The sequence below is a fragment of the Carcharhinus amblyrhynchos genome, chromosome 4, assembly GCF_965287045.1.
Source record: "Carcharhinus amblyrhynchos chromosome 4, sCarAmb.v2.hapA, whole genome shotgun sequence".
Taxonomy (NCBI): Eukaryota; Metazoa; Chordata; class Chondrichthyes; order Carcharhiniformes; family Carcharhinidae; genus Carcharhinus; species Carcharhinus amblyrhynchos.
The window spans coordinates 11,962,639-12,085,205 of record NC_137327.1 but is presented as its reverse complement, the minus strand read 5'-3'; the positions used below and the strand labels follow the sequence as shown (position 1 = coordinate 12,085,205).

General features: G+C 42.4%; 6 protein-coding genes and 2 pseudogenes across 7 annotated transcripts; 5 read left to right on the top strand and 3 right to left on the bottom strand.

The window, feature by feature from the left end:
• Nucleotides 1-13,312: 13,312 nt before the first annotated feature.
• On the bottom strand, nucleotides 13,313-15,672 carry mplkip (M-phase specific PLK1 interacting protein). The gene has a single exon (XM_080188069.1). It carries the CDS (start codon nucleotides 15,495-15,497, stop codon nucleotides 14,940-14,942), a length of 558 nt encoding a protein of 185 aa, XP_080044195.1. The 5' UTR covers nucleotides 15,498-15,672; the 3' UTR covers nucleotides 13,313-14,939.
• A 1,595-nt stretch (nucleotides 15,673-17,267) lies between these two features.
• On the top strand, nucleotides 17,268-28,338 carry c4h16orf46 (chromosome 4 C16orf46 homolog). Its single transcript, XM_080188068.1, has 2 exons — nucleotides 17,268-17,518; nucleotides 26,646-28,338. The coding sequence occupies exons 1-2, from the start codon at nucleotides 17,297-17,299 to the stop codon at nucleotides 27,648-27,650; spliced, it is 1,227 nt and encodes a 408-aa protein (XP_080044194.1). The 5' UTR covers nucleotides 17,268-17,296; the 3' UTR covers nucleotides 27,651-28,338.
• Nucleotides 28,339-30,583: 2,245 nt separating this feature from the next.
• Nucleotides 30,584-31,658, top strand: LOC145342505 (uncharacterized; annotated as a pseudogene).
• Nucleotides 31,659-34,303: 2,645 nt separating this feature from the next.
• Nucleotides 34,304-35,308, top strand: LOC145341732 (uncharacterized; annotated as a pseudogene).
• A 2,063-nt stretch (nucleotides 35,309-37,371) lies between these two features.
• Nucleotides 37,372-38,376, top strand: LOC145342504 (uncharacterized). The gene has a single exon (XM_080188067.1). The coding sequence runs from the start codon at nucleotides 37,372-37,374 to the stop codon at nucleotides 38,374-38,376; it is 1,005 nt and encodes a 334-aa protein (XP_080044193.1).
• A 14,016-nt stretch (nucleotides 38,377-52,392) lies between these two features.
• atmin (ATM interactor) lies at nucleotides 52,393-75,304 on the bottom strand. Of its 2 annotated transcripts, none has more exons than XM_080186712.1 (4): nucleotides 75,278-75,304; nucleotides 66,109-66,237; nucleotides 63,885-64,084; nucleotides 52,393-59,551 (listed from the first exon to the last, which is right to left on the bottom strand). In XM_080186712.1, the coding sequence occupies exons 3-4, from the start codon at nucleotides 64,076-64,078 to the stop codon at nucleotides 57,739-57,741; spliced, it is 2,007 nt and encodes a 668-aa protein (XP_080042838.1). In that variant the 5' UTR covers nucleotides 64,079-64,084; nucleotides 66,109-66,237; nucleotides 75,278-75,304; the 3' UTR covers nucleotides 52,393-57,738. The 2 variants fall into 2 exon arrangements, with proteins under 2 accessions (XP_080042838.1, XP_080042837.1); XM_080186711.1 differs by lacking the exon at nucleotides 75,278-75,304 and adding an exon at nucleotides 71,404-71,669.
• A 2,485-nt stretch (nucleotides 75,305-77,789) lies between these two features.
• On the bottom strand, nucleotides 77,790-90,242 carry cenpn (centromere protein N). The gene is made up of 10 exons (XM_080188065.1): nucleotides 90,070-90,242; nucleotides 87,381-87,426; nucleotides 86,593-86,652; nucleotides 86,403-86,482; nucleotides 86,145-86,315; nucleotides 84,499-84,600; nucleotides 83,839-83,896; nucleotides 82,983-83,092; nucleotides 80,771-80,897; nucleotides 77,790-80,625 (listed from the first exon to the last, which is right to left on the bottom strand). Exons 1-10 carry the CDS (start codon nucleotides 90,235-90,237, stop codon nucleotides 80,513-80,515), a joined length of 1,035 nt encoding a protein of 344 aa, XP_080044191.1. The 5' UTR covers nucleotides 90,238-90,242; the 3' UTR covers nucleotides 77,790-80,512.
• Nucleotides 90,243-96,704: 6,462 nt separating this feature from the next.
• On the top strand, nucleotides 96,705-114,162 carry cmc2 (C-x(9)-C motif containing 2). The gene is made up of 4 exons (XM_080188064.1): nucleotides 96,705-96,749; nucleotides 100,879-101,033; nucleotides 108,350-108,421; nucleotides 112,445-114,162. Exons 2-4 carry the CDS (start codon nucleotides 100,953-100,955, stop codon nucleotides 112,517-112,519), a joined length of 228 nt encoding a protein of 75 aa, XP_080044190.1. The 5' UTR covers nucleotides 96,705-96,749; nucleotides 100,879-100,952; the 3' UTR covers nucleotides 112,520-114,162.
• The last annotated feature ends 8,405 nt before the right edge of the window (nucleotides 114,163-122,567 follow it).

Here is a 122,567-nt window from a genome sequence, read left to right as displayed (position 1 = left end):
AAGATTGAGATACTTTGGAACTCTCTGCTTCCGAAGGCAGTGGAAGTGGGCCATTGAACATTTTTTAAAGCAGCGATAGGTATATCAGGCAAGAGAATCGAAAGTTGTAGGGTAGATGGGAATATGGAAGTCAAAACGCAAACAGATCAGCTATGATCTTACTGATTGACAGAGCAGGCTCAAAGAACCAAATTACCTATTCCTGCTCCGATTTCATATGCTTGTATGTCCCTGGCATTTAGGGTGGTAAAGACCTTTGCCATGACAAAATTTCTTCAATGGTAGGCATGGTGTAGTGATATCTTTTCAAAGCTTCATTGAGGTCCTTTGGATCTATGTACGCTCTCCGCTTTCCAGGTTGTTTCACTGCTCATTCACTCTAAGAATTGTCACTTCCAGCTTTTCAAACTCCTCGATCTGGTCTTCCCAGCAACTGTTTTTCTCCTCAGAAGATGCTGAGTTGGTCTCAGATTCTCATCAACTTCAAGATAGTATTCGCCAGGAAGGCATCGAAGACCCGAGAAAACATTCTTGTCATTTGTCAGGATCTGTTCAGCTGTCAATATCTTGATGTTGTGGGAAACACTGCAAACCTCTTCAGGTTCAGGGAGTGTTACCTGTCCCAGCTTTTAACTTGATTCACCTGAGTTGAGGGGTTATTGTTTCGTGCCGACAATCTGGAATTGTCGATTGTGTTTCTCCCCATTGCATTGGGCTTTCATAGTTTTACAGCACAAAAAGAGACCCTTCTGCCTGTCATTTCTGTGCTGACCTATCTTTCTAACCCCATTTTCCAGCATACGCACTACAGCATTCAAGGCTCATTTAAATACTTCTTAAATGTTGTGAGTGTTCTAGCCTCTAGCGCCCTTTCAGGCAGTGAGTTCGATTCCCACTACCCTCCGCTTAGTTTTCCCTCATGGAGTGAGCATTATTCCATCTTGTAGCCTCAACCTCGCCTTCAGTGGCTTCATTTTTGGGTCATCATCTTACACCATCGCACACATCTCCGTGAAGCTCATGATGGTGCACTGGAGTCCATCTGACACTTTGTGTTAACTTGATGTGCTTCTTCTGCAGTCATCATACAAAAAGTCATGTACCATTTATACATGGGGCAGCACAGCGGCACAGTGATTAGCACTGCTGCCTCACAGCGCTAGGGCCCGGGTTCGATTCCCGGCTTGGGTCACTGTCTATGCGGAGTCAGCATGTTCTCCCCATGTCTGCGTGGGTTTTCTCCGGGTGCTCTGGTTTCCTCCCACAGTCTGAAAGACGTACTGGTTAGATGCGTTGACCATGCTAAATTCTCCATCAGTGTAACCGGATAGGCGCCGGAGTGTGGCGACTAGGGAATTTTTACTGTTACTTCTTTGCAGTGTTAATATAAGCTTACTTGTGAGACTAATAAATAAACTTTAAAGCTTTTAAACATTTTATAATCTGATCAAGGGTGTAGAGTGATTTGTCAGAAACAGTCACATCTCTTCAGCAACCAGGTTTGTAGCCATGTTTTAATTCTTCCCAGCAATCGGGAAGTAATTCCAATTTAATATTGTGTATAAAATGTTCCTGTTTGTTGAAATTTGAGCTTCCTTTTGCTTTGTGTGGTGTGGTCCATGATATTTACATCCAGTGTCCCAGCCTTGATCTTTCTGCAGGTCTTTTTGTAAATCGTGCTTCCTTTTCTCCATTATCCTGGGCTTGGAACGTCTGAACTGCCCCTCAGCAAAGTTACGAACCCTCGTCCATTCTCCCATCAGCCGCTGATTAATCACTTCAGTGCTTCTGTACTTGTCAATCGCTTCCTTGAGAGTAAGTTTCTCTTCTGTCCACTGATCTGCTGTCACAGAAGAATCCCTTGTTGCTATTCCTGATCCGTTGCCCAAACTCACAAAATTCAGCTAGATGTCTCAGTGCAATTACATGCTGATCCCCCGACCTCCCCCTATTTCCAAGTCCTGGTGATGAATACACTGTGCTCATAAAGAACATTGGGAGAGAGTTCAAAGAGGCTGTTTAAGGCCTCCAATATTTCATGAGACTGGCTTTTCTACCCCTTAGAGAGATATCTAGGGTGCAGTACAGCTTGTGACACTCTTTCCCCAGCACTGATCACAGAGTTGCTACTCTTATTTAATCAGATTTCTTGTTCAACTCCATGGCAAGTTCTGCCATTGAAACAGGAAGGATTTCCCATTCATTTTCAAAGCTCCCTTCACCTGTACAGGAACAGATACTGGAATATTCAAAATCAACGGGTGGGATTTCACAGCCTTGCTCAAACGAGACCTGAAATACCCGCCCGAGGTCAGAAGAGATTTCCGTTGTCGGACCCTCACCCTCTGACTCCGTGGAGGGCAAGGTGGTAGAGTTCCAGCCATACTGACTCACCCAGCAGCCCATGTCCTGTATGAAGTTGCAGGCTTAAGTTGTAATTATTTTCTGCAGTTTCTCACTGTAGCTGACTTTCTCAAAATTATCAAAACCCACTCAATTTCAGCCGCACACTCCTGACACCATCTTCCGTGTGGTGGGTAAAATGGTTTCTGCCTCAGTCCTTTGATTTACCCCATGATGACCTTAGAGGTCATGTAACTCAGACAAGCCAGTCTACACAAAAACACCTGCACAAAGATTCCAAACACCTAGAATCTTTGACTCAGAGGCAAGAGTGCTACAACCTCAGTCACAGCCAACACACAACTGTGTAGGAAACTCTATGAAATTTTATGGATCAAAATGGTCTCCTCCTGTAAGATCATAGACGTAGGAGCAGACGCAGGCCATTTGGCCCATTGAGTCTGCTCAGCCACTCAAATAGATCACGATTGATCTGAAATGATAATCTACAACCCCACCTTCCTGCCTTATCCCTATAACCCTTGATTCACTTATTGATTAAAAATCGGTCAATCTCAGCTTTAAAAATACTTAACAACCCAGCTTCCACAGCACTCTGTGGTAAAGAATTCCACAGATTCACTACCCTCTGGGAGAAGACATTCCTGTCTTAAATGGGAGACCCCTTACCCAGTGAGATTATGCCCTCTGGTCCTGGATTCTCCCACAAGGGGAAACATCTCTCAGCCCCTCAAACCCCCCGAGAATCCTATATGTCTCAATAAGGTTGCTCTTTATTCTTCTCAATTCCAATGAATACAGTTTCAACCTACTCAACCTCACCTCATAGGAAAATCACTCCATAACTGAGGAAACCTCTTCTGGACTGCCTCCAAAGCCAGTATATCTTTTTTTAGATAAGGGGACCAAAACTATTCACAGTATTCCAGATATGATCTAACTTGTATAATTTTCGCAAGACTTCCCTATTTTTGTACTCCATTTCCTTTTGAAAAAAAGGCCAACATTCCATTTCACGGATATCACAAAAACCCTACAGTACAGGAAGAGGCCATTTGGCCCATCGAGTCTGCACCGACCACCATCTCACCCGGGCCCTACCTCCATATCCCTACATACTTTACCCCATAATCTTTCTAACCTATGCATCTCAGGATACTAAGGGGCAATTTTCGCATGGCTAATCAACGTAACATGCGCATCTTTGGACTGTGGGAGGAAACCGGAGCACCCGGAGGAAACTCGCGCAGACACGAGGAGAATGTGCAAACTCCACACAGACAGTGACCCGAGCCAGGAATCGAACCCAGGTCACTGGCGCTGTGAAGCAGCAGTGCTAACCACTGCGCTACAGTGCCTTCCCTATTAGCTGCTGAACTCGCATGCTAACTTTTTGCGATTAATGCACAAGGATCTCTAAATCCTTCCGTACAGCAGCTTTCTGCAGACTCCATTTAAATAATACTGCTACCTATACTTTTTCGTTAAACTTAACGCAGCGAAATGCCACCCTAAAATTAAACAATCAGAGGGCCTATAATTGGGAAGTAATTCAAATTTAATACTGGAAAAACATTTCACAGATTTCAAGTTAATATTCCATCCGCAGATCACCAAAAGCAATGACAGATATAAACCTGGGCCAACTGCAAAGACTTCAAACTAAACACAATTTAACAAAGATTCTGGTACCAAACCACAGCATTGTTCTCGTGTGGTGCTGGAGGGTGTCATCAATTCAAATTAATGTATTTCCCTTTTCTCTCAACTTGTTAATGTGAGGCTCTAGTTGGCATCTACAAGGACAAAGTGGCCTAGTACTCGCGGAGCTGTGACAGACATATTGCCAACATATTTCAGCTGCTTTTGTAACAGTAAATTTATGGAGTGCAACGCATTTCTAATTAGTGCAAAGTAGCCTACCTATCTGTTTATCACTGAACTTAGACATCACATGCATCAGTGGAACTTCTATTAAAAGTGGAATTACACAGCTTGGTATAAATTACAATCAGCCTTCCAACGTTCGAAGCAAATTGAAGTAACTGAATGAATGAAACATCTAATTTTCATAGAATCCCTACACTACAGAAGGAGGCCATTCAGCCCATAATCCTACCTAGACTCTACTCCCGTAACCTCACACATTTACCCTGCTAATCCCTTCACACCAAAGAGCAATTTAGCATGGCCAATTAAGTTAACACATCTTTGGACTGTGGGAGTAAACCGGAAAACCCAAGGAAATCCATGCAGGCACGGGGAGAACGTGCAAACTCCACACAGACAGTGACCCAAGCCAGGAATTGAATCTGAATCACAGATTGCTGACAGAGTAGATGGAGGTCATTTGGCCCATCAAGTCTGCACCAACCACAATCCCACCCAAGCCCTATTCCTGTAACCCCACATGATTTACCCTGCTAATCCCCTGACACTAGGGTCAATTTAGCATGGCCAGTCAAACCAACCCACACATCTTTGGACTGTGGGAGGAAATCGGAGCACCCAGAGGAAACCCACACAGACACAGGGAAAACATGTAAATTCCACACGGACAGTGACCCGAGGCTGGAATTGAACCCTTGGCGCTGTGAGGCAGCAATGCTAACTATTGTGCCACCGTGCCACCCCAGTAATTTTCTATTACTGTAAAAGGAAATTTAATTCCATCCCCCTCCCCTAACCCTCATTTATCTGCAGTGATATGACAGGAATATTCAAAATTAGTGGGTGGGATTCTCCTCCAATCTTGTCTATTCCTGCTCAACCAAAACTCTATTCACTGGAGCGGCATCGGAGAATCCCAGGCGTCGACAAAATTAGAGGTTTTTAGTGAGTATTTCAGGAGTTTTGTCTACCTCGCTGAAGACACTCAAACCATTTCTATGTGATTTTTTAAAAAATTCTTTATTCTTTCATGAGATGCGTGTTCTTCTTTGACAAGGCCTGCATTTGTTGCCAATCCCTAATTGCCCTCGAATTGAGTGGCTTTCTGGACTCTAACAACACCCTAACAGCACTGTAGGTGTACCTACACCACATGGATTGCAGCGGTTCAAGAAGGCAACTCACCACCACCTCCTGAAGGGCAATTAGGGATGGCCAATAAAAACGTTGGCCCAGCTAGCAACACCCATGTCATGTAAAAGAATAAAACAAAACTTTTCAGCGGACAGTTAAGAGTCAATCTCACTGCTGTGGATTTGGAGTCATATATAGACCAAACCAGGTAAAGGACAGCAGATTTTCTTCCCTAAGGGACAATAATGAACCTGCTATTTTTTTAAATTACAATAGATAATAATGTTGTGATCACCATTACTGGGACTAACTTTACAGTCAGATTTATTAATGGAATGCAAATTTCTCCAGTTGTTGTGTTGGGATTTGAACCCAGGCCCCAATGGCATTCGGCTGGATATCTAAGCCATTGACGTAGTCATGATGCCACCATCTCCCCGCCCACAGCCCCTCCAAAATCTGTAAAATATCAGACTAGGATGGTGGTGGGGTGGGGGGGTGGGGGATCGGTGACAACTGTATCAACCCAGTTAGCACAAAGGCAATCAGTACTGGATATCTTAACACTCCTTTAAAGATTAAATATTATCTGGTGCAAGAATTTGGGAAATTAAAGTCAATCTAAAGTTATAAAGACTTTAGCATAAGATGCATTACTGTTACCTTACTGTGCCTTAAAAGAATCATTTAACATTGGTGGGAGAAAGAAGGTTCATGTGAAAATGCAGTTAAAGAGAAGGGCATTACAGACAACAAGAGTTTGAGAGGAAATTCCAGAGCTGGGAGGTGTTACAGCTGAAAGACCAATTACTAGCGATAGAGCAGGGAATAAGTAAATTGATGCCAGAAGACTGTGGAAGCCAAGAGGCTGAAAAACAGGACACTCAGGAAGCTTTGATGCGATGAATTAGAATCCCAGCAAAGGCAGGTGGAAGTGTAACAGAGTTAGAGGGAAGTTGTTGAGGCACTGGATACCTTGAAAAAGGGAAAGATCAGCTGCGCATCAAGTGAAGTGCCAAGCTTTGATGCCTCTAGCCTAAGCTTGAATCAGCTGCTGCAGAGGGATTTCAAGGTGCTGTAAAGAGTGGAGAAAATGGTTGGGGTTTCATCAACTTTAACTGAAGGGATATTTTCTTCATCCAAATCTCAATGTCCAACGGAATATTTGCTATGCTGCTACTGCAGTCAAGATGGAAGTTTAGAAAGCAAAATAAAATACAATGCCCCCAAAATATGAATGCAGCTTACACAATGTCGATGTGAGTGCGACTGTGTGGTACAAATTCTAGAATGTCATTTAAGAACAATATCAAATAAATTATTTTTTCTTCTCCTTCCGTTTGGATGGCGTCAGAGGGAGAATGTAGCACAGCCAATACACCTAATTAGCACATCATTCAGATTGGGGGAGGAAGCCAGAGCACCCGGAGGAAACCCATGCAGACACGGGGAGAACATGCAGATTCTGCAGACAGTGTCCCAAACTGGGAATAAAACTTGGGTCCCTGGCGCTGTGAGACAGCAGTGCTGACCACCTTGCCACCCTATTCAAGCTTTCTATTGCTGGCAGAGGATTAACCCAACATGCATTTTTTTTTTACAATGCCGTTTAAAACATGAAATTGATGCGGTTGTTCTGTTTTTGAGGAAAAGAACTTACCTTGCACTAAATTGATCTTTCTCTACACCTTAGCTATGACTGTAACGCTGCATTCTCTCCTTCTCAAGAACGGTATGCTTTGTCTGTATAGGGTGCGAGAAACAATGCCTTTCACTGTATGCTAATACATTGACAATTATGAATCAAATCAAATCCATTAGTTGACCAGACATCGATAGAATTTGGTGATATCACTGGGTCTCAGCTGACTTAGGGAACAGAACCCTCCATGAACACTAATTATAAAGAGAGATACAAGCGCCTGACTGAAAATGTGAGCGTGCCAATGAGTAAGCACAGAGAACCTTTCACTGAGTAGCATTGCATCAATGACCTTACTCTACTGAAGAGTTTGGATAGATATTTTCCCCACTGGGCAAAATACTGGTGCCAGTAACCCTGGACATTTTCTTTTTCCCATGCCCTTTGAATGAACGGCTCTGTTTATACAGAGAATGCTGTGCACACTAATGTCCTGCACATACTTTTGTGACATTGCCACACTCGTTTCCACATTTAAATGAAATTCCTGTTTATTCAGGATGGGAACAAGTATCGTCCATTCAGACCCCTGAATGAACAAAAAAAAGCAGGTAGAGTTTAGCTTGGATAATCTCTGCTCAAATCAATACTCCGTGAAACTTAGCCTACAGGAACAACTCAGCAACAAGTCTTCAGAGGGATGTAATGAAGCTGAATAGAGGAAATTGGACAATATTGTGCTGTATCCAAGTTTCATAATATTGGCACTCGCCTAATCAATTCAGAAAAGTGGCAAATCCCAAACATCTCTCCCTTTGAGAGGTTTAAGAATTTATCAAAGAAAGTTAAAATATTCTATTGGAGGGTGAAGTCTTTATGGCAGTCATGCTCTTTTAAGGTCAAAACAAATAAACAAACAAATTCAAGTTAAATCAGGACAAAGTAAAAGGGGCAGCTCCCCAAAAGGAGGGGGAACAACCCAAACAAAATCAAAGTACAAAGGAAACTTGAAAACATCAAATTAATGGGTCAGTGTGGCATACAGCACAGGGCACAGCTTCCTGTGCTGTATGTGTCTATTCAACTGAAAGCTTCATTCCACAATTGATGCACCACAGAGCATGTACCTGGCAACAGCTGTACAATAGTGGGTGGCTGGTTCCAACTGGGAAATAAAACTAGTGGCTCAGAGTGTGTTTATATACACTTTGGAAATGCCTATACCTTTCTTGCTGCATTTCTGTGCTCAGGATAGAGTAACAGAGGGATTACAGAACAGAAATTGGCCATTCAGCCCATTGTATCTATGCTGGCTCCCTAAAGGAGCAATTCACCTACAGTCACTCTTCCCACCTTCTATCCATAGCTCTGGACCTACCTCCTCTTCAATCCCCTCTTGAATGCTTTGATTGAATTCACCTCCACTGTAATTAGAAGAGGCGGTGGTCTAGTGGCATTATTGCTAGACTATTAATCCAGAAACTCAGCTTCTGGGGACCTGGCTTCAAATCCCATGACAGCAGATGGTGGAATTTGAATTCAATAATTAAAAAAAAGTCTGGAATTAACAATCTACTGATGACCATAAAACCATTATTGATTGTCAGGAAAACCCCATTTGGTTCACTAATGCCTTTTAAGGCGAGCCTATATGCGACTCAAGGGCCACAGCAATGCGGTTGACCCTTGGGCAACTAGGGATGGACAATAAATGCTGGCCAACCAGGGACACCCATGTTCCATGAATGAATAAAAAAAAATCCCAGGCAGTGAAATCTAGATCCTAATTACTTGCTCCGTGAGAAAATGTTTCCTAATCTCCCCATTACTTCTTTTGCAAATTACCTTTCACCAATGGGAACAGCTCGTCCTTGTCTACTCTCTCCAGAGCCCGTGATTTTGAATAAATTTCCAAGTATTAAACACTGGCTTGGGCGTAACAGAGAAACTGCAGCCAGTCCTGGGAGGTACTTCAGGAATGATGGGAGGGCATTAGAGAATGTGCAAACAAAACATCATGAAATGGCTGCAGGATAAAATTGACATCCAGTGGGATCTCTAGGTTCAGAATTGAACAGACAACTGGACCAACCATAGCACACAAAGCTACTGACCAAGTGCTGGAAAATGGGATCAGGGTAGGTGCTTGATGGCCGGCGCAGAAACGATAGGCCAAAAGGCCTCTCCTTTTGCACTGTAAAACTCTGACTTTTGAGAGGCATTGAAGGAGTAACTAGACAAACACGTGGAAAGGATGGTAATGGAAGGATATGGACTGTAAGTGCATACGCTTTTAGTTTAGACAGGCACCTTGATTGACACAGGCTTGGAGGGCTGAAGGGCCTGTTCCTGGACTTTATGAGCCAAAAGAATTAGTAACACCAGGGAGGTGAGTGATTAGAACTTGTGGTGACTTAAAACACATTTAGTAGTTTTGTGGAGAATAGAAGGTGAAAGATTGGCAAGAAGTACATCAGATTAATCAATTCCATCCAAAAGGATGACTCACACTCTGCTAAATAACCACTGGACATCCCAAAACGCTTCACATCTGATGGAGTATTTTTAGAAGTGTTGTCTCTTAAGAAATGCAGCAGCTAATTCATGCACAGCAAACGGTGCTTGATAACAACAAGATCATGTTGTTCTCGTTTTTTAAAAATTAATTTATGGAAAATGTGGGCATTGCTGGCAAGGCCAGCATTTATTGGCGGTCAGTAATTGCCCTTCATTAGAGGGTCAACCACATTGCTACAGGTCTGGAGTCACATGTAGGCCAGACATGTGAAAACAGCAGATTTCCTCACCACAATTAAACCAGATTTTGTATTGAATTCAAATTTCATCATCTGCCGTGGTGGGATTCGAACCTGGGTCCCCAGATGACTAGCCCAGTAACAATACCACTGCCTCCCCTTGTTCATTCAGTGCGGCGAAGGGAGAAACATTTCCAGCTTTTGTAAATAGTCTTTTACATCTGGCTGATGGAGCAGACGGGGCTCAATTCAATGTCTAATCAGAAAGTCAGCATCTCTGACAATGCAGTTTAAATAGAATATCTAAAAGTACTTTTTAAAAATACTTCTTACAAAACTCACCAGTTAGCCACTAAAATGAAGAGAAATCTCTCCCTCAATGTCAACAAAGGAGATTGTCATCAACTTCAGGAAACAAAGGAGAACATGCCCCTGTCTATATCAATGGAGACAAAGTAGAAAGGGTCACAAGCTTCAAGTTTTTCGGTGTCCAGATCACCAACAATCTGTCCTGGTCCTTCCATGCCAACACTAAGAAAGCCCACCAACACCTCTACTTTTTCAAAAGACTAAAGGAATTTAGCATGTCAGCTACAACTCTCACCAACTTTGACAATTGCACCATAGAAAGCATTCTTTCTGGTTGCATCACAGCTTGGTATGACCTCTGCTCTGCTCAATACCACAAGGAACTACAGATGGTCATGCATGTAGCCCAATCCATCACACAAACCAGCCTCCCATATATTGACTCTGTCTACACTTCCCGTTGGCTTGACAAAGCAGTCAGCATAATTAATGACCCTACGCACCCTGGACATCTCTCTTCCACCTTCTTCCATTGGGAAAAAGATACAAAAGGTCACAGACCAACCAACTCAAGAACAGTTTCTTCCCTGCTGCTGTCGGATTCTGAATGGACCTACCTTGCAATAAGTTGATCTTCCTCTACATCCTACCTATGACTAACACTACATTCTGCACCCTCTTGTCTCCTTCTATGAATGATATATTTTGTCTGTATAGTGCACAAGAAACAATACTTTTCATTGTATGTTAATACATGACAATAATAAATCAAATCAAAAATGAAGATTTAGAACTAACATGGGCGTTTTACCATGATTGAAAATAATAATATTCTATCATGTTAAAAAGTTTAATTGCCTTCTAGATTTATTAATTCAGAACAACTACAATTCAGGCTACGGACCAGAATGATCACTTGAAGTGTGACTTCTAAGATTCAAAGAATGCACACATTATTTTAGTGTTCTTGGAGTTGCTCTGTACATTGCTGCCTGTTCCACTTGAAGAACAATGGAGGGGAACTAGACAAGTGACAGGAAATGCAAACATGTTTAAACATCAAAGCTCCTACAATATTGCTTAAGGCCATGTACATCTGATAAAGACAGGAGAATAATACCATTGGAAAGACGATTCTGTTGGAGTCAGTTTTTAAATACAAACCACACAAAACAAAGAGCTGTAGATATACAAGTAATGTTTTTGGGCAGCTTAAAAATGTTAACATATCGGAATATGACAGAAGCGTGATAAGACAGGAAATATGCAGCAGTCATACTATTTTTATAGTATTACTAGAGAATGCTTTGACAACTACGTCAGTGAATGTGCTGTTTCATCAGTATTGGAATACAGTGTAAGTATTAACATACAGATTTTGTTCAAATTTGAATCTTCCAGGAACGATGTTCAGAAAGACAGTTTGTACATCCTGACTAAGTGGTTGCAAACACTGCAGCTTTAATGTGTTATGGAAGTGTGCCTGTATAATCCAAATATGCTTTTATTTCTGTATACTTATCTCATCTTTCCCAAAACAAACGTTCAGTTAGTGACAGCTGAAGTGTGGCTTAGCAAAAGTGATACTCCAATGTTTACAAAGATGTTCAGTCTATCATCATCTCTCATTCCAACATTTCACGTACAACATGCATTACCCAAACTTACTAAAACCCCTAGTGGCCACAAATAAGCCTGCTTGCAGATTTTCATGTTAAATCGAAGTCTATGTGCTGCTTGATGCTGTAACAGGCCACCGAGGTCATAATCTGAAACTCGAGTCCCATTTTTGATCGTTCACCCCATCTCAGTGCAGGTGCTAATACTTGCACTGATCTTGGGAGTGGGGAGAAGAGGTTTGCTGCTACCACTCTCAGAAAAAGCGCATTGTGTACACAAGCTAACTGGATAAGCTACTGGGCTTAGCCACAATTAACTTTATGGGCCTGGCAAATCTCAGCATGTAGTTTTACTCAGGAATTGCCCACCTAGGTGAAATGGAAATAACTTTCAGCACTCATGGAATGGAAGCACAATAAAAGTTAGCATGAGGAGCGTTTGAATTCCCGACATCTTCACTTGTCATAGCTTACAGCTTCTCTGATGTTTGGCCATTCACACTCTTTATTCTTTCTGTGGAGAAGCAGTCTTTTCCCCTGGCTTCTGTGGCTATGACTCATTTTTCATTTCCTCATCCTGCAGTATAAATATCTCCCACTTTCTATGCCTTTTACCTTTGACAAAGGGTCATCTGCACTTGAAACATCAGCTCTTTTCTCTCCTTGCAGATGCTGCCAGACCTGCTGAGATTTTCCAGCATTTTCTCTTTTGGACCATTTGAGCTCTCTGGCTCTGTATTCAATGGAGTTTAGAGGAATGAGCAAGGAATCTCATCGAAACTTACAGAATTCTGAAAAGTTTATATAGAGTGGACACAGGCAAGATGTTTCCATTAGTAAGAGAGACTAGGATCCGAGGGCACAGCCTCAGAGTAAAGGGGCAACCCTTTAGAACTGAGATGAGGAGGAATTTCTTCAGCCAGAGGGTCGTGAATCTGTGGAATTCATTGCAACAGAAGGCTGTGGAGGCCAGGTCATTGAGTATATTTGAGACAGAGGTAGAAAGATTCTTGATTAGTAAGGAAGTCAAAAGTTACAGGAAAAAGGTGGGAGAATGAGATTGAGAAACTTATCATCCACGATTGAATGGTGGAGCAGACTCAACAGGTCGAATGGCCTAACTCTGCTCCTACATCTTATAAGAACATAAGAAATAGGAGCAGGAGTAGGCCATCTAGCCCTTCGAGCCTGCCCCGCCATTCAATAAGATCATGGCTGATCTGTCGTGGCTCAGTTCCACTTTCCCGCCCTCTCCCCATAACCCTTAATCCCCTCTCTTATCAAAAACCCAGTATATAGTATGTCTATTTATAGTATGTCTATTTCTCCATGAGTAAAAAGGTGAACCTGACAAAGGGACAAACCCGAAAGCTTGTGAATTTACTATCAAATAAATTGGTTGGACTTAAACCTGGTGTTGTCAGACTTTTTACTGTGTTTACCCCAGTCCAACGCCGGCATAGCCACATCATTTCCCCATGACCCAGAAAGGTAAATGGGAAAATCCCAACTGCTTGCAAGCAGAAATAAAAGTATGCACATCCATCCACAAAATGGGAGCTAAAAGTGAAAAACAGCCTTTTACAAAACTTCAAGACTTAAAAAGAAATCAAGCAAACTTTATTTTTATGATAAATACCAAGATAAAGAGACAATTAGAGCCAGTCACCGAAAGAAATCTCTCACTCCATTTTTTACCCAATAAAATTCTCTTCCCATTTATATTAGTAGATATCGCTACCACCAAATACCATAGTTATGCAGTAATTACAGTATAAGGACAATCCATTATATCCCTCACCAACATGCCCAGAATGCAACAAGCTTTCAAACTAAATTCCCATTTGCTCAAATTGTACTTTTCCACTTTTGAAAAAAATTAAAACAGAAATACTGAAAACAGGAGGAACAACAGCACATTGCACATCTTTACTGCACATATCCAAGAATTGCCATCTCATTATTCAACCAGACAGGAATCATTTCCATTTATACCAACACACACACGTACACTAGAAACATGGATTATACAAAAGTAAACACTGGAGTTTTCAATCTTTAATTTAAAAAAGTTGACAAAATCTTTTTAAAAATGACCATTTCAATGGCTTACAATAAAAAAATCACATGACATGCTGTCTAACCTGTTCATTAATGCATAGGAGTGGTGGATACCTGTAAAATAATTAGTCACTGTTCACTGGCTGGTGATATTAAAGAACATTTTAAACAGTTCTCCTGAGCAGGCACTTCCCAAATCTGAAGTAGTTTAGCACTCTCCCAGGTAACATCCAAACAAGCCCCTTTGTGTCGCCAAAAGAAAAGAGGGAAAAAAAGCTGGTGCGTGGGTAAAAAAATAAGTCTCATTTTTAAAAAGTCGATTCGGCAAAAAAATTGTAATCAAAGTTTCAGTTTTTCTTTTCTCTTTTAAAAAAAGATGACTGCCTCTGGCAAGCAATGAGTGTGGGGACCACAACAGTTCTTGATCAATGTCTACCTTTGGTAAGGTAACACAAAGATAAGGATAAACTTTGAAAGTTGTATATTATGTTGCCCTTAACTGAAATATTTCTTCTTCTTTTGCCCTTAACTGAAATATTTCTTCTTCTTTTGCCCTTAACTGAAATATTTCTTCTTCTTTTGCCGTTATCTGAAATATTTCTTCTTCTTTTGCCGTTATCTGAAATATTTCTTCTTCTTTTGCCCTTAACTGAAATATTTCTTCTACTTTTGCCGTTATCTGAAATATTTCTTCTTCTTTTGCCGTTATCTGAAATATTTCTTCTTCTTTTGCCCTTAACTGAAATATTTCTTCTTCTTTTGCCGTTAACTGAAATATTTCTTCTTCTTTTGCCGTTAACTGAAATATTTCTTCTTCTTTTGCCGTTATCTGAAATATTTCTTCTTTTGCCGTTAACTGAAATATTTCTTCTTCTTTTGCCGTTATCTGAAATATTTCTTCTTCTTTTGCCGTTATCTGAAATATTTCTTCTTCTTTTGCCGTTATCTGAAATATTTCTTCTTCTTTTGCCGTTATCTGAAATATTTCTTCTTCTTTTGCCGTTATCTCAAATATTTCCTCCTCTTATGCGGTTATCTGAAACATTTCCTCCTCTTATGAAGTACTTCCTTCTCTTTTGCTGTTATAGCCCCTGTCCTTTGCTGTGAGCTGAAGTCTCTCCTTTCCCTTTGCTGTGAGCTGAAGTCTCTCCCTGTCCTTTGATGTTAGCTGAAGTACCTCCCCGCTCTGCCGGTGCTGGGACTCTGCAGGTTGCTGTATTGTTGCTGGATGTCAGACACACGCACCGGCTCCAGGTTAGCCCATGGGTCCTGCAGCATGGAGGCTTTATAGTAATGCTCCACCGGCGCCGGGGATCTCCTCTCGCCACCGCCGCTGAACGGGGTGGATGTCCTGGGCGAGCCCTGGTACTTGCGGTGGGCCGGGCTGGGGGAGTGTTGCTGAGCGCCGGGGGAGAGTGGGTGCTGGAAGGGGGGTGAGGTGTAGCGGCCCCGGTGCCGGGGGCTGAAGCCCTGCGGCGGCGGTGGCGGCGGCTGTTGCTGCCCGGGAGACGGGCTGTTGTAGCGGTGCTGGAAGGAGCCCGAGCCCGGCGGCTGCGGGGAGTTACTATAACCCCGGTGCCGGCTTCCATAAGGCGGGGTCGCCGTGCCGCCCCAGGAGTACATGCCGCCCGCCTGCCCCGCCCCGGGAAACGGGCCTGGGCCCGGAGGCGGCGGCGGGCTCCGAAAGCCCGGCTGCGACGGTCGGAAGTTCGGGCGGAACATTCTGCGCCTCCGCTGGGACTAGTCTTGAGGTGAAAACCCGGGGGCCGGAGCGGCCGCGGCCAGCGGCCTCCTCAAATCTCCACGCTCCTATATCCTGCGGCCTACTCCGGCCGAAGCTTCTCGAATCGTGCGCCACCGACTATCCCTTCCCCTGGCTCCCTGCTCCACTTCCGGTTTCCGCCATCATTTCCGTCCGTTTCTATGGCAACCATGGTCTCAATCCCGCCACTTCCGCTTTGCCCTTTCCCGTTCAGCTCCTTCACGTGTCGTCACATCCGTTCTCTACCCCTCCCCGGCAGACCGCACAGTTGTTACCATGGTAACTGTTCCTTTTGGTTTCCATGACTCCTCTTCTGTCCAGCTCCTGCCTGAGGAGCAAACGCACAATGAGCTTCCTGTTCTGCCTCACCCCTGCTATTTACACCTTATTTCCAAGCTGGTAATCAGTCATCAGCGTGTGGAAACAAAGCTAGATATGAGCTGAACAGGCAAGTGAGCTTCACTGTTACTCTGGGCATTGACTCCTGCATTTCCTCCCTGCTGCCCGCAGTGGACCTACCCTACATAGTAAGCTGATCTTTCTCTGCACCCTATGTGTGACCACAACACCACTTTTGACACAAAAGCACAAAATGCTGGAAAATCTCAGCAGATCTGACAGCAGCTGTGGAGAGAGAACGGAGCCAAGGTTTTGAATCAGGATGACCCTGACCATAAGAACTAGAAGTCGGCCATCTGGCCACTCAAGCCTGCTCCAGTATTCAGTAACATCAAGGCTGGTCTTTCCATGGACTCAGCTCCACTTACCCTTGATTCCTTTTTTTGTTCAAAAATTTATCCTTGCCTTAGAAACATTCAATGAGGTAGCCTCAACTGCTTCACTGGGCAAGGAATTCCACAGATGAAGTTCTGTTGTTCCTCCAGTTTGCCATGAGGTGCCATGGACAGCACCTCATCTTCCCACTGGGCACTTTAACATCATCTGAAGACATGGAGTCAGCTTCCAAATGCAATGCTGGCGAAAGCCAGCTCTACCTCTCTTCTCAAACCCTCTGCCAGTTCTGTGTTACTAGACATTTTCACCAACATCCAAACTTGAATGAGCATCAATTACACATTGGAAAAAGCAAAATTCTTCTCTTTAGTTCCAACACAAGCTCTCCACCCTTGCCACTGATTCCATGAACTCCCAAAACCACTCACGCAAATGCTTGCTAGGCTTCTAGGAAATTTGAAGTCTTGGCTTTCTCTTGTTGATGGTGTCTATGGATGAAATCATTTACAATTGCTCTCTTGTTGCCCCTCCCAGCCCATGTGTGCTTACATAGAAGGAAAACTAGATAGTCCTTGGTTTTTTTCCCTAGCTAACAATTCTTATCAAAATATATTGGCAGATACCTTGTGATAGTGCCCAATGCCTGTGTTATATTTTTGTATGCAGACAGCATGATACATGTAATGCATAATTCATTACTGGGTCAAAACAGAACTTACAGTTCTGAATGTGTTTGGTTTTGAAAACTTTTGAATCTTTGATGGATGTGATGCCACCTTATGACTTAGATCATCCTATTCTGTGTGATTGCAAACAAAAATGTTTGTCACACTTTGAGGAGGTTTCTCCTTTAAAAGTGGAGTAAATTATAGTAACTGTATGTGAAGCAAAGTCATTAAATAGTAATTAGGATGTCTTATTTAATATTTAATGATTTTGCTTTACCTTGAATGTAATAAAGCATTAATTGCAAGCCTCACTTTGATCGACAGAGAATTCGTCTGATGAAAACCTTACTTGGAAAATGGAACTCCAGGAGGAAGACATGGTCAGCTGTGAAACAATGATGTTCTCCAATACTCCCAAGTGTAACAAAAAAATGGCAATAAGTCCCACCAATTTTCTCCATTCCTGGGACTCTGAAAGAAAACTCACAGATGTTCTTATCAGAGTCAGTGAGGAAATCTATGAAGACGATCAAAAGCAGATTGATCAGTTCACCATCTGTAATGGATGGGATGATGCAGTAAGTAGTTCAACATTCCCACTTCAGAACTTGCTGCCAAATTTAACTAATTAGATAACATTTAAATCATGAAGAAAATATTTAACCTGGCTCCTGACTTTCTTTGATTTGGCTTACTTATAAACGTTCATGGGGCATTTTAAATGGAGATAAAGTAAATTGGGCCTACACTCTTCTGATTTTGGAAGAATGAGCGGTGATTTCATTGAAATGCATAACATTCTTTTGACGGATGTAAGCACATGTGGGCTGGGGGGAGGCAGCAGGAGAGCAATTATAAATTTTTTTGTCCACAGCGACTATCAACAACAAAAAGCCAGAAGTTCAAGTTTTCCAGGAGCCAAAGAAGAATCCGGGTGAGTGGCTCAGCTTTAGTTTTGGGAGCTCATGTGACCAGTGGCAAAGGTTGGGAGCTTGCATTGGAATTTTTCCCAATGTTTAATTGGAGCAACTTGATGCTCATTTAAACTGCACAGTGGTTAGCACTGCTGCCTCAAAGCACCAGGGACCCAAAGAGGTGCAGGAGTGTGGTGACTAGGAGATTTTCACAGCAACTTAATTGCAGTGTTAATGTAAGCTTACTTGTGACACTAATAAATAAACTTAAAAAAAACTCATTCAAGTTTGAATGTTGGTGAAGATGTCTAGTAACACAGCTGGCAGAGGGCTTGAGAGGGTTGGAAGAGAGGCAGAGCTGGCTGTTGTCAGCATTGCAAGTGGAAGCTGTCTTTGGATGATGTTGCCAAGGTTCAGCATGTAGATAAAGGAGCCAACTATTGACAGGACACAGAGTGGGAAGTGAAGCCATTGCTAGAGATGCTCTGGCCACAATAAGACAGCTAATGGGAACCATGGCAATCCCATTGAGTTGGTAAGTGGATAGATGTTGAGTGGCTGTTTCCTCTGGTTGGAGAGTCTAGCACTAGGGTGACACAGTCTCAAATTGAGGGGCCAATCATTTTGAACTGAGACGAGGAGAAATTTCTTCACCCAGAGGGTTGAGATCTCTGGAATTCTCTGCTCCAGAGGGCTGTAGATTCTCATCACTCTGTACATTCATGGCTGAGATTAATAAAATTTTGGGCACTAAGGGAGTTAAATAAGAGGGTGGGAAAGTGCATTTGATATAGAAGTTCAACCATGATCTTATTAAATGATGGAGCAGACTTGAACCCATTCCTGTTCCTATTTCTTAGTACATTTTCTACATCACATGGACTGCAACAGTTCAGGAAGGCAGCTCAACACCACCTTCTCAAGGGCAATTAGGAGTGGAAAATAAATGCTGGCCTAGCTAGCAATGGACACATCCCATAAATGAATCACAAAATATACTTATTGGCAGGAGAAGACCAGCTGATTTATCAAGCCTGTCCTAGATCTTCATGTGGCACTGAGTGCCATTTTGCCCATAGAGTGCATTTGAAATTTAATTACCTTGTGATAAACTCTGATATCCAATGATTTGATATTAACCCATGTTGGTGGCAGTGATCAAACTTCATTCGGTGTAAGCGAGCCTTCATCTGAGCAGTTTCTGTCACACAACTTGTCTAATTCCTTTACTCTGGCTTCTGAACTACACGATGTGGAGATGCTGACATTAGACTGAGGTAAACACAGTAAGAAGTCTCACAACTTCAGGTTAAAGTCCAATAGGTTTATTTGGCAGCACTAGCTTTTGGAGTCTTGAGCCCCTTCATCAGGTGAGTGAGGTCTTGTGTTCACAAAAACAGGACATGTAAGTTAGTGCTGCCAAATAAACCTATTGGACTTTAAGTTGGTGTTGTGAGACTTTTTACTGTTCTGAATTTCAGTCAAGCTTGCTGTTCTCAGTGTTCTGTTTAACACTACTGACAGGTTGCAGGGTCCAACACATCAAAAGCTTTCCTTCCTTAACTGGCTGCATCGCATTAAGCACACCAGTCCTCAGATTTCTCTTTCATTAAATAATTAAAAGCAAAAGGTATCAAGTGCCCATCAACATCCCACCTGAGGTGCCAATTTGTTAGCTGTTGATAAACTCTCATATCCAACCATTCAATGTTGGCCCATAGGACAAAATCCTGGAAAATCTCAGCAGGTTTGGCAGCATCTGTAAGGAGAGAGAAGAGCTGACGTTTTGAATCCAGGTGACCCATTGTCAAAGCTAAAAGGCAGAGAAAGTGGGAGATATTTATACCGTAGGGTGAGGGAATGAAAGATTAGTCACAGCCACAAAAACAAGGGGAAAGGCTAAGAGGTGCTAATGGCAGTCCATAGAGAGAATAAAACGTGTGACTGGCTAAACGGCAGAGAAGCTGAAATCAGAGACTAAGCTGTGCCAAATGAAGATGTAGGGGGAGGGGGAAGGTTAGTGGGAGGGAGGTAAAATTGAGAAAAAAGGAAATAAAAACGGGGAAAAAGTGAAGCGAAGAAAAATGAAGGAAGACAATAAAGAAATAAAAGGTAGAAAACAGTAAAAAAAATAAATAAAGTAGAATGCAAACAAAAGGGTCAACTGGGGTAGAGCTAATCATCTGAAGTTGTTGAATTCGATGTTGAGACTTGAAGGCTGTAAAGTGCCTCACCGGAAGATGAGATGGTGTTCCTCCAGTTTGCTTTGAGCTTCACTGGAACATTGCAACAGGCCAAGGACAGACACGTGGGCATGGGAGCAGGATTGTGTGTTAAAACGGCAAGCAACCGGAAGGTCAGGGTTCTGACTGCGCTCAGACTGAAGGTGCTCAGCAAAGCGCTCACCCATATTGGTCGCAGTGACTAAACTTTGTTCAGCGCAAGTATTTGATAAACTACAACATCTGAGCAACAGTTGAAAGTGTAACAGAGTTAAATTAGCCCATTTATACATTGGGTAAAAGCCTTGATGATATGTATCTACACTCTTTGAATCAGCCCCTGGTTCACCCTTGGAGTTTCTGCTGAACTACATCAGGAATCTTTGATACCTCCTGTCCATGCAGATCCTTCTCCCCCACCTCCTCCTATACTCTTCACTATAATTAGAAATCACTGAATTCTGCAAGACAAATTATGTTATGGTCCCTTCTGTAAAAATGATAACAGCTCAGGGAGTGGCCATTTGGCCCATCGATTCCATACAGGCTCTCTGTCAGCTAAATCTGTCTATACCAGTCCATTCCCCTACTTAGGTTTAGATCTTCTGATCCCCTCCTCTCCCACCACAACATCATTTAATTGTGTCAGTTTGGGGCTGTTATCGGGCATGACTGTGGCAGCATTAAAAGGGGTTTGTTTTCAAGCTGGCAACATTTAGCTTCTTGTTAGTTAATGGTCCCTGCGAAACACCCTCCATTACCCCAGCCAACAGCTCAGATAGTGGTATTCCCCCTTTTGCAGCCATCCAATTACACTGTGACTGAGATTGGTTCCCATACAAAGCTGAGCCAAATCTGTACGGACTCAGGTATGAAAGCACAGAAAGAGACCTTCAGATCAATCCTGTTCACCAATATTTTAACCAGACAACATAAGCCACATCAGACAGGTCAGCTCCAGGTAGAGGCAAAGTCAGACTTAAAAAACATTCTGAAAAACAAAAAACTCAAATTTATGTTACAGTTTAAAAAAAAGTGAGAAATTCCTATCTAGTAATCAGAACAAGTTCCAGGAGACTGGTGACCCAAGAGGCTGGCATTTGGAACAACAGTGCAGATTAACAGCAAGGATTTAAATGGGAGCTGGATGTGTTCCAGGTGAAGGCTGATATCACTGCCTGAAACACCTCCTATTTAAATACCTGCAGCGAATCTGCAATCTTGTTCCAAAGAGTGCGCCCGGAAACTGATGCTCATTTCACATTGCTAGCCGATTTACCAAAGGAAGCACTGCAGCACTGTATGACGGTGACCTAGACCTGCTACCACTGCGTGAATCTGTACTCACTGAGCTTATCAACTTGGCAATTTATGCAGTTGAGTTCAGCTTTAACAGCACCATGAATGATCAAATAATGGTGTTGCCATGGGATTCCCTTCGGCCCAGCTCTTACAAGCATCCTTGTTGGGTTCCATGAAAAACATATCTTTGATGGAATGACACTCAGCTTCTACATCTTGCATATTGGCTGAAATAGAATGTATTAAAGGCATCCTGCAGCATAATGGCTATCTTGATCAGATTATTTTCCTATATATCACACAAGCTCATGAATGGGCAGTCACCTTTGGCCCTGAAAAGTTCCCAGTCTCCCTCAGATTAGAATCATAGAATCCCACAGCGCAGAAAGAGGCCATTCGGTCCTTCAAGTCTGCACTGACCACAATCCCACACAAGCCATGACTCCCACATATTTACCCTGCTAATCCCTGACACTAGGGTCGATTTAACATGGCCAATCAACCTAACCTGCACATCTTTGGACTGCAGGAGGAAATGGAGCAGCTGGAAGAAACCCACGCAGACACAGGGAGAATGTGCAAACTCCACACAGACAGTAGCCCTAGACCGGGAATTGAACCCAGTCCCTGATGCTGTGAGGCAGCAGTGCTAATCACTGTGCCACCGTGCTGCCCACATTACCCTGCAAGGGCAAGGATCTCAAAAATTTGAGCAACAGGTGAAACGAGCTGTTTCATGCAGTAGCAAAGCAAGTGCTATTCACACAAACAGAATGCTGTCATTAAGCGAAAATGGCATTCTGCCTAACACACAAATGAATAATGTGGTATGTGAATTTCAGTGCCTGTGCAATGCTAGGTATGTCAGCTGTACATCTCAAAGACTGGCTAAAGTACAGATCATACCCAATCAGCCCGTACTGGGTATGATTCCAATATTAGATATACTGGAATCATATATTCCAATATGATTCTGAAATTAGATTTGATTAGATATCAAACCTAATCATTAGATATGATTCTGCGATTGGAGAACATTTGTTAAATAATCCTCAGTGTACCAAAAATTAGACTGACAATCAATTTAAGACTGGCCATTGGGATGCAGTGTGATGTATTTGCATGTCTTGGATGCCACCTATATTAATACACAGGGCCATATTCTTTGCAGGTAGAAAGAGCAGGTACTCACATTGTGCATGTTTCAGCGAAATGAAATAATTGATAGCCGTTCACTGGTTCATTCCTCCAGGACAAAGCCTTGACCAGTTCAAGCTGCCTGGTATAAAATTTCAAACAATGCTTGGCAGCTAACCACCAATCATCATCATTTGGTACATTCTCCGTGGCAACACCTCAACCAGAATCCACTTGACAACCACTCTCTTCATGTAGTATGAAGTTGTTGTCACCGCTGACATTGTTATTCTTGCCATTGGCCTGATGAGTGCAAGACGATAAGCATCAACAGAATGTCTTTTTCAGCGATACTCAAGTTTGGTACGACCAAATGACGATTTAAAAGTTTTTTTTTTAAAATGGTCTTGCTTCTATAACAAGTATGATTCCTTCACTGTTTTTAACAAAAGTATTTCTGGAGAGGATTCCAGTTTGCTAGTAGCCCAAATGGGAATATGGCACGCATTTTTATGCTGTTTGGAAGACAAATCATAGCATGGTTACAGCACAGAAGACCATTCAACCCATCATATCTATCCTGTCTGTCTGCAAGAACAACTCTGATCTCAGTGCCCCACCTTTTCCCCGTCACTCAGCTTTTTTTTATCTTCAGATGTTTATCCAGTTTCCTTTTGAAAGTCATACTTTCAGATGTTGCCTGCTAACAGCTACTCAACGATCCTCTCCTCCTTTGCTTTTAATGTTTATAGCAATGATATAAAAGAGCCTTTGATAAATTACCTATGCTGTACCTGGCAGTCAAGAAGGTCAGTCTCTAATGAGAAACAGAGAAATCAGATTACAGTGACTCCTTCTCCTAAATTGTTTACCGTGATCGAACAGAGGAGCAGGCACTCAGCCCACTTAGCACGTTCCGCCATTTAATGAGACCATAGCTGATGTGATCCTAAAAACTTTGGCTCTGTCCTTGTCTAGGAAAAATTTACTAAAAGCAAGTGACTTATTTTCTATGAAATGTTTTATGTTGGATAATATACACTGCATAATAACAAAACTTTTTTTAAAATCCATTTATTGTCAAACAAATTTATTTCATCTTATATACAGCAATGTGTTTTTATTTTTAACAACTTCAGAGATCCAGATCACACCATAAAGTGCAATAGCTCGTTCAAGTATTTCATCCTGCTAATGTCTCAGGTAGTGTTTTCCACATAATTGCTAGGCACTGATAGGACAATTTTATTGGGGCATTTCACCATCACTTTGAACTGATATTGATGTAAAAATGATCTTACTAGAAAATATGCTGGCTCCCAAGCATTCTAAAATGAAATGGAACATGATCAAAGTTATGATAGGTCATGTTTCAGTTTCACAAACAATGCATGATGTGGAGTTGCCAGCGTTGGACTGGGGTAGGCACAGTAAGTCACATGTCACACTATCTGTAACCCACACAACTTGTCTGGGCTTGCAAAATCTCACTAACTGTCCAGGCTGGAGACAATACACGTCTCTTTAACCTGTGCTTAACTCTCTCTCCACTCACATTGTCTGCCCCTGTAAAGACTTGATTACCTGTTAAGACTCGCATTCCAACCATTATCTTGACATTGTGTCTATATATTCCCTGTTTGTGAACTGAACCCTTCACGCACCTGATGATGGGGCAATGCTGTGAAAGCTCATGCTACCAAATAAACCTGTTGGACTTTAACCTGGTGTTGTGAGACTACAAGCAGTGCAGTATAATTCTGACTCAGAGCAAACTTAAGTTCAAAAATTGAAAATGGAATATCGCCAAGTGATATTAAATCAATGGCAGCTTTGTTTAAAGTTTATTTATTATTATCACAAGTAGGCTCACATTAACACTGCAGTGATGTTGCTGTGAAAATCTCATAGTCACCACACTCCGGTGCCTGTTCGGGTACACTGAGGGAGAACTTAGCATGGTCAATGCACCTAACCAGCATGTCTTTCGGACTGTGGGAGGAAACCAGAGCACCCAGAGGAAACCCACGCAGACATGGGGAGAACATGCAGATTCCGCACAGACATTGACCCATGCCAGGAATCAAACCCAGGTCCCTGGTGCTGTGAGGTAGCAGTGCTAACCACTGTGCCACCATGCCATCTTTTGCAAGTAGAAATCAATTGTTGCTCACCAGAGTGCAATGGATAGCAGGTGTACCCACATGCGTGTTTTGTACAGAGGTAGTCTGAGATCAATAGCTGTAATGTGTAGAATCTATCATTTTTAAAATATGTTCTTTCATGAAATGTGAGTGCCACTGGGAAGGCCAGGATTTGTTGTCCCTAATTGTCCTTGGACAAGGTGGCTTGCAAGGCCATTTCAAAGAGCAGTTAAGAGTCAACCACATTACTGTGGTTCTGGAGTCACATGTAGGCCAGACCAAGTAAGAATGGCAGATTTCCTTTTCTAAAGGACATTAGTGAACTCTGATGGGTTTTTAACAACAATGATAATTTAATAGTCACCGTTGCTGAGACTAGCTTTCAATTGCAGATTTGTATTAATTCAGTTTGAATTGCACATCTCTAGAGCATTAGCCCCGGGCTCTGAATTACTAGTCCAGAGACATTACCACTTCACCACTATTCCTTCATTCTATAAACCTCTAACTATTTGTTCTGAACAGGGCTGTATTAGATATTGTGGAAGCAGTTTAAGTTAATAATACTGGCATTTATTGCCTAATATGAAAGTATATCTATTTTACATAATTTAGAGTGCAGTTGGCAATTATTGTAAAATATTCATATAATGGAACAGAATAAATGATTTTTCACTAATGATTACAGGGGAGTTCAAGGACAATAATTATAGGAAAATTCAGAGCTTGGATATCTAAATTACATGGAAGGATTACATTTTTTTTAAGTGCCTAATGTTACACGACATATAAATGGCTGAGTGAGAGTAACTGTTTTAATGTCTCAGATCTATTTTTCGAGTGGATTTTTTATTGAAGTTTTATCCTGCCTTTTCCAACTTTTCACTTATTAGGTTATAATCTGAAATGCCTGAAAGAAAAATGGAGGCCGATTCAACAGTAACTTTCAAAAGAAATGGGAATGGAGAAAGAGCAGGGCAGTGGGACAAATTACACAGTTCTTTCTAAAGAGCTAGCACAAGCATGTTGGACTGAATGGTCTCATTTCAATGTTGTATGATTCCATGCTGTCACCAATGCCAAGAAAGTTTCATTTCAAAATTATTTATTAGTCACAAGTAGGCTTACATTAACACTGCAGTGAAGTTACTGTGAAAATCCCTGAGTCACCACACGCCGGCACTTGTTGGGTATATTCAGGGAGAAGTTAGCATGGCCAATGCACCTAACCAGCATGTCTTTCAGACTGTGGGAGGAAACTGGAGCACCTGGAGGAAACCCACACAGACATGGGGAGAAAGTGCAGACTCCACAAGCCAGGAATCTAACCTGGGTCTCTTGTGCCGTGAGACAGCAGTGCTAACCACTGGGGCACTGTGCCGCCTCACAAGCCAAAGCTTGTGGTGTCTAGGAAGGGCTGAAGATCGTAAGATTTCTTTACTCAGTTTTATAAATACCAGCTGTTCAGGCTAATGGAGGCTGTCCTTACCCAATGTGTAATATGTGACATTATTCTGCAGAGATTCACAAACTCTCTCCATGTAACTGGAAAACATGCCATGATATTAAAATGGAATGAATTGTGGTCCATGATTTATTACAAATTGGTTCTAAATGGAAGAAGTTGGTTATCTAACTTAAGTTCCATTAAATGGCAACTTGGAACAATGGTTACATGTGATTAGACACTGAACAATATTGAGATCATAGAAGTTTACAGCATGGAAACAGTGGCCCTACTTGTCCATGCCACCCTTTTGTTTAAATCACCATGCTAGACCCAATTGCCCATATTTGGCCCAAATCCTTATATACCCATCTTACCCATGTAACTGTCTAAATGCTTTTTAAAAGACAAAGTTGTACTCGCCTACTTTCTCATTACTTATTCATGCATGTGGAAAATGAAGTAAAGAAACTTTCTTTAGGCGATAGTCATTTGCCACCTTGGCTAACATAATTTTAAAAGGTTTCCTTTTTTTATAGATGCATGGCTGGAGAAGGGATAACTCCCATTCCTCCTCCCATACTTTGAAGAAGTTAAAGAAATCAAGGAAAGAGGAGAAAAATGGGAGCCACTGTGTGTTCTGTGCAGAAATGGTGCCCACCTCTGAAAGGAAAAGTGTCCAAGATGTTGACCAATCTGGTCCTTCGTCCAAAGCATCCAACAGTACAACGTTGCCTATTTTCACAGGGAAGAATACTAGCTCCTTCGCAGAGAGAACAATTCCAGTTTCACAAACAAAGCTGCAGCAGTACAGCACCACGCCTTCGCAGTGGCACGCAAGCGAAGCGACTCAAGAAATCCACGTCCAAGATAACAAGGCTGAGACTGATGCCAACCCATCTCAGGAATCCGAGTCCGAAATTACCCACAACCCCAATCAACAGACCCCAGTGAAAAAAGACTGCTCTGTGCTGCCGCCTGTAAAAAGGACCAATGGCGAAATGCTTGTCTCAGGTCTCAAAACAGGGCGAACGTTTTGTTTGGGCATACAAAATGGCAGCCGAGATCTGCAAACTGTGAGTGCAGTGTCAAAGCACAATGACAACAAAGACAATTTGTGCATTAGAGCCCATGCTTGTAATATGGCCATGTTACAGGTCAGCAAAATCCAAAAGGCAGAAACCTCAGTTCCTGTTGGATTGACAAGGATTCCCTTCCTAAACACCATGAATCATTGGTGCTGGCAATATTCTTTGATGCCAAGCCATGAGAACCTGGCCATCAATGGTGCCCCAGTGTCTAGAGCAATGGAGTGCCACAGTGTAAGGGTGCAGCCCCCCAAAACAGTAAAACAGCAGACAAAGCAGGATGACTTTGGTAAATCTACTTTCAGTCAGAGTGCCCCAAGCAATAAGCAGTTAAGTAGAATAAGACAAAAGAATGCTGCAGGGAGAGATATTCTCCCCGTGATCTCACAGCCTGGGCCACCACGGTTGACAGCAACCAGTATACCAATCTCCATACTGCCACATAAATTCCTATAGACTTCTGAGTTTTTTTCCTGTTTACCCTCCCCACTTCCACAGTAATGGCTGTCGAGACAGATTATAGTGTCCCCACCCCCACCCCCCTCTTCCTGGCTGAGATTAGTTAACTCAGTACAGACCTTTCATTGATCCTCAGGCCACATGGGACTGGATGGGCTATTGTGGTGTCACACAGAAAGGCATGTAGCAATCTAGAAATGTAGCACACAATTTATTAGAGAACAGCAAAGATGCAAAGATTTATTTGGATAGCGATATTCACACTTGCATAGTGATAAATGTTTCTGTAATTTATATAAAAAAGGAATCTAATATTACAGGACGTTAGTCAATGTTATCCTTCAATGCACCTACAGATCTTAAATTATAATATCCACAATGCATTGTATGTCTCGTGTCAATGATTTAATTTCAGCGTCGGATAAAAACAACAAATGCAAGATAACTTTGTAATTTCATCTAGTTTAATAAACGCAAAATTATGCAGATGCTGCAAATCCAAAATAAAACCAGAAAACGCTAGAAAGACTCAGCAGTCCATGGAGAGAGAAACACAGTTAGCATCTTGAATCAGGATGACTTCTTCAGAAAAGATTTGAAGTATCAACTCTATTTCTCTCTCTCTCTCCGCAGGTGCTGCCAGACCTGCTATATCTTTCCAGGAATTTCTGGTTTTATTGCATTTAGAATAAGCCTGATATAAGATTTATTATAAACAAAATCATTCACGAAGAGGATTGCCAATCTGTTGGGGTAGAATTTAAACCAATTCTCTAGGGTTTTGCTAAGTTGTAGCATGAAATTCCAACTGAACACGGAGACAAAACTATATATCCTCCTTCCCTCCATGAAAGTGCTGAATCATCCCTGCATAAACACTATTCTACCCAAACACGTCACCCCAAAATAGTCACTATTCACGTGCGAACCTACACAGTTGAGTGTCCATCACATTTGTTCACAATCCTCACCAGCCGATTCAACAGTAGCTTTCAGAAGAAATGGGAATGGAGAAAGAGCAGGGCAGTGGGACAAATTACACAGTTCTTTCTGAAGAGCTAGCACAAGCATGTTGGACTGAATGGTCTCATTTCAATGTTGTATGATTCCATGCTGTCACCAATGCCAAGAAAGTTTCATTTCCAAGTTATTTGTTAGTCACAAATAGGTTTACATTAACACTGCAGTGAAGTTACTGTGAAAATCCCCTAGTCACCACACTCCGGCACTTGTTGGGTATATTCAGGGAGAAGTTAGCATGGCCAATGCACCTAACCAGCATGTCTTTCAGACTGTGGGAGGAAACCGGAGCACCTGGAGGAAACCCACGCAGACATGGGGAGAAAGTGCAGACTCCACAAGCCAGGAATCTAACCCGGGTCTCTTGTGCCATGAGACAGCAGTGCTAACCACTGGGCCACTGTGCCACCTCACAAGCCAAAGCTTGTGGTGTCTAGGAAGAGCTGAAGATCATAAGCTTTCTTTACTCAGTTTTACATTTATAAATACCAGCTGTTCAGGCTAATGGAGGCTGTCCTTACCCAACGTATAATATGTGACATTATCCTACAGAGATTCTCGAACTCTCTCCATGTAACTGGAAAACATGCCATGATAATAAGAACATAAGAAATAGGAGCAGGAGTAGGCCATCTAGCCCTTTGAGCCTGCCCCGCCATTCAATAAGATCATGGCTGATCTGAAGTGGCTCAGTTCCACTTTCCCGCTTTCTCCCCATAACCCCCAATTCCCCTGCCTACCAAAAAATCTATCTACCCATGTCTTAATTATATTTAGCGAGGTAGCCTCCACCACTTGGACGGGCAGAGAATTCCAGAGATTCACCACCCTTTGAGTGAAGAAGTTCCTCCTCAACTCCGTTCTAAACTGACCCCCCTTATCTTGAGGCTGTGCCCTCTAGTCCTGCTGTCCTTTCTGAGCGGGAAGAATCGCTCTACCTCTACCCTATCCATCCCCTTCGTCATCTTATACGCCTCTATAAGATCCCCCCTCATCCTTCTAAACTTCAATGAGTACAGACCCAGTCTATTCAGCCTCTCTTCATAGTCCAACCCCCTCATCTCCGGTATCAGCCAAGTGAACCTCCTCTGCACTCCCTCCAAGGCCAAAATATCCTTGCGCAAGTGCGGCGACCAAAACTGCACACAGTACTCCAGCTGCGGCCTCACCAGTGTGCTGTACAGTTGCAGCAAGACCTCCCTGCTTTTATATTCTATCCCCCTCGCTATAAAGGCCAGCATCCCATTCGCCTTTTTGATCACCTGCTGCACCTGCAGACTGGGATTTTGCGATTCATGCACAAGGACCCCCAGGTCCCTCTGCACTGTAGCATGCTGCAGCTTTTCGCCCTTTAAATAGTAATCCCTCCTACTATTATTCCTGCCAAAGTGGATAACCTCACACTTGCTAACATTGTACTCCATCTGCCAGGTCCTCGCCCACTCGCTCAGCCTATCTGGATCCCTCTGCAGACTTTCCACACCTGATATTAAAATGCAATGAATTGTGGTCCATGATTTATTACAAATTGGTTCTAAATGGAAGAAGTCGGTTATCTAACTTAAGTTCCAATAAATGGCAACTTGGAACAATGATTACATGTGATTAGACACTGAACAATATTGAGATCATAGAAGTTTACAGCATGGAAACAGTGGCCCTACTTGTCCATGCCACCCTTTTGTTTAAATCACCATGCTAGTCCCAATTGCCCATATTTGGCCCATATCCCTATATACCCATCTTACCCATGTAACTGTCTAAATGCTTTTTAAAAGACAAAGCTGTACTCGCCTACTTTCTCATTACTTATTCATGCATGTGGAAAATGAAGTAAAGAAACTTTCTTTAGGCGATAGTCATTTGCCACCTTGGCTAACATAATTTTAAAAGGTTTCCTTTTTTTATAGATGCATGGCTGGAGGAGGGATAACTCCCATTCCTCCTCCCATACTTTGAAGAAGTTAAAGAAATCAAGGGAAGAGGAGAAAAATGGGAGCCACTGTGTGTTCTGTGCAGAAATAGTGCCCACCTCCGAAAGGAAAAGTGTCCAAGATGTTGACCAGTCTGGTCCTTCATCCAAAGCATCCAACAGTACAACATTGCCTATTTTCACAGGGAAGAATACTAGCTCCTTCGCAGAGAGAACAATTCCAGTTTCACAAACAAAGCTGCAGCAGTACAGCACCACGCCTTCGCAGTGGCACTCAAGCGAAGCGACTCAAGAAATCCATGTCCAAGATAACAAGGCTGAGACTGATGCCAACCCATCTCAGGAATCCGAGTCCGAAATTACCCACAACCCCGATCAACAGACCCCAGTGAAAAAAGACTGCTCTGTGCTGCTGCCTGCAAAAAGGACCAATGGCAAAATGCTTGTCTCAGGTCTCAAAACAGGGCGAACGTTTTGCTTGGGCATACAAAATGGCAGCCGAGATCTGCAAACTGTGAGTGCAGTGTCAAAGCACAATGACAACAAAGACAATTTGTGCATTAGAGCCCATGCTTGTAATGTGGCCATGTTACAGGTCAGCAAGATCCAAAAGGCAGAAACCTCTGTTCCTGTTGGATTGACAAGGATTCCCTTCCTAAACACCATGAATCGTTGGTGCTGGCAATAGTCTTTGATGCCAGGCCATGAGAACCTGGCCATCAATGGTGCCCCAGTGTCTAGAGCAATGGAGTGCCACAGTGTAAGGGTGCAGCCCCCAAAACAGTAAAACAGCAGACAAAGCAAGATGACTTTGGTAAATCTACTTTCAGTCAGAGTGCCCCAAGCAATAAGCAGTCAAGTAGAATAAGACAAAAGAATGTTGCAGGGAGAGATATTCTCCCCGTGATCTCACAGCCTGGCTCACTACTGTTGACAGCAACCAGTATACCAATCTCCATACTGCCACATAAATTCCTATAGACTTCTGAGTTTTTTTCCTGTTTACCCTCCCCACTTCCACAGTAATGGCTGTCGAGACAGATTATGGTGTCCCCACCCCCACCCCCCCTCTTCCTGGCTGAGATTAGTTAACTCAGTACAGACCTTTCATTGATCCTCAGGCCACATGGGACTGGATGGGCTATTGTGGTGTCACACAGAAAGGCATGTAGCAATCTAGAAATATAGCACACAATTTATTAGAGAACAGCAAAGATGCAAAGATTTATTTGGATAGCGATATTCACACTTGCATAGTGATAAATGTTTCTGTAAATTCATATAAAAAAGGAATTTAATATTACAGGACGTTAGTCAATGTTATCCTTCAATGCACCTACAGATCTTAAATTATAATATCCATAACACATTGTATGTCTGGTGTCAATGATTTAATTTCAGCGTCGGATGAAAACAACAAAAGATAACTTTGTAATTTCATCTCGTTTAATAAACGCAAAATTATGCAGATGCTGCAAATCCAAAATAAAACCAGAAAATGCTAGAAAGACTCAGCAGTCCATGGAGAGAGAAACACAGTTAGCATCTCGAATCAGGATGACTTCTTCAGAAAAGGTTTGAAGTATCAACTCTATTTCTCTCTCTCTCTCTCTCCGCAGATGCTGCCAGACCTGCTGTACCTTTCCAGTATTTTCTGGTTTTATTGCATTTAGAATAAGTCTGATATAAGATTTATTATAAACAAAATCATTCACGAAAAGGTTTGCCAATCTGTTGGGGTAGAATTTAAACCAATTCTCTAGGGTTTTGCTAAGTTGTAGCATGAAATTCCAACTGAACACGGAGACAAAACTATATATCCTCCTTCCCTCCATGAAAGTGCTGAATCATCCCTGCATAAACACTATTCTACCCAAACACGTCACCCCAAAATAGTCACTATTCACGTGTGAACCTACACAGTTGAGTGTCCATCACATTTGTTCACAATCCTCACCAGCCGATTCAATAGTAGCTTTCAGAAGAAATGGGAATGGAGAAAGAGCAGGGCAGTGGGACAAATTACACAGTTAAGAACATAAGAACATAAGAAATAGGAGCAGGAGTAGGCCATCTGGCCCTTCGAGCCTGCCCCGCCATTCAATAAGATCATGGCTGATCTGTCGTGGCTCAGTTCCACATTCCCGCCCTCTCCCCATAACCCTTAATCCCCTCTCTTATCAAAAATCCATCAACCCGCGTCTTAAAAATATTTAGCGAGGCAGCCTCCACCACTTCAACGGGCAGAGAATTCCAGAGATTCACCACCCTTTGAGTGAAGAAGTTCTTCCTCAACTCCATTCTAAACCGACCCCCCTTTATCTTGAGGCTGTGCCCCCTAGTCCTACTGTCCTTTCTGAGCGGGAAGAATCTCTCCACCTCTATCCTATCCATCCCATTCATCATCTTATACGTCACAATGAGATCACCCCTCATTCTTCTAAACTCTAACGAGTACAAGCCTAGTTTATTCAGCCTCTCCTCATAGCTCAACCCCCTCAACTCCGGCATCAGCCTAGTAAACCTCCTCTGCACTCCCTCCAAGGCCAAAATATCCTTGCGTAAGTACGACGCCCAAAACTGCACACAGTACTCCAGCTGCGGCCTCACCAATGCCCTATACAGCCGCAGCAAGACCTCCCTACTTTTATATTCAATCCCCCTCGCTATGAAGGCCAGCATCCCATTCGCCTTCCTGACCACCTGCTGCACCTGCTAATGAGCTAGCACAAGCATGTTGGACTGAATGGTCTCATTTCAATGTTGTATGATTCCATGCTGTCACCAATGCCAAGAAAGTTTCATTTCAAAATTATTTATTAGTCACAAGTAGGCTTACATTAACACTGCAGTGAAGTTACTGTGAAAATCCCTGAGTCACCACACTCCGGCACTTGTTGGGTATATTCAGGGAGAAGTTAGCATGGCCAATGCACCTAACCAGCATGTCTTTCAGACTGTGGGAGGAAACTGGAGCACCTGGAGGAAACCCACACAGACATGGGGAGAAAGTGCAGACTCCACAAGCCAGGAATCTAACCTGGGTCTCTTGTGCCGTGAGACAGCAGTGCTAACCACTGGGGCACTGTGCCGCCTCACAAGCCAAAGCTTGTGGTGTCTAGGAAGGGCTGAAGATCGTAAGATTTCTTTACTCAGTTTTATAAATACCAGCTGTTCAGGCTAATGGAGGCTGTCCTTACCCAATGTGTAATATGTGACATTATTCTGCAGAGATTCACAAACTCTCTCCATGTAACTGGAAAACATGCCATGATATTAAAATGGAATGAATTGTGGTCCATGATTTATTACAAATTGGTTCTAAATGGAAGAAGTCGGTTATCTAACTTAAGTTCCATTAAATGGCAACTTGGAACAATGGTTACATGTGATTAGACACTGAACAATATTGAGATCATAGAAGTTTACAGCATGGAAACAGTGGCCCTACTTGTCCATGCCACCCTTTTGTTTAAATCACCATGCTAGACCCAATTGCCCATATTTGGCCCAAATCCCTATATACCCATCTTACCCATGTAACTGTCTAAATGCTTTTTAAAAGACAAAGTTGTACTCGCCTACTTTCTCATTACTTATTCATGCATGTGGAAAATGAAGTAAAGAAACTTTCTTTAGGCTATAGTCATTTGCCACCTTGGCTAACATAATTTTAAAAGGTTTCCTTTTTTTATAGATGCGTGGCTGGAGAAGGGATAACTCCCATTCCTCCTCCCATACTTTGAAGAAGTTAAAGAAATCAAGGAAAGAGGACAAAAATGGGAGCCCCTGTGTGTCCTGTGCAGAAATGGTGCCCACCTCCGAAAGGAAAAGTGTCCAAGATGTTGACCAGTCTGGTCCTTCGTCCAAAGCATCCAACAGTACAACATTGCCTATTTTCACAGGGAAGAATACTAGCTCCTTCGCAGAGAGAACAATTCCAGTTTCACAAACAAAGCTGCAGCAGTACAGCACCACGCCTTCGCAGTGGCACGCAAGCGAAGCGACTCAAGAAATCCACGTCCAAGATAACAAGGCTGAGACTGATGCCAACCCATCTCAGGAATCCGAGTCCGAAATTACCCACAACCCCAATCAACAGACCCCAGTGAAAAAAGACTGCTCTGTGCTGCTGCCTGCAAAAAGGACCAATGGCGAAATGCTTGTCTCAGGTCTCAAAACAGGGCGAACGTTTTGTTTGGGCATACAAAATGGCAGCCAAGATCTGCAAACTGTGAGTGCAGTGTCAAAGCACAATGACAACAAAGACAATTTGTGCATTAGAGCCCATGCTTGTAATATGGCCATGTTACAGGTCAGCAAGATCCAAAAGGCAGAAACCTCAGTTCCTGTTGGATTGACAAGGATTCCCTTCCTAAACACCATGAATCATTGGTGCTGGCAATAGTCTTTGATGCCAGGCCATGAGAACCTGGCCATCAATGGTGCCCCAGTGTCTAGAGCAATGGAGTGCCACAGTGTAAGGGTGCAGCCCCCCAAAACAGTAAAACAGCAGACAAAGCAGGATGACTTTGGTAAATCTACTTTCAGTCAGAGTGCCCCAAGCAATAAGCAGTCAAGTAGAATAAGACAAAAGAATGTTGCAGGGAGAGATATTCTCCCCGTGATCTCACAGCCTGGGCCACCACGGTTGACAGCAACCAGTATACCAATCTCCATACTGCCACATAAATTCCTATAGACTTCTGAGTTTTTTTTCCTGTTTACCCTCCCCACTTCCACAGTAATGGCTGTCGAGACAGATTATGGTGTTCCCCACTCCCCCCCAATCCCCCACCCCCACCCCCACCCCCCTCTTCCTGGCTGAGATTAGTTAACTCAGTACAGACCTTTCTTTGATCCTCAGGCCACATGGGACTGGATGGGCTATTGTGGTGTCACACACAAAGGCATGTAGCAATCTAGAAATGTAGCACACAATTTATTAGAGAACAGCAAAGATGCAAAGATTTATTTGGATAGCGATATTCACACTTGCATAGTGATAAATGTTTTTGTAATTTATATAAAAAAGGAATCTAATATTACAGGACGTTAGTCAATGTTATCCTTCAATGCACCTACAGATCTTAAATTATAATATCCATAATGCATTGTATGTCTCGTGTCAATGATTTAATTTCAGCGTCGGACGAAAACAAAAGATAACTTTATAATTTCATCTCATTTAATAAACGCAAAATTATGCAGATACTGCAAATCCAAAATAAAAGCAGAAAACGCTAGAAAGACTCAGCAGTCCATGGAGAGAGAAACACAGTTAGCATCTTGAATCAGGATGACTTCTTCAGAAAAGATTTGAAGTATCAACTCTATTTCTCTCTCTCTCTCTCTCCGCAGGTGCTGCCAGACCTGCTGTATCTTTCCAGGAATTTCTGGTTTTATTGCATTTAGAATAAGCCTGATATAAGATTTATTATAAACAAAATCATTCACAAAAAGGATTGCCAATCTGTTGGGGTAGAATTTAAACCAATTCTCTAGGGTTTTGCTAAGTTGTAGCATGAAATTCCAACTGAACACGGAGACAAAACTATATATCCTCCTTCCCTCCATGAAAGTGCTGAATCATCCCTGCATAAACACTATTCTACCCAAACACGTCACCCAAAATAGTCACTATTCACGTGTGAACCAAAACAGTTGAGCGTCCATCGCATTTGTTCACAATCCTCACCAGCCGATTCAACAGTAGCTTTCAGAAGAAATGGGAATGGAAAAAGAGCAGGGAAGTGGGACAAATTACACAGTTCTTTCTGAAGAGCTAGCAGAAGCATGTTGGACTGAATGGTCTCATTTCAATGTTGTATGATTCCATGCTGTCACCAATGCCAAGAAAGTTTCATTTCAAAATTATTTATTAGTCACAAGTAGGCTTACATTAACACTGCAGTGAAGTTACTGTGAAAATCCCTGAGTCACCACACGCCGGCACTTGTTGGGTATATTCAGGGAGAAGTTAGCATGGCCAATGCACCTAACCAGCATGTCTTTCAGACTGTGGGAGGAAACCGGAGCACCTGGAGGAAACCCACACAGACATGGGGAGAAAGTGCAGACTCCACAAGCCAGGAATCTAACCTGGGTCTCTTGTGCCGTGAGACAGCAGTGCTAACCACTGGGGCACTGTGCCGCCTCACAAGCCAAAGCTTGTGGTGTCTAGGAAGAGCTGAAGATCGTAAGATTTCTTTACTCAGTTTTACATTTATAAATACCAGCTGTTCAGGCTAATGGAGGCTGTCCTTACCCAATGTGTAATATGTGACATTATTCTGCAGAGATTCACAAACTCTCTCCATGTAACTGGAAAACATGCCATGATATTAAAATGGAATGAATTGTGGTCCATGATTTATTACAAATTGGTTCTAAATGGAAGAAGTTGGTTATCTAATTTAAATTCCATTAAATGGCAACTTGGAACAATGGTTACATGTGATTAGACGCTGAACAATATTGAGATCATAGAAGTTTACAGCATGGAAACAGTGGCCCTACTTGTCCATGCCACCCTTTTGTTTAAATCACCATGCTAGTCCCAATTGCCCACATTTGGCCCATATCCCCATACACCCATCTTACCCATGTAACTGTCTAAATGCTTTTTAAAAGACAAAGTTGTACTCGCCTACTTTCTCATTACTTATTCATGCATGTGGAAAATGAAGTAAAGAAACTTTCTTTAGGCGATAGTCATTTGCCACCTTGGCTAACATAATTTTAAAAGGTTTCCTTTTTTTATAGATGCATGGCTGGAGGAGGGATAACTCCCATTCCTCCTCCCATACTTTGAAGAAGTTAAAGAAATCAAGGGAAGAGGAGAAAAATGGCATCCACTGTGTGTTCTGTGGAGAAATAGTGCCCACCTCCGAAAGGAAAAGTGTCCAAGATGTTGACCAATCTGGTCCTTCGTCCAAAGCATCCAACAGTACAACATTGCCTATTTTCACAGGGAAGAATACTAGCTCCTTCGCAGAGAGAACAATTCCAGTTTCACAAACAAAGCTGCAGCAGTACAGCACCACGCCTTCGCAGTGGCACGCAAGCGAAGCGACTCAAGAAATCCACGTCCAAGATAACAAGGCTGAGACTGATGCCAACCCATCTCAGGAATCCGAGTCCGAAATTACCCACAACCCCAATCAACAGACCCCAGTGAAAAAAGACTGCTCTGTGCTGCTGCCTGTAAAAAGGACCAATGGCGAAATGCTTGTCTCAGGTCTCAAAACAGGGCGAACGTTTTGTTTGGGCATACAAAATGGCAGCCGAGATCTGCAAACTGTGAGTGCAGTGTCAAAGCACAATGACAACAAAGACAATTTGTGCATTAGAGCCCATGCTTGTAATATGGCCATGTTACAGGTCAGCAAGATCCAAAAGGCAGAAACCTCTGTTCCTGTTGGATTGACAAGGATTCCCTTCCTAAACACCATGAATCATTGGTGCTGGCAATATCCTTTGATGCCAGGCCATGAGAACCTGGCCATCAATGGTGCCCCAGTGTCTAGAGCAATGGAGTGCCACAGTGTAAGGGTGCAGCCCCCCAAAACAGTAAAACAGCAGACAAAGCAAGATGACTTTGGTAAATCTACTTTCAGTCAGAGTGCCCCAAGCAATAAGCAGTCAAGTAGAATAAGACAAAAGAATGTTGCAGGGAGAGATATTCTCCCCGTGATCTCACAGCCTGGGCCACCACGGTTGACAGCAACCAGTATACCAATCTCCATACTGCCACATAAATTCCTATAGACTTCTGAGTTTTTTTTCCTGTTTACCCTCCCCACTTCCACAGTAATGGCTGTCGAGACAGATTATGGTGTTCCCCACTCCCCCCCAATCCCCCACCCCCACCCCCCCTCTTCCTGGCTGAGATTAGTTAACTCAGTACAGACCTTTCATTGATCCTCAGGCCACATGGGACTGGATGGGCTATTGTGGTGTCACACAGAAAGGCATGTAGCAATCTAGAAATATAGCACACAATTTATTAGAGAACAGCAAAGATGCAAAGATTTATTTGGATAGCGATATTCACACTTGCATAGTGATAAATGTTTCTGTAATTTATATAAAAAAGGAATCTAATATTACAGGACATTAGTCAATGTTATCCTTCAATGCACCTACAGATCTTAAATTATAATATCCATAACACATTGTATGTCTCGTGTCAATGATTTAATTTCAGCGTCGGATAAAAACAACAAATGCAAGATAACTTTGTAATTTCATCTAGTTTAATAAACGCAAAATTATGCAGATGCTGCAAATCCAAAATAAAACCAGAAAATGCTAGAAAGACTCAGCAGCCCATGGAGAGAGAAACACAGTTAGCATCTTGAATCAGGATGACTTCTTCAGAAAAGGTTCGAAGTATCAACTCTATTTCTCTCTCTCTCTCTCCGCAGATGCTGCCAGACCTGCTGTATCTTTCCAGTAATTTCTGGTTTTATTGCATTTAGAATAAGCCTGATATACAATTTATTATAAACAAAATCATTCACAAAAAGGATTGCCAATCTGTTGGGGTAGAATTTAAACCAATTCTCTAGGGTTTTGCTAAGTTGTAGCATGAAATTCCAACTGAACACGGAGACAAAACTATATATCCTCCTTCCCTCCATGAAAGTGCTGAATCATCCCTGCATAAACACTATTCTACCCAAACACGTCACCCCAAAATAGTCACTATTCACGTGTGAACCTACACAGTTGAGTGTCCATCACATTTGATCGCAATCCTCAACAGCTCTCCATGAATCCCGACAGTGCAGAAGGAGGCTATTTGGCCCATTGAGTCTGCACCAACTCTCTAACAGAGCACCTTACCAGGCTTACCCCTCACCCCCATCTCCGTAACCCCATGTATTTACCCTGCTAATCTCCTTAAGCTGCACATCTTGGGACACTTATGGTCAATTTAGCATGGCCAATCAATCTAACCCCCACATAGAATCATACAGCGCAGAAGAGGCATTTTGGCCCATCAAGTCCGCACCAACACATTAGAAAAACCTGACCTCCCATCTGCCAGCATTTGGCGTTGAATGTTATGACATGGCAGGTGCACATCTTTGGACTGTGGGAGGAAACCTAATCTCCTGGATGAAACCCATGCAGACCCAGTAAGAATGTGCAAACTCAATACAATAGTCACCCAAGGCTGGATTTGAACCTGGGTCCCTAGCGCTGTGAGGCTGCAGTGCTAACTACTGTGACACCATGCCGCCCCCCCCCCACAATTACATTTTTAGGGAAATCACTGTTCAACTATCAGGACTAGCAACTCTGGATAATATTTCCTGATCCAAACCTAGACATGATCTAATTCTATTACACTTAGTCCATGTTGTTTACCGATAAGAATATCTGTGCATGATGTTAATAAGCACAGATATTCTAACAAAGAAATTACAGTCACTATAAGCTTCCTGAACTTTCATCTAGAAGTGTTACTGAGGAAGGAGGTCATAACACGTAAAAGAAGTTTTCAGACAACAGTCTAATATTGGAAGTCAACACAAACTGATCGAGATCATCCGAACAGCAATGTTGATTAAGTGGCTTGTAACTTGAGGATTTCAAGTATCCCATTTTCCTACCTAGAGTTGAGATAATCTGGAATCAACACACATCAACGGAATATGGATTGTGTTACATCCAAACACAATGTGGAGATGCCAGCGTTGGACAGGGCTGGGCACAGTGAGAAGTCTCAGAACACCAGGTTAAAGTCCGACAGGTCTATTTGGAATCACAAGCTTTTGGAGCGCTGCTCCTTCATCAGATGAATGGACCATTCACTTCATGAAGGAGCAGCACTCTGAAAGCTTGTGATTCCAAATAAACCTGTCGGACTTTAACCTGGTGTTGAGAGACTCCTTACTATAGCACATAGCGGTTCGTATATTTTACCAGTGTTGATTTAAACAATAACCACAACAGTTCTTCCGTAGAAACATCGCACGCCTTTGGAAAAACAATGCAGAATCATGGAATATTCAAAATGATACCTTGGACTACATTGAAGATGAAAACAAGAAGCTTACCTCCGGATGTGTTCTACAAGTCTTATATTTCATGGATGTAAAGAAAAGCTATTTATCGTTCACTTTCCTCTTTGTTCATCACACCCATGTTTGGTATAAAATCAGAGACTATAGGGGTTCCCAAAGGATAGGCACCTCTGCACGTTAATATAGTTGGAGTTTAAGAGGTAGCCGCATGATTAAATCACAGGCATAAAGTTATACTCTAACGCACTGGATTCTGCACATTGCACTATACTGAAACAGAGCGACAATTTGAAAGCTATTCTTCTGACACTTGTTAGGAGAACATGAAAGCCTGAAGAAATAATAAAGATTCCAAGAATGGAATTGATGCTGCATATTGGGCAGTGGAGGAGGGGATTTGAAAGAGGGGAGAATAGTCCAAACAAGCACCCCTGGAAAATTTAGAATATTTATATTAAAACTGATTAATTTTAAGCAATTTTAATATATATCTGTTTATTTCAAATAGAGCAAACATATCATTTGTGTCAAAATTCTCCTGATGGTCATCCTCCCACATACAGTCTTTCTCTTCCCCCACAAGACCAGCACTTGCAGACCCAGACGTTAGACTCTATTTAGAAACTAGAAGCAGCAGTAGCCAATTAGCCCTTTGATCCTGCTCTGCCATTATGATCATGACTGATCATCAAATTCAATATCCTGATCCCCCCTTCCCCGGTCCCATACCCCTTGATTTCTTTAGCCCCAAGAGCTATATCTAATTGCTTCTTGAAATCATACAACATTTTGGCCTCAACTATTCTCTGCGGTGGCGAATTCCACACGCTCACCATCCTCTGCGTGAAGAAATTTCTCCTCACCTCAGTTCTAAAGCATTTATCCCTTATCCTCAAACTATGACCCCTAGTTCTGGATTCCTGCGCCACTGGGAACATTCTTTCTGAATCTACCCTGTCTAACCCTATTAGAATTTTATAAGTTTCTATGAGATCCCCTCTCACTCTAAGTTCCAGTGAATATAATTCTAACCAACTTATTCTTTCCTCATATGACAGACCTGCCATCCAAGAGATCAGCCTGGTAAACTTTCGCTGCACACTCTTTATAGCAAGGGCATCCTTCCTCAGATAAGGACACTAAAACTGCACACAATACTCCAGATGTGGCCTCACCAATGCACTATATAATTGCAGTAACACATCTCTATTCCAATACTCAAATCCTCTCACTATGAAGGCCACCATACCATTTGCTTTCTTTCTTGCCTGCTGGACCTGCCCACTTACTTTGTGATTGATGCACAAGGACACCAAGGTCTCGCTGAGTGTCCACTTCTCTCAATTTACATCCATTCAAGTAATATTCTGTCTTCCTATTATTGCTACCAAAGTGGATAACCTCACATTTATCCACATTATACTGTATCTGCCATGCAACTGCCCACACACTCAGCCTGTCCAAATCACATTGAAGCATCTCCGAATCCTCCTCACAGCTCACCTTCCCACTTGACTTTGTATCTGCAAATTTGGAGATAATACATTTAGTTCCCTCTTCCAAATCATTAATATACAATGTGAATAGTTGGGGTCCCAGCACAAATCCCTGTGGAACACCACTAGTCACTGCCAATCAGAAAAAGACCTATTCATGCCAACTCTTTGCTTCTCATCTCCTAACCAGCTTTCTATCATCTCAAGATATTACCTGCAATCCCATGTGCTTTAATTTTACATAGTAGTCTCTTATGAGAGACCTTATCGTAAGCCTTCTGAAAGTCTAAATAAACCAAATTAACTAAATTAACTCTACTAATTACATCCTTAAAAGAATTCCAATAGATTTGTCAAGGATGATTTCCCCTTTGTAAATCCATGCTGACTTTGTCTGATTACACCACTGCCTTCCAAATACTGTGTTATAAAATCCTTGATAATGGACTCTAGCAACTTCCCTAGTACCCAATGTTAGGCTCATTGGTCTATAGTTCCTGTTTTCTCTCTACCTCCCTTTGTGAATAGTGGGTCTACATTAGCTACGCGCCAATCTGTAAGAACTATTCTAGAGTCTAAAGAATTTTGAAAAATGATCAATGGATCTACTATTTCCAGGGCCACTTCTTTAATATGCTGGGATGAAGATTATCAGGCCTTGGAGATTTATCCACCTTTAATCCCATCATTTTCCCCCAAACAGTTTCTCTACTAATGCCGATTTCCTTCAGCTCCTCACTGATACTTGTTTCTCTCAGAACTTCTGGTACTTTATTCATCTCTTCCTTTGTGAAGGTAGAAGCAAAGTACAAATTTAATTCCTCAGCCATTTTTTAAATTCCCCGTTATGATTCTCCCGTTTCTGACTGTAAGGGACCTACATTCATTTTCGTCAATCTTTTTCTCTTTACGTATCTATAAAAACTGACAGTAAAAGTTCCTATGTTCCTCACTAGCTTACTTTCGTAATCTATTTTTCCCTTCTTAATCAATCCCTTGGTTCCCCCTTTGCTGAATTTTAAACTGTTCCCAATCCTCAGGCCTGTTGCTTTTTCTTGCCAATTTGTATGCTTCTTCCTTGAATCTAATACGATCTCTAATTTCCCTTGTAAGCCATGGATTGGCCTCAATTTCCTTATCATTCTTGTGCCAAACCGGAATAGACAATTCCTGGAGTTCACCTATTCATTCTTTAAATGCCTGCCATTGCCTGTCCATTGATTTTCCTTTCAGTAATGTTTCCCAGTCCAATTCGTGCCTCATACCATCATAGTTACCTTTACTGACATTCAGAACCCTGGTCTCAGAATCAATTACATCACTATCCATCTTGACAGAAAATTCTACCATATTATGGTCACTTGTCCCAGATGGCCAACTCTCATTGCGCAATGCCCAGTTGCACAAGATAGCCTGTTCCCTTGTTAGTTCCTCAATGTTTTGATCCAGAAAACCATCCAGTATACACTCCAAAAATTCCTCCTTTGTTGTACTGTGACTAATTCGACTCTCCCAATCTATATTTAACACCCACTCTTTCAGATATACATTTTGCATCAATTCAACCATTTTTACACAAGCTCTACTAAGGGGATTGGAGTACACAGGAAATAAGTGAACTAGGCTAACCACTGGACCTGCTCCACGATGCAAACAGATCATGGCTGATCCATCTCTGCACCACTTTCCCTCACCGTCCCCATATCCTTTGATGTCATTTGTATCCAAACAAAATCTATCAATTTCTATCTTGAACATGCCTTGAGCTTTTCTAGGACTGGGGATTCCAAAGATTCACCGTCCTCTGAGGAAATTCCTCCTCATCTGCGTCCCAAATCCCTTATTCTGAAGCTTTGTCCCTGATGCTGGACTCACCAGCCAGGGAAACATCCTATCCATCTTCACCAGGTCATGGCCTTGAAGGGTTTTTTTGTTTCAACGAGAGCACCTCTCATTCTTTGAAACTCTTGGAGAATACAAGACTTCTATCTCTCCTCATAAGGCAATCCTGCTATCCCAGGGATTAGTCCGGTGGACTTTGTGGCAATTGCTCTGTGGCAAACACATCCTTCCTTAGATAAGGAAACACAATGTTCTAGGTTTCACCACAACTTATACAATTGCACTTTTGACTTCAGTACTCAAATCTATAAACGCATTACATTTTCTATACAAACTCCAAATGCTATTTGTGCATTGTTCTGAATTATGTCTGAAGCTATATTTTTCTACCACCAGATGGAGCTTCATAGGCTCATGATACAGAGTAACAGAGGAGCAGTTATTACAAGGAGCCCTTCACGCCTGATCTGTCACTCTAAGGCTGTGGCTGATCTTGGTTGTGGTCTCCACATTCTCGTCTCTCCCCATACACAACGGACTCCCTGGTCCGTCAAAGAATCTGCCCAACGCTGCCTAGAATAAATTCAATGGCCCCGCCTCTACTGCTCCCTGGAGAGAAGAGAATTTGACTTATGAACAACCCTGAGAAAAAAACATCTCCATCTCTACCTTAAAAGGTGGAAAACATCTTATTTTTAAACTGTGTTTCCTAGTTCTAGTCTCCCCCACAAAGGAAACACGAGAGGGTGGTACAGTGGCATAGTGGTTAGCACTGCTGCCTCACAGTGCCAGGGACCTGGGTTCAATTCCGGCCTCAGGTCCCTGTCTGTGTGGAGTTTGCATGTTCTCCCCGTGTCTGCATGGGTTTCCTCCGGGTGCTCTGATTTCCTCCCACACACCAGAAATTGTGGGTTAAGTTAATTGCTCATGTTCAATTGTCCCTTAGAGCCAGGGGATTTGGAGTGTAAATATGTGGGGTTACAGGGATAGGACCTGGGTGGGATTGTTGTCAGTGCAGGATCAATGGGCCAAATGGCCTCCTTCTGCACTGTAGATTCTATGATCCTCCATGTATCCACCCTATCAAGTCCCCTCAGGATCTTACATGTTTCAATAAGACCAGCTTTCTTCTAACACCTATAGATATAGGCCCAACCTATAGAATCTGTAGAATAAGCCCTTCATCCCAGGAATGAGTTGAGTGAACCCTTTCTGCACTGCATCTAACACAATTGTATTTATTTCAAATAAGACTACCAAAACCATACATGGTGCTCTGGATGTGGTTTCACCAATGCTCTGTACAGCTGCAATAAAACGTCCCTACACTTTAATATTCCTTTCAACTTTCAATAAACATCAACATTCCACTTGCCTTCCTAATCGCTTGCTCTACCCGCATGATAACCTGGCACATGAATCACAAGAAGTTAACAGGATCCCTCAAGCACAGAATTTTGCAATCTTCCCATTTAAATAGTACACTGCTTTTCCATTCTTCCAGTCACAGTGGACAAGTTCCTATTTTCCCATATTATAATCATCTGCCAAATTTAGGACAATTCATTTAACCTGTCTATGTCCCTTTGCAGACTCTCCATCTCCTCTTGACAACTTAATGTCCTACCCATCTTGATGTTACTGACTAATTTAGCTACCATACATTTGGCCCTTGATCAGAATGATTCCTGTGAGCCCTCAGCAGCGATCCTTGTGATGCTCCATTAGTTACATCTTGCCAACCTGAAAAAAACATTTATTCCTACTCTGCTTTTTGTTAGCTAACTAATCCTTTATCCATGCGGATGGATTGCACCCTACATCACGTGCTGTTATCGTATGGAGGAACCATTGGATGTGGCATCTTACCAAACGCATTTTGGAAATCCGAGGGCCCATCGACTAGATTGCCTTTATTCATGTTGCTATTACTCCCTCAAAAAATCAAATTAAATGTTTCACTTTTGCACCGTCATGTTGACTGACTGATCACATGGTTTAAGTATCCTGCTATCACCTTAATAATGCGTTCTAGCAATTTCCCTATGACAGATGTTAAGCTGCCTATTCTGTCATTTCCTGCTTTGATTGTTTCCCTCCTTTCTTGAACAGTAAGAATTCTCACAATACCAGGTTAAAGTCCAACAGGTTTATTTGGTAGTTTGAGCTTTTGGAGTGCTGCTCCTTCATCAGGTAAATGGAGAATTGGGTTCACAAACAGGGCGTATATAGACACAGATTCAATTGCAAGATAATGGTTGGAATGCGAGTCTTAGGTAATCTGTACTTTACAGGTACAGACAATGCGAGTGGAGAGAGGGTTAAGCACAAGTTAAAAGAGATGTGAATTGTCTCAAGCCAGGACTGTTAGTAAAACTCCCACCAACAGATGCACTATAGAAAGCATGCCTTCTGGTTGTATCACAGCTTGGTGTGGCTCCTGCTCTGACCAAGACTGCAAGAAACTACACAGGGTCATGAACAAAGCCCAGTCCATCACTCAAACCAGGCTCCCATCCATCGACTCTGTCCACACTTCCTGTTGCCTCGGCAAAGCAGCCAGCATAACTAAGGATCCCACACACCCTGGATATTCTCTCTTCCACCATCTTCCTTTGAGGAAAAAATACAAAGGTCTGAGAATCATGTACCAACCGAATCAAGAACAGCTTCTTTCCTGCTGCCATCTCTATATCCTAGCTATGACTGTAACACTACATTCTGCACCCCATGGGCGGCACAGTGGTTAGTACTGCTGTTTCACAGTGCCAGGGACCTGGGTTCAATCCCCAGCTTGGGTTACTGTCTGTGCGGAGTCCACATGTTTTCCTCATGTCTGCACGGGTTTCCTCCAGGTGCTCCAGTTTCCTCCCACAATCTGAAAGACATCCTGAGTAGGTCCGTTAGCCATGCTAAATTCTCCCTCAATGTACCTGAACAGGATCTGGAGTGTGGCAACTAGCGGATTTTCACAGTAACTTCATTGCAGTGTTAATGTGAGTCTATTTGTGGCAATAATAAACTTCAAACTCTACTTTCCTTCTCTAGGAATGGAATGCTTTGTCTGTATAGCATGCAAGAAACAATACTAATTGTATATTAATACATGTGACAATAATAAGTCAAATCAAAAAGCAGTTGTAAATGAAACTTCTTTGGATCCTGCTTCAATAAAAGCTTTATTCCTTTCATGTTTAAATACTTGCGGAAACTTTTAGAACATAAGAACATAAGAAATAGGAGCAGGAGTAGGCCATCTAGCCCTTCGAGCCTGCCCCGCCATTCAATAAGATCATGGCTGATCTGTCGTGGCTCAGTTCCACTTTCCCGCCCTCTCCCCATAACCCTTAATCCCTTCTCTTATCAAAAACCCATCAACCCGCTTCTTAAAAATATTTAGCGAGGCAGCCTCCACCACTTCAACGGGCAGAGAATTCCAGAGATTCACCACCCTTTGAGTGAAGAAGTTCCTCCTCAACTCCGTTCTAAACCGCCTCCCCTTTATCTTGAGGCTGTGCCCCCTAGTCCTACTGTCTTTTTTGAGCGGGAAGAGTCTCTCCACCTCTATCCTATCCATCCCATTCATCATCTTATACGTCTCAATGAGATCTCCCCTCATTCTTCTAAACTCTAACGAGTACAAGCCTAGTTTATTCAGCCTCTCCTCATAGCTCAATCCCCTCAACTCCGGTATCAGCCTAGTAAACCTCCTCTGCACTCCCTCCAGGGCCAAAATATCCTTGCGCAGGTGCGGCGCCCAAAACTGCACACAGTACTCCAGCTGCGGCCTCACCAATGCCCTATACAGCTGCAGCAAGACCTCCCTACTTTTATATTCAATCCCCCTCGCTATGAAGGCCAGCATCCCATTCGCCTTCCTGACCACCTGCTGCACCTGCAAGCTGGGTTTTTGCGATTCATGCACCTGTTCATTACCTGTTATTACCTGTTCATATATTACTGATTAACATTGTTGTTCTCAACTTTATCCCTCATCTTTCTAAGACACTCTTTGCTGGATCTTGAAATTTGAACAATCTTCGTAGAATCCCCACACTACAGAAGGAAGCCATTCAACCCAGAGTGTGCACCAACCACAATCCCTACTCAGACACTATCCCCATACATTTACCCTAGCTAGTCCCCCTGATCCTAAGGGGCAATTTAGCACAACCAATCCACCCAACCCGCACATTTTTGGACTGTGGGAGGAAACCGGAGCAACTGGCGAAAAACCACGCAAAACCGAGGAGAACGTGCAGACTCCGTACAGACAGTGACCCAAGCCAGGAATTGCACTCTGGTCCCTGGCGCTGTGAGACAGCAGTGCTAACCACTGTGCTGCTCCTACCTATTCGTAATGGTATATTTCTGACCAACTTGATTAGTACAGTATCCCTTTCAATTTGATACAATCTTTAACCTCTTTATTTAGCCACTGATGGTGCATCCTTCTTACTGGGATTGATCTTTGCTGAGATTTGTTAAATAAACATCTGCTGCTAATGTACTGAGGGAAATCCCTTTGATGTCATTTAGATCCACATTTATAACATTAGTTCATGTCTGGTCTTCAGCTGAGACACTGCGGAGAAGTGAATAAAGGTAAAGTTGTCAGACTTCAGAGGTGACTGGTGGTGATTTAAGCAAAGATGAGAAGACAGCCGGTACGGGAATTGAACCTGCTCTGTTGGCGTCACATTGCATTGTGAACCAGCTGTCCAGCCAACTGAGCCAATTGAATATAGACAATAGGAGCATCATATAAATCTCAAAAAAATTTGCTGTCTCAAATCAGAACAAGACTGGAACCATACTCTTCCATCAGCTTAAATTTGTCCATGGAATAGCTAGAAAGGTGCCTGGTTTGAGTTAATTTAACCATTGAGTCAGTAGGAATGCTACAAATGAATCTCAGTCCCTGGAGTTGGGGAAATAGAATTTGGCTAGAGTTTCCACATTTGGAATTAGATATAGATCGCTATCGATATATGTACGTGATGTTAAACAAGCCAAGTTTTGGCCCCATGTGAAACAAGCCAGTTATTGGATAACCTAACAACGCAACTTGAAAACTTGCAAGAACAATTGTTCTGACTAGATTAACTGAATACTGTTATCTAAACTTGTCCTCAAAATAAGGGGAAGGTAGTTTAGAACGGAGTTGAGGAGAAACTCCTTCACTCAAAGGGTGGTGAATCTCTGGAATTCTCTGCCCTTTGAAGTGGTGGAGGCTACCTCGTTGAATATATTTAAGTCACAGGTAGATAGATTTCTGATAAACAAGGGAATTAAGGGTTATGGGGAGAAAGCGGGAAAGTGGAACTGATCCACTTCAGATCAGCCATGATCTTATTAAATGGTGGGGCAGGCTCGAAGGGCTAGATGGCTCCTATTTCTTATGTTCTAAAGGAATCATACGCCAGTAGGAGATTAACATCTCCAGAAAGAATTTTGCCAAGAAACACATAACTTGCAAGAGCTTCAGGCAAACCGGACAGAAAAATTTCACACCTTCAACCTAACCTTTTATAAACTTGACCTAATCATTTGGTGCAAATACTGGTGAAGACAGCAGGTCAAGTTCACAGTGAACAAGAGGTTTTTCAACAAAAACAGAAAGTGCTGTAAAGTTTCTGTTTCAGATTCCAGCATCCACAGTATTTTGCTTTTTATTGAGGTTTTTTAATCAAAGTAGAATAGAAAATGCTACTAAAATACTTCTAGAAAAGAATTTATATAGTGCTTTTCATTATCAGACATTTCAAGTACTTAACAACCCATTAAGTGACATACTGAGTGAGTGTGTGGGCATATACATGGCAGATGCAGTATAATGTGGATAAATCTGTTACCCACTTTCATAATAATGTCTTCCTATTATTACTTGAATGGGCATAAATTTTGAGAGGTGGATACTCAGCAATACCATGGTGCCCTTGTGCATTAGTCTCTGAAAGTAAGGGCACAGGTACAGCAGGCAGTGAAGAAGGCAAATGGTATGTTGGTCTTCATAATGAGAGGATTTAAGTATAGGGATAGGGACGTTTTGCTGCAATTGTAGAGGGTGTTGATGAGGTCAAACTGGAGAAGTATGTACAGTTTTAGTGTCCTTATCTCAGGAAGGATGTCCTTTCTATAGAGTGAATACAGTGAATGTTTACCAAGCTGGAAAGGTTGCTGCAAAAGGTTAGGGTGCACGGAGTTGGGGGTAAGGTGTTAGTGTGGATAGAGGATTGGCTGTCTAATAGGAGGCAGAGAGTTGGAATCAATGGGTGCTATTCTGGTTGGCAGTTGGTGACTAGTGGAGTGCTGCAGGGATCGGTGCTGGAGCCTCGACTGTTTACCATTTATGACCTGGAGGAGGGGGCTGAGTGTAGGGTAACGAAATTTGCTGATGACACGAAGATGAGTGGAAAAGTAAATTGCGTGGAAGGTGCAGAAAGTCTGCAGAGAAATCTGGATAGGCTGAGTGAGTGGATGAGGACCCAGCCAATGGAGCATAATGTTAGCAAGTGTGAGGTTATCCACTTTGGTAGAAATAATAGGAGGGATTATTATTTAAAAGGCAAAAAGCTGCAGCACGCTACCATGCAGAGGGACCTGGGGGTCCTTGTGCATGAATCGCAAAAACCCAGTCTGCAGGTGCAGTAGGTGATCAGGAAGGCAAATGGAATGTTGGCCTTTATAGCGAGGGGGATTGAATATAAAAGCAGGGAGGTTTTGCTGCAACTGTACAGGGCACTGGTGAGGCTGCAGCTGGAGTACTGTGTGCAGTTTTGGTCGCCGCATTTGCAGGAGGATACATTGGCCTTGGAGGCAGTACAGAGAAGGTTCACTAGGCTGATACTGGAGATTAGCCGATGAGAAGAGATTGAATAGACTGGGTCTGTACTCATTGGAGTTTAGAAGACAGAGGGGGGGATCTTATAGAAACATATAAGATTATGAAGGCGATAGATGGGATAGAAGTACAGAGATTCTTCCCGCTTAGAAAGGATAGCAGGACTAGAGGGCACAGCCTCAAAATAAGGGGGGGCGGGGACTACAGTTTAGATTGGAGTTGAGGAGGAACTTCTTTAAAGGGTGATGAATCTCTGGAATTCTCTGCCTATTGAAGTGGTGGAGGCTACCTCGCTGAATATATTTGAGTCACGGGTAGATAGGTTTTTGATAGACAAGGGAATTAAGGGTTATGGGGAGAAAGCGGGAAAGTGGAACTGATCCACTTCAGATCAGCCATGATCTTGTTGAATGGCGGGACAGGCTCAAAGGGCTAGATGGCCTACTCCTGCTCCTATTTCTTATGATTCCTGGGATGTCACGTCTGTCATATGAGGAGAGACTAAATCAGTTAGGGTTATGTTCACTGGAATTTAGAAGAGAGGGGATCTCACAGAAACTTTAAAAATTCTAACAGGGTTATACAGAGTAGATTCAAAAAGAATGATTGCGATGGCGCACGAGTCCAGAACTAGGGGTCATAGTTTGAGGATTTAGAACGGAGATGAGAAATTTCTTCACCTAGAGGATGGCAAATGTGTGGAATTCACTTCCACCAAAGGTCGTGGAGGCCAAAACAAGGCAGTTTTTTTTTACAAAAAGGGTGGTGGGCGCCTGGAACTCGTTGCTGGGGGACGTTGTGAAAGCAGATACAATAGTGACTTTTAAGGGGCGTCTTGACAAGTACATGAATAGGATGGGAATAGAAGGATACGGCCCACAGAAGAGTAGGAGGTTTTAGTTCAGTTGACTAGCATGGTAGGTGCAGGCTTGGAGGGCCGAAGGCCTGTTCCTGTGCTGTAATTTTATTCTTTGTTGTATGATTTCAAGAAGAAATTTGATGTAGCCCTTGGGACTAAAGGGATATGCGGCAGGGAAGAGGAGAAATCAGGATACTGAATTCATATAAATCAACCATGATCAAAATGAAATGGCAAAGCAGGCCCTTCTACTTTCCATACATTTTCTTTTTGAAGTGTAGTCACTGTAACATAGGTAATGTGGAAGGTAATTTGCACATAGCAAGCTCCCACAGTTAATAAAGAAACAGATTATCATTATGGTGTTGAGTAAGGGATATATATTGGCCAGGTCAGTTCTACAGTTAACAGTTTGAAAATGTAGTTACGTTTCTAAAAACATGTGCTCAGCCATAGAACTGCATTTCCAAAGCTATTCCAGATAAAGGAATTACGCTATTTTTCTAATTGTTTAAAGCATTGTTGGAAAATTTTTTCAGGTGTCTCAATTCCAGTGACCATGGGTAACATGTACACAAAATATGATTTTTTAAAAACATTTTAGGAATCTGAGGTTGTCTTTGTAACCAAATTCAATTAGTGGTACTCAAAACTACATGGCAAACCATCCAACACAGTAAATTAGGTCTACGGCAACAAAAGTAATTCAGATGTGCTGCTTATGTTGGAGAAGGAGCTGATCTTTATTGTGTAACTTTGCATAATTTTGACCAGCATCCTAATGCTTTACACAAAACATCCACTGATATTATACACTGGGAAAATAAATTAACGCACAAGATTCCAGCTTACTGGAGTACAACAAAATAAATCTCATGTTATAGCATCGGCTTAAAGAAATGCTCACTCACATGACAAAAAATATTTCAACACAAAAGAAAAACACACTTTTGGCACAATAGTTCACATGCATTGGTATGATATTCGAGACATTTACAAAATAAAACAGGATTCTCAATTTATCATGTACTGCCAAAGGAGAAATGTTACCACAGAAGTGCGTGCAAGTACACTTTGTCTAGAGCAGAAGGAGCAGTGTTTGTCAAACGCACCTTAGTCACACAAACCCTTTTTTGTTTTGCACACATGCAGCTGAAATTCATGAACTGCAGAGTTTCATGTTTAGGTGTGTCAAATTTATGAAGCAGAATAAAAAAAAACACAATACAACTCAAAACAGGAATTTTAATGAAATGTCAGTAATCAAAAACTAATTCAATCTGTGTGACAGTTTCTTTGTGCTAATTCTGTTCCTGCCCCTCCAAAGGGCACCAACTCCCACACCACAAACGTCAGCAGACTTGACCAGATGGTTGCCCGTCCATCCATAGGAGAGCTTAGATATTTAGTGTTTGAATAATCCAAGCCAGATCCTGCCTTCACCAAGCAGCAATCAGCAGCGTGGACAGTGGCTGATTTCTCTACCCTCCCAGACCACGAGTACCAAAACTAGTGGTGCCAAATTCAGACTGCAAACCAAACCTGGGCCAGGTGGGCAAAAGTACCATGTGACATATCACAAAAAACACTGAAGGACACCAAAACTCAAATTTGTTGAAAGAAAATTCTCAGTAACATAGCTCACCTACCAACCAAAAATGAAAGCCACAATGCCATTTATTTCATCTCAAAAAGATTGTGGACTTTGGCAATTGTCAGCCAAACAACTGCCCTCCTTAAGCCAATAATCCTTTTACATCCCATACAAGGCTATGGAAGAACACTTAACGAGTGTATGTATACACAGTAAAAGAGAAAAATTGAACTGTATGCTGAAATTGTGTCCCACAAAAAAATGCTGCCATCGACTTGTCTGGTATACAGTTCAGTTCTGTTAAGAGAATGGTGCAAAACATGAAGTACGTCAGCATTAAGAATAAGGAGCACAAGCTGTACCAGGCAAATGAACTCATTTCCTTCATTCATCAAGCCTCACTTGGAAGCAACCCATTTTAGAAAAGAGTGCACAAGGTGCATTAGTGAGGAAAGAGCAAGTTAGTTATTCATAGTGCTTAGATAAAAATATGCAGGATACTCCTCAGTTATATAGAAGTCCTGAAAGTCTACAGTTCAGTAATTAATCCAAATAGACACTGCGCCAAAATGCCTGTTAATGCTATGGTGTTTGCTGCAGCTGTCAACAAAGGCCAATCAATGAGCAAAAGGTTTCTTTTGACTGTGCCAAGCTCTACTCATAGCTTGAAAATAAAGGGATTTAATTCAGTGCTAATGTTTTCAATGAAGTGAGAACAAAATGCTAACACAGCTGCACTATTTGCCACACTAGGATTTCAGTAAATCATTGGTGACAATGATCAATTGAATTGGGAGGGGGGAGGGGGAAAAAAAAACGCCAAGCAGTCTGTGCAGGGACAACATTTTAAACTTTATCACACAAGCACGAAGTACAATGCAAAAAGAAACCTATCATGAAACCTGCGTACTGGAGCATTAGAAAGGTATTGACTGGAGTAGTATTTTACCTGAAGCAAATTGGTACCAATGTTAAGTAGGCTTAGTTACAGCAGTAGAACTATGTTAAAGAATATCTGGGGAGTTAATTCTAGAAGTCACAGATGTTGGAGCTTGCCATTTACTTTGAAATCAAACTACTGGTGAAAACAAATTATGCATCAATTCAGCATAGAGACAGACATTTTACTGAAAATACTGCAGCACATCAAATGCGTAGTGAATCTTGAAACACAAATACATAGTCCAAAACTATGAGAGACATGTGCTGGTGTACTTGTCAGTCATGTATGGGAACAGCTGATTTTTTGGACTTTAAAAAATATATAAACAGCAATATAACCGCTAACACACAGACTTATACTTAGCACTGAAAAGCAGCAGTGTAGCACTAATACAGGCAATGCCAGTAAGTGTGCAGTCCAGTTTTTGGTCTGAACAAGTAGGTGCCACATTTGTGCAATAAATGGAATACACGACCACCAGATAGAGCTCTCGAGAGCTAGCAAAATACAGGAAACAATCAGAATAATACAAGTCAGGACTTTGTGCAATAGAGAGTTGCTACATCATCACATCTCATGAATTAAAGAGTTAAAGAAGCTTCAGAAGTTAGGCTAGTACTCCAATTTGAGCCATGCACTTTTAAACAGAGTGTAATCTGAAACACTGCCTTGGGTGGTTTACCAATTCTTCCAACTGGGAAGACAAATGCCCAAGTCATTAGCATTGGCCCCTTGAAAGGGCTTTTTACGTCTCATTCCCAAAGGCTGCACCAGACAGATGGAAGTTAAAGCTCAAATGACTAAATTTGGCCTTAGAGGAAGATTTACTTTTCCACTCCGGCAAGTTATTTTATAGTTTCCGAACACATCTGAAGACAGGAATTATGTTTGTGGTTTGCAAGTTAATTTTGATCACTGCTTACAAAAACAGAAGCTTGAAACCTCTTACATTTCAAATGGGACAAACAGAACCAGGTCTGTGCAGGCAGCATTTACACTTACAAATGGGCTTTGACATTATGAGGCCTGGTAATTTGCAAAATTCTTTGCAACTTCCCTCACTTGGTGGGACCAACTCATCGTTTTCCCAGTTTGTGATATACATTAAGTCCTATGGAACATGAAAAAAATTGGCAATTGTTTTTTTAGAATCACCAATTCAGGAAACCTACTCAGAGCAGTTCCTTGCAATTCAGTAGTTTATCTCTCAATATGGGTATGGAGGCTGGCTCTCAGACACAGGCTTTTGGTTATACTCGAACTCCATCAACTTACCAGCAGGCCTAAAAAAACAAACAGGAGATTCTAAACAAGCGCAACCACCGGGAGTTTGGAATCTACAACGTAGAAGCTGAGGAATACGAAGATTACAATTAAACATTGTTCCTGAGATTCAGGCAAAAAGGTTCTGCCACTAGATGTAGCAAACAAAAAAATTCTCTTTTTCTCCTGGAGGACTCACTTAGGCTTATCTTCCAAAAATGATTCGGTGATGTAGCAAGGACACAACTGCATGTACTAATTGCATAAGGTTTGGGTGGGACCCCATCAGATTCACTGAAATACTCTTGACATTGGCTGCAAGCCTGGATCCGAGACTGCAAGTTTCCAACAAACATGATCTACATTTCTCCAAACAGCTATCTTGGTACTTGGATGAGAGTAACGCGGATAGAATGAAGGTCTTACTGGGTATGTTATAAGCTGGTCAAAAGAAAAATCACAACCAACAGGTATACAAGGCCAATTTCAAGGCTGAGCCTGCAATAACGCAGAAGTACCTAGAAGAAATAAATCACGAAGAATGAAGCATGGGTGATCAAAAATATCAGCATCATTTTGTCCCAGATACTCATTTTTTGACTAATTACAGCCTGCTTTAGCTGAGTTGAGTCAATGGCACCATAAAAGGTCAGGCCCTCGGAGCTGAGAATTCATTGCTCTTGAAACTTATGGGGGCGTCCACATAACAGTTCAACAACATTCCTGATTGCTTCATGTGAGCCACTGCATTGATCGAGTGGACTAGATAGTGCGCATGGTCAGGCGAAATAGTGAAACAGTACTGAAACATCCAGCCCTCAACCAAGAAAAAAAAAATTCAGATTAGTTTGACAAAATGTGTTTTACAGAAATACTTCAAACTTTTAACCAATGAAGGGGCCACGACTTGTTCATGTGCAAATTCAGCAATGAGAGCACAAGAGCCAAGAATGATCACTTCAGGAAGTTTACCTGTTCATGCCTTAGATCAGGAAAGCTTTGGTCAGGTTAAGTAACTATAATCCAATTTATGCCACAAACAACCTTCAGCAGGAACTGCATGAAGCAACAGGTTTGTTGGAACACCAATGGACATTCACTTCTCTTCAATGATAGCTCTCAGCATCATATTAAAAATATTTAGCTCCACGATCTGTAAACATTAAGCCGAGTAGCTGAATCTCACACACACTAGTATGGTCCCAATTTCAATCTGCAGTTTCTGTTCTCAGCTTTCAGACAATTATGGAGTACTACTATTAACCTCAGTGTCACTAGGTTAAGTAGACAGCAATCGTCAGTGCCTGTGCCCAACATATCTAGATTTAGGCTAGGCTGTGATTAGGGTTGCTACTCCTCCAGATTTATCCTGCAGTTATCTATAGTCACAAGAACATTAAAAACTTGAATGCTTCCATTGTAACAATATTGGTGTTAGTTAAAAAGTTCTGTTAGACTGGATGGGATATTTGGAAGAAGTTGTAATGAAATATCAGGAATATGTCTGATCAGAGTTAATAACCCTAGCATGATGCTGCTTTTTACAGAAGAGCCTGTCTACCCAATATAGCTATATATGAACAAGTACCCTTGGACAAAGTACCAGAAAATCTCTGGTGTCTATCCAACTCTAACCCATAAAGAAACCAGCAGCTTCCAAGGGAAGAGGGATACAGGGAGGAAAGAAAATAAAATCATGATATATTAACGTGAATTGGTGGACAATCAAGGTTTTTAACCACCTTGCTTTTAAAATGTGGCTCTGCAATCATTCTATAGAATAAGCAACACTAGCAGTGTATCTGAGGGAGGTGTCAGTTGGAAAGCAAACTGGATGGGGGAGATGGGACACAGGGCAGTCATTCTCAGTACAACATTAGTAGAAGCCTAAACAAATCAAGCTTGGTTGCTTTTTCATCAAAAGTATGCAGATACCCAAAAGGAAGCCAGCCAATGGGAATACCCTGTAGGAGAGGGCAAGATGGAGGAGAAAGCGGAAAGCTTCTCTGGAGCATCAACAGCAGCATAGAGCAGTTGGGCCAAATGGCCTGTTTCTGTGCTCTCAATTCTATAACCCCAGTAACTAGTTGAGTTTACATCTGATTGCATTGCCATTTTCATCCCACTAAAATTTACTTCCACCCCCACTATGTTGACTGCCAAAGGAGGTAAACAGCATCACTTTACATTAAATTTTGTCACTTTCCATAATATAGTAATACTGAAATCAATTGCTCTTTTCAGTCCGTGCACATCAGTCGCTGCTTTTGCCAGAATTTCGAAATAAGGAAAAGATCTCATCACATGTTTGTGTCTCAACCGAGCTGAAGTGAGATTCCATTGTGTTCCATGCCATATCAGCCAGGAGAAAGTCATCCATTACCGTCTGTGTTTCATTGCTCGTGAAGAATAGACTGCCCAGGTTTTCAAAGGAGCTGCTGGTTGTCTGCGTTTCAGCGCAGTTCAATCGGACATGGCTCTCTGGGGCATTACTGAAATTATTTCTGCAACACATGTCATCAGTCTGGGTTTTGGTGCCAGAAGACTCTGCACTGAGGGAGAAGCTGGACTGTTTCAAAATACTGTCTAGAGGTAGATGTGGACTGCTGTCCATTAAGAAGTTGAAGTCCGTTTGCGTCTGCGTATCAAACATTTCTAGGCCTAAATAATTGGACTGTCCCCTGCCATTGTATGCATGAACAGGGTGGTCGGAAAACAAGAAATCTGTCTGAGTCTCAATATCCAGTGATTCTAAGGCAGACTCTGTTTGCAAAGCACCAAATTCATTTTCCTCTGTCTGTGTTTGTATGTTGCTTGCAGATAAAAACTCTTCAATATCAAAGTCAATACCCGCATTCTGTGTCTGACTGCTTGTCATACTCTCACCAGAGGCATTGATGGCATCAGATAAAAGACCACGGTTCTCTAATGAATGACTAGCTATGCTTTCAGACAGGATATTTTCCAAGTCATTAAACAGGTTAATTGTCTGAGTTTGATTGTCAGTCATCAGGTTCTGTTGAAGTAAAGTAGATTGAATGTGAAAATCAACAGCTGACTTAGAGTTCTGCAAAAGATCGTCATGTCTTTGGTCCATGTCCATGGCATCCAGGGCAAAAGTAGTTTGAGTCTGTCTACAAACACTGTAGGAGGAAACTAAAGAATGGTCAAAAATGTCTTCGTGATTATTTGCATTAATTAGTGCCTGAACTGTAGAACTTTTATCCTGGGCAGAATTTACCAAACTAGTTTGCGTTTTCCTAGAAATGCCACACAATGGAAAACAAGACTGGCCAAAGGAATCTGTCTGTGCACTTATGGACGTAGTGATTTTGGCATCAGGTTCGAATGTTTGCGTCTGAACACTTACAGGTAGCAACACTTGAGCACTGAAACTAAGATCAGTCTGCGCACAAGCTGACACAGTGTTTTCTGTAGAGCAGCACATAGTTAGAGATTCTGGTGCTGTGTTCTGTGCAAGGTATGATATGTCAGTCTGAACATTCATAGAGTTAAATTTATTCTTTTGGCCCAGGTCCCCAAGCGATGATAATCCTTGATTGTTGGCAAAACCCGAATCCATGTTGACTTGCACTGCAGTGCTGACTGGCTCAACCATCATGACGTTAGCCACTTTGGAGATAGGCAGAGAGCCTTTAAAGTTCAACCCTTTCGTTTCCATAGTTGATGCCAGAGTTCCCACTGATGTGGGCAAAATATGCATTGTGCTCAGAATAGATCCTGGATTGTCAACTGCAACAACAATAGACTTTACAGAATTATCCATGGAAGTGCCTGAAGATAAAAGAACTGGTAGGTGTGTGAAGTGCATAACAGGAAGTTTAACAAGTGCAACCTTGGGCTTTGGTAATAACAATTTCTGAATGTGTTTTGCAGGAGCTGGAGTTTGATTAATGCCTTTATCTCCGCAGGGGTTTTTGATACAGGTTCTCTTGTTCATTTCTGTTGGATCTTGGACCATCTGGACTTCCTGCTTCTCTTCTGTTACCTGGCTCAAGTGATTCTGATTTAACCACTCACTTTTCCTCTTCTTCCGTGGTGGATCCCTAAATAGCAGATAGGCAAATTAGATCATTAGAACCTCAATCAGAGAAATATGAAGTAGTTCACTGCTCTTGTAAAACGCTTTATTTTTAATATTAATAAAATATTTTGATATTAAAAATAATCAAAATATTTTATTAAAAATAAAAAATCAACTGAATGATTGAAAAATAATCTGCACCATGTGCAGAATTAAAATAAATTCCCATTTTGATTAAACTTACACTGCAATTTAATCCTAAAGTTTATTTACTAGTGTCACAAGTAGGCTTACATTAACGCTGCAATGAAGTTGCTGTGAAAATCCCCTAGTCAGTACACTCCGGCACCTGTTCAGGTACACCGAGAGAAAGTTTGCATGGCCAATGCACCTAACCAGCACACCTTTTGGACTGAGGGGGGAAACCGAACGCCCGGAGGAAACCCACACAGACGTGGGGAGAACATAGAGACAGTGACTCAAGCCTAAGAATTGAACCTAGGTCCTAGGCGCTGTGAGGTAGCAGTGCTAACCACTGTGCCACCATGTAATCTAACATCCAAAATTCAAAAAACAATACAATAATGTCACCTCTAACAAGCGGATGAGAAACAGTGATCTAAAATGGGCTGGATTGTGCTGTCAGGAAAAGACCATAACGTGACTAAGATCCATATTCAGACTCGATCAAAATACTGGAGTTAAACTGGAGACTGGCTTAATGCCAAAGCTCAGCCTTGTATTTTAAAACTTGGGAGTCTGTAAAAAATAACTAAGATTGCTGTTCTGATACCAGCCATACCATGGCACCAACCATGCCATTTCTCAAACAAAGTAGAAACAAATAAAACTAGTGAGCAGAAACCAGTGAACAATTGAGTGCCACAATGAAATTGTAGCATTAGTGTCAAGCATTTTGCTTGTTATTTCTTTCCATGGTGCCATTGAAAGGGTACTTACTCCTGAGTCTTCAATCTCGAGTTAAATGCAAGGAATTATCTACAGTTGGGAAAAACTGCTGCCCCAAGTGTTACTGCCTCCCAGTGAAGTGGCTGGCTTTCATTCAATGTCTGGCCACAAGTATGTGGCTGAAACTAGGTTTACGGCAGCTCTGGGTAAACCATATGCATGAGTCTATGTGCATCTTACAATCCTTGAATGTGCCCACTAATTTCAAATGGTCACTTAAGTTTAACTTAGCCCTGCCTCATTGCTTCATAAAATTTCTACAGTACAGAAGGAGGCCATTCAGCCCATCGAGTTTGCACCAACTCTTCGACACAGCATCCCATCCAGGCCCTTTCCCCAGAACCCCCTGTATTTACCCTGCTAATCCCCCTAACCTACATTTCTTTGGATACTAAGGGCCATGGTCAATCCACCTGATCTGCATGTCTTCGGACTGTGGCAGGAAGCCCACACAGACACGGGGAGAATGTGCAAACTCCGCACAGACAGTGACCCAAGCTGGGAATTGAACCCAGGTCTCCGGCACTGTGAGGCAGCAGTGCTAACCATAGTTTATGAACACCGACAACAGTCAAAAATGTGGGTGCACTGGCTCAACTAACAGTTGCAGCAAATGAAGGCAATCAGCATCATATTACTGCCTGCACGACAGAAGGTTTACATATAAAACAGAAATGATATACAGACATCATCAGCTACTATTTGTCAAAATTTCAAGGCAGGGTGAAGTATATTCCAAGACAATGGAAATCAAGCAGGCCAGATGCAGCTTTAGCAGTTATTGATTCATTCAGCAAGTCATGGAGCCAGTACAGCAGAGGAGGATACCATTTGGCCCATCCAATTGAATCAGTTCTATTCCCTTGCTCTATCCAATTTGAATATAGGTTTATTTCCCTGAAATGCCCATCCAATTTCCTTTTGACATCATTGTCTCCACCCACATCATCTTCATGGGCAGCAGGTTCCAGGTCACTGCATATACCTCACATACTCCCTGCATCTGAAGGAATAAAAACAATTCAGTATTGATGGATTTCTTCACTATATAATAGTCCCTTGCTGCTCAGTCAGTTTAAAATGTCAATAACAGTAGCAAAGTAGTTCTTTCAAGTCTCACTATTTGGCTATACTATACATAAATAAAAGGCATCTCCCAAACAAAAAAATCTAAATCACAACAGTGAGGATTGCCATGTCAGTAATGGAAAAACTGAACATTCAGATTTCTTGGTTGCTGAACAGACCATGCACATTGTTAGAAATCAAGAAATTTACAGCATAACTGACAGAAAGAGTTGAAGTTTGGGATGTCACATAATAGGTGTAGGAAGTAGCTGTCCAATCATATGCAATCTTTTTAGATTTCTTCTGCGACGACATTCAAGCTGCTTTGTACCAGGAAGGCAAACTTCCATTACTAACATCTTCATTGGAAGCAGACAATACTGAGGTTCAGGGTAATCTGAGTCACATTCGCTAACATCTATTTAAAATATTCAGCATAGTTATTAGTATTTTCCATCAATTTTGAATCTCTAACAACTTTGCTTAGATTAGATTTACTTTGTTGATTATTACAACTGGGGCAGCACAGTGGCACAATGGTTAAGCACTGCTGCTGCATAGCAACAGGGACCCGGGTTTAATTCCTGGCGTGGGTGACTGTGTGGAGTCTGCACATTCTCCCTATGTCTATGTGCGTTTCCTCCGGTTTCCTCCCACAGTCCAAAGATGTGCAGGTTAGGTGGTTTGACCTGTTAAATTGTCCCTTTGTGTCAGGGGAACTAGCTAGGGCAAACGCATGGGGTTATGGGGATAGGGGCTGGGTAGGATTATGGTCAGTGCAGACTCAATGGCCTCCTTCTACACTGTAGAATTCTATGTTATCAAGGGTGAATCTGTGGCGCAGTCTCCTGAAAACAGCTGCCAGTAAATAGTTCCGATGGAAAATGGTTTTGAAGTTTTGATTTCTTCTGAAATTTTCTCACTCTGCTAATGAGTAAGCAGCTGCCCAAGGCAGGTAAACAGGTTTCCAGATGTGGAAATTTTTGCATGACAGTTTTCTTGAAATTAGTTTCCCTGAAGCCAACTGCGTTCTCAAGACTGTTCTATTTTCATGATCCATCACATCACACATTTTATGGAAAAGAGCTTTTGCAACTTAATAAACGGAATTATTAATTTCTTAATCCACAGGTGCCTAACGTGGGTACCAAAATTGTATTTTAATACGGAAATTGATCGTTTAATTTGGAAATATTATTCAAGGTCATGGACTCAATCTGCTCCACAAGTTCTTCACTCACCTCTTACATTAAGTAACAAAGCTGGTTTGAAGGCCTGGTGAAATAGAAACGTTCAATCCTAATTGGTAGCAGCATTTCATTTACACATTAATTCACTTTGCAAATGTAGCAGGGAAGCGAAGAGTAGCAGTGAGTGCAGGTCAAAGGGGCTGTGTGTACGCACACGTGCATGCTAGGGGGAGCAGGGGGGAAAACACTGAGGTCTGAAACAGCAAGAGAAATGGGTTTGAATTTTTAAATGGCTGAAAGCTTAGAACTATTATTGAGTGGTCTTGCTTATTAATAGGTTGTCTTATTTTACATATGGGATCTTGCTATGTATGCAGTATCACCTGATTTGTACATAGCCTCTCATCTTTGTGTTCAGAAGGATTCGCTTTTTTTGTAATGGATGTCTAGCTTTATGCATAGAGAAAACTGCAACATTTTGCATTAGTGGATTCAACATTCTTTCTTTGGACAACCCAGCCTATTTTTTGTTGGGGGAATGGGGTGGGGGGAAACCACAGAGACAGAGACACACACAGAGATTCCCAAATATCTATGTGGTAGGGAATATTGTGAAAGCAAGTTCTTGGCATGTACAGACAGACTTGAGGCACGGCTCACCTACATGTAGTCCACTGGTCAATAAAGGCAAAATACTGCAGATGCTGGAATTTGAAACAAAAAACTGAAAATGCTGGAAAATCTCAGCAGGTCTGACAGCATCTGTGGAGGGTCAGCCTGGCTTGAAATATTGGCTCTGTTCTCTCTCTACAGCTGCTGTCAGACCTGCTGAGATTTTCCAGCATTTTCTGTTTAGCATAGTCAGGTGGTGTGTAGCAACTGGGATGCTCAGAAAGTGAATGCATTAAATGAGCCTCAAGGATAACAATGTAACAAAATAAATGCCAGACAAGGCTCAGTATTTTGTTTATAGACAACTGAAAAATGATTAATATGTACATTAAAAAAAAGGCTGCAGTAATGTGTCCTGATGCACGATAAAGCAGAACTGATGACTTGTCACACTAGAAACTTTGTAAAGAAACACTTCAGCTTGCCTGGAGGGTGTTTAGCAGATCATTTACTCACCGATGCTCAGCAGGGATTTCATGTCCAGTTCTGTAAATGTGAGACAGCAGTGCTGGCCTGCTGGCATAAGGGCACCCACAAGTGCACTGAAAGATTCTTCCACAATCCTCAGCGTGTCGTTTTAAGTCCCATTCTGTGCCATACGAGTTATTACATTTGTCACACTTGTATTTCTTTTCAGCATGAATTTTCATAAAGTGCTTGAGAAAAAGAAAAGGACAAAGAGCAACTTAAAGCCTACAGCTCAAATGAATGGATAGCCTTTAGTGCAGAAAACCCTCATCAGGACCTTTGCTATATCCAGACTTGACTGTTCTAATGCTCCCCTGGCATTTCCTCTATCAACTTGGAGTTCATCCAAACCTCTGCTGCCATATCTTAACTTGCACCAAGTTGTTTCATTCAGCCATCATACCTGCGCACGCTGATCTACAATGGCTACAGCAACTCCATTTTAAAATTCTCATCTGTGGTTCTTAGTCCCTCCATAGCCACCGTACTCCCCATCTTACATAACCTCCTCCAATTCTCCAGGATCTCTCAACTCTTCAATTGTAGCCTCTTGTACATTCCCCATTTTAATCACAGCATCATTGGTGACTGCTCTCAGTTGTCTAGACCATGAACTCTGAAATGCCATCTCAAACTGCTACACTATTTGCTCTCTTCTTAAAATATTCCTCAAAAACACTTTAAACAAATTTTTTAAGTATCTGATCTAATACATCCTTGTGGCTTGGTCCAAAATTTTATTTAATACCATTCTTCTGAAGTGCCTTGGTATGCTTTACTATGTTAGCAGTGGTATTTGTATGCAAATTGTATACGAATATACTGACAAACATCAGATCCACTCAGGCAAGTTGAGCGTTAGTTCCAAGACTTCAGATGGTTGATGATCTAGCTTTTGGGAATTTATTTTCACATCACAAGTTTCTCATGTCCCTCCACCCCCAGTCCATAATAGTAACAACAGTCAATGAGCAATCAAAAGATGGTTAAACATTAATGAACTGAAAGTCTTTAAAGCTTTGGCCTGAAGTTGAAAATCTAATATTTTTTGATCTCCAGACTAATATTATTCAGCAGTCCCAAGTTCACCGTAAGCCCAAGAGTGAATTTCCCAAAACAATGTACAACACTGCCTTGTTCTTTATGTTATAGTTCAGGTCAGAAACTCCAGAGTGTTTTATGGAGCCCGCCTGGGTCATAAGTTTTGTATTTTGAATTTGGCTCAGATAAGCGTGTTATGTTCCACTTCAGGTATGATTCAAATGACCCAAGAGATAGTTTTTATCAAAGTTTATTTAAGAGTATAGTTAACAAAAACAAACACTATAAATGTATAACCCTTAACAAATACATTTAACGTGCTCCAATCAAACCAATCCCATAGACAAAAATCCCTTAGAGTTAACACAGCAAAGGCTAATGCTCACATGATACTGGACTTGAGACCTTTAGGTGAAGTCTGCAGTTCTCTGGATAGACTCAGAACAGTTTGAAGTCAGAACAGCTTCCCAAAGCACCAGGGACCCTAGGCAAGCCACCAACAGCAGATGCCACACACACACACCACCCGCCGCCGCCCCCCCTCCGCCTCCAAGGCAAGATCGTACTTTCAGATGACCAGCAGAATACATTAATGAAAAAGAACACTTCTTAAAGGTACACTAACATCACACAACACCCACCCGGAGCATAAAATTACAATACAAGATTCCAGGATCAGTGATCTGCACTGTTACAATGCGAAAGTGATTACGTGGCTGAAAACATCTCATGAAATTTTATTCACCATAAGTTTAAAGGTGAGAAGAAAACACCAAATGCTCAGAGCCTCACATATACCTCCCATGTGGAAGCTAACCTGATTCACGAACCCATTCACATGGGGAAACCCATTGAAACTGCAACTAAGGCCACAAATAATCTCTGGCCGGTGAAACAATCTTCTGAAGTGTAGTCACTATGGCAACGTAGGAAGGACACAGAAAAGCAAACAATTTGCATCCAGCTCCCAAATTCAGCAACGTGACAGTGACCAGATTACATTTTATTTGTTTGAGGCATAAACATTGGCATGGAAAGAACACCATCTATAATGACCTAACTGCATTAAAAGCAACTGCCTGTCTACAAATTCAACCCAGACACTATGAATCATGTGTTAATTGCACAATATGCTATGTGAACAAGTGGGATTGCAGGTTAGTGGGCTTACCTGCTTAACAAGAGCAAACTGGGAAAATGGTCTGTTCGGTCCTCTTGGACAACCTTCAATGGGGCAGCAATAAAGTTTCTGAACAGAAGACTTCAGATCTTTCCTAACAGTTGGATTAATGCTGCAGTCCTGCAATTAAAAAATGTCAATAAATAAAATGCAACTACTGACTGAAATCTCTCTCCATACATTTTGAGTCAGGGCCACAGGCCACTGTAACACAAGCCACATTGTTGCTCTTCTGCGCAGGCAAAGGAAGATTTCTCTCAATACTGGGCATATGAAAGAAGAGCCATTGGTGGAACGAATGTATTGCACAATGAAGCATGTAAAATATCACTGTCCCTGGATCAGAATGCAAACTGTGTTTTAACTTCAATCTATTTAAAGCATGTATTTGATTCACACATTGAACTGTTTCACATTATTGCACACAATTATTAAAACGTGATTGTCCCCTGGGAAATTCTAATCACCACAAATAGATCCTCTCTTATGTTAGGCTCAGGATCCATCTAGTCTTACAGCAGCCAACAGACAAATTCAACTTCATCCAACAGGACATTGTTAACTAATCCCAAAATCATGCATTTTCTACAGTAAGGCAAATATGCACCACAAACCTAAAGAAAACCAATCCCTTGGAGCCATACACATCCTGCATCCATAAGACACTCAAAACACTTGTACCCTGCTCATCTCAATATTTCCACAGAGCAAGATATAGGCCAGCAAATGAAAACTTTAAAATCAGATCATCACAACACACCATTACCCCATGCCCACCCCAACACCACCACCCGCCTTCCCTAGCCAGGAAGGCGCAGGTTGCTGGAAAATGAAAGCACATCACCATCCATTCCCACGTACAGCACAATTATTCAACTGAAGAATGATTCCCCTCTGCTCAAGTATATACCCTTTCATAACTTTCAATGATGGCATAATGGTAATACTACTGGAATAGTAATCCTGAGGCCCAGGTTAATCCTCTGGGGACAGAGGTTCAAATCCCACTAACTCATCAAATTAAAATTCATTTAACAAAATCTGGAACGGTGACCATGAAATGATCATTGGTGGTGAAGGAAATCCGTCATCCTTACCTGGTCTGGACTGCAAGTGACAGTAGCGACTTTTAACTGCCTTCTGAAATGGTCCAGCAAGCCACTCAACTTCGGGTGGACAACAAATGCTGGCCTTGGCTGCAATGCCCACATCCCGCAAAAAAAAAAATCAACTCTTGGAACCCATCACTTCACATCTTTATGTGAAGCCCACAATCATCTAACTCAAAAATTCCCAAATGTGGGCTGGTCAACAAATCAACTTTTGATTAATTCCATGTTTTAATTCACAATGTTTTATTTCATGAAATAAAATTAGACTTTTAATTTGAAAAAGGAAATATGATTTAAAAAAACAAAATAATGGCACAATTGCTCAATTTGAACTATAATTAGAGTCAAATCGCAGCAATTCTACCCATTTTTAATACTATAAAGAACTCGTTTAAGATGCCAACTTAAAAAAAAATTCCAACAGGCTGCTAAATTGAAGCATATATAACTCATACACATAGGGAAAGCCATTAAAGACTTCAACACACTTTTTTTATCATTGTTTAACTCAAGATTTTTCATGTTTGAGAAGATGTATTTCATTTATTTGAAACGCATTCAACAAAATAACACCAAGCTCTCAAAGCTAAAATATGCTCATGAGGAAATTTCCAGAAATGACTTGGAATATTTAAGAATGTAAGAGGTGCCAGTCATCTGTTGAATTACTATTGGCTGCACATTAGAAATCCTGGAATTGGTGAACATTCCCTTGAAGCTATCACAAAGTTTGAAGTAATATCCACTAAATTGGGTCAGAAATTGGAAAGAAACTCCTCTTGTAAAAAAAAACTAAGGCATTAACCTTCCTATCCAGTCAGTACGATCTTCCCTTGAGTCAGTTAAAATGGCAACATCTGAACTAGGAGCAGACGAAAACCATTTGACCCCTCAAGCCTGCTACACCATTCAATATCATAGCTGATCCGTTTGCATTAAGTCCACATTCCCATCGATCCCCAATAATCTGATTCCCTTGCCCAACATACCTACCATTACCTTAAAAACATTCATTGGCCCCACTTCTACCACCTTCTAAGACAAAGAGCATTCCAAAGTCACACATTCATTGGCAGCCTTCAGTCTCATAAGATAATAGCTTTGCTACGGTGATCAATTAACCAGGCTTGGTTCAGGAGCCTGACTTTGACAGAGAAAGGCAGTAGGCTGAAAGGTGCAGGACTGGCCTCTGTTTTCTCTGTGCCCTCTTCTGGGTCAGCTTAGATTTTTGTGTTTGCGCATCTCTTCTAAGGCCTTTCCAGTTAACCATGCCCATCAGTGACTGTCTCCCAATTGTCAGCATCAATGTCCATCATCTTCATACCACACCATCATATTTTGATTTAATGTATTGTCACATGTAGTAACATAGCAAAAAGTATTGTTTCTTGCGTGCTGTACAGACAAAACATACCATTCATAGAGAAGGAAACGATAGAGTGCAGTATATAGTTACAGTCATAGCTAGGGTATAAAGAAAGGTCAACTTAATGCAAGGTAGGCCCATTCAAATGTCTGACAGCAGCAGGGAAGAAGCTGTTCTCGAGTTGGTCAGTATGGTGACCTCAGACTTTATCTTTTTCTGAAGGAGGAATGTGGGAGAGAGAATGTCCAGGGTGTGTGGGGTCCTTAATTATGCTGGCTGTTTTGCCGAAGCAGTGGGAAGCGTAGGCAGTCATTGAATGGGAGGCTAGTTTGTGTAATGGATTGCGCTACATTCATGATCTTTTGTGGTTCCTTGCAGTCTTGGATACAGCAGGAGCCATACCAAGCTGTGATACAACCAGGAAGAATGCTTTCTATGATGCATCTGTAAAAGTTGGAGAGAAAGTCATAGTTGACATGCCAACTTTCCTTAGTCATCTGAGAAAGTAGAGGCATTGGTGGGCTCTACAATGTCAGCATGGGGGGGGGACCAGGAGTGGTTGTTGATCTGGACACCTAAAATCTTGAAGCTCTCGAAACTTTCTTCTACTTCGTCCCCATTGATGTAGACAGGGACATGTTCTCCTTTATGCTTCCCGAAATCGATGACAATCTCCTTTGTTTTGCTGACACTGAGGGAGAGATTATTGTTGCCGCACCAGTTCACCAGATTCTCTATCTCATTCCTGTACTGTCTCGTCATTGTTTGAAATCCGACCTACTTCGGTGGTGTCGTCACGATGTGAAATGATTGATCAATTTATATGCAAAATAATTACATAACTAATTCCTTTCCAATCAACTTGCCACTATTTTTGAAGCTGTATATAATTTCATTCGTGTTTTATCTTCCAATCGTTGCACAGCTGGTAGTGTGCTTCTTGCTGAGGTTTTACGTTCAAGTCTCACTCTAGGACTTGAGCACAGAAGATTGACCCTCCAGGGCAGTACTGAGGGAATGCTGCATTGTTGGAGGTGTTCTTATTTGGACGATATGAGGGCCCTTTCAGTCTGCTTGCAAGAGCCTAGGGCACAGCTGGGTGGCACAGTGATTAGCACCGCTGCCTCATAACACCAGGGACCTGGGTTCAATTCCCGGCTTAGGTCACTGTCCGTGTGGAATTTGCACATTTTACCCACATTGCGTTGGACTCCTCCGGGCATTCCGATTGCCTCCCACAGTCAAAACATGTGGAGGTTAGATGTGCTAACTTGCCCCTTAGTGCTTCAATGTATAGGTTAGGAAGATTTGTGGGGTAAATACATGCGGTTACAGGGATGGGCCTGGGTAAGATGCTCTGTCAGAGTCGGTGCAAATTCGATAGGTCGAATAGCCTCCTCCTGCACTGTAGGGGTTCTAAGAATTATGCAGCGCACACGCCTTCAGTTTTTCCTCAGCAACTCCACTTTAATCAGAAAATAACCGAGTCATGAGGATAAGGGAGATTCCAACTTCAAAACAGAAGCTACAACTCATATCACCGTTCCTTTATTCGGGTTGAGAAAAATCAGAAAGGTCATGTATCCCGCCACGAACAAAAGCGGTCTATCAGAAGTATTACTGCAGTCAGTTCAGAGTAGCACAAGCTTGAAGAAGCTGCTAATACTCTGTCTCAGATAAATAATGACTGACTTGGGTGAAATACCAGATGGTGCCAAGCATCCACAAAGCCTCATTTCCAGCACTGCAGGGGAGGGGACTCAGCAGACAAAAATAATGTGTATTAAATAGCCACATATTCTGCTCAAATATAGTAAGGAAATCTTCGTCCAATTTTAAGCTGTTTTTCAACTTCTCATTTTCTCAGGTCCAGTCCCATTGCTATGAGCAACGTTTCAGTAGTTCACACGAACAGTCACTTTTCAGCTTCAAACAGTGAGCACAGCAGCTCATTCCTTCGGCAGATCATCAGAGCCAATGCTAAACCAGTGCTCACCACGTATTCACACCCTTCAGTAGAGATCACTGAATATCTGAATACAGTTCTGTTGAAAAGTCATATCAACGAGAAATGTTAACTCTGTTTCTCTGTGCAGATGCTGCCAGATCGGCTGATTTCTTCCCCCGCCCCCCGCGCCCCCAAGAATTTCGGTTTTTAATACTGATGACATTGTTTCGGGACTGATCACTCCCCCCTCCCCGCCCCAGTCTACGTACACACTAACAAACTGGCACACTCTTACAACTGCCTCAGCACTGACTGGACACTGAACCTGGGATGCTGGTTTTATTTATCCATGTATGCAATGAAAAGTATTGCTTCTTGCAAGCTATACAAAGCACACTGCTCATAGAGTACATAGGGGACGAGGGGAGGATAGGGTGGAGAATAGAGTGTCGCAGTTACAGATCTTTCCAATCCTGTCTCCCTCAGATGGTTATCTAGTTTCTTCTGAAGTGCACTTTTAAGAATAAAGCTGCTACACAAAATTAAGAAACTTGATCATAACCGTGATAATAAACAAAATGCGAAACACAACAGGGAGACAGCAGCTTTCTGAGAAAAGGGTGCAGGAAAACCCAGGATCTGGAAATAAACAACTTGGGGGTGGAAGAAGAAGCGTAGTGGGAGATGTGGGCAGGACGGGGGGAGGGGGGGGGCGCTGGGGGAAGAAAGGAAAAGGGGGGCTATTGAGAGAAGACAGAGGGCAGGGCAGTGTACGGAGGGTTGCGGGGGTGGGGGTAGACAGTGGGCTGGGGGGGGGGGGTAGACAGTGGGGTAGATAACAGGGGGTTTTGAGCACCTACCTGCACCCTGTGCGATTTGACCAGGTGCATGCCGAGGGCCGGCCGGTTGGGCAGGATTTTGCCGCAGCCCTTCACCGTGCACAAGATATTGGTCCTCACCTCCCGGCTCAGCTCACTCACCGACGGCCTAATGATCTGGCAGCTCGGGGCTTGGCCGCTAACGGCGGCGGCGTCAGTGGCGGTTGGATGGGGCAGCGTGTGCGGCCTCTGGCCATTGTCCGGAGGCGGCCTCTCCCTCTCTCGCCCTCCCACTGCACACGCCGCCATCTTGCTGCTCCCACACAGGCGGCGCTGCCGCCGTCAATCGAACCCGGGACCCGCCCCCGGCCGGTCCTATTGGCTCAGCACCAGCACACGTCCCGCCCCTCAACCCAACGCCCTCCGCTATTGGCTAATTGTCACGTCAATCACACCTCTCTTATTGATCCGCCCCATCAGGTCCGCTTTGTCTCTGACCTTATGTAATAATGTCATCTTTAACCATTACTCTGAGATTGAACCCACTTTGGGTCAGAGATTTAAAAACATTGCTGATGTTAACTTAAATATCATCTATTCAAAAACAGATTTATATCTATGTATATTTGTAAATTCAATTTGGAAGAATCAATTGTTTCCCAAAGTTTATTATTCCAACCAAGCCTTGCTTCGAATTCATCACCCTTGCTCCAAATCCTTTTTTAAAAATATTCATTCATGGGACATGGGTGTCACTGGCTGGCCAGAATTTATTGCCCATCCCTAGTCACTCTTGAAACTAAGTGGCTTGCTAGGCCATTTCACCAAAGATCCATAGACACCACCTTCCAAGCCCATGACCTGTTCCATCTAGAAGGACAAGGGCAGCAGATACTTGGGAACACCACCACCCGCAAGTTACCTTCCATTCACCACCCTGACTTAGATCTATATTGCAGTTCCTTCACAGCTGCTGGGTCAAAATCCTGGAATTCCACAGTAGTTAGCACTGCTGCCTCACAGGGCCAGGTTTCGATTTGTGCTTGGACTACTGACTGTGCAGCGTTTGCACGTTCTCCCTGTATCTGCATGGGTTTCCTCCAGCTGCTCCAGTTTCCTCCCACAGTCCAAAAGACATGCTGGTTAAGTGCATTGGCCATGCTAAATTCTCCCTCAGTGTACCTGAACGGGCAGGGGAGTGTGGTGACTAGGGGATTTTCACAATAACTTCATTGCAGTGTTAATGTAAACTAATTTGTGACACAAATAAATACACACTTACAGCACGTGGACTGTAGTGTTTCAAGAAGGCAGCTCACTATCACTTTCACAAGAGTAACTACAGAGGGGCAATATATGCTGGCCGGCCAGCAACACCCACATCCCACAAATTTTCTTTTAAATTCAGACAGCAGTTGAGAGACAACCACACTGCTAATGGTTCTGGAGTCACATGCAGGCCAGACCAGGTAAGAATGGCAGATTTCCTTCCCGAAAGGACATTCGTGAACCAGATAGGTTTTTCCGACAATTGTCAATGGTTTTGTGATCATTATTAGATGAATTCCAGATTTTTTTTGAATTCAAATTCCACCATCTGCCACGGCAGGATGCAAACCCAGGTTCCCTGAGCATTAACTGGGTTTCTAGATTAATGGTTCAGCAATACCATTAGGTCATTGCCTCCCCTAAAATCTACTCACAAAACCCAACCCTTAAAGGATAGTGACTGCAGACATGCACAAAGACCCACAGAGACTACAGTTTTTAAAAGAATTTTCATCTATTCAGCACCTTTCAAAGCCTCAATGTCCCAAAGTGCTTTGAATCTAATGAAGCACTTTTAAAATGTCGTTATTACTGTGATTCAGGAAAATAGGGTCACCAATTTACATATAGCAAAGTTCCGCAATCAGCAAAGGGATAATCTACTTTCAGCTATGTTGGGTGAGAGAAATAAATGAGAATAATTTCCTCAAAATACTGACATGGGATCACTGATATCCTATTTGCTTTAATTTCTCAGCTAAGAGAGCTGGTGTTAGCCTAGATTTGGTGCTCAGGTCTCTGCATTGACACTTGAATCTACAACTCTGACTCAGAGGAGAATTTCATCACTGAGCCAACACTGACACCTGGTAGTTTATGCAAATTCATGTTCTGTGGACTTTTAAATGTTATTCCATTCCATTTACAGATGAGCTTAATGATGTTTAACCAGTTAAATATATATATATTTTAAAAGTGGATGAATCTGGACTGCCTGTCTAGAACTCCACTCCAATTAGAACTCCTTGAACACCCGAGGTGTTCAATGGTTCTATTACAAAGCACAAGCCTATCCCATCCCATGTTGAACCTCTGCTCTCACCCTACACAGGCACAAATAACACTGAAACGTGTATGTCCCAAATGTAAACACCTTAAAATATTTTAGAAAACAATTACATTTACAGAAAATTAAATAATTGAAGTGAAACAAATGAACACCAAATCTGGGTTAACGGAAAATCTGAATTGACATTTAGGAACTGGAAAATTTTAAAATTTAATATTGTTATTGCATCCTCCATTAAATCTGACTTTAATTTATGGTTTCTTTCAAACCTCATTTGTGAGAGATCTACTTATATTTAAGTTTTTTCATTTTAGACCATATGTTCAGAACTGACAGCTGATCCTCCCTCATTTTTGTAAAGCAATAAAATGTTAAGGTAATTTGAGGCAGAGCAGAACTGCCAACAGTACATGGAAACTGTTTATTGTTTCAAAAGAACGGGCATCCTGCCCAACATTCCCTCAGCCCCCATAAGACATCAACCAGTTCAGGGGCAGGCAGGTAGATGGTGGGAAGGCCACCTGCTGGATTTTATCAGGGGATCCCTACAGTGCAGAAGGAGGTCATTCAGCCCATCCAATGTGCACCAACCACAATCCCACCCAGGCCCTATTCCTGTAACTCCACATATTTAACCTGCTAACCCCCTGACATTAGGGTCAATTTAGCATTGCCAATCAACCTAACCCACACATCTTTGGACAGTGGGAGGAAACTGGAGCATCCGGAAGAAACCCATGTAGATACGGGGAGAACGTGCAGACTCCACGCAGACAGTGACCTGAGGCTGGAATTGAACCTGGGTCCCTGGTGCTGTGAGGTAGCAGTGCTAACGACTGTGACACTCCTGAGCATCCTCTGCCTTCACTCACCAGTGGGGAACACAAAATATCACTCAGTGATTCAGGAGACCCCAATTGATGTCAATAATATTTGTTTCCGATGCAAATAATAAAAAATAAATTTTTGAGTAAACAAAGATGTTTATTAACTGACACAATTCACTACAAAGCTACTGTTCCAAACTCTTTAGTTTGCATTTACAACTATTAAGTTATTTATAATTTTAAAAATTTGTTCTTTTACTCTCATTTCTTCCAAAACTCCATTTCTATTTTGTTACAATCCCAACTGATGTTAACACTGGACAAGTCAGATTCTAAAGTGAAACCTGGTTCAATAGACCCTAACACTTTTTTTGAGAAACTTTTGGAGGAGAGTTACTGAACAAATTTACAAGAAAAATGAAGTATATTTCACCAGGCACAAAGATCAGGAAAATCTCAATACAAACACAAGATGAAGGTATTCATTATTCCATCACCTCAGCAAAATCTTTACAGGCATATACAAATTTAGAAAGATAAAACCATTTACAATATCTATCTTATACTGATAATATCCAGGGGATGAGGTATGCGGATTAACAGGTGACTTGTGGTCACACACCACACTCCAAAGTTGTGATCAAAGCAGATACCATGGACACACCCAGATATTTGTCACATTGAGCCAACCGGTCTTACTGAAACTTTATCTTTCTCATGAGGTTTTAATCTCCACATTTGAAGAACTCACCTTGGGATTCTCTCCAAATGTCACTCCGATTCAGATAGCTGCAACAATGGGACACCCAATTCCTTTCTTCTGGATCTCCAAGTACACTGAAACTTCATCTTCAAAGCACAATTTCAGATCCTTGGCAGGACACCAGTGCTACAAAAGGTCTGCGGTAGAGTCCTCAATCATTGGCTGTCTCCTCAGATTTTCAGCACTTCCCTCAAACCTGTCTCTAAGTCTGCTCCTCACAACTCTCTTCCATTCTGAGCCTAATGATCTGTTTCCTTCTTTTAACATGACTACTGGGACGTCTTCCAGTTCCTTATCTTTGTCCCTGTTTGGGAATTTCTTTTAGAACTTTTGTCACCCTCCTGTGACTTGCTCCCTAGGACACTTTCAGTACAATGTTATCAGGTTACTTGACCACTTTTTCACACCATTTAACTTCTTTTACTCAGCACAGTGTGCAGGGTTGGTTTCCAGTCTAAAAAAGGTATATACCATGCATGTATAGCCATTTCCTGGTTGGGTATATGTGTTGGCCCAAGCTCACAGGGATTTGGAGTCCCAATGTCTAAAGTTAAATATTTGATTATCATCGCAATTTGAATTGATTCAAACTTCTGCACATTCTTCTGGAGAACACAAATCAGGATACTGTGAACAAAACAATTCCTTTGCAATGCTGAAGTGTGGAGTGGGAGCAGTGGCTGTGTAGCAGGGAGTGAAAAATGGAATCTAAAAGCAAGTTGTACAACATACCTGACTTTCTGAATCCAAATAGAAAACACTGGAGTATTTTATTGTCATTCGCATATTTTCTCAGAAAGTGGTTAAATGTCACAACTTTAAGATAGATTACGTGGAAAGTACAGCACAGAAGCAGGCCATTCAGCTGAACAGTCCCATGTTCCTACTCATGCTCCATACAAGCCTTTTCTCACCCCTCATTATCACATCCTATTAGCAGAACGTTCTATTCCTTTCTCCATCATGTACTTACCTAGCATTCCCTCAAATGCTGGTGGGTTTAACTATATCTGCAGCAGTTCATGAAGGCAGCTCACCATCATCTTCTCAGGGGCAACTAGGGATGGGCAAGCCAGTGATGACTAAATCCCATAAAATTTTTTAAAGAACACATCTGTGCTACCTGTCTCAACTACATTATGTAGAAGCAAGTACTTTATTCTAACCACTAGTTCTATCTTTGTCTTACACCAAAAACACAAATGATGCAGACTACATTGAAATGTCACCAAATTCCAGATACAAGAACATAGGAAATAGGAGTAGGAGTACGCTGTCTAGCTCCTCAAGCCTGCTCCGTCATTCAATAAGATCATGGCTGATCTGATAGTGGGTTCAGTTCCACTTACCCGCCTGCTCCCCATAACCATTAATTCCCTTATTGGTTAAAAATCTATCAGTGACTTAAACACATTTAACAAGGTAGCCTCTACTGTTTCATTGGGCAGAGAATTCCAAAGATTCACTACCCTCTGGAAGAAGTTCCTCCTCAACTCTGTGCTAAATTGACTCCCCCATATTTTGAGGCTATGCCCCCTAGTTCTTGTTTCCATTGTAAGTGGAAACAACCTTGCCGCTTCTACCCTGTGTAGCCCCTTCATTATCTTGTATGTCTCCAAAAGATCTCCCCTCAACCTTCTAAACTCCAATGAGTACAGGCCCAGTCTACTCAATCTCTCCTCATATTGGGTAGACTGGGTTTTATGGTTGTTTAAATCAGCATTAATCATATATTAGAACCCAATGGGCTGAATGGCCAACTTCTATGTCTTAAACTATCATGTTGGTATAAAAATATTTGAATTGGAAGTAATGATAACCATTTAGTACATTGAGGATCACGTATCCAACTTGAAGACTATGCATCCACAGTGCCAGAGACTTTTATGTATTAGTTGCAGGGATTTATTTTTTCAGAAAACCAAATTAGGTTGCAATAATTTTGTTTCCAAACTTTCCAAATTTGCAAAAGCTCTGGGTGCTAGCAGTGTCACAACCAGCCAATGGCTATATCTAACTAATTGAATCTAAAATGTTACATCTGGAGTTGCCTTGGTATATCAGCCATTATCATCTGGATCAAAATAGCCTGGTTCCAATCTATTATCATCTCCTGCATCCAATAACTCTTTCATAAGGGTGTTCATGCCACAAGAGTCCCTTCTCCAGATGGTACATCTCAGTAGAAAGATGATATGTCCTAAAGGATTTGTTTCGAGTCCCATTAACGTCAACCTCATTTATATTGAAGAAATCAATTTCATTTAGATTATCAACCATGATTTTATTGAACTGCAGAGAGGCTTGAAGAGGTGAGTACTGGATTATGGTAGAAAAACAAAGGCCTCATAATAGGTTGTACGGACATATGTCCACTGCGTTCACTTGTATTGCAGCAGGTCACCACCAGCTTCTCAAGGGCAATTAGGCGTGGTCAATAAATGCTGGCTCATGAACATGCCACATAATAAACACAATAGTTCCAAAGTAAGCCAAGATGTAAAGTAACCACAAAATTTTATTACATTTACATAAATAAAACTATTAAACATTATATTGTACAAATAAATGTCAATAATTTCTAACAATACTTGAAAATAGTGAGGATCAGATTCATAATTCCACCAAGATTGGACTTCAATTCACCCTAAGGAAGCTGGAACTTCAGTACTGCTGACAAATTTCATTTGGACTGTATGTAGAAAAGCTTTACAAGGAGATGCTGTATTCTTTATTCATCCAGTTAGATCTTCATCTTTAGTGACTAAGCTTTGTCAAGTATTTGGAAAGTTTACATATCAATTACTTGATAGGTATAGAATTTTAAAGGCTGGTTCAATTCCCAAGTCTGTGCAGAGATAGTAACTTCAGTCTGGGTAATACAGTTGTGTTCTGCACCCAAGGATTCAAAAGAGAAAATTGGTTAAGTTTGTGTTGCTAATTGCTAGGTGCTAGAAATGAATGCGTATGGACTCAACACTCTTAATAGCCATCTGGGTAGGAATTCACTGCTCAGTCACAAACATACATGAATCTCACATATGTGCATCAGTGAAGAACTGGACAGCACAGGGAAGTCACAGGACAACAGTTCACAAATGCAAAGTATTTGTTTGATTCCAGTTTTAAACTGAGCTCAAGAAATGCAAGACAGTGCAGCAAATCATTTCAGAAACAAAACATTTCCTTATGGAAAACCAGAAACAACAGCACTGATCATTGGACAAGGAAATCTCTTGGCTTGTGAAGTGAAATTCAGTTATTTTAAACCAGATCCAAAAATTAAGCCTAACATAAGACCTTGGATAACTATGGGGGTGTAATAATTCAAATGGGCAAAGTGCATGTGAACATGTAAGCAATTTTATTGCCAAGAAATTCTAACCAAAGCCCAAGCTTCTAGGTTAAAACTGAAGTAGAGTTAGACTATCTTAGCACTCCAATCTTCACCGTCCCCAAAATGAAACCTTTTATCTATAGCTTCCTTTTGGTAGAAATTGAGAATGACCTTGCTTGCAGCTCAGTGTGATTATGCTCAGTGTGATTATGCTAAGTGACCTATTAATTGGAGGTAGAATCCAGTCTGGTGGGACAAGCCCGCTAAATTCTCATTACTTCCATGCCCAAAATGGGCCTCATCACTGACATAAAACACAATCAAACAAGTGCAAGAGAAATCAAGTCCAGATAATATTCAGAGTGGGCATTTTAACCAAAAGCTTACCTAGCGTTCTCACCTAAAAAAAACCACATGGTTATGAAATTATTTCTGATAATCTGACCTTCATTGACAAAGAATAAGTGGAACTTGTTTCAAATATCTGCAACCATATAATGAGTAAAATAAAGTCGTATCCCACCACCCTGGAAATAGCACAATAGGCTTTTTATAGTAAAAAGAGAAAACTATACTTTTCATAATATAAGCAAGGGCCACCATCTTCTTATACCCTTTGGCTGTCTGAATTCTTCCTAACTGAAGATCTGAATTAGATATTTACTAAACACGAGATTACAACCCACTTATTAAAGACTGGCAATTGAGTGTGCAAACTGGAAACGTGAAGATGGACATCAAACCATTTCTTTATCAAACCCACTAACTTAGGCTTACATTAAAAAAGGCAAATTCCACTGTCATGAAACTTTGGTTGGATATCCTAGAATTATTCAGTGTGTGATGTTGTTCTCCTGCCTTGCAATTTTTAAATATAAAATGAGACAGGTTGGCAAATGGCCAGAATTTGGAATATCACCATATTGTAGTAAAAATCAGATCGCCGTGGGAAACTGATGGGAAAAGCAATCTTCTGGTAATCCTGAAAACAAATAGCAAGAGCAGCAAAATCTAACTGCAGGAAAAGAAAGTTGGAACAAAAGCAAGCGACGGAGAATATTTTAAAAGCAAAAATGGAAAGTAAAACCGTAGAAGCTTCCAAGAGGTAATGTGTTAAATATCACAAACAAGGTCTCTTGCATTTATTTTTCAAAAATGTCTGGCAAGCCTACAGATCAGTAACTTTCATCTAAAAGACAATGTCGTGGGTTGTTACTTTCTCAAAGAAAACATAATAGCACAATATTTCCATCGTATGCAAGCCATATTGCAGGGAATAGGGGAAATTATAGTTTTTGTAGGATTCTCTGACACATTAAAATGTTTGAAAACCTCTTCTAAAGATTCAGTTCAGAGCATGATCAAGTATTCTGAGATATCATGAGCTGAAGGGGGGAAATGAAGAACAGGGTTTGGCTGGGAATAAAAAATTAACCAAAGATTAGTGAACTCTTTAACATCTTGGTCGGTTATGGTTCCAAGAATGTCACATTTTTTGGATAGCTAGACCAATGCAGTTAAACACGCGGATCTAGATAATTAGTGTCAGAAAATCAAATACTGCAAAGGCATCAATGTCCAGCTCGATTCCTCCATAAGGGGCAACTAAAGAAAGCCTTCCAAATGTATAAACTCCCTAATCTTCATAAGAGATATTATGCAAAAAGTCATTTTTTAAAAAATAATTTGCAACACAAGGAATAAATGAATGGTTATCCTGAAAAGTTGTCAGGAAACAATGTTAACAATGTCACATCCACATCGTGCAAAGAAATTGTTCAACGGTCTAGAGGAAAATCTAAAGTTTCATTACAGAACAGAAGAGGCAACAGAGTTTTTCCATAGGAAACATAAAAGTATTTACAGATTGTCCTTGGACTACGAAGTTAAGGACCTGGCGTACTCGGCCCGGCAGCCCTTTTGTCTGTAATTTTGAAATAGTTCTTCCCCTTTTCTGGGATACTGCTGAACATGGTTGAAATAGGAACATCAGCAATCCCTAAGAAAAAGAAAATGGAAACTGTCATGGCTAGAACAGAACTAATGCTACAAGTCTTCCATCATCAAACCTTGTATAGTAGAAGTGGCAAAGCAAAGAAAATAGGTGTACATAGGTGATGATAATGACCATAGAATATACCTACCTAGTGCTGGAAGTGCTCTCAACGATTCAAGGATATTTGGACTGGAAAATTTTGCTACACATCGGAATGGTTTTCTTCTGTCTGATAAAATCCCTTTATTGTGTTCATCCTTAAAGACAGTTTGCAACTGAAACAATACATTTGGAATTAGAATTAGCAATATAACGATTGGCAAAGGAAAGCAGTAGTAATATATCATAGGAACATAGGGCCTCTGGGCATCTACCCCATTAAATCCCCTCAGGATCTAGTACATCTTAATAAAGATCACACCTCCTTCTAAACTTCAATGAGATAGGCCCAATTTTTCTTCAAAAGATAAACTTCCTCAGAATCCCTTCTGCAAAAGGAGGCCATTTGGCTTATTGAGTCTGAACCGACTCTTTCGAAGCATCTTACCAATGATCATATCCACTCTATCCCTGTAACCCCAAGCATTTACCCCACTAATCTCCTTAATCTATGTATGTTGGGACACTTAAGTAACAATTTAGCATGGCCAATTCACCTAACCTGCACATCTTTCAATGAGAGGGGAAACCGGAGCATCTGGAGGAAACCCATGTAAACACTGGGAAAACACTCCATACAGACAGTGACCCAAGCTGGAATCAAACCTGGGTGCCTGGCATGAGGCAGCAGTGCTAACCAGGAATGAGTCACGTGAACCTTCTCTGAACTGTCTAAAGCAATTATGTCTTTCTTCAAATAAGACCAAAATTGTGCACAGTAAGTGTTCCAGGTGTGGTTTCAGGCCCCGTACAGCTACAGGAAAATTTCCTTACATTTATATTCCAATACATTCAGGAAAATATATTCAGGAAAAAGCCTTCAGATTGCAGTAAGGAGACTGTATTTCTTCCTTGATAAGGGCTTTTCACCTGGCTGAATTAGGAGGAGGAAATATCAGCCATGATTCTTGCTCATCAATGCTCATCCAGTTGGAAATGCAAATACCGCAGAATTGACACTCAACTGCACCACGACAAGTAGTAATTGTCATCACTGGAACAGGAGAAAGAAATCATAGAACAACATCGGGACGTGCAAAAAATTATGGCTTAGCCAGCTATGTCCACACCCCCTGAATGAATAAAAAGCACATAAGGAGGCACTTAGGCTTATTCTGGCTCTTTGAACAAGCTATCCAATTAGCTGCATTTCCTGTTCTTCCTAACAGCCATGCAAAATTTCCACCATCAACTATTTATTCACCTCCTTTTTCAAAGTTACTATTGAATCCCTTCCCACCAGCCTGCAGCAATACTTTCCAAATCATAGCAACTTGCAAGGCAAAACAAAATTAAATTTTATTCACCTCTAGTACTTTTTCAAATGGCCATAAAACCGTATCTGATGTCTGGCAAAAGAATGATGTTAGTGAAGGAATAAACAGCAGCCAAGACACTGGAAGGCTTCCCTAGTCCTCTTCAAATAATGCCACTAAATCCTTAGTGCCCTCTGAACAAGTTCTTGTCAAGGGGCACAAAGCCGAAAAATTAAATCTGTTTCTCTGTCAACAGTATGTTTGATTTATTTCATCCTTCAAGCATCCACAGTATTTTCTTGTCATTGCCTTTAGATTGGACCTCAGTTTAATTCCTTTGAAAGACAACACCACAGACAATTCAGCAGACCCTCAATTACACCCTGCATTGAAGTGTCAGCCTAACTTATTTGTTCCAGCCCACAGAGTGTGGCTTGAAACAAAAACCTGAGGACCTGTTGGGCCAAATGGCTCATTTCTGTATTCCTTGGGTGGATGTAGCTGTTACTAGGGGTCATAACTATAAGGTTCATGGTGGGAGATATAGGAGGGAAGTCCGAGGTAGATTCTTCACTCTGAGTGGTTGGGGTGTGGAATGCTGCTGTGATAGTGAAGTTGGACACATTAGGAACTTTCAAGCAGTTATTGGATAGGCACAAGGAGCACGCTAGAATGATAGGGAGTGGGATAGCTTGATTTTGGAATTGGATAAAGCTCGGCACAACATTGAGGGCCAAAGGACCTGTACTGTACTGTTCCATGTGACTAAAACTTAAAAGATGTGCTCGATCACCAAACCAAGCTGGTAATCTTTGGAAATCTGTCTACATACTGAGTAGGTCATCCAGCAAAAGGCGAGATAGCTTTCCTATCGAAAAAGACAAACCAAGCAACATACATTATACTGAAGATCATGGCATATCAGAAGCACGTTTCAGTACACACCCTGTAATGAACCTCCTCCAGTTTTGGTAGTGACCCTTCTCCAAATGCTGCTGATGTTAATCTTTTGGCATTTTCTTTCTCTCTAAGATTTTCTATGGTGATTCTCTGATCTTGGTGAAGGGAGGAAAAAGAGAAGGAAATTAGATGAACACATGTAACAATATCATATACATATAGCAATAATCATATAGTGATTATTCTGTCTAGACTAGACACCAATTCAATCATTCTCAACATCCAGCAGAACACTATTCAGTTTGAATCAGACAAGCACGCAAATTAATTAAAGGTTTCAGTCCAATCTTGCTAAATATACTTGTGCTTAAGTCAGCAGGAGGGTACTATGCAAGGTGACTGCATGTCAAGATATGGGGTCAGTGCAAAATGAAAATTCACTGCACTTTTAATCAATATATGTGTGGACAGATGTGTAGCATTCCACTGTTGTATATATTGTCGGTCTGTTTTAATCATTGGCATATACAAAACTAGCCCAAGCTCACCAATAGCAGCACTGAATCATTTTACTACTAGATTCAAACTTTCAACCATTGCCAAGAGGCAGAGTCAGAGCAGAGAAATCCATTACTTACATTGTCTAAACCTCTCCTCTTTCTCCACCAGCCCCAGCCACCAATAAAGATTTTCCATAGCACAATCATAACATTTCAAGAATGGGGGCAAGGGCCCCTACAGATACACTTCTCCCTCCCTAAAGTAAATACAACATTTTATGGGCTAGTGCAAGACGCTTCTCAAACTGCAAATCAGGGTATTAACCTTCTACTTCTGTAAGTCACTTGACCCCCGTCATAACACACGAGATTTTAATTGCATTGAAGTAATAAAACAATACCAGATTCCTGGTTGGTGTTTAGCTGTTGTAAATGTTTCCTGTGGTGTGTGGAAAGCGCCTGAAGTTAAAACAAACAGAGCATAAATAAATCTTTGACACTAAATTCATTTCTACAGCCACTTTAACATAGCAAAATTCCCAAGGTGCCTTCAAATACAAAAAAGGGAGAGAGGCAACCATAAACTTGGGTCAATGAGCTGAATTTTGAACATAACTTCCAAAGGGTAGAGAAGGCTCTCTGGAGAAGAGGGACAAGACAGTGGAGGGCATGCTAGTGATTTTGGTGGGGATGGGAGAAAGGTCAAGACAGGAATTTGGCAGCCAGATGTCATTAGAACCGTGTGTTGGTGCGCAGAGTAAACAATAAAACAAGTCATGTCTTGTGCAAGGTATGTTAAACAGGGTCTCCAACTGGGGAATTAACATCCAACATGCTCCCGAGTGTTGGACACTACAATCACTCCCCAGAGCAAAACAATTAGTGAAACCCAGGACTTCAGTGGTAATGCTCACTTCATCTCAAATAAGTGTGGAAAGGGTAAAGAAAAAGAAAAAGCAGAACATCCATTTCCAAGTAATCAATCAGATCAGTGCCAGGGGATCCATTTTGCTTTCCAATAAAATATTTTTGCAAGTAGGAAAAAGAATGCTTTGTTTTACCGGATTAAATCTTTTAAGAGCAATGTCTCGGAGAGAGTCCAAGCAATGTCCACGTAGGTCCATTTCCTTGAGCATGTTATGCTCTGTAGCAACAACCAGTGCCTGGAAAATAAATTCAGTCAAGTTTCAAAAGGGCCTCACTTTAAAACTCCCATCCTAAAACACTGGTTCTGTGTAACAAGCACCTAATTCTAAGCAAGGAGGGACACAAACTTAAGCTGTTTAATATAGTCCAGCCAATTCAGCAGCAGATTGGAGCTCAGTTGCTTGAAAAGATCAACTTTTAAAAAAAGGTTACAGTTGCTTCAACTTTGAAAAAGCAGAAGTTCATAGCCAAAGAAGGGCTATGCACCGGTTCAACAAATGGGATAGGGACAAAATAAATTAAAGGAACATTCACTGCAAGTCATTTGTTCCCATCTTAAATCTAACTCTTGGGTAATGTAGAAACAATGCAGGAGACAGTCAAAGGCTTTCTGAATCCTTTGGAAGTCCACAAGGCAGTGCCGTTTTTCTTTCATTCATTGACTATTTGCATTTATTTTCTGTTATATGACAATTAACATTTTTTGCAGTTAAACTGATTTATTAGTCACAAGTAAGGCTTACATTAACATTGCAATGAAGTTACTGTGAAATATTCCTAGCACTATCATAAATTAACTAAATTATAGCATGATAATCTTGATCTTAGGAGTGACAGTATTTACAGCAGATATCACACAGAATTCCACCAAACCAGGGGATCAAATAATCAGTGTCTGGACACGTATATTCATTCAGATTTTATCTTTTGAAACAAGCAACCATTTAGTGAAAGAAAAATTATCCACAATGACTTAGAACAGAAAGACTGTTTTATTGTTTGATCTTGTTCTTTAAGCTTCAAATGAAACATCATCAACCCTTATCACAGTTTAATATGGCTCCTGCTCTGACCAAGGCCGCAAGAAACCATAAAGGGTTGTGAAGGTAGCCCAGTCCATCACACAAACCAACCTCCTATCCACTGACTCCATCTACACTTCCCACTGTCTTGGAAAAGCAGCCAGCATAATCAAGGACCCCATACATTCTCCCTTCCACCTTCTTTTGTTGGGAAAAAGATACAAAAGTCTAGGTCACAGACCAACCGACTCTAGAATAGCTTTTTCCCTGCTGCCATCAGACTTCTGAATAGACCAAGTATATATTAAGTTGATTTTTCTCTACACCCTAATTATGACTGTAACACTATATTCTGCACTCTCTTCTTTCCTTCATCCCATATACTCTATGAACGACATGCATTGTCTGCATAGCAGACAAGAAACAATACTTTTCACTGTATCCCAATACATGTGACAATATTAAATCAAATCAAAAAAATCAAATCAAACGTTTCTCTCTCCACAGATGCTGTTTAGCCTGCAAGTATTTCCAGCACTTTCTATTTTAATTTCAGAGTTCCAGCATCCACAGCATTTTGCTTTTTAGTTTGTTCTTTGTGAAAAATGTTAGCTTTACCACCAGCAATATCCAAATCCAAAGGAATGGACTAAAACAGTGCACAGTATTCTTTTAATATGATTTTGAAAAGGCAAGGGAGGAATCTTCCACCCAACGTAATTCAGATTACAGGTAAGGTCCAAGTAGAGTCCTTTTACCTGAGAGATATAAACTCTGTGCTGTGCAGCAAGATTAGCCACAAAAACATAAGGAGTCTGTGGGTAGTATACTGCATATGAAGCCCTTTGTTGGTTAGGTGGGGAGTGGCGTTTTCCCCATGCAATTCGGATCCAAACTGCTTCCCCAAGTTCCAAAATGTTGACCATGACCTGTGAAAGGAAAAATAAATTGGGGTTTCAAATTAAAATAGGTAAGAGAACTGTTCAAAACCAAATGTAAATTAACCTGCAACTTACGTTTCTAACGAGCATTTTGAGATTTCTTTCAAATGTCATTCTGAAGTCTCCAAAATCAAATAACTTTGCTTCCTCATCACCTGAAAAGGAATTATACAATTGTGAATGAATATATTGTAACAGATAGGAAACCGTTGCTAAATGCTATGAGAAGAAATGGGCATGGAAAAGTGAAAGATGATTTACACACCTTTTGATCTGAACATTTGATAAGAATTCCATCTTTTCTTCTGAGGGTATGCACAATTATCTGAAGACATGCAATTCAGAAAGTTAAACAAAAATTTAAGCATTTTAGGAACAGAGCGAGGAGTCAAATGTCTGGTTGTAATACTATCTTCAGATGCTCAACCCATGCAAGCTTAGCATTTTCTGTTTTTATTTTAAGATTTCTGGTATCCTCTATTTTCTTGCATACCCTAACTCAACTGCCTGGATATTACCAGTCCTGTGCAGACAAATATTCTACAAGTTTCTCAATATTTCACAAACAGATGACAGTATTCAATCTGTTAAATAAAAAATGCATTTATTGACTTCTGGCACTTGGGCCCTGATTTTACCGCCACGGCTGTCCAAGGCTCGTAAGATCGCAACCAGAGTCAATGGGGAATGCCCTCTGAGAGCCTCGCCCTCCCCCGTTTTAGGGCAGCCGATAAAATCAGCATCTTAGTCTTTTCATAACATGCAAGTCATGCAAAAAAGACCTGACCAATCTAATGAATAAAGTTGCAAACAAAATAAACGTAATGTTCCTAATGCTTCAACCTGACAACAGGCGTGGCTGATAATTCTACATGAAATTACAGCATTAAATTCTATACATACGAGTGCCAACTGGAAACAGCCAGAGAATTCCTTTGTTTTAATAAGAGACAGGTCTGTCTGAAACTTTTATTTAATAGTAAAAGTTCTGCTGTAACTTAGTTATGAAATGTGCCATTCCTAATATGTAATGAAATTGAAGGCAATACTTACAAATAATGTCCAAATCTGCTACTTGTTTTAGGGTAACTCCATTAGCCTAGAATAAATTTCAAGAAACACATCAAAAATATTTTACACAGCTGAAAATTACAAAACCATCAAAAAACATTCAATTTTTCTATTCGCCAAAACCAATTCAATATAGTTCAGTATTAAACATACATGAAAGGAATGGCAAGTTTTAATATTCATAAATGGGGTATTTCAAAGTTCTAAAGCACTGAAATTTATTCTCTGAAAAAAGGACAGTCACTGTTCCTTAAAGAGGCTGTCCAAATCCCACCACAGCAGGTGGTGAAATTTAAATCCAAAAAAAATCTTAAATTAAAATACTAGCGATGTCCATGTAATTGTTTTTTGGCTAAGATTAAGCATCGGATCAAGTCCAAGATGCCCTACCTTGTAGCTTGGATCTTGTTTGTCTCTTTTGTGGGAACCATGAATTGGATAGAGAACATGGTACTGTTGTTTAAAAAGGGTAGGAGGGATAACCCAGGTAACTATAGGCCGGTGAGTTTAACGTCAGTGGTAGGCAAGTTGATGGAAAGGATTCTTAGGGATAGGATGTATGAGCACTTAGAGCGTTGCAATCTGATTAAGGATACGCAGCATGGCTTTGTAAAGGGGAAGTCTTGCCTTACGAATCTGGTAGAATTTTTTGAGGAGGTGACAAAAACAGTTGACGAAGGACGAGCTGTTGATGTCATCTACATGGATTTCAGTAAGGCGTTTGACAAAGTCCCTCATGGTAGGTTGGTAGAAAAGATTAAGGCTCATGGGATATGTGGCCAGGTAAATAGATGGGTTGAGAACTGGCTCGCAAAGAGGAGACAGAGTAGTAGTGGAGGGGTCCTTTTCTAGCTGGAGGTCTGTCACTAGTGGTGTGCCACAGGGCTCAGTACTGGGACCTCTTCTCTTTGTAGTGTATATAAATGACTTGGAAGAGGGAGTAAGTGGTGTGATCAGCAAATTTGCTGATGACACCAAGATGGCTGGATTGGCAGGCAGTGAGGAGCAGTGTCTGGCAATACAACGGGATATCGATAGGCTGGTATATTGGGCAGATACATGGCAAATGGAGTTTAATCCGGATAAATGTGAGGTGATGCATTCTGGCCGGAATAATGAAGGGGGGAGTTATACGATTAAGGGTAAGCCCATAAGGAGTATAGAATTGCAGCGAGCCCTGGGGGTGCAAGTGCATAAGTCTTTGAAGGTGGCAGTACAAGTGGAGAAGGTTGTGAAGAAAGCCTGTGGTATGTTAGCCTTTATAGGAAGGGGTATAGAATGTAAGAGCTGGAGTCTAATGTTGCAGTTGTATAGAACGTTGGTTAGGCCACATTTGGAGTACTGCGTCCAGTTCTGGTCACCTTACTACCGGAAGGACGTGGAGACTCTGGAGAGAGTGCAGAGGAGGTTTACCAGGATGTTGCCTGGTATGGAAGGACTGGATTATGAGGAAAGATTGAAGAAATTGGGGCTCTTTTCCCTTGAAAGACGGTGACTGAGGGGGGATCTAATAGAGGTATATAAGATTATGAAGGGTATAGATAGAGTAAACAGAGGTAAGCTATTTCCTATGATAGAGACACATAGTACGAGGGGCCATGGGCTTAAGGTGAGGGGCGAGAGGTATAACACAGATATTAGAGGGAGATTTTTCACACAGAGGGTTGTGGGGGTATGGAATGCTCTGTCAAGTAAGGTGGTGGAGGCAAGCACGCTAGAGATGTTTAAGAGTAACTTAAACAGGCACATGAGTGGGTTGGAGATGGGTAGATATAGGAGATTGTTTTAAATAAGGTTCATTAGCATTGGGGCGTCCCTGGTAAGGTAAATGGGTATGGTATGATAATGTTTTTTCTCTTTTTCATTCACAGGTTTTAAGTCGGTCCGCCGTGTTGCCCAACGAGGGGCCTACATGCGATGGGTCGTACTTGGGCTTCTCTTGGTTGTTCGAGATTGGCCTAGTGCTTCATGTCGTTAGTGTGTGCTTAAACTGGACCAGATGCTGGGCAAGACAACAGCTCAGTGACCATCACTGTTTGCTGTGCAGACACATGGATTTGGGCCAGTGTCTGTGGGAGTTTGCGCATTCTCCCTGTGCTTGGGTGGGTTTTCTCCGGGTGCTTTGGTTTCCTCCCACACCCCAAAGATGTGCTATTAGGCTGATTGGCAGTAATAAATTGTCCCTAAATTAGTTTCCCTCAATGTGGATGGCCATAAAACAATAGATAAGGGTCATGGGGGGAGGGGGGGGACTGGTGGTGTTAAAATGGTGGCGCGGGCTCGTTGGGCCGAAGGGCCTGTTTCCTGGGCTGTTTTGTTCTTTGATTTAATTGGAATTTGAATTTGGTGTCTGGAGCAAGAAAGGAATAGATTTGAGTTTGCCCATTGGCTTTGTAACTTTAAAAAAAATCATAAAAATTCTGTCTGGTTCACTAATGTCCTTTATGGAGGGAAATCTGTCATCCTATCTGGTCTGGCTTATATGTGACTCCAGATTCACATGGTTGACTCTTAAATAGCCTCAAATGGCCTAGCAAGCCACTCAGTTCAAGGACAAATAGGGATGGACAATAAATGATGGCCCAGTCAGCAAAACTCACATCCCATGCATGAATAAAAAAATGTTCCGTTCAGAGGAAAAAATATCAATTACATACATATTGTACATTACCTCACAAAGGTCAGCTACCTCCAAAATCAGAGCCTTTCTTGTCGTTTCCCTGAAGTTCACTTCCTGCAGCTGCCTTGCGGACAGAAAATCCCAGGATTTCAGTAACTTGGGGAAGTCAGCTATTCGAAACCTTGACAGCACCTTAATGAGGTATTCTACTGAATCCATCTCCAAACACCTTTATAATAATACACAGAAATCCACTATAAATGGCCAGGGCTTGAATACAATGAGCAAAATGTCTGCTGTGGCTCACTGATAACATCTCACCTGCGGAAAAGATTGTGCCCCCAAACTCCACTAAAATTTGAACACTCAATCTAGGCTAGCACTTCAGTTCACTACTGATGGATTGCTGCACTGTCAGAGGTAGCACCTTTCCATTGAGATGTTAAACCAAGAGCTGATCTGCCCTTTCAGGTAGCCGTGAAACATCCCACTAGAGCTCACAGGAATAGCAAGACATTTCTCTCGGTATCTTGTATAACATTTAACAATTAACATCCAAAGATGATCTAAATATTTATTCATTTCCTGTTGTGTGAGCTTGCTATGCACAAACTGTTTCCTGAATCAATGCGCCTTAAACTAGAGTCTGTGAACACCTGGGAATTTGTAGACTTTCCAAGGATCCACGAAAATGTGAAAGTGCTTGCTGAGCATTTAATGTTGGCGTATGGCTGTCACATGTACAGAAAAGACTGGCCATCTCACTCAAGAGGGAGTGTTCAAGGATAGACAAATTATCCTTGCATAAAGCAAGCAGATTTGTTATCTATAAGTAAAGAAATATTCTTTTTCTTCAGCATATTATTGAATCATTATATAACAGCATTTTTATATTGAGTAATGCATTATAATAATTTGGATGGGTGGGGTGGTCAGTGATCACTAATCCATTCGGAAAGGGTACCTTCATTTGGAAAAGCTTTGAGAGCTGCTTCCCTATATTCTCATGAGCACCCTTCAGAACATACTTTCTGTAAAGCACTTTGAAATGCTCACACACAGTTTATAATATGTTTGGATTTGTACTGAATGCTATTCTATTAAGCTATTGAATGTTACCAATAATTAAATCATATAAACAGCAAGGGGAACACAGATGAATGTCAGTTTAACTGCACACCACTGAATTTGCTAAACCATGACTGAGCAGTCTATCAATGGAGCTTCCCCTTTTGACAAGATCGTGGAAGCAGATAATTCTAATCTATGCAAATGTAAATTAGAGCTTTTTCAGAAAATAATACTTTGGGATTCAGTGCGCAAATATTTTGATAAACAAAATGTGACATATTTATATACCAGCAACTTTGGACCACTGGCTTCCAAAGCTCTACACCATTAGGATTTTCACGTTACGTTTGGGTTTGTTGTAGGCTAATTGATAGAGATTATTTGCTATTAGTCAGCATTATCATTTTATTATGCTACTACTTGGATTACTCCTGACCAGAGGGTTTCAACTTAAAATTAGCGACAGGTGGTGAGTTGCGTAGCAATCCAGTCAACCAAGTACTAGTCACCAGAGCAGAAACTCCAGCCTATTTTAACTTAGGAAGGGTAAATCTAAACTCAAATTCACAGCCAAGATATTTTTATTATAATTACATTTTCTAAAACATATATAGTGGAACTCTATGCCCACTATACAAAGAATAAACATCCAGCCTCAAGGAATCACATATAGCTACAGAAGTTAACAGAACAGGAAACATTCAACTCATCTTGGTATACACACCGTAGTACCTGCTTCAAATCTCTTTCCTGCCACCCCCTCCCCCCCCCCCCTTAAGTCATATCTTTTGCTCCAAACACTCCCTGAAGATTTCACTGAAGATCTCCAAAATCACCCCCAAGACATGGGGCAGCCTTGAACAGGATCACTCAATGGCCCAGGTTTATCAGCAAATTATCATCTCCTACAAATGGGACAGAATCACACTGGGCAATAGGAAACGCGAGCTTTGAAATTCAAAGCTTGTGGCATCTCTTTCACACCAACAATACATGTGCGCCCACCACACAACATATATTTTTATTCTCAAATTGGACTGATTATTTGTCTTTGAACATTTTGCACCTGAAGCTTAACTCATTGAATTCCCACTAGTGTCATGTTCATGAATAACAAACAATCCCTGAGGCAAAACCTCCCACATTCCAATGGTCTGCAAAAGAAATTTCGTCAATCTTTTGCCTTACTGGATATTAAAAGATGCTTCATCACTGAATGATGAAGGAAACAGTTTTATCTTATTAATCACCAAAACACCAACTGAAAATCTCCTTTAAAGCCTCCTTTAATCTCTACTGCTTACAGTAAATTGTCTCAGCATCTCAAGTTGCAGCTCGTAACTAGTTTCCTATCCTTATCTTCATTATATCATGAACTTACAATGCACAATAGTCTCAATACTCTAAAATGGGACAACTAGAAGTGATCCAATTGTGATGTAATCAGTTTCCTGAATTCAATGTCTAAATTTCTAAGAGTGAACATTTAAATAAGTGTCTCTCACACCCTGAAAACACTCCAAACCTCAGTCAATTAAATGTCTCAACGTCACTGTTACAGTACACAAAAACACCACTGTTTCCAAAGAGCGAGATCACAGAAACAACCATGAGATAATAACCAGACAAAGCATTTTAGCAAAGTTAATTAAATTAAATATTGGCAGGAGGAAAGACTTGTATTTTATAGTACCTTTCACAACCATGGGATCTCAAAATGCATTACAATCAATGAAGTGTGGTCATTGTTTTAAGCAAGAAATGCACTAGTCAATTTGCACATGGCAAACTCCCAAAAAGTAACGTGAGAATGACCAGATCATGTTTTTTGTGATGTTGATCAAGTCATTACCTGGAACACCAGGGACAACTCAAATAAAAACAAAGTGCAAGAAAAACTCAGTGGTCTGGCAGCATCTGTGGAGAGAGAAACTGAGCTAATGTTTCAAGTCCAATGATTCTTCTTTGGACCCAAGGATAACTCTCCCATTTTTCCAGTGGCATAGAATCTTTGAGAAGTCAAAGAGCGCCACGATTTAATGACTCATCTGAAAACCAGCAATTCTAACAGTGCAGCACTCCCTCCAGTGCTGTCCTGGATCTTTTATGCTCAAGTCTCTGGGATGGAGTTTGAGCCAGGAATCTTGTGATTCAGAGGTGCAAGTGCTATCAACTGGGTCAAACTAACATCTGATATTGAACAAACAAAAACAGAATCAGTGCTAAAATATACACAATGTACAGTAATATTATGCAACACATTCAAATAAAAACAGAAAAATGCTGGAAGTACTCAGCAGATCTGGCAGCTGCAGTAGACAGCATAGCAGTTTTAACAAAAACAGAAAATGCAGGAAAATCTCAGCAGGTCTGACAATGTCTGTGCAGAGAATAGAGCCATTGTATCAAGTTTGGATGGCCCTTTGTCAGCGCTTCCCCAGAGCAGATATAACTTCTGGATTTGAATATGGCTTCAAAACTGAAGGAAGGCAGAAATGTGATGCGTATTATGCCAAAAAGAGGACGGGGACGGGTTAGGAGGGAGCAAGAGGAATGCATGCAATAGAGGGAAGAAGAGATTAAATAATATGTCATGGAGCAAATGGCAGAGCAGCAATAGTTACAGCAAAAATGCAACTAGAGGGAGAATGAATGACAGAATGATGCACAGCTACACCAAAAAGCAAATCAAGATTCAAACAGAATCAAGAGTTCCAAGGGAAGGTGGAGTTAACATCAGTCTCCGATTGGATATTAGCACTGCTGCCTCACAGCGCCAGGGACCTGGGTTCAGTTCCCAGCTTAGGTCACTATCTGTGCGGAGGCTGCATGTCCTTCCCTTATCTGTACGGGTTTCCTCCCACAGTCTGAAAGATGTGGTTAAGTGGATGGGCTATGCCAAATTCTCCCTCAGTGTACCTGCACAGACACTGGAGTGTGGCGACTAGAGGATTTTCACAGTAGCTTCATTGCAGTGTTAATGTAAGCCTACTTGTGACTAATAAATAAACTTTATATAGCTCTTGGGGCTAAAAGGATCAAAGCACATGGAGGGGGAAGGTGGGATCAGATATTGAACTTAATGATCAGCCATGATCAAAATGAATGGTGAAGCAGTCACAATAGACCAAATAGCCTACTTTCTTCAGATCTTATACTAGCCAAAATAAGAACAGAACCAAAAAAAAGGAAACAGAGTTTATTGTTTGAAATTGCAGCAACTTGAGGGGAAGGATTAAACCTAGGGGGACTGCAAGGAAACAACAGAATTGGACTTGTGTGTGTGTGGGGAGCTGGCCGGGGCTCGACGGGCTGAATGGCCCTCTCCTGTTGACGCTGTGTCTGCAGAAGGCGGGGAAATGGCTGGCTCCCCGCTTCTCAGTCTCTAATCCCCAGTCTCTCCGGTCCCGGCTCCCCCCCACTTCCCCAATCTCTTCGGTTCCCCAGCCCCTCCAGCTCCCAGTTTTCCGACTCCCCCGGCTCCTCAGTCCCTTCCCCCTCGGGATCTCCGGTCCCGGCTCTCCCCCACCCCCAGTCCCTCCGCTTCTCCGGTCTCCCCAGCCTTACCGTCTCCGGCTCCAAACCGCCTCTCCCACACAAGCCCCGCCCCCTCGGGGCCGCCTCGCGCCCAAACCCCCCTTTTGAAAATGACCCAATCAGCAGCGCCACCCGCCAGGCGGCAGCCCCTCCCCTCTGCTCCCTCCCAGCACCGCGCCACCCAGCCCGGCGAGCCGGTAGTGCAGCTGTCTGGCCTAACAGTGATTTCCCCCACCCCCAAAAACCAGGACACTGGATCCTGGGGATCTCAAATAATAACAGCAAGTGCTGGAAAAACTCAGCTGTGGCAACATCTGTGGAGAGAGAAATAACAGACTTCCAATACAATATAATTTCTCATTGGAACATCTGAACAAGAGTCCTGTTGGACTCGACTCAAAACATTAATTGGGACTCTGCCACCTTGCCTGCCACGGTTTTGGAGCAGATTTAAGAACATATACCCACTGATTCAAGAACAGCTTCTTCCCTGCTGCCATCAGATTTTTGAATGGACCTACCATATATTGAGCTGTTCTTTCTCTACACTCTAGCTACGACTGTAACGTTATATTCTGCACCCTCTCCTTTCCTTCTTCCCTATGCACCCTATGAACAGTATGTTTTGTCTGTATTGTGAGTAAGAAACAATACTTTTCGTTATATCCCAATACATGTGACAATAATAAATATTATATCATCATAATATCACAATATTATATCGTCAGTCCAAAGATGTGTGGGTTAGATCGATTGGCCATACTGAATTAACTCTAGTGTCATGGAGTTAGCAGGATAAATATGTGGGGTTGTGGGAAAAGGCTGTGGGTGTGAATGTGGTTGGTGCAGACTTGTTGGGCCAAATGGCCTCCTTCTGCGTTGTATGAATGCTATCATCTTAATGATAGGCACAAAGAATACAAATGGTCACTCAGAATTCAAGTATGCTTACATTAACACTGCAATGAAGTGGTTAGCACTGCTACTTCACAGTGCCAGGGACCCGGGTTCAGTTCGTGGCTTGGATCAATGTCTGTGTGCAATCTGCATGCTCTCCCTGTGTCTGCTTGGGTTTCCTCTGCCTGGTCCAGTTTCATAGAATCCTACAGTGCAGAAGGAGGTCACTTAGCCCATCGAGTCTGCACCGACCACAATCCCAACTAGGCCCCCTTCCCGTAACCCCACACATTTACCCGAGCTAGTCCTGACATTAAGGGGCAATTTAGCACGGCCAGTCCACCTAACCCATACATCTTTGGACAGCAGGTGGAAAGTGGAGCACCCAGACACAGGGAGAATGTGCAGACTCCCCACAAACAGTGACTTAAGCCAGGAATCAAACCCAGGTCCCTGGTGCTGTGAAGCAGCAGTGCTAACCACTGTGTCACGGTGCCGCACAGATAACAGATTGTTGGTAGGCTTACCAACTACCGCATCCAATTACCAAAATGGTCCTCCCCCTGATGCACTCCTAAATCTGCCCCGTCACTGTGCTCACACTGGGTGCCCTCTCTTGCACACGTGCAATGTTTATTCTGGGAGGCAGCAGTACTAATCACTTTGCTGCCGTGCTGCCCATTCCTCCCACAGTCTGAAAGATGTGCTGGTTAGGTGCATTGGCCGTGCTAACTTCTCCCTCAAGCGTAGCCACACAGGCGCTGCGGTGTGCTGACTAGGGGATTGCAGTGTTAATGTAAGCTTACTTGCGACACTAATAAATAAACTTAAACTTTAAACTTAAACTTCTTTTTCATCCTTGTTGGTTGTGAAGAGAATATCTTTTCAGCTACAGTGGAGGAGAGAGAGTGCAATTATTGTTGCAGATCACAAATCTTCTTTTGCAAGTGGTAAATAAACTTAAAAACTTAAAGTTAAAAACCTTCAAACCCTCACTCTTGCCCATTGACAAGTGTCAGTTCCTGCTCTATAGCTCCCGCCTCCCCTATTCACTGATTGGTTGAACTCTGATGCACCCGCCCCTTCCTCTATCGACTATTGGATGTTTGTAGTTGACAGGCACTGGAGTGGATTATCTGAATAGTCCATTGAGCTGTCAATCAGACAAATTGTTACTTCCTGCCATGCAGTTACACCGGGTTCTGAGAACATCTGGGGGACACAAGGTGAGTGCTGCAAAGGTAATAATGCTTTGGCAGTTAGAAGTAAACTTGCCTTAAGCTGACTAAAAATTATAAATAAAATCAATCGCTGAAGTCCCATGGCTCCTGGAATTGTCGATGTTAATGCGGGAATTAGTGTATTTCTTCCTGTGTGATCTGAGTTGTGTGTCTGGTGCCCCAGAAAGACTTTATACAACATTTAACTGCTAATTTATCCCATTGCCATGTGGGGGGTTGTGTACTCACGGATGTCACATTAATAATAACTGCATTTAGCTGGTTGTGCGCTAGCAGTCATTCCCTCTTGAGTCAGAAGGTCATGGGGATGAATGGCTCCAAGTACATTCAAGTTAAGGGCTCGGTGGGAGTTTCTGCTTTGAATGCAGTCGGAATGCTGGGTGTAACTTACGCAGATTTTTATTTAGTGCACCTTATGGTGAATGTTTCTGCCCAAACTCCTATATGCATAATTGCAAATGTAAAATTTACCAATGCATTCAGTTGGCGTAGTAGAATAATAGTCATTTGTACATTTACCCATCTCTAATTGTCTTTGAGAAGGTGATGGTGAGCTGCTGCCCTGAACTGTTGCAGCCTGTTTGGTGTGGTACATCCACAGTGCTATTAGGGAGAGAGTTCCAGGATTTTGACCCAGTGCTGGTGAAAGAACGGTGATATAATTCCAAGTCAGAATGGTGTGTGACCCAGAGGGGAGCTTGCCAGTGGCGCTGTTGCCATGTGTCTGCTGCCTTTGTCATCCACAAAGGTTGTGTGTTTGGTAAGTGCAATCAAAGTAGTCTTGGCTAGTTGCTGTAAAGCATCTTCTAGGTGGTACTGACAGCTTGCAGGTGCAGCAGGTGGTCAGGAAGGCGAATGGGATGCTGGCCTTCATAGCGAGGGGGATTGAATATAAAAGTAGGGAGGTCTTGCTGCAGCTGTATAGGGCATTGGTGAGGCCGCAGCTGGAGTACTGTGTGCAGTTTTGGGCGCCGCACCTGCGCAAGGATATTTTGGCCCTGGAGGGAGTGCAGAGGAGGTTTACTAGGCTGATACCGGAGTTGAGGGGATTGAGCTATGAGGAGAGGCTGAATAAACTGGGCTTGTACTCGTTAGAGTTTAGAAGAACGAGGGGAGATCTCATTGAGACGTATAAGATGATGAATGGGATGGATAGGATAGAGGTGGAGAGACTCTTCCCGCTCAAAAAAGACAGTAGGACTAGGGGGCACAGCCTCAAGATAAAGGGGAGGCGGTTTAGAACGGAGTTGAGGAGGAACTTCTTCACTCAAAGGGTGGTGAATCTCTGGAATTCTCTGCCCGTTGAAGTGGTGGAGGCTGCCTCGCTAAATATTTTTAAGAAGCGGGTTGATGGGTTCTTGATAAGAGAGGGGATTAAGGGTTATGGGGAGAGGGCGGGGAAGTGGAACTGAGCCACAACAGATCAGCCATGATCTTATTGAATGGCGGGGCAGGCTCGAAGGGCTAGATGGCCTACTCCTGCTCCTATTTCTTATGTTCTTATGTTCTTATGTAATGATGGAGAGTGAATGTTTAAATCAGTGGATGTGGTGCTAATCAAGTGGGCTACTTTGTCTTGGAATGTATCGAGTGTTTTGAGTGGAGTGCACATCTAGATAAGTAGAAAGTATTCCATCAGCTGAGGACAGGCTTTGGAGAATCAGAAGGTGAGGTTACTCTCCACAGAATTCCCAACCTCTGACCTGCTCTTGTAGCTACAACATTTACATGGCTGGTCTAGTTTCTGGTCGTTTTTCTCCGCAGGATGTTAATCATGGGAAATTCAGTAAGAGTAATATCATTCAATGCTGAGTTTTCCTGTTTGGAGATAGCCATTGCCTGGCACTTTTTATATGTGAATGTTACTTGCCATTTATCAGCTTCATGAGTGTTGCCCATATCTTGCTACATGTGAACATGACTGTTTTAGTATCCGAGGAGTCAGCAGCTGGTTAATCCCCACTTTGTCCTTTTTGTGATGGAAAAAAAGTCATTGATGAGCAGCTGAGATGACTGGCCTCCAACAAACACAACCGTTTTCTTTGTGCTTGATATGATGCCAACGAGTGGAAAGTTTTTGTGTTGTTTCCCATTGACTGCAGTTTTGCTAGCACTCTCTGATGCTATTACATGGTCAAGTGTTTCCTTGATGTCAGTGGTTGTTACACTCATGTCATCTTTGGAATTCCGCTCATTTGGACTGAGTTTATAGTGAGGGTCAGGAACTGAGTGGCCTTGCAGAGCGCAGACCTACAGGATACCGCTGAGTAAGTATCGCTGGGTCGCATTGTTGACTATTCTGTGTTATTTTGTGATGAATGCCAGAAGACTGATAGGGCAGTGATTGGCTGGATTGGATTTGTCCTGCTTTTTATTGGACAAAACATAACCAAATAATTTTCCACATTATTGGGTAAATGCTAGTGCTGTAGTTTAAGCAAAATGGGTTATTAAAAATGTCAATTTTTTTGTAATAATGTCTAATCCACCATTATCTGATCTATTTTTCAATCCCTGAAAATGACTTTAAATGGCTCAGTATGGGTTATATTTCTGGTGTGGATGTGCCGGCGTTGGACTGGGGTAAACACAGTAAAAAGTCTGACAACACCAGGTTTTAGTCCAACCGATTTATTTGATAGTAAACGCACAAGCTTTCGGGTTAGTCCCTGACGAAGGGACTAACCCGAAAGCTTGTGCGTTTACTATCAAATAAATCGGTTGGACTAAAACCTGGTGTTGTCAGACTTTTTACTGGGTTATATTTCCCAGGCGTACAGTGGTAAGATTCTTGTATTTTTGTTCAAATTAAAACCTTTAAAAATATGCCTGGGTAGTTGTTATGATCTAAGTGTGAAGAACCTTCTTGATGGATCAAATCCTCATTATTTCAACTTGGAGGTGTGGCCAGCTTTGAGGAAAATGCTTTTTATAATAACGGAAAGTCTATTTACAACAATTTCACCTATTCTGTGTTGATTGAACTAGTGATCTAGGCTGTGACTCCCAGCATACCACCTAGGGGTGTCACTGTGCCAGAAATGTTGTTCTTTGCGATAACTTTTAACCAAGGTCCTGTCTTCCCTTTTGGGACATGTGTAAGATCCAAAGGCACTATTTCGGGGAGTAGAGGAGTCTCTTTCACCCCCACCCCTTCAAGTGTCTTGACCAAGGTTTGTCTTCAAACAAACTGCACTAAAATAGGTTGTCAGCTTAACTGCTAGTGTACAGCAGATGGCCATATTTCAGAAGTAGTTTTCTGGCTTTAAGGTGCTTTGGGACATTCAGAGGTTATGAAAGATGCTACATATAAATCAGGGAGGTGATGGCCTAGTGATATTATTGCTAGACTATTAATCCAGAAACTCAGCTGACATTCTGGGGACCTGGGTTCGAATCCCACCGCAGTAAATGGTGAAATTTGAATTGAACAGAAAATATATGGAATTAAGAGTCCACTGATGACCATGAAACCATTGTTAATTGTTGGAAAAGCAATCTGGCTCACTAATGACCTTTAGGGAAGGAAATCTGCCATCTTTATAACTGGTCTGGCCTACATGTGACTTCAGCCACAGCAATGTGATTAACTCCCAACTGCCCTTGGGCAACTAGGGATGGGCAATAAATGCTGGCCAGCCAGTGACACCCATGTCCCACGAGTGAAATTTTTAAAAATTCAAGGCGTTCATTTAGAATTAATGATTGCGTGAATTGTGGCCTCCTTCTGTGCTGTAACTATTCTATAATTTTGGGTCTAAATGATTATGTTACTGGCAGACCCCTTATGACCTTGCCCACCGTGAATCGGAGGAACACTTGCAGCTTGACAGGAAGTGTGTGCAGTTGTCCTTTAAAGAAATTATATATTACAACAAGTGCCCAAAATGCAGTCGGGGAGTGACCACTCTCTGTGAGATTACTGATTTTCTTTTAAGGGAACAACGAAAATTGTTGTCACGGAAGGGAAGTGTTTTAGTCCCTCTATCACCAGCCTGTCTTGCCTCACTTCTGAATAATATTTGCTCGAGTTGGTGTTAACAGGGGCTGTTTTAATGTACAAGTTAGTGATTACTGTCATGTGCTGATCTGTACCTATCAATCTGACTTTCAGAGACCGCTTTCTATCCTGGGTGTCTGTATTAAGGATCCACTTCCAATTTAGCAAAAGATAAACCATAACCAAACATGCACCCGGACCTATCTCCACATTTGCATACAGATGAATGCAACATTATAATTGAACGTCTCAAACAGTGTCATAGAGAAGTGAGTATGAATTAAAATGGTGCACTTTCATCTCAGAAATGTATATCTCAGTCAAATTCTCCGTTGCAGATTGCCTTTTCTTGGGAAATGAATTCCAAATATTATACTGTTGCCTGTTTTTCTTGTTGGCCTCTGGTGACCACATTTGTGTGGTTGTATACAGAGTTTATCACTGGGATAATCAGGAGATATTGGACAGACCAGCTGAAACACAGTTGATTATTCACGAGAAGTTGGTCCCGTGGGAAACGATTGTGTGAGTTGGTTACAGAAAATCCTGGAATGGTCTAAATTTTTTTTTTGATTGGAGTCCAAATTTATGGCCAGTTTCACCCTCTGCCCTGCCCCGAGACTCAATTTTTAACCCGTGGAAGTAGCATTAATAAATTGTTCTAATTACTATGATAAGCTATAATGAGGGTCTGCAGCAACTGTGTTCTGACACATTACTGTTAACACAAGCTCCATTGGTGCAAATACTTATTTGGACTGTAATTTCCGAGGTAGGGAACTCTTCGATTCTCTTTATTTAAAGTTGATTTTGAGTTCTGCCCCCTTTGGTGTTGTTTGGTTCAGGCTGTATTACAGAAATGACCATGTACTAAAACTCCAGCTTGTCCCTGGCTTTCCATCAGCGTGAGCGTTAGAAATTCAGGATCCCAGGAGTCAATTAGCCTTTTAGCCCCTTGTGCTCCTGTTCCAAGTTTATTCAAAGTAATTCAAAAATAATTCAAATCCTTATTGGTAAAGTGGTTGTATTTTATTCAATGTATGTAAGACTTGACCACCTATTAATGTTCGGGCAGTGATATTAAAATGCAGTATTACCCTTACACTCCGGGCAGTAATCACTCCCTGGTCACGCCAGTCAGTGTGGCATGTATGAATGTGACTCCTCTGCCAGTTCTGTCCTCCTCTAAGTCATGATGCGGAGACGCTGGCGTTGGACTGGGGTGGGCACAGGAAGAAGTCACACAACACTAGGTTAAATTCCAACAGGTTTGTTTGGAATCACGAGCTTTCGGAGCACTGCTCCTTCATCCATTCACCTGATGAAGGAGCAGCTCTCTGAAAGCTCATGATTCCAAATAAACCTGTTGGAATTTAACCTCCTGTAAGTCGCCTCTGCTGGGTTGCTCTGAGCCTCCTGTAACTTGGATATCCAGGATATTTCTCTCATCCTACTGGCCTGTCCCTCCCTTCTCGGGTGATTCCTTTTGCACCCAGATTTAATCCCATTGTTGCCTCACTATCATTGAAATGGATCGATTGCAACAGTTGTGTCCTGTGTCCTGTGTGGCCAGGCCAACCTCCCAGGATGTTTTGATTTCTACACGTTCTATCGGATTGTAGACTTTTCAGGGATAATATCTGGCAGAATGACGGCCTTGGTGCCAAGTTATTTTGACTCCCTCTAGCTTTCTGTGTCTCTGTTTCGCTTCCCTGTTCCCCCAAAGCAAGCTGTGTGCTTTTACACGCAATGATTTTTGCTGGATTTTTTTTGTCCTTGCCTTCAGACCATTTGACTTACCTTTTTATACCTTATTGACCAATAAATCATAATGTCTCATCCTGTAACCCGTTAACTATCCTCACCCTGTGTATAATCGCAACCAGAATAAAAATAGGAACAGCATATTTTTAAAAATAAAATGTGCAGCCAGTCATAGAATAGTGTTTATCAATTGACAAGGAAACTTTAACTAAGGATTTCTCAAGGATCATACATTCTACCCTGCGGTGCCCACTGTGTTGCAGAAACTAAGGAGGATTATAATTTAATTTGTGTTCTTTTTTTCTGTTGCTTGTCAAGTATATTTTAAAAATGATATTATTTAGTTTATTATGTTCGCAAATTAGTCAGAATTATAGAATTTGAGTGTGGCTGAAAAAAAACATGCAAGATAAAACAACAATTTATACTGCATGAGAAGAATGCTGATGAATTAGTAAAGTGGATTCTTATTGACAGAGGCTGATAATCTTAAATTGATTTTCAGTGTAATTCTTTGCACAGTGTTGGACACAGTGATTTGAGTTTTGCAAGCATGGGCTGATAAGGTACATTGCCTGTTGCGAACAGCTGGAGGGACGTGCTGTTTGAAATATCCACCAGTCATTGTGGTGTACATACATATGCCTATATACCTGGCAAAATGCTGGCACCGAAATTCGTATATCACATCACACATTTGTGTGATAGGCAGAGTATCTTTTTGGCTTGATGGCAGGATCCCGTGAGTGGCGAATGCCTCTCGGGTATGCTAGTAACACATAAAATGGCCGGCTTCACTTGCTGTTCAAAACTTGGAGGAACCTTACCTCTCCATCACACCTTTCTAAACTAAACTGAGTGGGGGTGGGAAGGGGTAGCCATTTCCTGTTTCATTCCCCATGACAATGCCTTGGCCAATCAGCTGATGCCTGGTTGAACTTGAAACAAAAAACTTGACAGTGAACAGTTAATTGTTCTCTAGTCACCATGACAACGCCTCTACCAATCAGAGTCCACTTACCAACTAGTTAGGACTCTCTTCTCGTGTAGTGTAAATTGTTGTTCCATTTACTGTTGGTTTATCTTGCCCTAATAAGTGCAAAATAGAAACCTTCAGTAATTAATTTATTTCAGCAAACTATATTAATCATGTGCAGAAAAGGCACTTGGTCCTATCAATTTTATATTTTGACTTTAGTATCACTTCTGCTGGTTATTTTCGTATTTATGTAGAGACTTACCACCTCTGCTTGAAAAGAGATATTACACCAATCCTGTGATAGATAAGGCCCTGTTTCTATTCATCCATGGAATGTGGATGTCACTGGCAAGGCCAACACTTATTGCCCTTGAGAAGGTGGTGATGAGCTACCTTCTTGAACTGCTGCAGTCCATTTGATGAGTAGAAGTTTGGTACAAATGAGTGTCTTGTTAGGCCATCTCCGAAGCATTTAAGAGCCAAACACATTTCTGTGGGTGAAGGAATGTTCAGAACACAGTTCAACTGGTTGATAATAAGTACGGGGATCGTTCCACCACTTTACTCACTATTGCCCAAAGGGTAATAAAGTATGGATGTGAAGATGCACTTAAATTACTGAAGGTCTGTAAACCATACTAAGTGTTACAAGCTAGAGTTGGATACTTCAAGGTGTTCTATGAAGTTCACATGGCCTGCTATGCTTTACACTGAATTTGTCTAGGACAAGCATGAGAGGTTTCACTTCAGGTTGATTAAACTGACCAATGAGGAGCTTTTATCAAAAACAACGTTTAACTAAGAATATTGTTGACATGTACAGTAAGACAATGAGCAAGAACTTTTAACAAGAAACACGATCACCATGATAATGTATAACTCTTAAGGAATATCTCTAATGCGTTCCAACATCCAAAACACACAACTTTCCAAATAAGCATAATACGCATAGGTTAATGCACACTTGTTACAGGAATCCTGCCTCCTGGGCTGAATGTTATAAATCCCTTGTGAAGAAACTCAGAAGAGGTTGTGGTCGAATCTGTTTCCCAAAACATGGCTTCTTTAAGGCTGGATGGCAGTAATTCCCTCCTTCAATGAACTGATAATAGTTTCAGAACCAAACAAAGGAAGAACAGAAAGAGAGAGAGAGAGACTGCTTCTTAGTTTGCTGCTAAACTGAAAGCCCAAAGGAAAAAACCCTATCGCCTGACTGCCACGTAACAAAACTGAAAGCCTGATCACCTGACTGCCACAGCTTAACTCCATCTCCAATGATATCGCTGAAGCTGTAAACTGCATGGTTTTAAAAAAAACTTTCTCAAAGGTACACTAACATGACAGTAAGGATGGTAGATATCTGGTCGTAAAGGACATTAGTGAATAGTGATAATGTTTTCCAACAACCAGTGATAGTTTCATGGTGTCAATACTAGCTCTAGCTTCTGATTCCAGATCTATTAATTATTTGATTGAATTTTACATCCCACCAGCTACGATGGTGGAATTTGAACCCAGTGACCCAAAAAGACTAATCTGGGCGTCTGGTTTACTACTCCAGTGAGATCACCACTATGTTACTGTCTCCCTTATGTAATGTCTTGAATATTCTTGTATCGTTGACAAAAATAATTCTTAGAAACACTCAATAAGAATTTGTAGAAGTATTAGCACCCAGGTTGTGCTTAAGGGTGCTTACTTCTCCAGTCAAACTTTGCAACATCTGGTCAATTATCTTCAAAGCCAAGTATCCTGCCAGCCAACACAAAGCTGCAGCATTGAATATGAAGAGAGTGTGAACAAAAGAGAAAAATTGACACGATCCCAATACCCACAACTAGCCACAGAAAAATAACACACCTCGTCTAAGCAAAGGTTTTGAGACATCCAATGTATGCTTAGCCCTGTTTGCTTCAGTGTATGCAAAGGCTTCATTTTGAGATATTTCTGCCAATTCAACAAACTCTGCTAACTTGACTGCATGTAAAATCAGAAGGCTAAAGGTTAGCTAAAAATTGACTGCATTCCTAAAGCGTACATAATGCAGGCAAACATTTTTGTAACAGCAGCTGCAAGGAATGTTTTTCTTTCTAAGATAGCGACAGACGGCGGAAAACATTTCCAATAATGAGATGCGGTTTGGATTTTAGTGTGTGTTTTTCAGTTTATTGAGTTTGCTACGTCCAGCGCGTTCAAGTTCAGTACAAGAGATGGCAGTAAGAGCCAATCTCCAAATTTTTTTTTTCATTTTTGTCATGTTAATTTTTTAATAAGTTCTGTTCAATAAAGAAAACCATTTTAAAACTTGTATCGGTGCTGTTCCATCATCTATTCAAATGAATGAATGGACCAAACAGGTTTTCTTGTTAGAACAGTAACACAACTAAGTTCATGTTGCATCTTTTAATATTAGAATCCCTACAGCGCAAAAGGTGGCCATTCAGCCCATCGTGTCTGCACTGACCACAATCCCACCCAGGCCCTATCCCCGTAATCCCACTTATCTACCCTACAAATCACCTGACACTAAGGGGCAATTTAGCATGGCCAATCAACTGAATTGGCACATCTTTGGACTGTGGGAGGAAACCAGAGCACCTGGAGGAAACCCACACAGACACCGGGCGAACATACAAGCTCCACACAGACAGTCACCCAAGGCCAGAATTGAACCTGGGTCCCTGGCGCCGTGAGGCAGCAGTGCTAACCACTGTGCCACCGTACCGCCCTGTAAAGTCAAATCAGATTTGTTGTTCTTTCTCCTCTTCATGTAGTGAGATTTTTCTCGTGAGGCCCCACTCTGTATCAAACATGTCCGAGAGTCTATCTCACTCTTACCACCTCACTGGCATGTTGAACATGCCTTACTTGACCAGCAGATCCTGGGGTCAGGACCTCATAATAAAACCCATAATCAAGCCCATTATAAAAATGAGCCTAAGTGCTTCACAAGAACATTATAAATGAAGTACAATATTGAGTCACAAAAGCTCTGGTTACCAAAAAAAAGTTTTTCCCAATGTCAGCTATCATGAATTGGACTGGGAACAGGAGAGCTTGTTCACTGGGCCCAGATACAACAGTAACAGCTTGATAAACCCAGTTTTTCTGGCTCTTGCTAATGAGGTAGGTTTAATTTAACACAGGTTTATTTACCACTACCTGCACAAGATCTGTATGGTGAGAGTTAGGGGTGGCAGGAATAGCTTGAGAGTGCAAGGTTGTTAAATAAGTTCACAGTTCAATCCTTCCTGAGATCTTCCAGGTCACGTGAACCAAGAAATAGGAGCGGACCACATGGCCTGTTGAACCTGCTTGACCGTCCAATAGGATCATGGCTGATCTTAGGGGAAGGCCATTCAGCCTGTGGAGTCCGGTCTATCATTTGGCGAGATCATGGCTGCTTTCCCAATCTCATTTACCCACTTTTGCTGCATGTCCCTTGATATTTCTCACTAACAAAAACCAGCTAATCTCTGTCTAAGTTTCCACATGACGTCTGGCTTGGTGGGGGGAGGAGAGAGAGAGAGAATTATAGATTTCCATTCCCCTTTGTGTGAACAGATGCTTTTGGGTTTAGCTTGTAAATGCCTGGCTCTGATTTCAAGACAGGTCCCCCTTAAGATAAAGGGGAGGCGGTTTAGAACGGAGTTGAGGAGGAACTTCTTCACTCAAAGGGTGGTGAATCTCTGGAATTCTCTGCCCGTTGAAGTGGTGGAGGCTACCTCGCTAAATATTTTTAAGAAGCGGGTTGATGGGTTCTTGATAAGAGAGGGGATTAAGGGTTATGGGGAGAGGGCGGGAAAGTGGAACTGAGCCACGACAGATCAGCCATGATCTTATTGAATGGCGGGGCAGGCTCGAAGGGCTAGATGGCCTACTCCTGCTCCTATTTCTTATGTTCTTATGTTCTTAACCTGGACCTTCCCCCAGAAGAAATAGTTTCTCTGCAACCACCCAATAATCCTCTCTCCTCTCTCTCCCTGCCAGGCTTCTGAATTCCCCAGGCCTGTCGTATGAACCAAGAAACTGGGTCATTCCTGCACCACTATTCAATACGATCATGGCAGATTTTGCATTTTAACTCTACGTTCCCACAACCTTTTCCTCACTTTCCCTGAGACATCAAAAACCTGTCCATCTCAGCCTTAAATGCATTCAACAGTGGAGCATCTGTGACCGTCTGGGACAGAGAATTCCCAACATCCACAACTTTCTGAGTAAAATACTTTATCCTCTTTCGAATCCCTGAGGTTGAAACATTGACCCTTAGATTCCCTGACCAGCAGAAATGTGTCTACCCTACCCTGTCAAACCTCGTCAGAACCTTGCGTGTTTCAGTGAGATTACCTCTCATTCTTCTAAACTTCAGATAATACACGCCCAGTTTGCTTAGCGTCCTACTGTGGGAAGAAGCCTCACAACGCCAGGTTAAAGTCCAACAGGCTTATTTGGAATCACGAGCTTTCGGAGCGCTGTTCCTTCATCAGGTGAGCATCTCCACCTCTTATAGGGCAAACCCCTTATCCTAGGAACCAACTTAGTGAATCTTTGCTGTGTGGCATCCTCTGCTTGTCTACCCTTTTTTAAAAATCATTGAATAGAATCCATATAGTGCATAAAGAGGCCATTCGGCCCATCATGTCTGCACTAACAGCAATCCCACCCAGGCCCTATAGTGTCAGGGGGATTAGGAGCCCCCTGACACGTATTTATCCTGCTAACCTGCTCATCCAGCGTCAGTGGTTCGTTGCAGATGTCCTGCCAAAGTAAATTTGCCAGTCATGGCTAGCTTGTGTGACCAATGTTGTAACCCTCTGCCATATCTTCTCATCTCAACAGCACAGCTTCCTGAAGTTTCTGGGAAAATGTAATGATATTGATCGAGAGATGAGACGTTGCTTAAAGGAGGAGGTAAGGTGTTTAAAATTGTAGTTTTTGCTGTATTTATTCTTATTGGTACTGTACCACCTGTTTGTTTTTAATGCATTTTTCTGTTCTCCAGCACAGTGGTCCTCTTCCAGGTTCTGCACACCTCCCCAATCCCCACCACGTGGGTTGTAGTCTCTTGTTCTCCCCTGCTCCTGAGGGTTGTAGTCTCTCTGGTTTCCCCTGCCCCCGAGGGTTGTAGTCTCTTGTTCTCCCCTGCCCCCGAGGGTTGTAGTCTCTCTGGTTTCCCCTGCCCCCGAGGGCTGTAGTCTCTCTGTTTTCCCCTGCCCCCGAGGGTTGTAGTCTCTCTGGTTTCCCCTGCCCCCGAGGGTTGTAGTCTCTCTGGTTTCCCCTGCCCCCGAGGGTTGTAGTCTCCCTGGTTTCCCCTGCCCCCGAGGGTTGTAGTCTCTCTGGTTTCCCCTGCCCCTGAGGGTTGTAGTCTCCCTGGTTTCCCCTGCCCCCGAGGGTTGTAGTCTCTCTGGTTTCCCCTGCTACCGAGGGTTGTAGTCTCTCTTGTTCTCCCCTGCCCCCGAGGGTTGTAGTCTCTCTTGTTCTCCCCTGCCCCCGAGGGTTGTAGTCTCTCTTGTTCTCCCCTGCCCCCGAGGGTTGTAGTCTCTCTTGTTCTCCCCTGCCCCCGAGGGTTGTAGTCTCTCTGGTTTCCCCTGCCCCCGAGGGTTGTAGTCTCTCTTGTTCTCCCCTGCCCCCGAGGGTTGTAGTCTCTCTTGTTCTCCCCTGCCCCCGAGGGTTGTAGTCTCTCTTGTTCTCCCCTGCCCCCGAGGGTTGTAGTCTCTCTTGTTCTCCCCTGCCCCCGAGGGTTGTAGTCTCTCTTGTTCTCCCCTGCCCCCGAGGGTTGTAGTCTGTCTTGTTCTCCCCTGCCCCCGAGGGTTGTAGTCTCCCTGGTTTCCCCTGCCCCCGAGGGTTGTAGTCTCTCTCGTTTCGTTTCAAGCCAGGAAACATGTTTCTCCAGCATGCCCCATGGTCAGCGGATTGAAAACTTCCTCTGTGACAACACCTGCAAACTACACCTTGTCTAATACATGATGGTGGGCCCGGCAGTTGGTCTGACCACCCGACCCTCTCACAGAGCGTTGTTGTTCATCCACGTTCATCAGGGCTTCCCAAACTGCGGGAAACGAGAAGAGATTTTGGGGTTACGAGATCCGAGGGCAACAGAAGCAATCGAGTTTGATTTCTGACTACTGCGAGGCTGCTTTTAAACAGTCATTTAGTAAAATTTTGCATTGCTGGGAAATAAGAAGAGACACATTATACGATTGGTTGGCAAATGGATTAGTGATTGGTGGAGGCATTGCTGTGGAACAGTTAGATAATCACCATCTCAGGCGCAGTCATTCACTGGTTCATTCCTCAGGATGATTCTTTGACCGTCAGTTGACCTGCTGGGTTTGAGTTGAACAGAGATGGACAGCTAAATGTTTCGTACTGCATTTGCCATGACAATACCTCCATCGATCAGAGTCCATTTGGTGAATGTGGCCTCTTCAACTACTCTCCCTCCAGTCTGATTTTGCTGCTCAAAAAAAGACCCGTGAATTGGTTGTGTTTTTTAATATTGGAGAGAGCTTACCTTTTTCATCAAACTCCTTCCTGTCCCACCCCCTTCATCTGCAACTGCTGTTGCCCTCTCCCTCCCTGGTCAAAACTAAAGCATCCATCCCTCCCTCCCCCTCCCTCCCCCCCTCCCCCCCACAACCCCACCTCTCTATAACTCTCGTACCCTCAAGTTTTCATTTGGGGCTCACAGAAAGGTGGAGTCATTGAGGTCCCGCCAGGAAAATGTTCGGGAAGCATTGGACTCCAGAGCCAATGATGGGGTTAGGGCTGGCAGACGGTGAGCACCAGTCTGTTCAAGGAAGATTCCAGAACCAAACCTGAATTCTGAACTTTTGTTCGCTCGTGTGACATGGGTGTCACTGACTGGCCAGCGTTTATTGCCCATCCCTGTTTGCTTCTTGAGAAGGTGATGGTGAGCTGCTTTCTTCAATTGCTGCAATCCACGTGCTATGGGTTGACCCACAATGCCATTAGGGAGGGAATTCCAGGATTTTGACCTGGTGACTGCAAAGGAATGTCTGATATATTTCCAAGCCAGGATGATAAGTGGCTTGGAGGGGAACTTGGAAGTGGTGTTGTTCTTTTCCTTCTAGATGGAAGTGGTCGTGGGTTTGGAAGGTTCTGTCTAAGGATCCTTGGTGAATTGCTGCAGTGCATCTTGTAGACAGTACACGTTGCTGCTACTGAGCGTTGGTGGTGGAGGGAGTGGATATTTGGAGATGTGGTGCCAATCAAGTGGGGCTGCTGTGTCCTGGATGGTGTCAAGCTTCTTGAGTGTTGTTGGAGCTGCACCCACTTGGTAACGACTCCGGCTCAGACCGTTCCCTGCTGCCCTCTGCAGCTTCCATTAAACTCTCTGAATCATTATTTATCTCATTTTACAGAAAGGAAAGCTAGATGAGGCGGAGGGGAATTAAAGATGACCATTTCCTTGTAACAGTTTCAAGGGAACAATGGCAGTGGGTTCTGCAGACCTGGGAACACGGGAATGGATATAAATATGGGAGCTGTATTTTAGACCAATCATGGGGTTGTTGACTAAATCCCTTAACAATTCCATAACAGACCCAGACGTGACGTAAGGGAAACCCTTCTGTTTAGGAATTGATTTAGGAACCTTTGAAAGAATAAAAATAATCAATTCAAGACTTTAAGATTTTTATCTTTGACGCAACTGTGTTTTCTTGTTTTTGTTAATTTTGCCTTTCTCCTCTTCTCTCCTGAAGGAGTTGACACTTTCTGGGGGTGTGTGATTTATCTGGTACGCCTGGTAGCTCCCCCCACAAATCTCCAATAAAAAGAAACTCACCAGGCATTTTGGCATCACTGCTCTCACCTTCACACGGCTGGTAAAAGGTTGGGAGGATCGAGGAGCAGCGGTGCTGTGGATCAATGTTCACCTTCACTACGGTGGCACAGGGATTATCACTGCTGCCTCACAGCGCAAGGGACCCAGGTTCAATTCTGGCCTCGGGTCGCTGTCTGTGTGGAGTCTGCAAGTTCTCCCTGTGTCTGCGTGGGTTTCCTCTGGCTGCTCCGGTTTCCTCCCACAGTCCAAATATGTGTGGGTTAGGCAAATTGACCCTAATGTCAGAGGGACTAGGTAAATGTGTGGGGTTACGGGAATAGGGCCCAGGTGGGATTGTGGTCAGTGCAGACTCAGTGGGCTGAATGGCCTCCTTCTACATTGTAGGGATTCTATGATTCTATAAACCACCCCCATCCTGTCATTAAACAATCCGGGAGTGAATCCAGAATCTTCCTATTCTGGATTTGTTTTTTACTTTTATTTAGTTCTATGTTATTAAACCAGAATTAATTGACCTTGAATTGAAAGGCTTGCCAGGCCACTAGTCAGCCACATTGCTGTGGGCCTACATTTAATGTAGGCCAGACCAGGTAAGGACGGCAGATTTCCTTCCCTACAGTGAACCAAACAGGATTTTAAACTATTCGCTAAACTTTTTAATTCCAGATTCCCTTCAGTTATTGGAAAAACCCATCAAAAGAGGCGATGGCCTGACGGAATAATCGCTAGACTATTAATCCCGAAACTCAGCTAATGTTCTGGGGACCTGGGTTCGAATCCTGACACGGCAGATGGTGGAATTTGAACTCAATTAAAAAAAATCTGGAATTAAAAATCTATTGATGACCGTGAAACCACTGTCAGAAAAACCCATCTGGTTCAGTAATGTCCTTTAGGGAAGGAAATCTGCCATCTTTATCCGGCCTGGCCTACATGTGACTCCAGAGCCACAGCAATGTGGTGGACTCTCGACTGCCCTCCTGCAGCTAGGGATGGGCAATAAATGCTGGCCAGCCAGCGACGCCCATGTCCCACGACTGAATAAGAAAAGAATTGCCTATGAAGCAGCCCTGTTTCAACCTCCTAAAAAACTTGCTCTTTGTTTCTCCCCCCTTGTCCAACAGTCGAACGCCAAGAGAGCCAAAAGCAGAGAACATGCAGCCCGAATGCAACGTCGACTAAATTCATCTTCCAAGTAACTTTCCCAGCAGGTGGTACACCCCCGATTTCACTGGGCTGTGTGCGAATCCTGCAAACCCGCACACTGACAGAACCCAAAACCAGTTGTGTTGACTTTTTTTGATTTGCTCTTCGCGTTTCTCAGCTGGTGAATGTATATATATTCTTTTTTTTACATGTTCAGCGTTTGTACTCGGACTGTTTGGTTTGTCATTTGTTAAATGGATTGTTACAAAAGCTGTGATGTTTAAACCCCTTGTTCTGGCCCAGTGAGATGTGTTGTCTTCTCTTGAGCCAGAAGCAGGTTCTGGTAACCAGACTGACCCACAGCTTGGTCATGGTGCATTCTTACATCGACACCTGCTGGACATTGAAATGCGTTGCAGTGGAAGTGAGATATTTAAATTTGAGCAGCTCTGCGCTGAATGTGATCAGCACGATTGGTAGAAGATTTGACCGTTTTAAAGGGTTAAGATTTTGGAGGTTTCAAGAAGAATAAAATTTGTGCTTTATTGTCATTTAAATTTAAAAGAAGTCTCTTTCCGACTGCATCCATACAATATCTACACCACAGTACGGATTATGGGAATCCTGTTTGCTTAACTAAGCCTGTTTGATCAGGCAGAGTGTGTCTCATCTATAAATAACCCCTGTCCATTAATGCTCTCACCTGACTAACATCTATTAAAGTAATATTAATGCAAAATATTGCAAATGCTGGAATCTGTAACAAAAACAGAAAAATGCTGGAGAATCTCAGCAGGTCTGACAGCATCAGTGGAGAGAGAGAGAGTAGACCCAACATTTTGGGTCTGGGTGGCCTTTTGTCAGAGCATCTGACATCTATCAAAAAGAACTGCAGCCTCACCAGAGTTTGAAGGGAGACCAGGTTTCCAGTATCATTGATGTAAAGTAATGTTGTGATGACAGAGGCTGTTTACCTATTTCCAATAGTACAATGATACCCTCCCCCCCACCGAGAAAATAGCTTCTATCTTTTTCTATTCACTTACGGAATGTCAGTGTCAAAGGCCAGTATTTATTACCCTTACCTAATTGCCCCTCAGCCCATATCAAATCCTTCAATATTTAATCATGTACAGTCCTACAGTGCAGAAAGAGGTCACTCGGTGTACCAAATTGACCCTACACTATTCTCCCCTGAATCTGGCTACAGTAGGGGTACCATTCGCATACAGACGGGGCAAGGTAGATGTAGGAAAATGCTTTAAAATGGCGGCGCGGGCTCGTTGGGCCGAAGGGCCTGTTTCCCGAGCCGGGTTGTTCTTTTGTTCTTAGTTGGGCCATTCACACCTGTACCGATCACAATCCCACCCAGCCCCTGTCCCCATAACCCCATGCATTTGCCCTAGCTAGTCCCCCTGACGCTGAGGGGCAATTTAGCATAGCTAATCCACAGCTGGGGGAAACACACGCAGATACGGGGAGAACATGCAGACTCCAAGCAGGTAGTGACCCAAGCCTGGGAATTGAAGCCAGGTCCCTGGTACTGTGGGACAGCAGTGCGTGCCCCTGTGCTGCTCGTCTTTAATCAGATCGCAGGTTTTTTGTTTACATTCAAGGGAACCTCCACACCTATAATTCCCGCTCGGAAGGAACAGGAACAAGAAAAAACAGATGTGAAAATGATTTACAAATGTGCTGTGAGGAAAAGACTCGGTAAGAAGTCTCACAACACCAGGTTAAAGCCCAACAGGTTTATTTGGTAGCAAAAGTCAACAGTTTTCAGGGCACTGCGTCAGGCAAGTGGAAATTCCATTCACAAACACGGCATATAAAGATACAAACTCAATTTACAAAATAATGATTGGAATGCGAGTCTTTCCAGGTAATCATGTCTTAAAGGTACAGACAATGTGTACTTGATTACCTGTAAAGACTCGCATTCCAACCATTATTTTGCAAATTGAATTTGTGTCTGTATATGCCCCGTTTGTGAACAGAACTCCCATTTACCTGACGAAGGAGCAGCACTCCAAAAGCTAGTGGCTTTTGCTACCAAATAAACCTACTGGACTTTAACCTGGCGTAATGAGACTTCTAACTGTGTTTACCCCGGTCCAACACCAGCATCTTCTCATCAGAAAAGAACTTGCTCAGTCGAGGAGTGGTTTGAGTCCAGAATGCACTGCCGGGAAGCCTCAAGTGAGGCAAACAAGAGGGCATTAGATGATTACTTTAATGTGTGAGGTGCGTTATAGGTTTCAATGAGTGCCTGGATTTTAGGAAATGCCTCTCGTCACACTCCCCTGGGGGTGATTTATTGGTTTCTCACCTTCCCCCGGAATGCAGCCTTGCATTTTTAAGCAGTTTGCTCTGTCTCGGTTCAAATTGCCAAATTTCCAGTCAGTTGAAAGCTGAAAAATCACACTTGGAAAAATTAAAGGGCCTTTGCCTTGTAACAGTCCTTCTAGCAATGCGCCTCCGGCTTGACAGTGTTGTGATCTGGTAAGCAGCATCCAGTGAAGCAGGTTACTGGGAAAAGAACTTCGATTTACTTTCATGATTTTGAAGGCGTTTAGAGCAAATAAGGAGAAACTATTTGCGGCAGCAGAAAGGCCAATAAGCATTGCAATAATTGACAGAACAGCCGGAGGTTAGATGGGGAGAAATCTTTTCCAGGCACTGATTGATATAATCTGCAAACGCATTGTCTTCAAGGCTGTGGAAGCAGATGAAACAAGAACTTCACAAAGGAACTGTGATAGATATTTGGACAGGATTGGGGCAAGTAACACTTTGCAAGGACATGGGAAAAGAGCAAAGGCCAATTGAAGAACTCTTTCGAATGGGTCTCCACAGACTGCCTCTGTGCTGTACAACTTAAAAGGTTGCCCCAGAGATCTACATAGCTAGTAAATTAATTGTGTGGAGTCGCTGTCAGCGGATTTGAGCGCAGCAGAGGTTGACAAAGAGGCACTGGTTAATCTGTGTCCATTGAGGGATGATTGTCGGTTAGCACACCAGGAGAATGCCTAGCTCCTCTCTGAAAAGGCACCACACATCCAGCTAAGCGGGCAGATGGGATTTCTGATGCAGCGCTCCTGGAATACCGAACTGAAGTGAGCGCAACACCCTGACCACTGATTTAATTTATTATTGTCACATGTATTAGTATACAGTGAAAAGTACTCACTCTTGCGCGCTATAAAGACAAAGCATACTGTTCATAGAGAAGGAAAGGAGAGGGTGCAGAATGTAGTGTTATGGTCATCGCTAGGGTGTGGAGAAAGATCAACTTAATGCGAGGTAGGTCCATTCAAAAGTCTGGCGGCAGCAGGGAAGAAGCTATTCTTGAGTCGGTTGGTAAGGGTTAGAAGAATGGGAGCAGCAAAGGAAGTGAATGAAGGAGACCTGAAAACTTGACAAAATATAAAAACCTTTTTTAAATTGAATGGATGGTAATAAAGAGACCAACATTTTGACAAGCGAGTTGCATTCTTTAACTCAACTCTATCTGAGGAATTATGAATGGGTGGCACAGTGGTTAACACCGCTGCCTCATAGTGCCAGGGACCCGGGTTCGATTCCCGGCTTTGGTCACTGTCTGTGTGGAGTCTGCACGTTGTCTGCGTGGGTTTCCTCCGGGTGCTCCGTTTCCTCCCACAGTCTGAAAGATGGGTTGGTTGGGTGCATTGGCCGTGCTAGATTCTCCCTCTGTGTACCCCAAACAGGTGCTGGAGTGTGGCAGCTAGGGGATTTTCACAGCAACATCGTTGCAGTGTTAATGTAAGCCTACTTGTGACACTAATAAATAAATTTTAAAACTCTTTCATGGTTTCATTTGTCGATGTGGCAACCTAGACAGGATTACTTGGTCGAATGCTGCAACATTGCGTGACTTGGTTAAGATCATTAAGTGGTGTTCAGAGTGGGAATTCCAGCTATTTATTCCTCTGAACAAATCCAGTGTAATTGATGCCAGTCAGAGTTCCTTAGACTGTGACCTGATAGCTCAGCAAAGACCAGGATCCAAACTTAGGCTTGATGGAGATTAGCTCGCATCAAATGTTTGACTTTATTTTTATCACTAATAATAAAGGGTCAAAATGGAAAAATGTCTCAGCTTGTTTCTTAAACATAGCACATGACTTGAGAAGTTTCTATGTGCTGCATGTTGTCTCTAAAGGAAATTTTCAGGTCATTTAACACCTGCGGAAGTAGGTCAGTTTGCAGAAGTTTCAATTTTCATTCGGGTTTTGGAGCCATGCATTCTTTTCATCTCCTGTATCAATAAAGAACAGGCTGGTACTTGTCTTTTCAGGTGGAAGATAAACGGACGTCTTCTCCAGAAGAAGGTAGCCAAGGTGATTAAGAAAGCCAAGGGCATGCTTATTTTCGTTGGCTTGGACATTGAGTACAAGAGTTGGGAAGTCATGTTGTCGCCATATAAACCCTGGTTAGGCTGCATTTGGAGTATTCGAAGACCATAAGACATAGGAGCAGATTCAATCCCAGAGAGAGTTCTCTTCATTCACCTGACAAAGGGAGAAACCCCGAAAGCTTGTGAGATTACTATCAAATAAATTGGTTGGACTTATACCTGCTGTTGTTAGACTTCTTACTGTGTTTACCCCATTCCAATGCCGGCATCTCCACATCATGTTTAAAATACAGTACCATAGGTTTCTTCACCAATTTAACTTTACAAGCTATCTCCCATACATCTGCCTCTGATCAGCTGAAGCATTGATGTGTCCTTGCATTGACCACGGAAACATGCTGTCCAGTTGGCATTTGGATTAGGCAGCAATGGGGACGTTGTCTGGTCTGCTTTGTATGCAGAGGTCTGGCCACATTGAGATGTTTGTGAAGGGATTGGGGAGTCTGTGGTTGGAGGAAAGTTCCAAGTTAATTTCTCTTGTGCTGCTACGTGTTTCCAGAGTCTTTGACATCCTCGGGCTTCCCGCCCACAACAGAAACTGTTGGACAATCCAGGAGTGAAGTGGTGCAGTGAGGGAATGGGATGAAAAGGAAGTCTCAGAAAGAGAGTGAAGTCAACTAAAAGAACAGGAAGCTGAACAAAATTCTGTTCAGTGAAATTGAAAGTAAGCAATGGAAAGAAAGGCTCCAAAGTAAATGTACAAAGCTGCAAGGAGCAGATCTGGGACAAAGTGGGGCTTGTGAGAAGTCAAAGGATCTGAGAAGATAGACAAAGGTGGGCAACTCCTTACTATGGGCCAGTGAAGCAATGGTGTTGGCACAACTAAGTACCTGAGAGAATGTGAAAGATGAAGCTTGAGTGAATACAGCAATATGGGAGAGGAATATCAGAAGGGGAGGTTGAAATCCTGGAGGTGGATCCTTGCTGGAGATTTTCAATCAAAAGTACAGTTTGGAAGACAATTCCAAGGTGTGTCATGACATTTAAGGAGTTCAACTTGAACCTTTTGGTGCCCTGTTTGGCTTTGGGTTTGCAACCTTTGGGTTGGAAACCTTCATGTGAAAGACAGAGTTCCAGTGAGACCGGTTCGTTACTGGTGTGATAAGTGTCCAAAGGGGTTGACGGCGGGTGGGAGGGGTGGGGGGGGGGAGGTGCGGAGGAGGTGGGGAGTGGTGGTGGTGCAACTGGTGAGGGATCCATAGAAACTCTGTTTGGTATTGGTCACTTGGCTTCAGAAAGTGGTGTAACCACAGGTTACCTATTTGTTTACCTAACTGTATACTTAGTGTGAATGTTAGAGCATAAGTAGATTTTATAACCTGTGTTATCTTTACTAATCTATGCATGTTTGTAAAGGGATAGTTTTGGATTAAGGATCAGAGTAACACCGTTCATCATTTCCTGCTTTGCTATTATGTCAAGAGTTCATCAGCAGACTCAGTAACTCCGTTCAATAGCCACTCTCCACATTCTTAAAATAAAAGTTAGGATCTATCTGGCCCGGTTCCACCCTAGGATGCGACTGTCCCAGCATTGGCAGCAACTGGGATCGTAACCCTACAAAAGTACTCTTGATGATGATGCATTGAAGTTTCTCACCCAGAGTACCATCTGTGTCCTTGCTAGCCTCTGTGATCTTGCCAAGTGTTGTTCGACATGACGGAGTGCTGACACATCAGCTGAGGGAGGGCAATAAGAGGTAATCAGCAGGAGATTTCCTTACTCATGTTTGACTCGATACCACGAACCTTCTTGTGATCCGGTGTCTATGCTGAGGATGCCCAGGGAAACTCCCCCAGTGGCCTTGTTTAGTTTGAGATCGGAGAGTCCGCCTTGACAGGCCTGCTTGGAAAGCACAGTACAAGGCCTGCACTCTGATAGGTTGGGTGCCAGCCTAAATTGTGACCCTCCTTGTGAATGGCCACGGACCCTGAGGAGGGAACAGGTGGACATTTTCAGTGAGCTTACTTTCTGGAAATTACCCCCTTTTTCAATGTTTAACTGTACGAATATTTATAGTTTCCTTCCTGGATTTGAGCACAATTTATATGAAATTAAAGAATTTATTAATTAGTCACAAGTAGGCTTACATTAACATGGCAATGAAGTTACTGTGAAAATCCGCTCGGGCACCTGTTCGGGTACACGGAGGGAGAATTTAGCATGGCCAATGCACCGAACCAGCATGACTTTCGGACTGTGGGAGGAATCCAGAGCTTTTGGAGGAAACCCACGCTGACACGGGGAGAATATACAAACTTCTCCCAGACAGTGACCCAAGCCCGGGAATTGAACCTGGGTCCCTGGCGCTGTGAGGCGGCAGTGCTAACCACCGTGCCACCCTTGCCATTTTATTGACCACCTAACAATGGAACATTTTACTGGCTAGCTACATGTGAAAGGATTAGGCAGAGTTAATGTGTTATCCAACCTGACACATGCAGCTCTCCCACAAAAAGTCCTCTGGGCTTTGATGAAGATTGGAGTGTAGACCCAAAGATGTTTTCTTTCCCATCCTTCTTTTTAAATGGCTCCATTCTGCATTCCACATATTTCCAAAAACTTTGGCCTGGCTTCTGCATATAAAGTAGGTCAGGACAATGTCCCCATTGCTGTTAGATGCCCATTAGTAAACTCCACAGTGTGTTCACTGAACCGCTTTTCTGAGGTCTATACAAGGGCACAAAAATGTGTGTTGTCATGATTGAGATTCCTTTCGTACCCTGGGACAAGTTCTTTTCTGCATGCTCACACTTCAGAGCTTGACTTTCTCCCCCTTGCCTTTAAAGCTCCTGAGTACGCCGTTATATATTTTTTTTCTACTAAACATTGCTCTCTTTTTCCAAAAAAAAATCCATTTTCTTTTCCTGTTCAGTTCCTTAAGGTGGGCTTGGTGCCGGGTCTGAGGTCCTGGGTTTCAAACACTCTCTTCCTCAGGAGGCCCAAGGCTGCGCTGGCACACTGGAGCTGGTGCTGAACCCCAAGGTCGATGTTGGTCCTTGTTGATGGTAGGCTCCCTCCCAAGATCTGGAAAGTGGTCCAAGGCCCCGTCGTGGATTTTGATAACCGAGGTGGGGTGGTGGCAGAGCTGTGTGGGGGAGGGGGGGTGTAGTAGGTTGGTAGAGGAACATTTTACTTCCTAAGTGTGAGGCCCATCATGCTCTCAGGTATCATGGAATCGTAGAATAGAATCCCTACAGTACAGGAAGAGGCCATTCGGCCCATCAAGTCTGCACTGACCACAATCCCACCCAGGCTCTACCTCCATATCTTTACATATTTTACCTACTAATCCCTCTAATCTACACATCTCAGGACACTAAGGGGCGATTTTAGCATGGCCAATCAACCTAACCCGTACAACTTTGGACTGTGAGAGGAAATCGGCGCACCCAGAGAAAACCCACACAGACACGAGGAGAATGTGCAAACTCCACACAGACAGTGACCCGAGCCGGGAATTGAATCCAGGTCCCTGGAGCTGTGAAGCAGCAGTGCTAAGCACTGTGCTACCATGATGCCCATCTTGTCATGATGGCTTGGAACTTGGCCTCTGAGCAGGCGCAATTGCCAACATCGTCTGGACCGTGTACTACAATGACAGAGGATAGGGCGGCCTTGGATCTGACCTGCAGGTGGCAGAGGTTGATCAGATTCCCATTTGCCCTCTAGTTTAGTCCCATTCCAGCAGGGAGCTTGCTGAGAATGAGATGAAGCATTTTAGTGAGATAGATTGAAAGGGGCATGGTGCGACGACACAGCCTTGCTTGACCCCAGTCCGAATATAAATTGGTGGATCTGCAGGTCAGGATCAAGGCTTGCAAGTCATCATGGAGCAGGCAGAGAATGGTGACCAACTGGGGGCAGCTGAAATGGAAGAAGGTGCTCCATAATCCCCTACAGCTGAGAATATCAAAGGTCTTCGTGAGGTCAGAGAAGGACAAGTACAAGGGTTGGTGTTGTTCCCTGCATTTTTCTTGCAGTTGCCGTGCAGTGAAGGTCAGATCTGTTGAGCCTGTTACTGGGTGGAATCAGCATTGTGACTCTGGGCGAAGGTCATTAAGGGGGATTTTTGCGATGACCTTCCCTGTGGTCAAGAGCAGGAGAATTCCTCCGTAGTTACTGCAGATGGACTTGTCATCATTGGTGGTCACGATGACAGTATCTCTGAGGTCTGACATGCTTCCTCTTTCCAGATTAGGCAAATGAGGTCATGTATTTGTGCCAATAGTGCTTCTCCGCCATCTTTTATTTCTTTAGTGGGGGCTTGTTGTTCTTTAGTTGTTGGATGGCCTTTTCTATCTCATGCCAGGATGGGATTGTGCTGAGATAGTGGTTGGTAGTATGCTGCAGGATGGAGTTGAGGACTCTTGCGTTGAAGAAGAGTCTCTGTGGAAGAGGTCTTCAATGTGCTATTTCAGTGGGTGCTGACTGCTTGTCTGTTTTTGCTGAGCACCACTGAGTTTTTGGCCAGCAGTGTGATGGGGCCTTGTGCCCTTAGGCACTCTGTGGTGCTCTCAACTGCGCTAAAGAAACCTCACTTGGCCCCTCCTATTTCTTTTTTACCTCAACAACATCATCTCTGGAAATCATGTCAAATCTCACATGTGATAAAGAGAATGACAGAACTGTTACAGCTCACTCCCAGCCACTTTGGGCTTTGCCAGCTCCTGCAAGGAGGCCCCCTGTCGCCCCCTCCCAATCACCATGTTCCCCCCAACAAGGAGTGACATGATATGAAGATAAAGCCTCTGAGGAACCCACACACATTTCCCCAACCGCACTTCCCCAACCACAAACCCCCCCATGGCAAAAGTGACCCTCACCCCCAGCCCCGAGTTGCACTGCTTTGCATCCCCAGCATCCTCCCTGGTGTCCCTTGACTGTTGCACTGCCCGAGAACTAATGGCTACCTGAGCGCTCACCTCCAATACCCCGCCCAGAGATGATGATACCAGGTCGATGTTCATATGACCTGTGGTAAATGGCGCCAACATGACACCAGAGCCAGTTGAGAGTTCAGTGCGGCCTCAATAGCTTGCATGAGTGCTCGCTAATACGATGGCACAGTGGTTAGCACTGCTGCCTCACAGCGCCAGGGACCCAGGTTCGATTCCTGAATTGGATCACTGTCTGTGCGGAGTTTGCGCGTTCTCCCTGTGTCTGAATGGATTTTCTCCAGGCGCTCCGGTTTCCTCCCACAGTCCAAAGATGTGTGGGTTAGGTGGATTGGCCATGCTAAATTGCCTGTTAATGTCAGGGGGACTAGCTTGAGTACTTGCATGGAGTTATGGGGATAGGGCCCTGGGCGGGATTGTGGTCTGTGCAGACTCAATGGGCTGAATGGCCTCCTTCTGTGAATGATTCCATGAATGATATGCTGAAACACTCAAATTAGATTCAAACCCACCTCCAGCATGTTTCACATCACTTCGCCAGCGAAGTTAGTTCAAAATCAGACAATGTGACCTCATTTGTTAAACTGTTCGTACTTTGAACCTGTGCCAAAATTCCTGTGCATGGAGGGTGTGGGCACAAGATTCTGAGCAGGCAGAGAGAATATGTCTGGGAAGCCAATTAAGATGCAAATGGTTTTCTCAGGTGCTAATTGTCTGAGGCTTCACCATTTGAATGGAAGAGATTTAAATTGGTAAATAGTTGCT

What these genes read in the sequence shown, in the direction of transcription:
- cenpn (XM_080188065.1), bottom strand. Translation starts at nt 90,237, where the DNA reads ATGGATTCAGTAGAATACCTCATTAAGGTGCTGTCAAGGTTTCGAATA. An exon ending in TCAAATGTTCAGATCAAAAG is followed by an intron (nt 86,483 to 86,592) that starts GTGTGTAAATCA and finishes ATTCCTTTTCAG; the next exon opens with GTGATGAGGAAGCAAAGTTA. An exon ending in CTCTTAAAAGATTTAATCCG is followed by an intron (nt 83,897 to 84,498) that starts GTAAAACAAAGC and finishes TTTTAACTTCAG; the next exon opens with GCGCTTTCCACACACCACAG.
- atmin (XM_080186711.1), bottom strand. Translation starts at nt 71,433, where the DNA reads ATGCACCTGGTCAAATCGCACAGGGTGCAG. An exon ending in TCAAATCGCACAGGGTGCAG is followed by an intron (nt 66,238 to 71,403) that starts GTAGGTGCTCAA and finishes TTTTAATTGCAG; the next exon opens with GACTGCAGCATTAATCCAAC. An exon ending in GAAATCCCTGCTGAGCATCG is followed by an intron (nt 59,552 to 63,884) that starts GTGAGTAAATGA and finishes TCTGCTATTTAG; the next exon opens with GGATCCACCACGGAAGAAGA.
- LOC145342504 (XM_080188067.1), top strand. Translation starts at nt 37,372, where the DNA reads ATGCATGGCTGGAGGAGGGATAACTCCCATTCCTCCTCCCATACTTTG.
- cmc2 (XM_080188064.1), top strand. Translation starts at nt 100,953, where the DNA reads ATGCACCCGGACCTATCTCCACATTTGCATACAGATGAATGCAACATT. An exon ending in TCAAACAGTGTCATAGAGAA is followed by an intron (nt 101,034 to 108,349) that starts GTGAGTATGAAT and finishes TCATCTCAACAG; the next exon opens with CACAGCTTCCTGAAGTTTCT. An exon ending in GACGTTGCTTAAAGGAGGAG is followed by an intron (nt 108,422 to 112,444) that starts GTAAGGTGTTTA and finishes CTTGTCCAACAG; the next exon opens with TCGAACGCCAAGAGAGCCAA.
- mplkip (XM_080188069.1), bottom strand. Translation starts at nt 15,497, where the DNA reads ATGTTCCGCCCGAACTTCCGACCGTCGCAGCCGGGCTTTCGGAGCCCG.
- c4h16orf46 (XM_080188068.1), top strand. Translation starts at nt 17,297, where the DNA reads ATGGAACTCCAGGAGGAAGACATGGTCAGCTGTGAAACAATGATGTTC. An exon ending in GTAATGGATGGGATGATGCA is followed by an intron (nt 17,519 to 26,645) that starts GTAAGTAGTTCA and finishes CTTTTTTTATAG; the next exon opens with ATGCATGGCTGGAGAAGGGA.